This window comes from Bombus affinis, chromosome 7 (genome assembly GCF_024516045.1).
Source record: "Bombus affinis isolate iyBomAffi1 chromosome 7, iyBomAffi1.2, whole genome shotgun sequence".
NCBI classification, from domain to species: domain Eukaryota; kingdom Metazoa; phylum Arthropoda; class Insecta; order Hymenoptera; family Apidae; genus Bombus; species Bombus affinis.
The window spans coordinates 14,246,970-14,391,148 of record NC_066350.1 but is presented as its reverse complement, the minus strand read 5'-3'; the positions used below and the strand labels follow the sequence as shown (position 1 = coordinate 14,391,148).

Sequence of the window (144,179 nt, the reverse complement as noted above, 5' to 3'; positions counted from 1 at the left end):
TGCAACTCCTTGTGTAAATATGCTACGATCCCCTTATGCCTTTCAAAATCATAACGCCAGGAACGTCCACGAAATACCGATCAGCTCGTAAAGAAATCCCCGATAAGCAGGAGCAGATGTTCGGACAAGAACGTACGGAGAATCGGCGAACGAAATTCCGCGTCAGCTCGATCAAATTGAAATCGCATCGGCCGTGCTCTTCGTGCAATTTCGTTGGGGCGAACGAGTCTGGCAGTCGTCCTATCTCTTTCTCTCTCGTGCCCCCTCTTTCGTTCTCTGTTATCGCGATAACTCGTCCGCGATCCTAATTGAAACCGCGAAACCTAATTCCCGAGAGTGTCCAATATAGGTCCCCTCCGCAACGTAACCGTTCAACGGGTCAATATATACATCAACGTTTCACCAGCCTCGCTCTTCTTTCTCCATCTTTCTCTCGTACGCTATTCTCGTTCTCTCTGTTTCCCGTGGACCCTCCCGAATTTATTCCCGAGCTACTTTATTTGCTTTCATTAAGCGGCGTGCGCTGGCTGACGCGCGCGATTAACCGAACCCTTTCGCGCAATTAAAAATGGATAACGCGACCCGCGTAAAAATAGAACGACTCGAAGCGAGAAACGCTGGAAACGAGAAACACGCTTTCACGCGAGTGAATTGCACACTGTGGATAGATGTTTCGCCGATTTTAACGTTCGTCGTTGGTTCATCGTCGACTTTCAACGATATAGTTGATGTGACTTGAACGATAGATAGTTGAGAATGTATTACATTCCTGTGCGTAAGTCATCGAACGCTTGCAAAAATGGCTATTAAAATGTATATACCTTTGATATTACGTAATTTCAACATTTAACGTAAATGTTAACTGTGTTTCATAATGTAGGTTATTTCGTGGGATAAAATCGTGCATATTTTAATAAAAATCATATACTTGTAAAACTTATATGAATTCCTTGGGCGACAAATTAATAGTTTGTATAAGAAATTATATAACAAATGTATATTTGATAGAATTCAAATGATAGGAATCACACTGTGATGCAATTTTTCGATCATACAGTAGGAGCTCGCGTTTAAATAAACGAATTTAACAAACAAGAGTTCGTTTAATCGTGTACTGACTAAAATTTGATTCAATCGAATGAAGTTTGTATAAATGGAGTTTTATCATAACATGTGGATTAACAAAGTCAATCTAGGGAGTCGTATTTACATCTTAACAATTACTTTACCCGAAATAAATAAAGCGTCCGGTGATTTATGGACACGAACGTATATATAATACATAGTCTTCTTGCATGTGGGTTGATAAATGTTTTAGTTTTGTTGTTTGATCGAATAAATACCGTATATGGATTGAATAAATACCGCGGTTACTTTGCGTTAGAATTGCTAAATAACGTGATATTATTGTACGAAAATACGCTTTCAGAGATATCGTAGTATCCAGTTTTAAACATTTACGTTTCCACGTCGAATTTCTGGGCTAGATATTTTATTATATTTTATTACATTTTTCAATTTCAGAATATGAAACGTATCCTTCGTCCGTGCTATAAATTAACTCGAACATATAAACGTTAAATGGATACGTTGTTTATTATAAAAGTATGACAATATCTCAAAATTGTAAATAAATTTTGAAATGATCTTTATTCGTTTGTATAAAAAAAGAGAAGACAAATATTCGTAACGTATACTTTGTTTTTAATCATTAGATTTCATCTGAAATTAATTTCATTCGATTTTTTGCCAATGTTTCGCGAACACACGCAAAAATGCACGAAATATTTTCCATTATTCGTTAATACTTTTCCTTTCGGTGTTTGCCCAGAACTATCGAGTATGTAGATTGCAATCTTCCTTATCGAATAACAACTAGTAAAGTTACTGCCCTCGAAATACGCGCCAATTAAGCGTATTTTACATAGAGCTTCGTCGTGTCCAGGTATTATCCTGTGTACTTATGCATCCTAGGCGTGTACGACGAACTACCGCCTGGATAACGGAATGATCCATTAACTGTAGAAGAAGGTAATATGGTATTAACACGCGTGAAAGGGCGTGCTGACCTATCCCACTATCGGACAGCGTACGCTTACAAAGGGGAGAAGGTAATGGGGAGGAGGCGGCCATCCTTTCTGACACGCTTAATTACCTCGAGATATCATTCCTTTAAAAAACATTCAAGGGGACTGTTCCTTCATGATCGATACAGAAATTTGTACTTCCTTACGAGAATGACGGAATGAGAATGAGAATGAGTTGGAGGAATAGTGAAATAAATTTGAGAATTCAAGGTTTCACAATTCTGTCGCTTGAGAATCAAAAAATTTGAACGCTGGAAAATTGGTAAATTTGCAAATTTGAAAGCTTAGCAGGTTGAATATTCTTTAATTTAATTTAACAATTAGAGAATTCGAAAGTTTGGGAATTTTTGATTATTTGAAAGATCGATAGTTTAAAGAGCTAAATATTAGAAAATTTGAAATTTTCCAAGTTGGAATATTTAAACCTTTGAAAGCTCGGAGAGTTGAATATTTGAAAATTTGAAAGTGTATGCTGTTGAATATTTAAACGTTTGAAAGCTTAGTGAGCTGAATATTGGAAAATTTGGAATTTTTTAAATTTTCGTATCCGAGAATGTGGGAATTTCGAAATTTTAATATTAAATAATTGGAATATTCGAAAATTTGAAGAAATCGTTTTACGACTCGATACAGTTTCTAAACATTTCAATGAAATCTCCGTCTACAGAGAACCGTATTAATCGAACTCGCGCGAGAGCAAAATCCGCGTGCGATCTCTGTTTTATTGTAACGGCGATGATCGCATCGGCGATGCGATATTTTTGAAGCGGGTTTCCAGCGGGGCGAATCTCATCTAGAAACGCCTACATAAGAGCCCGGAAAAATGCAGACGGTCTGGCTGGCACCGTGAATGCAGTTTCGGTGCAGCAACCGCGAGAAATATAAAATCCTTACCCGCGACGACTTTGAATCGCGAAATTATTCAAAGTGTTTCACGCGGTTTCGGGCACTCGGGCTATTCCTTTCCTTTTCTGTTCCTTTAGCAACCTCTTCTCTTTCTTATTCCGCCGTCACGACGGGGCAGTTTCTGTTTCAAGCCATTTGCAAATGAACTTTCCATAAAATTTTATCACGCGACCGATATAAAGGAGAAACGTCGCGTTTCCTTAATTTATACGGTCACTGTTCGTTCACGATTTTTCCTCTAACAACGTACCAAAGGTCTACGAACTCCGTGTATACTGATAATTTTACAATTAGAAATAGCATCGAAGTTAAGTGGCACGCATTCGATTTGCATTTGAAGATTATAGGGAAATAACACGATAAATCGAGTTCTCTACTTTTTTTTTACAGGGAAATAGTTTTAAAATACCAAAATCGTTCTCTTATTTGATTTTCTACACGCTTGAAAATTATCAAAAATTTGCTCGTCGTAATATCAAAATACGACCTGTCTTCATAACTATGCAACTTTAAACTAATTTATTTTTAAAAGACACATCTTTGTATCTAACAGATTATTTTCCTTTTCAATTAGTAGATTATGGATGTTTATGTATTTATGGAAGATTTAAATATACAAAAATATGCAAATTAGAAAACATAAAGAAAATACGTAATATCAAGAATCAAATATTCATTGTAATATTTGATGGGTGAAATAAATTTCTTTCTTCGTACGTTCTTTTATAAGAATATAAATTACCACGGGCATCTGCAGTCTATCAATTACGTTATATTAAAGTCGTCTTGTCTAATCGTCAAGTAACATTAAAGTCAGAAAATCAACAGAAACGTACGTATCACGTTTTTCTCATCTGATCTCCATTTATAAGGGAGAGCGTTTAACTCACGACTCTATTCGACTCAACGAAGATAAACTTTCCTTCGTGTTTCTTTTTATTACGTCCTGTTAGTATCTCCTCTAACGTTGGATTTTTATAGCCATCGGTGATAATGATAAAGCCTGATCCACGGCTGAAAGGTGTTGCGCAAGAGCAGGGCGAAGCTTGACGAATAAGGTCACGAGAATTTATGACACTCGTTCTCTCGAGTTTGCGCCAGTTAAACCACGAACCATTGGAGCAGAGATTTTACTAGACGGAAAGTAATTTTACAATTTACCAGTAGAGCTATCGCAATAAAATCCATAACTAAATCGATATTCGCATCTGTACCTCGATATCAAAATTTATCGTCTATTGTTTCTAATTTCGCGGGCTTCCAATTGAGGATTTAACGGGAACAATTATATTTCCTGCAGCAACTAGACACGCGCATCAAACGATGCATAATTTTTTTGACTTATTTCGATTTCTTCGTGATTTTCCTTAACTTTCATAAATACATATAGTAACCTATTCCTTGATATTTAAAGATAAGTATGCAAATTTCTCTATCAGACTGTAGCTTTACTTATATTTTTTTCCAAGTTAGAAATGTTCTCCATAAATTTGTAAAATGTATTTGCAAGAAGTAACGTGTGCAGGATACGATGCATAATATTTGCATTTATTCCGGTTTTTCTATGAATTTCTCGACTCTTACGAGTAACGTGTTCTTTAACGTATAGAAAAATACACAGTTTTCTACCTATAATTTTCCCAAGGCAAAGACTCTCCTCGCGGATTCATGAAATGTATTTCGAAGGAATAATATCTATTCGATGGACATTCATGGAAGCTTCAAGGCAGAACCGCTAACTCCACAAAACGAAACGATCTAATCAGAATGCAGAATCGAATTCACCGGTCGTGAATCGAATACAAACGACCTGAAGTGTGAAACGTGCAACATTGTCAAGCAAGAGGATATTCTAAAGCAGAAACCTGTTCAGCTATCTTTCAGAGAAGCTTGTCTCCCTCCCATGGAAGCCACTCGATCTCCAGATGTATATCAATTTAATTTCCCAGAGGAAGAAAAAGGAAAGGAGTAATACGCTTGAACGATACGTCAGACGATCGTTGGTTGTATGGTGACCATGTACGCTGTACATACACACGCGGGAAAAGCTGGAGGAGTGAACGTTCGGGCCAAAAAGTTTTATGAGTTTTAATCAGACGAACGAGCGACCGAGTGCCGTGACGCGAGTTCATTTGCGCTAATGAAATCACTGTTATCTCCTCGACTTCGTGTCTCATATTGCGCCAACTGCTGTTCCGCGTTGGCTCCGTATTGTAAAGCGTGATGGCCGGACGCTGGCGCTGGCTAGTCATAAGTTGGCGAAAGGAACGGAAAATATTGGTCTGCTACGTGTTGTTCTCCCTCTTTTCCTACTGTTGTATTATACTTTCTTCTCGTTTTGTGGATAGATGAAGAATTTTTGGTCACCAGAGTCCTCTTGCACGATAATTTATTAACTCTAAAACTACCGAGCAAGTGAAAATGACTCATATCAGATTCTTTGTTCTCGCAGTTGGTAAAAACGTGCAAGTGTTTTTGGCGATGTTAATGTTTACTTTTAGACAGACCAGTACAAATACACATCAATAATTCAAATTTCTGTCATATGTTTCTAATTCTAGTCAAGTATACTCCATTTAGGTGCATATACCAAGAAGTCGTTCGTAGCTGGTGTGTGTTCTAATATTAACCCTCATTCGTATTCAATTTGGCAGATTTTTGACGTAGAAGATAATGCTATTATGCCATTTGTAGACAAAATTAATCTGACATTCTGTGACTTGTATTTTTTAGTATCGTTAATGGTAAAACATGCGAACAAAAGGTGAGACATTTGCTGCAAAAAGGGCCCTGTGCCAATTTGACACACATAATTCTCACTTCTATCAAGTCCTTCGACAGCTAGTTCATTGCTTTGCGATTGTTGCACGACAACTATGTATTCGTCGCACTATCCCTTCAGAATGCAGCTAGACAGATACCTCTGAATATCATTTGGCGTGAACATGAGGAGTAGTAAAAGACGCGTTATGTATTCCCTTCGTTCTTCTCTTCGTTGCGAGACAAAGCTAAGAACAGCGAGATCGAAGCATTGCGAAGTTGGACACGTGCGAATGAAATTCGATACTTTCGAAGAAGAACTAACGTGCATGCACGTGAACGACAAGGAACAAAATTAATTATTTATATTTTCGCTTCATTGATGCTTTACCATTATGCCAGTCTGACGTATGAGGAACGCATTAAATTGGGAAAATGCGCCAAATAAGTCAATTGAATGAATCGACAACTTACATATTGCTTCTTGACATCGGACACGCTGAATTAGAAATTAAACCTACCGAGCTCTCCGAATAGGAAATTAGTAATGCTGGGGCTACCGAATCGGAAATCACTAACTCTAAGCCTAGTGAATCGAAAAATGGTAATATTGGGCCTACCAAATCGAAAATTAGCTTTACTGGACTCAGGATTAGAAATCACCGGTATTAGGTTCGCCAAATTACAGACCGTCAAAAATAAGTCCATCGATTTAAGGATCGTCGATCTGGAATCGCCCGAGTTGAAAATTAACCGTATCAGACCTCCCAAATCGTAGCTATCGAAATCCCAATATCCATCGGTGAAATCTTGAAAAGTTAACTCTCGAATCGAACGTGAGCATTCAATGTCGTCGACGTGAAGTCTACTTGCTCTACCATTCCACGAATGTCCTCTTCTCGTAATTCACACTTTACGCGAGTACACGAATTAGCATAGACCGTTCGATTTGAACGCCGCTCTACTCCATAACGATCGTCCGTAGAACCGTTTCCAAGTATTTGCGATTGCCATCACATTGCAAAGTACCTGCGATCCCGATTATCTAAATGCCGAACGACCACTCCAAGTGGCTCGTCTTACAGAGCAATAATATTGTTGTTGGTCCCAGGCTGCTTTTCACACCCTATAGAGTTGTACTTTACGATATCGGCAATGTAGAAATATATACCTGCCTGTACTTTGTGTATAAGTACAGTACCAGGCAAAAATCTTGGGCTATCTATAATCGTGATAATCATAAGGCTAACTGATTAATATTCTTTGGAAATATCTTTATCGTATTTCTAAATCAATTTTACGTTGTTTCGTTTTGCATTGGATTCCTGGATTTTCAGAATTTTATATCTTTGGAATTTGTGGATTTCTGTGTTGCTTATACGTATACTGAATGTCCTGTAACTGATATACAATTGAATAAGGAGCGAGATACACACGAGGAAAATTTGTCAAATATAACGCTTTCCTTGGCACAGAGATTGAGTATAAACACTTGTTAAATATACCTATGTGAAATTGGCTAATTCTCGAACAAAAGGTGGACTATTAATATGAAATTTTTGTAGGCATTAAAATAAAACTAAAAATGTGAAATAACACCTCTTTACGTCCGTTATCCATTTTATGTCCATTGTAGAATTAGCCTGTACTTAATTGCGCCATTTAGTAATATCGTATCTTTTTTTTATTACCTAAATGTTATTAAAACTGTTCTTACATGTAACATGCATTACACAATTGTCAGTCTAACAGTACCAACAGGTGACTTGAAACTTTTGCACAGTATTGTACTCCCTCTAACAGGTCACAATGTTGCGTTTATATCAAACTAACGACTGGTTTCCACAATTTGCATAAGATAAACTCATCTTGCAGATACTAACACGCAACAGCAGAGTCGAGTCTATAAAGTCGAAATAGACATAGATAGTCGAAAGATCATTATTGCGAATCGTTATCATTACTGCAAAGACATGTTCGTTTTTACAAATATAATATAGTTGGACTATCTAGAAAGCTTGTTCGTGTATTTTCTGTGTAAATATCGCGTGCAAATAGTCTAGCGGGCCAAATAGTTGGCCGGAAATATCTTTCGTGGTCGGTAAAAAGAAATTGGACAAACCCGCGGCTCAATGGAGAGCCAGCGGATATTATTGCTCGTCGTACGAGGCTTCCTGGTTGCGAGCGTAGTTCAGATAAATCTTGGACGTCTCGCGAAGGCGTTTAGTCCGCTTGGCTCGAAGAAAAGAATTTCTGTTTCGGGGGAGACAGAAGAATGGTCGTAAAAGTGATTGCAGGAAGGAGAATTATGGTTGCGTCTCGCTGGCTGCGCGGCTGGTCGATAATTAATTAGAGGAGAGCAATAAGTGAATCTTGCGAAAGTATCTACAGTGACTCACGGTAGCTTTTGAACGCGCTTGTTATAAAAATATTTTATTAGCATTGTTATGTGTGTTATACGAAATAACCTGAAGTTTCATTCGTCTCGTAACGAAACGCAATTGTCGCAGTTATGTTGGTAGAGTTTGAAACAAGTTGGAAGATAGAAGTTACAAGATACTTGCTGCTATATCACAATGATATTTGAACGGTCAATTATTCGTTATATTACAATAATAAGTTTCAATTTTAGTACCAATTACATTTACGCATTGTAATAAGTTCATAAATAATAATCATTGTTTGCACCATGCACGCAAACATCAGAAATTTTCCCCTCAATTTCGAAGAATCTTCTTAATCTAAATTATAACTCAGAAATTAAAGAATCGAGACGAAACATCTCTACAAAATTCGATAATTACAAATATCTCGACAAAAGCAGTTTGTTCGTAATTTTATAATTAGTATATATACCTCATCAAAAATAAGCAAAAATGTCCGAATTACTTTTATACATACATGTATAGGCACATATATCATAAAAGATATATATATATACATATACAATATATACATACGCATGACACAACACACATAATCTATTCGTAAAAGTTTTACATAGCAAATATTCGAATACTTCCACGAGCCACTGTACATTATATTGTATATCGTTACTTCATTTCTTTCTTTTCTTCAGATTTTTCCCGGTAACAACAGATTCTATCGACTGGTAGTGGGAAATGAAAGGGAAACGGAGAATTTGTTTGAAGTTTATAGTTGAAAACGAGCGAACGAAAAGCGAAGTATTTAGATGCAAAGTAAAAGCTAGATGTAAATCATCGGTACTGTCTAGTCGCAGAATCATCTGTTCAGAACGGGGAGGTTAATGATCAGTTTTCAGCCACCCATCGATTAGTCACCATCATAGCTGTAATCGCTTTTAATCCTGAGTTATTACTCATGCTAGATATATCGCTATTATCGCACCGAGTAATGTCGTACTATGTACGAAATGAACGCGAAATTATACATTCGGACCAAGCGTAGCTAAAATTTACGTAAAGTATTTGTAGCGCGACGATGTCACTCAGAAGCAAAACACGCTGTAACTCGGAAGTCATGTTCTTCGCGTATGTCTGAGATTTTCTCTGTAGAAAGAAATTTCTGTTTGTATTTTCTACGCGCGCACGTTAACAAACAATTCAGAGGGCCAACGTCAATGATATACGACATTTTGGACGTCAAAATTACCGATATTCTTTGAGAAAATATTCTTCTAACCAGTTTACATACCAGTTTACATACTTCATACCAGTTTAACAGTAACATATCAGGTATTTAACAACTTGAAGGATAATTATTCACAAAACATTTTTTCCTCGAGAGATATGAATAACCTAGAGGTGAGTAAAAAGTACTTGAATGATCGTAACGCTAAAACCGATTGAAAATTATTCGGACAAGCGTTCACGAAGCTATTCGATAGATAGCAGAAGAGTCAGACAAAAACACTGTGCACATTATGCAATAAAAATTACTTTTACAAAGCTACATTATCCTCAGAGCTTTTTCTACTTATAAGAGAAAAAAATAGAAAAATCAATTACAATATTCTACTTAAATTTGACAGGGCTAATAATTATTCGAAATAGATAGTCTTCGTGGCAATAAAATACAATGATACAACGAAGTAGATGAAAGAAAATTGAAAAGATTCAAATACGAACGAATGCGTAATGTTCTAATGAAACAGCGTTGTACAGAGTAGAATTTCATTACGAACTTTCCAAATAATTCATCGTAACAGTTGAAACTACAAACTATTATTGCAAACTTCCTTGAAAAATATGGATGAACGTGTAGGTTGTTGATGACCAGTGCCGAAAATCACGAAACGCGTTATCAGGATGTTTAATCAAAGGTCGTATACCAAGCCGGCAGCGTTTGCAGCGTGAAATGGAAGAGAACAATTTTGAACCGGTGGGGTAACCTGGTGGATATCGCGTCGACGTGGTACATAAGCAACGTATTATCGTGATGGCGGACAGTGAATTAACGACGAGGCGATTTCCAGGCATTATATTGCGTCTGGCTGACAAATAGAGACGCTGTTATATCTCGTGGCACGTGTTGTTGGGTAATCAAGCGAAGTACCTGCCGGTACACGGAATATTTTAAGGTCAGATTTTACTATTTTCCCGTGCAGCCTACGTACGCTGGCAACGGTATAGTGCCCCGTTGAAGCGGATGGCGTGCGACCAGGTATTATCGTATCCGTTTTCGTCGTCGCTTACCTTCGTGCACGCAGCACCAGACGATTCGGCCTTCCGCACGGCGGAATTTCCTTTCGTCGAATCGGTTGAGTTACTCGGAACCTGCTATCGCGACAGAACGCTTTATTACCGCCGCGTGATTATTGTTGTTGCGAGCAGCAACTTCATTTGCTCGTCGAGCGTCGTGCTCCGTTCCTTTTTTGCTCGATGATTCGAATCTTTACCGAATATTTGTTAGCGGAGACTTAGAAAGTTTAGGAATCAACGGTTGTTATCGTTTCTCATTCTCGTGTTCTTCTTTCGTATTACATCGCCGTGATATTTGCGAAGCAGTAACGATTTATAAAATACAGGAAATAGGTGTTGAAATTCGGGCTAGATGTCCAGCAACGAATAAACTAGATAATTTAAGGGATATCTGTATAAAACAAGATAGAACAAAGATGAAGATTATAAAACGTGTTCGAGGTTCTGTTTATTAGTTATTTATATTTTAAAATTGATAAGAATGAAATTCTGAAATTCTGTGCGTCTATTATGCATGTGTTCCAATAGGCTGTTTCATTAAGAATGACAGATGTGGGGTAGGTAAATATTTATTTCAATTTAAAGTACATTGAATGTTACTAATCGTAAGTCCTGCGGCTTGTTCCAAGTTCAATGTATCATACGTGAAAGTTGTGGTACAGGAAGATGATATAAGCGATTAGTTGATGATATAAGATTTAAGCTTGGAGAGAACAGTTGGCAAAATGATGAGTGACGTGTTCTAATACGAGGCTTATCGTCAATACAACTTATAACAGTAAAAGAGAGATGATTATTTATTTGAACACCAAGAAAAAACTTGGACAAACGTTTTCTACTCGAAGATTGTGCAATACGATTTATTTTCGTTTACTTTCCTCGCATGGTAATATTCTTCGAGTCATCTATTAAGGATTCTACGGTATTTAATCTTCAGCAGTCAGTAGAATGGTTTATCAGTGCAGAATCACCGTGTAATTAGCTGCGTTAATAAACGGTACAAAGGATTTTCCCGACTGACGTTCGGACTTTTAGTCGGTGATTAGCGTCGAATTTCGCCGGGAAAACGTTTCAAATTAAGCGTCGCCGCACCTGAGCTTTCTCTTGTGTATTTCGAGAGCACTGTCGTGTGTGAGCACGTAGAAAGAGGCGTGCTCATATTTCACTGTCGCTTGGGGGTGCGATGTTACCGCTCAGTGGAACATTAGAGGATATTATGTATCGCATGCATCAGAAGTATTCCAGCTAAACGTCGCGGTAATTTATACCGAAAGTCGATGATCTTGCGTAAACCTCCGCATTGTCTACGAGTCTGTGTTACTTAATGTCGCGATAAATATGCCATAATAATCAGTCCATGAACATATATAAAATACGTTTAGTAATTTTACTATGGTGTTCAGGACCTCGAATTTTTACATTCTAAAATCTTGTTCTTGCTTTGACAAATAAAAAGGTTTTTAACCAATTATGCAACTAGGCAAAACGAATAACATTTAACAATTAATATACCGAAATCTATCTTAGCAGATATCGGCTCTCAGATCCTATGATATTGCATCGATTTCGAGTCGACTTCACATCTGTGATTCTCGATAGTTCGAATAAATAGAATGATTCTCGCGTTAATAATCCTTCACCAAGTAATATTCTTAATAACTCGATTCCCTACAATCGTAACCTGCATTATAAAACGTAGCGCTCAATGCACCTCGTAACATACGAGTACAAATTTCGCTATCTATAAAACGCGTTATACCAGAGAAGAATTTAGAAAGGAAAGAAAAGAGCAACTGAAAAGAACGCGGGGCGGCTATAAGAGACTAAATGAAGGAATTTACAAACGTTTATGTCGAACAAAACGGTCGAGTTTTCCGCGTGGTTGTACGCTTTGTGCGATCACGGTAATTTCATTTCCCTCGAAACAGGTTGAATAACCATCGAACACTCGAGTTCTCCGCCTACGAGCGTTCAGGGAAATTTTCTATGTAGGCGAATAGAGATATTGCACGTAGTTCGTCTTCCGATTTCTCCTTTTTCTCTTCTTCTTTTCTTCTCCTATTTTATTTTCTTCCGACGAATTAAAGAACTCACCCCTCGCCGTTTTCCCACACAACCGACAGAATAAAGGAGAAAAAGATGCCGGTAATAATAGTGCTCGCGGCGAGGCACGTTGCTCTAGCCGAGTCTATTCAACCTGTCATTCGCGTTTTGCGGTCACCATTGTGATTTGCAATGGTAACCCTTCGCACATCCTGTCTATTGTCGCGAAAACGTTCGTTCCTCTCTCTTGCTCTCACCCCATATAGTTCTATTCCACTCTAGACCGTTTCATTTCCTCGTCTCCTTTGTGCTCTTCCTGCTTGGCTTCTCTTCGCTCGCGTGTGTCACCTACTCTATCACGTTGCTACTTTTTCTTTAATTTCATTCACTTCGTATAATTTCCATTCCCTCGTTATACACTTTTATCAATTTTTTATTTATCCCTGGTGTCTTTCGAATCGTTTTTCACATGTGATTAGATATTTAGATTTCCTCCTCGATCGCTGCTTCTCTAAATAATACATAAACGTCATCTTCGTACATTTATCCTCACTATCTCTTTGACATAAGTCTTCATTGTTATTCCTCACGCGATTCTAATTATTTAGTTTGGTACGAGTGTTCAATCCCATCATTCCTTTTGCTCTAATTGCTTCAATTGCTTTAATTCAATATTCTTATCCTTAAAATTGTTACCTTTACAATTACTTCAAATCACATCGTTGACTGCAAGAAAATTCCAGTTTAACATTAAATAATTAGAAATTTTGTGCATGTCAGTGTACGTCAAGTAACAGTTTTTCAACTCCAATTATATTTTAAGTAGCTTTAAACATTTATGACACTATTAGCCAATTTTTATTGTATTCCCTTCTATTTTCCTCTCTTTCTTCTCTATTTTTCCAGTTTGCGTTTCTTTCGTTTCTCCTATGTCATTTTACCTCCTCGGCTCCCATTTTTCATAATTCTCGGTTCTACCGTTCGCCTCTACCCCGAGTACTAACTTCACACCCCTTTCCGTCTATTTCTAGCTTCGCTCCTCGCCCTCGAACTCCATACGACGTTCAATTCGAACCGGAAGCGTGTAAGCGCATAATTTTAACGGGGAACGCGTTTCAAAGCGGGTAAACGATCAGGCGTACGCGTGTACGCGCATACAACGCGGTTTGTAGATCGTGTGAAAATTGTTGTAGCGGCGCACCGGTTAGACGCTAGTTCGAGCCTCCTCCAGTGAATTGACACGCTCGATTCTTCGTCCTACTTTCGAATTGATATAATTATCGAATCGAATTATACGGTTCGGATCCATACGCTGTTATTCGTGTCTCGTTCGAGCTCGTACAATCGTGTCCAGCGTTTCCTCTTCCTCGTTTTCCTGACAGGGTATCACGGCTGCTGGAATTGTGGTCTGTCTTCGCGGAGGGTACGGTCACTGGCTATGCTTGGGACTTCACGCCACGTTAAAACGGTTATTATCGACTCGACAACGGTGACTGATTGGTTAAAATTGGTTTTCGTGATGTACAGGAATTATTTATATATTTGTAACGGCACATAAGCTAGAGGACAATTCGAATCGTGTTATTGTCTTGCCTCGGAGTACCGATATCGTTAGGATACACATAATGTGATAATAAATAAACTCCGGACAAAACAATGTCGCCGCTACGCGCACCATCAAACAAATTCGAATTTAAATTTTCCGGCCCTCCCCCGACCAGTATAAATAAACAAACACGATCGTAAGGTGACCCGTTTTTATCAGTCAGTTTCGAGCGATCTTATTAGCTTTTTAACACTGTTTTTAGCGAGTCCGTTAGTACCGAGCGTCTTAGCGAACATTCTCTGTATTTATTTATTTATTATTTAAAAATATACTTGACGGTTTTCAACTTCGAATTATCTGGTTATTTAAACCGCATGACTAATCATCCTCCACATATTATTATAATAAGAAGAATTATTGCGACCCTTTCGCGGTTGGAAGAATATTTCAGCCCTTGTTTCTTCTTTATATCGCAACATTTTCACTATAAATATTCTAATCTTGTTGCAAAGAAATCATAAAATCAATTTGTTACTTCGACTGTAAAACCTTCGCACGCTTCATAATCTTCATTTACACAGTTTGCATTTTAGTCTTAGGAGCAAGCATTTAATTTTTACTTGTAAAAAGATCATGGATATTAAAAAAATGATTTTCAGCAAGTCGATAGAAATACTGTTAATGCATCGATAAAATATACATAATCTATAGCAATGAAACATTGTAAGGAATATTCCGGATTGAAAGCGCCAGAGTTTAAAGAAATACTTGCTCGATCGATTTCCTTCTTTGACGAAGGATGAAGGGTTTGTGGAAGACGGTAGAAAAGGGAAGCAAGCAGCGGTTAGGCTAGGTCAGTTACCCAGACGGAACGAATTGGGTCAAGACGGAGTACCAGCTCTCCGGGGACGGTTTTGTATTATGCGTGAGACGACATATGGTTGCCGTTCGGACCTGCTACATTGTTATTCACGAGTGTTTGCACGTTCTTGGAAGGAACGTTTACGTTTTAGAATGTACATATCTTTAGCTTCAGTTTTGTTGGTACTTCTTACATTCAAATATGTTCGTAATCCAAACATACGTTCTAATTTTTCGTTTCACGAGTTAATCTCCATTTAATTGATCTGTGATAAAAATGTTGGAAATTTCCCTGCGACTCTCGACGATCAAATCCTTCGCGATGATCGCTCTGGATACAACGAGATGGTTAATATGCGATATCATTAAATCGCAGTTTAAATAATTAAGCTGCAACAGATAAATCAAATCGTTCATATGCAAGTCTAATTTCTTTGTCGTTCTAAACTTCCAAGAAGTCTAAAATAATTTTGAGATACTTAGGCAAACGATTGAAATTTTTTTCGATAGAAATAAAATTTCTGTTGAAAAATTTCGAAGATGAATATTCGCTTGAACCGTCAACGATATCGGCGGTTAACGTATGAAGATGTCACTTTTAACATTACAAAAGAATTGCCAACATAAGGAAAGGATAGAATACAGTTGTAAAACATATAAATTATAGAGAATGAAAAATTGGAAACACGAATAATAGGGGCTAACGTTCGCTTTGCCCTGGTCTCCTCCCGCTTCCTCTTCTCCTATTAATTTCTGATTACAGGTTTTGAACGGGAAATTATCCTGTTTCGTGTTCCCGTGGTAAACAAATTCCGGTTTCCGCTCTCGAGAGTCAACCGATAAAACGTTGCAATGCTGCACTTCCGTCTAATTACCATATTTCACGTTTCGTATTCGAACTTTCAATTTGCCCAATAAAATTTTCATCGACGCCGCTATATGCATCGGCGTCTATCCTCTGGCTAAATATTTCTCCACGAAATAATTTTGACCGAACGATGTATCGTTCGGGACTAACGGTGGTTAGTGTATCTAATTTTAACGAAGCGTAGTCGTTAAACAGAACGGGTTAAATTAAGCGGTGATGCATTACGCTGCCAGTGCATTTCGATTAGATTAAGCCGCGTCTCTATGACGTTCCGCAGAACGCGGTTTGTGTTACAAACAATGCATCGGGGAGCAGTAGAGTGCTAATGTTTCCCCATGTTACGTGACACCGTGTCCACTCACGAGTTCTAGCAAACATTTAAATATTATGCTACGAGTTATACCATAGTTTTTGACAATTAAAAGATACGATGCGGTAGTGTCGCGTTAACCGACCAGAATTTTCGTTAACTAACTGTTGCTATACTCATTGTACTTAGTTAAGATACTCCATCTTCCTTTTTCTAATATTCCAACATATCTTGAAAAACGAGAAAATGTTAGGATACGTGTGTTAACTAAGACAATTAGCAGTTACTAATTTTTCCAGCGAGTCTCAGAGCAATCTGACACAATAATTTACTAATTGCTAATATCAGTCCAATAAATTATGTGTCATAGATCGTGAAAAAAACTAGGATAATCGGATAGTTCGTAACTTGTAAAATTTCATTGGCCCATACATTTTCCAGACATCTAACTAATAAGTTTGAAATTCTTATAGTATCGAAGTATAGAACTTAGAAGTTCCTCGATTCTTACTTTTCGTATTCTTCGTAATAGAATCTACGCGAAATCATACTTTAAAGATATATAACGCGAGAAATGTATCAAAAACATTCACCAAACATTCGAAGGTTTTTCGACGTCAGGATGTCGGTTTGTGCGACTGGGGGATCGGTTCGTATAGGGCACGTACATAATGTTGGATTTAGTGTCCGCGTTAAGGCTGTCCGAGTTCGAGGCTCGAGCTCGGAGCCGGCGAGATACCAACCGTGTATCGTGATTTGTGGACGTCAATACGGGGGTTACGCGTGACGTATCTCACCGATCATAATTACATCCTGTTACTGGAGATTCTGGCTCCTTGCTCGTCTACCTCCACGCACACTGTCTCCTCCATCGCCATAGACGTCCTTCGAGGGCCTCCTGATTTACCGACTTCCTCTCGACTATCGCCTAATGACTCAATCGCTGGTTCCGCTCTGTTGAATCGTTATATGGACACTCATAAAAAAAGATCATCGACCAACAACCGCAAGAATAATTATTTTTCAAGTAGTTTAACTTCCTCTATTTCTTTCTCTTCCAAGGGTTAAGAAAAGATCACAAGCCGATCACTGGAAGAACACTTGCCAGAAAGAAGACATTTCCAGCTAAGTAGCATAACTACTTTTACCCTTCCATAAGCAAAAACTACGAAAATACCACAAACTAATACCCGCAACAGTATCCTACAGCTATCCAACTACCTTCAGCTACACCAGCGATCACTTCCTTCCTAAAAGTTGCAATTTAGTATCACAAACTGATACCTGTAAGATCTATTGCCTGGAAACTTGCAAACGGAAGCTTTTAACAATCTCTATTCTATGCTTCCCAGAAATTACAGTTTCGTGTCACAAACTGATGCTGCCAAAAGCACTTCGATCTCCGATTACCCTTCTCTTTGTCCAAGTATTGAAAGCAACCAGTAACCATTGACCTCAAACACGTTGCACTACCAATATCCCTAACATTCTTCAGTCTAGAATTCCGTCGGAAAAAAGACACATAAAAATATTGAAACGTCGAAAGCGGGTATCGGCAGTAATCTGGAATGGCAGTCGGTCGTCACGGGTGGCCAGTAATTCGAGTCCGTCCAATTCACCACGATAATTGCATTTCGCGATATGCCGAATCAGTGGATACGTGTCCGGCTAGCCGTAAGGCATCCACGGAGCATCCGAATCCTGTCGATCCTCTCTCCGTTAACCCGGTGCCAGTCGAAGCTACCTCCTGGCGGTCAGCCTTCGATTCGCGCTTCCATCCGGCTTCGACTCTCCCTTCCCGATAATGCTGCGCCATCCCTTCGTGCATAACCTTGCGTGTACATGTGCGAGTACATGCAGGGACGTTTCACCTATTAGTCGCTGTGGAACGGCAGCTCGCCATCACGCGACTCCACCGGCGGGCTAACATCAAAGCCAAAGGCATAGTTGCACTCTGGGGACGGCCTATAACGTGGCGAAGCTGGTTTACCCGGTTGCAGTTCTCTCCCTGAACTCTGTGCTGCCTGCAGGCGGACGACGATACCAACGAGAGGAAGCTGCCTCCTCTGCACCGTTGTAATTTCACCCTGAATCTCCTGCCACGAATTTCCCAATCGGAATTTACCAGAATTTCCACCCTTAATGACGCCACCTGCTCCATAGCGCACGTCTTACGTCACGTGAGGATCTCGAGGATCGTTCGTGACGGCCGAGTCTCGGGGATGGTTCGAGCTATGAACAAGGATTAACGTTTCGGTGGTTTCACGTGTCTTGGTGTTCGTATTATGGGAGTACACGTTTCCATGAGTTTTCTTCAATCGTTCATAGATAGGATATTCATGAAATGTCGATATTTCTATGAATGGAATTAGAAGAGTAGAACTTTGTGGCAGAAACCTGTTTCGCCTATCGAATACTGTAGCGAATAGTTTGGATATTTTATATATTTGTATCCGAATATTTTTGCAATACTTATCATCCATGCAACTATACATCTTTCAATTTGTCTATGTAACTGCTGTACATGAAGTTTAAAGTTTAATTGCACGAAGACTCACAATTTATTTATAAGTTATAGCATCGCAATGCGTAATGTTAGATAAATTGGGATTGCGATGCTTCGTGTTAGATTTAATTTACAAAGCGATTTTACTAAATAACTTTATCTTCAATGTGAATAAATCTATGTCTTCTACGATTGTTTCTCGGTAACTGAATTGTTCATTCTGCGCATCATCGCCATTAGACTCGTAGAGACCAGACAGGACGCTCATGTTTTTAATGGGTCGTTCTCGAACCCCGACGATATATCGATGTATTTAAACACGTTTTATTTTTTTCATGCGGACTTGCAAACGATATTACCAGGTATATAATTTGTGTCTCTGCGTTCACGCAATCACCGTCATATTTATATTTCATGTTTCACGATTTTACGTTGCAAACGCGTAATTGTCGCTGTGTCACGTCAAAGCACAGGAAGTTACAGGGGGTAAACCGAAAGAGGGTAACAGATCGGGTTTGCTTTTCGAGAGGCGGGATTTTGTTCAGCGTCACTGGAGTCGAAATTTTACGATCGACATTTTACACTGTAACCTTCTTACCCCACTTTTTTTGTTACGTCAAACGGAGATATTAAATGACGGTCGGGCCAGTAAACGTTGGTAAAGGCAGCGCTATTAGTATAAATACGGTTATAATGCAGAAGTTAGGGTTGCAAAGGGTATAAACAGCCAGTAAATCAACAACTTTAACCTTTGTGCTGAAGGGACTCGAATAGAACTCGAAACCAGAACGAAAGTTTAGTACCTGATCCATCTACCGACACAAAACACCAAACTTTCCCTAGTCAATTCCAACGCGACTCCTACTCGAAATCTAAGTGGATAAAACCAAAAAACTAAAAGAATCGTGAAAAATGCAAACTTTGTTTTTCTATTTTAATACACGTGTATCAGCGATTCCGCTACTATAACGTCCATTCGCATAACTTTTATTCGCTCGAATACTCTTTAAACGAATTCTCAGTTAGCAATCGTCTGGCAGTATACGTTTATACCTGTCCCTGTATTCTCTCCAATAAATCACGAAATTAACTTGCAAGGAAATATATTCATCCCCGGAGAATGAGAAACCAGAAACGAAACAGTCCATCCGCGAAAGAATCATCTTTGCCCCTCGACCTCGTGACCTCAAACCGAACAACAAGAAAAAAGGGAAAGAAAGAGAAGAATGAAAGACGAAGGCAGTGCAGGTTCGAAAAGGCGGGCAAAAGCCGATCGTCTTCGCCGGTGCGAGTCTTTCACAAGGATCGCCGAATTAATCTGCCATTAATATCCGCTCAGGCACGAAAGAGCAAGCCGGTCGAGTGTGTAAAGCTTCTCTAAACAAGCGGTCGCGTAACAAATGGCAGTCGGTTCTCATTCACGTCCAGCTCGGCCGCTTTAATGCCGCGGCCATGTATGCATACGGCCGGAAGGTGATTAATGCCGAACAGGAGGGTCAAGATCCTTCACGATTAATCAAATTAAGGGGTGGAAGCGCGAGATAAAACTCGCGCCCGTGGAAAAGTCCAGTTAGACGCGTTAACCATCACCGTCTCTGTCTGTCGGCGAGGTCTCGTCCCGGTTGCTCGACCGTTGAAAGCGGACAATGAAAAATGACGAGCATGACTTATCTGTATCGAGGACTCGCGAGACGAACCACCGGCCTTGAAGGGAGGCGTGACCGACGACGGGGGGTTCGTTTCGTCGTCGGGAAGCTGACCGGCCCGAAATATACAGGGTTCGTGTTGAGTAATGACTGCTCGAATTTCGCGACGTTTAAACGGTGCTTGAGAGTTTCGTCAGGGGCATTGGGCAGGAAGAGAGGCTAGCTGATGTCTGGAGGATTAATGTGCCTTCGGGCTCAATTGTTTCGTGATGAATGTTAAACAGATAGGCATTAGCCGTTATTGGAAATAGGGCGTAGTTGGTTTTTAATCAAACGAATTTATTAGGCGACTTGAGGAGGAAGATTTTTAGTTTGACTTCTTGTATTTTTCGTTTGATTCCGACGTAAAAGTATTTCGAACGAAAAACATATTTATTACGGAAGATTTAGAATTTATGCGATTGTAAGTGTTTATCATGAAACGATTGGTCGCTTCATCGTTTGATATTCTATTTTTACATTAAGTTACTAGCGTCATAAAGGTTAAAGGAATCAGTTCTCGTCTCGCGAACTCGTTTGTAATCACCGATCACACACGGCACAAGAATCTTCTAGACGTTATCTCGACGAAATCTTTCGCACGTCAGGACAGAAACAGTAATCTAATTGACCGAGCCATAGTTTGAACGTGTACGTGCTTATGGTGTGTAATACGTACCATGAATATAACTCGTGTTTCTCACATTTTGATCTTCAAATTCGTCTGGCGAATCTTACGAGGTATTAGGAAGCAAGGGGTGTCCGGTGACTGATTGTATTCCGAATGTAGACGACAGCCATGGGAACGATTTACAATAAGAACAAGAAGAGCATTTTTCTGAAGGAGTAACGAGAATCGAACAATTCCAACGTCAGAAATCAGTACGTGCCGAAGCTCGAAAGACCGATCTCGTTATACACGAATCTTGCAGTTCCATCAACTCGGATGACATTCCAGACAAGTCGTTGAATCGTTTCAGCAGGCAGAAATGTCGGAAGAAGTCCAGCACAGCGAGGACAGCATGTAAATGAGTAATTGTCCCGCGAGATTAGCGACGCTGATGTCCGTTGAGAGGGTCTCGTCATCTCGTTCTAAAAGAATGAAATAAAAGGAGAAAAACGGCCAGCCATGACTTATCTGTAACGAGGACTGTGCAGCACGTTCTCTCGAGCGACGAGAGGCGTGACAATCGTAATCCCGATTCGTTCGAGGTACTTGAATGGGAAACGAAACTGGACACTGGTCAGCGAAAGGTTGCAGGGTGCGCGAATGAAGATCCTTCGTGCAACGTGGCCACCATTGAAGGTCTAGCCAACGGTGATCGAAGATTAATGGCGGCTCCCGACCGTCCCACGACGATTTGTTATGTCCAATATCTCGCTATTAAGGACGGCTTCGCTGCTGAATATCCTGTTTCTTCGGCGAGATTCGCCACGATTTATTATTAAATGCACGCGTGTTTTAAAAGATTAGTTTCGTGCAGAAATATCTTGTTCGATGATAATACTACTGATCTTTAATTGGCACTTGAATTTATATTGTGTTGTATATCGTGCGTTATAGGTATTAGGATATTTACTAATTATGTTTACTGGGAAAACGTCAAATTTTACTTTATTTAGCTTTTTAGATTACAGCGTTACGATAGACGCGTGTTCTGGTAAATGAAACATCTGAAATGCATACACTTGCAAAGGATCACGCAACCACTGTAATTATATAGTGCGATAATATGTTTATAATAAGATGTCTAGGAAATAAAAATAATGAGAGGTATTCAATCGGTACTTAAATACTTATAGCCGATAATGTACATTACTATATGTAAATGATAATAATTACAGTAATAGGATGAGGTACGCGTTAATCATATTTCCATCTCAATAAAAGTTGAAATTAATTTGATCAAAATTACCTGGATATTAGAAAATTGTAAAAGCAAAGAACCTGAAATTTGTCATTTTTATGGGTCTGATGGTTTCTCCTGTTTACTATATAATTTAAAGCAATTACATCTCAACCGCCTTTCAACTCGGAAAGCATTACACGCAACATTACACGGCAATAACCATCGTGAGCGAAAGATCTAATCTCCTCGAATTTACGTTGCTTTTAATTCAATATCCTTTCTTATAAACACACGCTAGAAATACATCAACCCTGAACAGTGGAACGTATCATCCTGCGCAGATTCACGGACCACCCTTTTCGTTCTGACGCGAAGCTCACGCGGTTTACGAGAGTGAAAAGACTGGCCAGCCACGATGATCCCTCGTCGCTCTGCGAGATCAGGTTCCTCGGCTACGATCGGTTCTCGTAACGAGTTCATATCTTGCGCATCGTTTGCCTCGAACAGAGGCAAAGCCCGTTCCCAAAACAGGGAACGAACCACGATGTTTCGCGATTCTTTCGAAACTGCACACCTGACGATCCACAAGGGGAAGAAGGGTCTTTGAAGATTCAAATACGCGATGATCGAGCCTAGATATATCGCAGAATGTTCTGACCAACGAAACGGGTCACAGCACAGTTTGAGCGTAATAGAGATGTTGAGTGTAAAGAGCGAAAACGATCATTGACCGATGAAAAAAGGATCGGAGCGCGCTGTGATTTTAGGGGAATTTTTAAGCTGTTTCTAAGTGGTCATAGCAAATTCTATTATGCTATACGAGAATACCATAAAGCTTTGCGATCGTTGGACTGTGTATTCTTATGCGTTTATGGAAAAATCGAAGATGCAAAAATGCTCGGAATACACGTGATACGCAAAGATATATAAAGCTATGGTTAGTTCAAAGTACAGTACCGTTCATAATATTTAACACGTACAACAATTTTCCATCTGGATTGCATTTTCAAAATTATTTCCATCGGAGTATGAATTTACATAAATTTAATATTCTTTCTCATAAATGGCCAATCAGCGGTTTTTCACCCGTGGCCTTCGCATGTAAGATAGCGGATTCGATGTAACGTACGCGTATCAGTTAAAAACGTATTAGCTGAGATAAGGGAAAGGAAATTAAGTAGAACGATAGAAAATTCGTAATACGTTCGATGGAGAGGACGTTTTTCGCAACGAAGAGGGTGACGGTGGTGACATAGAGGGAGAACGCGGAAGCGTAGTGAAATAAAGAGATGCGGAGATACAGAGGGGTAAAGAGGAGGGAAGCGGGGAGAAGTATTCGCAAACACGCGAATTTCAAAAGGCACTCGACTACGCGATGTCCCCGGCATAAGCGACGGGGACCTTTGACGACGTATGCAAATACAGATCGAGCATGATAAATTGCTCTTGTCAAGACACCCGGTATTTCGCACGAGCCCATAGAAACCCGTTTCCATAGGGAACGGATTCCGCATATAATTTCGTCGGCGACGGTTGAGGCTCGCAGCAACGATTCTCTTCTCTTTCCCCGTGTTCTTGTTCCGGCCGCGCTGTCTCTCGGTTTCCGGTGGAAACTTTCGCGAGATCCGTCTCGTCCGATCGAAACGCCCTTCCTTCCTCTTCGTCCCTTTACGACGCTCCCCTTTCCTAGGCCGGCGTTATCGTCGACGCCGAATTTTGATGGAAATGTCGCGACACGTGCACCTAAATGTAGTTTCATGGCAATACCATGGTAGCTGATCGAATATTGCTGTAAACGAAAAAAACACTTGCGTTTGGAAGTTTATTAAATTTTTATTAAATTTATTAAATTCGTCAATTTAATTCTTCTTGGTTAAGATAGACACGACATTTATTAGACACGTGGTTATTTTTACTACGACGCTACGAAGGAACTTAATCCTAGAAGATCTGAAATTTAGATTGTAATATAAATATGCAGGATGTTATCATTATGAAGAAATATGCCGAATATTATACCTTTTTCTGCGTGAATTGTTCCTTTTAAACGAAAGAAAGAATCTTTGCTATATATCTGTTTCGTGTATAGCTTTAGTTTCGAAAGACACAAGAATTAAAAAATTATCGAAAGAACATAATCTCGAGATAAGGAACTATAAACGAACCCTATCGCGATCCGCATGAAATCATCAAACTCATAATACCACTTGTAGATGTCAACTATATAAATTGATCATTCCCACCGTTGAAGAGAACGAATTGTAATTAGATTAATTTAAATTAGAGAATTAGAAAATATACTGAAAATATCTGTTGTGTGTACGTTGAGGAATCAACCGAAACATATTTCCAGGATAACGTCAGAAATAATATCAGATCAACATAATGCTTATCGAACGATTCAAGTTTCTCTTCATCCCCTTTCCACGTGTTCCTTTTTCTTTCCGTATAACACAAAGCTTCTACAGTCCCAACGTCCCTTCAGAGTCGTTAGAATCGCGCAAGACTTATCTCAGAGACTTGTATATATACCTACTGGGAAACTAGTTCGACTCTCGTCAGAGAAACGAGAGACCATTGGACGGAAGATTTATGTCGCGTTTAACACGGCTGCGCCTTTTGTCGAGGCAGTGGCAACATCACGCCTTCACGACTCCGACAGGGGTTACATCTATCTCGCTGTCATATCGCGTTAATGCAGCATCTCCACCGGTCGCGAGGTTGCTCCACGATTTCGTGGCTAAATCGTCTCATTAACGGGTTTCGTGGGGGGTCTCAGCTCATTTGCATCACACTCGCCCTTTGGAACCGGTCCAGCGACACCGTATTAACCCACTGAGACTGTTTTTACGACTGACTATTTGTTTGTCGTCTGGTGAAAGATGCTGCCTGTCAGCCTGGGAATGATCTTTGTTCTTTGTTACCTGGCCCAATACATTTCTCGTAACGATTTAACAAACCTTTCAGACGTTTTGCAATCTTAATGTTTGTAGGAATTGTCGTCCACTTGATATTTCCTTAACGATCTTGTTGAGAATCAAAGATTTTAAGTTTTAGAAAACTTGGACTTTTATATTATATTAGGTTGTCCGGAAAGTTTCTTTCGTTTTATGAGGAAATAATAGACGCATAACGTTTTCTTGTTTTATATTATTTCGGCGAATTACGTACGATCCATTTTATTTTGTTGAGATAAACACCATGACATATCACGTTTCTTGGTTTCACGTTTGTATGGAGGTGCACTGTTGTAAAAAACACGTTTGCGAAAGAAAGACACTTTCCGGACAACCTAATATTACGAGTTTCGTTATTGCTCCGGTTTCAGTTACTGTGAGATATCGTGTAAGAAATTTACTACAAAGCGTTTAGAATATAAATTTATTCTTAGAATAACAAGCGTTGGAGGAGTTTCTAAAGAAATTTATTTATTTCCAATATTTATCCTAACAGAATATTTTTCCCTTTTGCAATGAGATATCTGTTTGTACTTTCCTTGGAACATTTCTTTGCGTTTCTTTTAAAATATTTTTTTCCATAAAAGTGTCTGCAAAATTTAAAAGAAAGTTACGCGATAAAAATATTCTGAACTTTTATTCATACTCGAAAATATTCGTTTGATATAAATTTGTTTGAATACATATACCCGATCCACGTGATTATTTCTAACATTTAATATATGCATTTATTCATTTGGTATATCTTGTGTTCCTCTCTACCATACGATTCAATTATCATTTTCCACGAGCTTCTTCCTCCATTTGGAGACCTACGTGCACTTAATCGCGGCGAAACGCGTTTCCGATACGGCCAGCGCTCAGTTCCCCTTAATTTCGACGAAGGCAGACGTGATGCACTGATTTTCCCGACTCTCCAATTTAATCAGTGACCGTCGACAGTCCGTGAGGGCCGATGCAACGAAACCGGATCTCGAACTTCTGATGGAAATGCAAATGTCATCCGTCCGTCTGTCCAATCTGAAATTAGGCTTTCGTGGTCGGGAAATTTTCGTTTCTGGGAATTCACGTTGTCTCTTCGTTCAACACGACAACGAAGATTAAACTCGAATGAATTTTCAGTTTCGTAGACTCTTTAAAAATTCCAATTCTTCAACCGCAATTTATAGAACATTTCATACTTTTTATTTATCCCTCGCTGAATGACGAACCGTGCTTCCTGACAACATCAGATCTTTATTTATTATAATCATTCAGAATTTACAATTGGAAGAGAGAAATATTGCGGAAACCGAACGTAGGAATTTTCCAAAATAATATCGTGCAATAAAATATTTCATTTCAATTCGTACAAACGTGAAACCAAGTCTGTGAAATGTCACGATGTTTATCTCAACAAAGCGAAATGGATCGTACGTAATTCGACAAAATAATGTAAAACAAAATAAAAAAAGAATAATCTTAAATGTCATAAAATATCTTAAAATATCCAAGAATTACTTCGCAATTATCTTTCTAAAAGGAATGCTATCTATTAGGTTTATGTCGAACCTGAACTTTCCAATCGCGCGCTCTAATTGCCCATCGGTTCCTGTTTATCCGGAGATACGCAGAATACTTCGACATATTTCTCAATCGCTAGCTAGGGCATTAACATTAATCAGTCTGATCGTTAACATTAATCGGTTGATATTACCGGCCAGCTAATCGAGACAGTTCGATCGCTGGTCTCGGGTCACCGACGTGATCCACGTCGCCAGAAACGCGTTCATCCATCCGGCAAAGGCGAGACGATCGCTTGGAAATTGAAGCCGCAGAGGCGGAGTCCTCGGTTGACTCACTGGAAACCATGCACCCGAGATTGGCTTCGCGGAAACGCGATCTCTGCTCGAGAGACGACCCCTCTGCCTGTTAACAGTCTAATTAAGATGATAACCTGTTACTAGTGATAACGAGGCTCGCGAACCTGCATCGTACGCGTAAACGGTGGAAACAATTTCGACGGATGAAATAGAACACCGGCGCGCGATGGCTTAAAACTGTAGAAACCCGTGGGTGGTAGACCGTTTCCTTTTGGAAAAGGATCGTCTCGTTGTTTGTATGAGAGTTTCATTAGGAGCCTGAGAACGCTTCGTCCGCGATCGTTTCTCTAACGATTCGCGTAATTAAGTCGGCTGCGAGTATTCGTGCTTTGGAAATTAAGCTGCAGCTTTGCGATCTTTCGAAAAATATTCCAACGAATCCAACTAAAAATCTTCACATAAATTCATTTAGCTTCGTTCAAACGTTTCTTCGATCTAATTTTGGATTTCTTAAAAGACATTTAACTAATAAGGTGGAATGAATCGGATAGAAAGTTTCTTCCTTTTTCTCAGCTGACATCATTCGAATGCTTCTCGAGCCTGGCTTTGTCCAAATATTTTTCAGAAAATATTCCATTAAAATTTGATCAACAATGAAATGAACTAGATGTAAAGACATACTTTCTCAAGTAAATTCACTCCGTTGAAAATGTTCTCCATCCTCTAACCTTTCGCCATTCGGTGTATCCTTTTAAAATTCCTGTCACCGCGAGTCATCGCGAGTCTGAATCCTTGTCATACTTCATCGTCTTATACAATCATGCTTTGAGTTCTCGGCTTCCTGCTCTTCTCGTAACTTTTACGCGGTCAGAGACAAAATCGTCGAAAGAGACGAGCTATCAGCGAAGCATGAAATCATTAAACGTCGCCAAAGACCGAACTTGCGGGGAATCTTACTTGGCGCCATGATTCTCCGCGGCGCTCATTTTAAATGAATTTCCCAGAACGCAGTTTCCATTCAGCGCGATAAAGACGCGTCGACGTTAGTTTCCCCATGGAAGATCGAGTTATTCGCGCGACGAAAGACCATGCAACGTCATTATCGGCTGTTCGAAACGAACAACCTACTCGTCGTCCCTTTTCACCTGACAGGTCGGTAGAACCGGAACGACGAGACTCTCGAACGCGAAACTTATCGCGTATAACGACGTTTTCCAAGTTGAAAAGCGCGGATATAAAAAGGAGACCGTGCGAAGGGTGGAAACGAATCCCCATTCACAGAGTCGAGATGGGTTCTTTGGGATCTTTTCTAATCGCGTGTGGCGTTGGTCAGATTTCTAGCCGTTTGCACGAGATTTTCAGAATGTCCTGGGGTATCACGAGAGGGAGTTTTATACCGTTGATAAACGCGGTTGGGTAGGTGTCGTCGGAGAAAATAGGGTTTGAAAAGTGGAAGTTAATTGGGTCTGCGTGGAGAAACCGGAGATATATGTCGTTCCAAGGGTGTGGGAAACCGTGTTCGCTAGTGATGGAGCTTCAAGTGTACTTATGGTGAGGATGAGAGATTGAAATATAGAAAATCGAAAGGTAGAAGCCTTTCCTGTTTTGTTCCACACTGTGGTGTTTGTTAACTAACTGATTATCAACCAACGTCGAATATTTTTCATACAATGTGCGAGAAAAAACGAGATCGTGCCTGTACCTTCTTTTATTAAACAAATTCAGAAAAATTCAACTAAGATCGCCTCGATGTAGTTCCCTTTCGACTCGACACACAGCCGTATGCGCCATCGTATGTCGGCGTCCAAAACGATTTCGGTAAATTATTTTCTGCGACGCAGATCGAGAAACGTCGTTTTCTCTTTTACACTTCTTGTCGACGAAAAGTAGACTCCTTTGATTCAGAAATACGCGCACGAGACATGCGATCTCCGTCGTATGTTTGTCCGGTTTAACAAGAAACTTGATGTTTATTCGTTGTTCAGTTTTCTTGTCCGACTTTTTTCAACCGAACGCGCCTATAAATCGAAGATGCGTCCACTTGTACCGAGTGCAGCGATCGAGCTGATTTTTGCAACATTGTCGCTTGACAAGAGATCTTTGATAGTAGCCTTCTTCGTTTCCCCTTCTAACTCCTGCTTCCAGAGCTATAAGTTCAGTCTCGCCCTTTTTTTAGCGTCGCGCATCGTAATACCGATTTCATCGTAAGAATCGCAAAGAAAAAGGCTCTCGAAATCAGTTATGATCCTCAATGAAATTTCATTTGCGTTTCTCGAAACATTCTCTGCCTTCCTTCGATCAAATATCAAATTTGTTAATATTCTCATATATTCAATTTCATATCCAATTACGATGGAACCTGGATAACTCGAACCTCTATAAGACTACAGTTTTGCGAGAACCTACAGAAGTCGAAATAAAACTTACATCGACTCGAATTATCTGCCACGTGTCCAGATGCATTACTTTACTTCTGTAACTCGAGTTTAGAGCAGTCAAACTTCTATAGGTCCTCTGTAAATTTACCCCTGTAAGTCGAACTTTTATCGCTGCAGCCTCTGCAGCTCGTAGTGTACCTATGGCTATGCTTCCAGCTGTTAGGATTGTCTCGAATAACATAAAACGAAAAACATAAGACGACGCAAGCCGTATCAGAACTTCTTTGTTCTTTGACCACGTGCATTCCATAGGATGCTAATCGTTTTTCGTCAGTCGAACGCACAATTGCTATCACCTCCCGCGTCTTTAACTTTTGGAGTTATGTTGAATATAATGGGTTCTAAGAGGAAGCTCAAAATACCGAGATTTTCCGACAAAGTGAATGTAATTGTGCTTTCGTACAAAGCCTCTGCATGTCGGATTTTCTTTCGTCTTTTACTTGCCAATTTCGATAAGTCGAAACCGTTACAAAATCGGTGATTTTAGTTCTTGCATTGAGGTCCGAGTTATCAAGGTTCGGTTTTAACGAGACGAATCGCGGAAATCTAACTTTTCTCAAATCCTTATAATCCTTCATCAATTCACCGAGTAATATTTTCTAATCATAAAATTTGTTTGCTTTCAGGAACGAAACGAATCATCGACGCGATGATTTCTCATCGGCTAAATTCAAACAACATCGGATCCAGCGCGTCTTTAAAGCGCTCAGTCGATCCATCGGCAATTTTTCACGCGATTCCAATCCACGAGGGAAGCGCGTCTGGCTGACGACGCGGAGGCGGCCCATGCGAGCCGGCCCGCACAAAGGCGCATCCTCGCGAGGAAATTTATCGCGACGGGACGACGTTTCCCGTGAAAAGCGTCGAAGAAAGAAGATAGAAAGGAGGCGAGGAGCGCGGAGAACGCAGCAATCTGGTGAATAGGCGCGCCTTCCAGAAGCGTCGCGAATCAATTCCCGGATTGACTCTGCACCAGGTTGCCGCGCCGATTTTTCAGCTTTCTCCAGGCGGAAAACTCGCACGTCTCGTATCCATGGCATATTTGCCTGGTTACTGAATGGAAAATGGATCGACAAGAATGCAATATCGGAACTCGCGAACAATCGTTCGATGTCAGGTAATAGAGACGATATCGATATGCCAAGAATTTTTGTTACCTTTGATCGTTGAACGAAGCCCTTCGTGTTTAAGGTATTTATTTATTTAACGATTATTTAACGTGCTTTACTATCATTATGGTTACTATAGTGATCGATACTGGACTTGTCATTGGCGATGTGCAAGTTAATTAAAGCATTCGATTTAAAGAAACATTGATGGAAATTCTTTGATACTTTTGATATCACTTTGATCAATCATTTTGATTTAAAGTGTCAGTTGCATATAAGTTGTTATAAAATACTTGGCAAAAGTGTTCGTGTACCCTATCTCAATCAACATAGATCATATATTATTCTACAAAAATACTCGAACAACTAAGGAGACAAAGTTTTGCCAAGTCTTATTATTTCAAAGTATATCTAGATTACGTTAATACTTTGACTGCCACGTTGGTCATATATAACCGGCCACAGTTTCTCCTATGACGCCACGGTGGTCATTGGTGACCAAAGCTCTTGAACTTCTCACAATTGTAAAAATTGTATGAAAACTGACAATTAGGGCGTTTTGAATATAACCGATAAATAAAAGATACTTTGAAATAAAAAGTGCCCCTTTGAATGATTAAACATCTTTATTAGAACATCAATAAAAAAAAGTGAGAGCAAATCTTACAGCTAATGGCGCACTGCGTTTGCATCCATATCTTTGAGGGGTAATCTACGAATATTATTATAAACACACCTTAGGAAATAATCCTAGATGCTTAGAAGTGTGCACATACCTTACTATTATATATAAAATGAGCGAATACTGTTCACTAACATCTTCCACACGTTTCAACAATATATTCTGCACGTTTTGCTTACGACGAAATGTCAAACGCGAATGGTTTGTTGAAATAAACGAAGCCTTGTTATAATATGTCGCTATTAACATTGGGGAAGAATGTTGCCTTACATCATCAATTTATTATTATTTTGCCATTATATACTTTGAATAATAAAAATACTCCCGAGACGTCCTGAGCGAAACATGCGATTTCGGCGTGGCAGTCAAAGTGTTAATATTTTGTGTGCACCTCGTTTTGCCTTTGAAACGAATATCGAAATAAGCGACTCTACCGTTTCGCTATGAGTAAGATAAATCAAAGATTAAATAACGCCCAGTCAACGTGTTAGGATTTTGTTTCGTGAGTCGGTTAGGATAATCGAAGATTTAGCGATCGTACGGGAGCTCGTTTATCGATGGACGAATGTTCGCTGGTTGTATTAACGTGGAGGCGAAAGCTCGTACACGATTGGGTGCAACAAATGAACGCGACAAAGGGAATCGAACGGCAGAACGATCGCGGCAAATTGGTTTGACAACAATGGGATTTATTGCTGCGATCGGCCGCTACGAAAGATGATTGATATTGTATCCGCTTTTTGAGCGTGGATCGCCGATTGGAGTACGTGCAATGATTAAAGCGATTGATGGGTGTACGGTGCGCGAATGAGGAAGAGAAACGGGGTGTCGTTGCTGAACATTCCGGACGTAGAAGGTGAATTCATACGTAGTACGCGTTAGATTCGAACAAACGTCAATCGAATAGAAAATATTTTTTAGACAATACGCATAACTTATTTGAGAATTAAAATGGATTTGTCTTCGTAACTAACTGGTTGTGAATCTCTGTGCAAGTTTGTATTTTATATGAATTCTATATATTTCCTACTTTTTTTTATTTCCTTTCTACTTTTATATTTCCTTTTATATTTCCTATTAATCATGAACATCCACGGTCTACTAATTAATACTGTGATTCAATAAAAAATAAGTTGCTCAAAGTTGTGTTATATATTATAGAAGTGTAATATATTTCAATACCCGTTAATTACACTAGGGATAAGACGAATTCTACTTATAAACACGAAAAGACAATAGGTTGATCCAACTATCGTGAATAATTTTACCACCCCATCAGAATCAGCAATCAGCTAATAACCCATTACTTTGGTAAATTATTCCATTCATTCCCCTTTTATTCGTCGAGCAGAAAAGTTGAGAGATCGGATAGCAACGTCGATGACACGAAACGTAGCGAGCAAACTTTCCACCCCTTTAGTCGAGGGACGTGATTTAATATTCCTTGCTTATAAAACGTTCCCCTCTCCGGCCTTCAGCCAATGATCTAATAGGAAGAGCATGTCCATTAGCGGTGGCTTCGTTAAGCAACAAAAGAAAAAGAAAAGGGAAAAAGAAAAGAGGAACGACGTGTTTTGTACGGGACAAATGGACGGACACGCGCGAACGTGGAAACTTAACGCGTCTCGCGCAAATACAGAAGTGAAAATTCCCGCGTATGGTTCTTTGATGACGTCGTGAACCGAACAGAGCAAAAGGGAGATCTCTGGTGGAATCAATTCGCAGATCGGCGCTCGCTTTCATTCCCATCGTCCGCTTCTCTCTACACGAACGATCGCTGCCAGGATCGTATTCGGCGCTCTCTTGCCTCCTTTGAGCAATGCCGAACGCTCGATCAAGCTGGCAAATCGTTTTCATAAGCAGAATCGATTAAGCTACTTAGCGTGTCGCTTCGATTGGCGAAGCTTTAAGTCCACGAACACGGACATTTATCTCGAGGATTTGACTAATTGAATATTAGGTAACGTAAATTGATTCCAAGACTTAGGTTTGGTTTCTAAGTGATATCTTGTTACCGTTGGTAGATTGTTAATGATTCTTCTTCCCACATGTATCCCGAAGGATTCGAGGCATATGCTATTTTATGGAACAACCAGAAGTATCGCAAAAATAATATATTTCGGAAATGAGGGACTGAACTTCGAACTGAGACTTTTCCGAAATTAATCGGCACATATTTCTATAGCAGGGAATTTTATTCTCAGCCTATTTCTGTTGGCTGGGAGAACAAATTCCGCGATGATATTTATAAATTATAATAGAACCCTAGCGTAAAGTATGCAAAATCTAAAGTGTAAATCTACTTAAATTTAATCTACTCGACTTATCTGTTCAAATGTAAATTTCGCTAAATCAACCCATTTAATTAAGAACGATAAATGTCAAAACTCATTTCATTTATCGAAGAACTAAATAGATAGTGTTTGAACTCGATCTGCTATTACCCACGTGTCATAGAAACATTTTTGAAATTTCTAAACTTTCTACGAATTACATCAATTTCAACCGTCCCTTTTCCAAACATCCTCTCATTAACTCACCGCCTCAAAACCCATAATCCACCCTCTTGGATACCCATAACATTTTCCAAACAAAACAGCCGCCTGACATTCACGCTCGCCTAAACACGGCCCTGGGAACGCGTCTTCTAGCTCGGTACAACAGCGGCTTCGCACGTGGACTCGCAAAATGCGATCACACCCTCGTGAAACGCGCGATGTGGTGCACAGGCCTTCAGAGTTCAGGAGTGCACCCTTTGGCAGGGCATCGCGTCGCCGAGGAAGAACCGCATTCATGCAAAGGATGGGGGAGAGAGGGTGGAAGAAGGGGAGGAGGGTAATGGTGGCGGGTATCACAAGGATCGTGCCTCCTTCCTCTTCCAGTTCTCTCCCTTTCGAAGGCCTGTTTCAACGTCAGTCTCTCCCTCCTCCCACCATCCCTTCCATTTTTTCACTTCCCTTTCTCTCCCTTCGTCTTTCCCTCCTTTTCGTTCTCTCGTTCCCTTTTTGCTGTCAGGGACAGGACGTTGACCTGACCTGGTGAAACACATACGGAGGTCCTTACACGGACTCTGAACCGCGTGGAACGCGGTGCACGCTCGAGAGAATGCACGATGCAATCTCGAGGAGAGGGATTTTTACATCAAGTTCTGGTGAAGAGAGAGAGAGAGAGAGAGAAACGGAGTGAAGCACGGTGGTAATGGTTGGTTGGTAATGGTGGTGGTGGTGGTGTCGCGTTACGACGATGCTCCGGTGTCGTCGGAGCTGCTGAAACGTCACGCCGCTGGAAAACCAGCCAGCGAGAGAGGAGAGGATCAGCGAACGGGGAGTCGTCGAGATTCCCGTTGTGGGAGCCTCTCTCGTTTCCTCTCCCTTCTGCCCTTTTCTCCCGCTTCGTCTCCCCGTAATCTCGTGGCCTCTCGGTCGCGCGATCGTGGCTTTTACGCCTTTCAAACAGCCGGTTTATTTGCAGCGTACCGTGTACAGGACGAGGCTATGCAAATTGTACGAGAGCAGGTCGCTCGTGCCCGCGGCCTCGTCACTCGGCGTCCTTTGAACCTTATCGAAGCGACTGGACCGAGCCGAGAGTCTGAATTATTCAGAGGTCGCTCGATGCAACGATTCGTCTTCGGGGGTTGGAGATCTGCGTGGACGCTCCTAGCGAAGACGCTTGAGAACGTTTCCCTTTTCAATTCTTTGATCCTGCGGTGTGTGTTTTATGCTCCGGGTTCCAGATCTCCAGCCTGAATTGTGGATTTCGCAATCTTAAGATTTTAGACTTTGCGATTCAGAGCTTTGAACTTTGAATTCTGCGTTTTAGATTCGGTGTTCCGTGTTCTGAATTCTAAATCCAACATTCTGATTTCCAGATTCTACACCTTTCATTATAGGCTTTCGCTTTCCGACTCTCGGCCAGTGAACTGTGAATTGTGAATTACCTTCGTGACAACATATGCTGTAATTTTCATCGTCGAGTATTTACACGCAATCCACGTTCCCCCATTTACCGCGTTCCAAATTTACACCGAGCCGTCCACGTGTTTTCGTTCTCGCCAATCTCGATACCGCCGATATCAATTATCCTCCGTCAGCGGGCGGTTCGCGTTTTTGATCGCCGACTCACCCTGCGCGCGGATCAGTCGCGACCGATCGACTCGGATGAAAGGGATGGAGTCACAAGGGGCTAGAATTCCGCGTCGCTACGCGTTATCGGTTGAAATCGTATCGGGCGGAATCGAGATTTCGCAACGCGTCAACGATACTGCGTGCCGCGCGCATTCGAGTGCATTGATCCGGTCAATGCAGGGCGGCTCGGTGAATGCGTTAAGTGCAGTCTTATATGGGAAAAGTGGGGAAGGGTGCACCGTGTGCACGGAATGGTGTGTAGCTCGCCTAGGGAAAGGGGTTGCATAGAACCTCGGTGAATCGAAGGGAGACAGAAAGAAGCTCTTCGTAAGAGCGAGACGAAGGAAGAGGGAGAAAGTGAGGGAGAAAAATATACCGAGTGCAAGGAGAAAAAAGATCAGAGAGAGAGAGAGAGAGAGAGAGGCAGAGTAGGCAGGAGAACGCCATACTTTATGAATACACCACCATTCACCCCAGTTATTACTTCCTATACAGGCTGATCCTTGTCACCGGTGCGCAATACAGCTGTTGTTGATATGACAGAGAAATTAGCGATGGAAGTGTTAGATGATTGAATTATCATGGCTATAAGCTTGCTTTTATTTGTTGAAAAAATATTGAGAGCAAATTTCACATATCTTTTCGTGCGTTTCTATAGTCCAGCTAAGAGGAGACGAAGAATTTATTTCGTTTCTATTTTTCAAATTTGTCATTCCTATTAGTTTAAACAAATGTAGATCGGTGGATCTTGTCGAGACCAGACAAACAAAGTACGTAACAGAATGTCTTTCGATTTCATTTCCCAAGTTCTTGGTTTCTGTCAATTGAAACAAACGATTTTACCTTTTCAATCCTAAATTTCTATTAGTTGAAGAGTACTGGAACAAAGTAACTGAAGTATACACGGTATAGTTCACTTCTCAAATTCTTGGGAACACGAAGAAGCTACTTCGCTTCGCTAACGAGGAGCGCCCAGTATTAAAAAGTTCTTGGCTCTTAAAACTTCTGACTTAAAGGAGAACACCGTAATCTCCAGCCTTTCGTTCGTCATCTTTCTCCAAACATCTGAAATCTGTCCTCGTCGCAGGAATCACCCTGTACACTGTACACCAACTTCTCTCTTTGGATTCGCACGTACGCAAGAGCGCACGGCCACAAGCTCACGAGCGCGCGCGTCGTAAAAAAAGATGCAAATACATCGTCACCACGCGTGCATTGATAAACATTCTATGTATGGAAATAACACACGTGCGACCCCTTTGATGCGTTGCGGTCGCGAGCCCGTAAACATGTTCTTACTTCCTGATCCCGGTGCGTTCGCCTTGCGGCTCCAAGTCCGTGCGCCGTTTCTCTCTTGATCAATGACTCCCTTCTCGAGTGTTTTCGTTATTCGAAATCGTTGGCTGGAAGACGCAGAGTTTGTTAGCTTGTTGAGTAGCCGACCACTTTACCTGTCCTTCGTTTCGTTATTGTACACCTCTGCTTGTGCTTCGTTTCGACGTTACCGTTGTTTAGTACCGGGCACCAGGTGTTTAATGGAAGCGGAGCTTGAGATTTTAGACATTTGGGAATTTCCACATACTCTGCTTAAATTAAGCTGGAGTGCGTTCTCGATTGTCGAGTAAATTGAGCACAGCTTGATTCATTTTTGTCGTTGATTTTATCGCTTTTGATTTGTTGCTTCTTTTACAGCTACCGAACTGTCTGAGTCATTTTTTATATAATCGTGTTTAGTTATTCTTAACTATACTCGATGGGGAGACTTTTGTAATTATGGAATTCAAAATTAATGAAAACTAATCAATTTCGATTTTACTTCCTGCAAATAGAAGTACACTTAGAATATAGATTATTCTTGATGGAATTATTAGATACGTTCAAGAGATTGACGATCTGAGTGACAGATTAATTTACTTCCGTTGATTAGTAAATTGAAACGTCTCTTTAAATTTCAGGAAAACACGAAAGCATCGTTGTTCGTAATTTCTCTAGTTTCCATTGTATGATAAAAATTTCCTCGAAACATCGAACGTTCTTTTTGTTAATATAAGAATCAGATTCGGATATAGAAATTCAACGATTGCATCAGAGTTAATATCGATACTTGCAACCCTTCAAGAAGATAAAAATCTCAGACGTCTTCGACGTAGAAGTCAAAGAATATCGGGTAAAAGGATTGAAACGTATGAAATATTCGGGGCATCATCCATGGTTGGAATTTCGCATTCCAACCAAGGTTTGCGTGCAAAATCGTTGCTGCCGGTATTTCTTCGCTCGTCTAATCGTCTGACAGAACGATGAATATTTCAAGAAACTCCCGTCGACGAGACGTTGATCGCAGTCAATAAATAACGAAACGCTTTCGTCCCGGGTCAACCAACTCTACCCACAACCCTTAAAGCGATCCCCTTTGTTCACTCTAAAAAAACGCGCCCTTTCCATTTATGTCGCGCATCGCTCTCCCTTAAAATCAGCTAACCACTGTCCAACGCAAGAGCTAAAGCGAATAAAATGAAGAAAAAATTACTTTAACCCCGAACACACGCTTACAAGCTTGCGTGGAGCGTTCGCGCGAATTCAATCATCGCAACTTGGTGGCTGTAAATCCGCGACAGGGCGTGCAATTCCATTCTGTTATTCAACTTTGTGCTCGAATCCCGATGATCCCATCGATCCGTCGATCCGGGTCCACGCGAACCCGCGAAATTCGAGGCTGGATTTTATCGGCGGCTCGCGGGGACGTGGAGCGGGATCGCCCATGGCGTAGGATTAACAACCGGATAATGAAGTCAGTGTTTCATGCCCTGTGAAATTGCGCTCGGTCCGCTCGCCATTCGATTCTCGCTTTGATTGCGCTATGGGCGAAAGCGCAATGCCCATAAACCGGTCCAGCGTTTAGCACCATCGCGAGAGTGGCCTTCCCTGTGGAAACTGCCACCGTTAGAGCGCACAGCGCCCCTACCACCGTACCGTTGGATTTTCCGCGGCCGAATTTCCCCGGCTTTTCCAGGCCAGTCGCACGCGGATGTATTTCGAAACGATGCGAACCATCGTTTCGCTTTTACTGGCCTTTCACGTTGTATCGCGCTCGGCTACCCAATGTGTTTTTCAAAAATTCCCGCTAAAACCAGCACCACTAACGGACGACCGCTGCAGAAATGCAGACCTGCTTTTCCAGGTTGCTATTCACCAGGGATTGTCTCTTGTTCCGTGTATTTTGGCAGCTTCCTTTCTTTCATTTTGCATGTTTGATTTGACGTGATTAATTTCGGCTTATTTTGGCTCATATCTAGGAAGCTAAGTCTCGCGGCTGTTTATAATTTGATTGTAGTTATATATTTTCGTTTATATGGAATTAAAGTTTGGCACACGATAATCAATTTCATGTAAGTGTTAAAAATGAAAGGCATGAAATGAAATATAATACTCTTCGGTATAGAAGATGTTTATCATTGTTTATAGCAACGTGTTAATTTTATCCTATCGTGTTCGTTATAAAATTATGGATAAAGTCTTGTATGGGAATCCACTGTACATTGCAATTTTTAAAGGTCTCCTAATTTTTATCCCCACTTGTACAATGTTTTATTAATTAATAGTATTAGTAAATTGAAGGGTTTGCACATTGCAAGTTACAAACTTCTCATTGATTTTAGAACATGTCAAATAATCAGATAACCAGCAGACATTACAAAATTTACGTGCAAAGTTTCATTTGTTCTATCAGCAATTTTGCTAGTATCGTTCATGTTTATTAATGTTGACAACTTATAACTTGAGACTTGTAAAATTTCACTAACGACATTGGTTCGATTGTACAAGGTAACCCTAGTGGTTATATATACCATGTACAGAAAAGTTTTGTATCATCTATATATTTTCTATCATATATGTATCTATTAGGTTGTCCAAAAAGTTTCTTTCGTTTTATTAGGAAATAATAGACGCATAATGTTTTTTGTTTTATATTAGTTTATTGAATTATGTACGAACATAATAATAGAAATAGAACGAAATCATATCTAATTCAATAAAAAAATATAAAACAGAAATTGCTGTTCATCTATTATCACTCTATGAAACGAAAGAAACTTTTTGGACAACCTAATAATTCCTTTCGTTACTCAAATTCGCTAAATTTTCCACTTGTCGTGCTCAATATAAACGACCATCTACCACCAACGATGTAAAATTCCGGACAATGTAAGTTCAAAGCCGATACACGTTCGTTAATTCAATATGCCGTTGACCATCGATCAACGCGTCCCGTTTCCCAATTAAAATAAGACCGGGTTGATTTTCATGTAAATTCGAGAAATCCATAATGCGGGGGCGGTTTTACCCGGGCCGTTCAATAAATCGAGGAATCGCAATCACCGTGGCTTTCAGACCGGCCCCTCGTCAAGGGGTGCTCGTTGTCCATGGAGATGACGATGATGACGACGACGATGATTATCATCATTGTGGCCCCGAGCTTGATATCTCGCTGCAACCACGATGATATACCTCAATTTTCGTGACTACGGGCGGACACACCCCATCTCTCTATATCTATATATTTTCGGTCTTTTCATTATGGCATAATGAAGCGACAGGGTAAAAGTAATTACCTGTATAAACCGACGTTTTCATTACGCGTTATTTGTCAGCCGTTGGCGCAATCGTTACAGAATTCATCGGCATTAGTCGAGCAACGATTTCGATACGCTTAATGGCGAACCAGAATGGGATTCGTTGTGAAACTAACGAGAGGAGAGGTACGAGCTTGGTCAGCTGTGCTCTGAAACAAACCCTTTTCGATAGGATGAATCATCGTAGATTCGATGATCTGTCCAGGGGAGGCTGTTTTATTCAAATGATAGTCTGTCTTTCGCGGCGTCGCCATATACGATTGCTCGGATGTTTCAATTTGGATGACGAGAGGGTCTTTCGCGTTTGCTGAAAATACCGTAGAAATTTTAAGAAAGAATATATCTTTATATTTAACAAAGAATATGTCTTTCTTACGGATTAACGTTTTAATTATTCGGACAATATTATGTTGCAATCCATGCGCATTAAATTAACGCGAAAAAGACAAAAGATCCTCGTGCAATCTGTTTGTAAAAAAAAAAAAAACAAAAAAATATACACGCCATACGATAAAAAAGAGCATTTACAAGCATTTTCCAATGGCGAGTTCCAAATTGATCATTGGAAACGTCGAAACGATCGAGAGGGATTACTCGGCCGGAATCCGACAAAATATAACCATCACCCGGCCCATCGAAATTAAAGCGTCCGCGTGAAAATCCCAGATTTATGCCCATCTGGGCCTACGAAATACCGCACGATGATCTCGACCAGCATGAGCGATGATTCCCGTTTCGGAATATACATTTCCTCTCTTGCTTTCTCTCTTCGGCTTTCGAACGTGTACCAGCCAATATGCGATGATGAACTGCGTGGATTGAAAGCGATCACGGGTGTTAACAGCGTTATAACATGCACGCTGATATTGCAGCGGCCACGGTTACGGTGGCCATGGTGTTTTGCGTGGCAGGAGGTCGCGTTACGAAACCCCATGTAACATAGTCACTCGGAAATCGAACCATCAGAGAGATACTAGTCGAAGGTCGTTGTCGAAATTCACTTATACACGTTTCGCATGAGAGTGGTTCCACTTTGGCGAATGGACTCGTTTCTTCTTCATTACGTTTTTCCACCCCCCCCCCCTTCTCTTTTCATCTATCCACCAGCAGGATCGTGTTCCTTTCGACTTTGATCGCGTAGGTCGTCGTTTCATCCCCCTACGGGGCGCATACGGCCCACTTGATCTACGGGTTTGTTTACTGAGGCGTCGCACAGTTTGGCATGCAATAGACAAAAATCGAAATAATCATTGTGTGAAGATATAGGAGGGATTCGGAAAATACAAAAACTTTCCTTTATTTAGCACACAACAGTTATATTTACATATATCTTATACTCTAAAAACCTTGATATCCTACTCGCACGTTTGTTTGTTGTCAACCGACTCTTCTAGATACTTCTAACGACTGACTATTGTCTTTTGTCCCAACTAAGGCCTGGACGTCCTCTGACGCTTACACACACATTCACATGTGCAGTGTAAATGTATCATGTTCCCAACACATTGGTCGATTTTCGTCTTATTATTCAATGATATCATCAGTCTATAAGTAATACAAACGTAAACAATAATTCCTTAAAAATTGATGGAGGGTTAGTAAAAATCGTTTGTTCGTCAAACTCTAGTCGCTTAGAAATTGGCTCACTCATTTATTATATTCTCGTTTGTTCGTTCTTATTATATTAAGTTGTCCGAAAAATTCCTTTCGTTTCATAAGGTGCTAATGGATGAACAACAATTTCTATTTTATATTATTTTATTGAATTCGGTATGATCCATTTCGTTCTATTTCTATTATTATATTCGTGCATAATTCAATAAACTAATATAAAACAAAAAACACTGTGCGTTTATTATTTCCTTATGAAACGAAAGAAACTTCTCGGACGAGCTAATATAATGCTTGGAATAAGGAGATTTTGACCAGAGTTATGTATAATTTTTATTTCCAATTAAACAATTTTTCTCTTTTTTGGAGAAAGTAATTTTAAAGGGCCAGTTCAAACCATCCTGTAATTCTGATTGTTTCGTGTCAAGAAGGTATTGAATTATTGTACATTGCAATGTTTGTTCTGTTATAAAACGCTACGCTGGATGTTTGTAACTTTTTTATCGTTAATTCATTCGTAATTCCACGGATTCTCGACTTAGTTAGAATGGGTTTCTGAACACACTTGTTGCAAGGAAATGTTAAAAGTTGCACGAAAACTCTGTTCTTTACTAAATTATTTCCTATCTGACGAAATGGAAGGGAAGATAAGTGATTTCTCCACGATATTTACGAAAAAATGGAAAGATTGTTCTCGGATCGGTACTAGTTACTTAAACGTCACCGTTTATGGTCAAATAAAGCAATAAGATCTGACGATAATAATCAGAGCTTAACTACCTGCATCTGAAGAAATTTGTTAACGTTTGTAACGGAATATCGCATTATTTTCCTATAATTTTTTCAAATAACTTCCAGAAATTGTTCCCAGGAAATTTGCAATCGTTTTCTCGTATTAACATATCATTTGATCGATTAATCGGTTCGTTGATAATCTGACACGTTTTGTATGAAATCACTAAGTGACCTAATACTTCTGATCAAGGTATACGTACTTGTAGACAGGCGATGAGTATCCATGAGTGGGAAAATCGTGTAATTCGTAGTCCGAGCGCTAGGAGGAGCAGCTAAGAACGAGCGATTCACGCGGCTTTATTACGAATTAAGCGCAATTCCGACCTGGCCCGGGGAAAACCGCGTGCTCGTAAACCGCAAATAATTTATGGTCACGGGTTAACCGTGCTGGCGTGTGCGGACGTAATTTTTCCACGATGTCTGATGGCTGTCCAGGGTGGTTTAAAGTCGAAAGATTCCGGAGGATGAGCAGATTCCTTGTGATGATATCGGAAGAAGCATATAATATGAATGGCCAGGTTTGTAGAGCTAAACGATTTCCAAGTGGCTTCAGAGAGTAGTTCTGTTTTATGGGAGCTTTGGCTTCTAGAGATTTCCGTCTGAGGCACTTCTGAATACCATTTTCGTTCGATGTGAATATAGAGGAGTGTTCGAATTCTCTTGCTCTGCTTTCGTATGATACGATACGTGTAGAAAATTATAGAGCAAAAGATAATTTCATTTCTTTCTACTAAACTCTTTAAGGTAATACCGATATCTATTATTTACTACATAATTTAAATCTATAATTCGTAGCTGACATCGGAAGTAACAAGTATCGCTTTCAATTAATATACACATAATCCGACAATAATTTGTATATTTCAGTAGCATTGTGCATTGTTACCACGAATCAAATTAAAATAACTAAATACTCATGTATATTGATTTGCTGTTTCTATGATAAATTCAAGATTGTTACTTCAAAAAGTGCTTTGACGTAGAAACAAGTCGACGATAGCAAGTCGTCAAACTAAACGTCGATTATATCAGATACTTCTTCTACTTTCCTCAAATATTTCTTTAACCATTCATTAACATTTGTCACCATATCATTTGTCATTCTCTCATTTACCAGAGACCATTAATTTATCATGTATTATCTTCCAACATCATTTCAAATTGGACGATCGCTCCTCCGCGTTTCTTCGCCAAACAAAGTCAATGTACAGGGAATGCGTTTCACCCCTTTTGATCGCTTCTCCGCGTTGACGCGCTGACGCTCGTGTGCACGCGTGTACGTACGAGCAATAATGCAGCGATACAGCCGATGTTTAGTAGTCGTATTATCGTGATCCGTGTTTGACCACGGTTCGCAGCCGCGGCTGTTTGCGCGATACACAACCGCGTAGATTGCTACCAGTCGGATCACGGTATCGGGCCAGATGTATCGTTAAGATATCGAACGTGATATCAAGCGTCGAATATGTCTGCCGCACGTGTACGTACCTGGTAACGATCCTGACCGAAACATTTCGCAGAGGGAACGCAGACATCGATTCCCGCGCGTTTAGAACCACACTCTTAGTCGAACAGTCGATTTCCACGTGGCTAACTGCGAGACACTTTTCGATGCAGGTGACCGACGATTTTAACGTTTTACACCTTTTTCGCATGTCCTCGTTGCGATCTCTGTGTTTCCTCTCATTGTTAGCGGCTGATCATCTTATTATACGAGATTTATATTTTTTATTATTACAGTACATTTTATTGTATAATTGTGTTCTCAGCAATTCTATAAAATCTTCTTTTACAAACGTTTTATTCAAATGTACTTTCTAGACGAAAGGATTTTTCATTCTCTTCTTTGATCTCCGAGAGGAATTTATTACGTAAATGTAGTGACAGTGCTTGCAACAGGGTCCGTACAAAGAGCTTCCATCTCTTTCTGAAATGCAGCATCTACGTGGTTGAACAATACAGTTTTATTTGAAAGAGAGCCTCCACCTCTTGTAAATAACTAAAAGAAACCAAACACGAGATGCAATAATCTATTGTGCTATTTCAGAATTAAAAAGCCCTTAACGCTCTCGAGCGCATAATCAAGGGACAAAAATCCTAAAACATTCGTGCGGAAAGAATCGATGGTCCCGCGATTGCTTCGATACTCCGATGGGAGAATCACCGAGGAGCATCGAGACGCGGCGAAAAGAGAAAGAGAATATTATTTCGCGTCGAATGGCGCAACGTTCGTAGAAGCGGCCACGTATAAATTGTCCGGCCAGTCGTCGAGAATGGGAAAATTTTTACGTAGCTCGATCGTTGGCTCGCGGACGCGAAAAGGGGTGTGAGAGGGTGGCGGCGTACGAAAGTGGCCTCTCTCTCGAAAAAAAAGAATCGTTCACGCCTCTGGCCCGTGTGTACACGCGTGTGCATGCACGGCCGAGATACGAGGCCTCTTTACGACCAATATCTAATGGATTGCATCGGCCGAGCGCAAACGTTAAATTTGACGTTCACGATTATTGCGGCCCTCCGGGGAGGCCAGTACGAATACACGGCCAGGACAGTGGCCAGGGAGGGGTTGGGACGATGCTCGACGTTAATTTTATAATCCTGGCGAAAAAGTTACGACCCTCGGAGTCGACCGAGTCCGGATCTCTTCTCCTCGTCATCCACCCCGCGCTTTTATACTCTTCCCGCTTCACCACCCCCGCGTTCCCCGGCTTTTCCACCATTCCACTAGACGGTTCCCGCTTTGTCACGTTCTATCGCTGAATCTCGTGCCACCGCGAATACTCTTTTATATGGCGAATACTTCTTGATAGGATTTCCCGATCTTTTGTCCCCTTTTTCTTGTCGATGAATATTCGCCCGTGATTGAGTTTTGTGAAAAACGATTTTGAAGCTATGCAGTTTCAAATAGCTTTTTAGTCATTTTGTTAGCTGGGTGATTTATGATTTCGTCGATGCATTTGTTTCTTTCTTTCTTTTTTTTTTTTTTTTTTTTTTTTTAGTAAATTGATAATACATCTTGTAATACCAAATCATAACCTTGCTGATCGAGTAATTTTTGATACAACCGTATCCTTCTATTGTCGAAAGAATTCTTTAGTCTATGGAAAACATTAAAGAATCAGTTCGATTTGATATTAAAGTATTTTTGATAACATTAAGGCTCTCCTGTTCTCTGAAACAAGTACAAGATCGAACGTCAAGTTTTGTGCACTATATTAAAGTTAATAGCGAAGAAGCTTATCCTACGGTGAAAAAGAAATGCAAACTCAATCTTCCACGGATTCAAAGGATGATGGTGAAGAAGCTGCAAGTCAAAGACTGCCAACAGTGAAAACGCTCTCTTCTTAAATATTCTATCCTTTGCCAGAGCCGAGCTTTCTCTAAGGACATTTCATCCAGTAAATACGAATTACCGCATCTCAACAACCGCTCTATTTAGTCGATTCTCGTGTTCTTTGCGCATCAGAGAGTCGGCCACGGTTGCAACCCTTCCGCGAGGTTTCGGTAACTGTGGCGTAAGTCGGAAGGGTTTGTCTCGGTTGCAATATTCATAAGTAAGCTGCTTGCTTCTCGCGCTCGCCGTCGAGTTTAACGGAATTACGCGTTAACGGTCGATGCTTAAGAAAGTTGGCTTTGATGGAAACCAGGGATGCTTTCAAACCAGGGTTGACGCGTCTCGTCGAGCCACGGCTCTTTAGCCCACCGGTTTATTCGGCGACGACGAGACTGAAGAGGAAATTCTCTCGCGAGCTATTCTTTCGTTTTATTGTTTATTCAGAAACTCGTTAGAATTTCATGGGGCCGACCGTTTACGGCATGCAACGCGCACGCGAAACGATCCCCCATTTACAAGAGGGGGTGTAAGCGGCTTTTTTTCTGCTTCAGGGGCACAAAGAGCCTTGTTGCCGATGTTGCTCGCTTTTTGACCGCCCTCGTCGCACGCTTAGCCTTCACGGCGAATAATTAACGCGGTATCAAAAGGGATTATGAAAATATCGTGGACGGTGCTCTGGAACGTTCAACGAGAGTTTAAGTCCCGCGTCGGATGAAAGGAGAAAATCTTCTTGAACGCTCTACTCCGACGGGGATATCTTTGTGCGTCACGATGGAACGCGTTGTTTGACTTTTGCAATATACTTTGTATCGCCGATACTGTAGCGGTATTTTTCGAAATTTTCATATGTAGTTTCATATTTATGGATTACTGGAAAACAGTTTCAGTTTATTTTAACACGTGCGTTGTAAGCGTCCGTTCATTGGAATATACCGTTCGTGTTCGACATTTGCTGTTTCGATCTAATTCTTGAACAAAAACCAGTCAACTTCTTAATTTGTTCTCTGCTTTTTTTCAACTTTCTTCTATTTGTACATAATATGTGCATTGCAAATATTAATTTTTAATATTAATTCGAAATGTTTATCCCACTTTGTATAATTTTCTGTCACCTTTCTCTCAAGTCCCGAATCTCGTCGCAAGAATGAGGAATGAAAGAGTGCGGCATCCGTCTGAATAAATAATAATTTCTCGGCGATAAATCTGGACCCTGTACGCAGAAGAAATTCCCAGGCCAAGTTAAGGGTAGCGGTTCGAGCCACATGCGTGCTAGCGTTGCCGTCGCTCATAGTGTTCACTGTCGTTTCGCGAGATTATTGTCACCAATGATTCTGGCGTTTCAAATAAATCAATACCGATGAAACAATATCACAGAAACGCGGAAGATTGTATCGAAGTTTAGAGATCTATTATATAAATTGTAGATTTATGTAAAATTAACTACACATGATCGCTTGGAAAAAATTCGAAAGCTTTTGCATGCACCTAATATATTCGATATCCATTTCGCCAATTCTGCAGTGTATTTGAGAAACCCTGTCTATTTAAAAATTACACACGAAGAATCTACAATAGGTGGCGTAAGAGAACAGTCGAAAGAATAGAAGATCTTCGCGTCAATTCATCAGTCACTCGTATATCCTACAGAAGAGACAATGTTTCAATTAGTTTCTCCATACTTCGCTCGATCTCCATTTTACACACTTCCCTCTCCTTAAAGGGAATAGCGTAACCGCCTAGCAACGACTAAGAATCCACCTTCCCTTCGATATCCCTCCAAAAAAAAAAAAAAGAAGAATAAATCTGAAACATATCCCACGTGTGATTTACTACGAGATATCGGATCTGTCAAAGAGGCGTAAATTATTGTCAGGCAAAATTTCAGAGTCTCCCCTATCGGGATGTTTCCTCCCGCGCGATGCCGCAGCACGAAACGCTTCGAAAGCAGATCCTTGCCTCGACGTCGCAGTAATGAGTGCATCATACCCATTATGCAACCGAGGACGGGAGGAAGGATGCTCCTTCCACGAACCGATGCGAGTTCATAATCACGGGGACAAAGCGAATGCTCCGCAGCCGCGCTCCGGAAATGACGATCCTCGAGGAGCTTCCTTCCATCGTCCTTCTGGCTTCGGGAGCACCGGTGTCCTCGGGAGGATGCACAATGGCGGCCGTAATACGAATCGGCAGGAAACCGATGACGGCGTTGTTGCGTCCTCCGCGAGCACTGCCACAAAAGCACAGCATCTAGGTAATAACTTGGGGTAATCATCGAACGAGACGCCCGACCGTCTGGAAGGATGCGTGCCTGTTGTTCCTGCCACGAGAATATGTGGCCTGGTAATCACTCCTGTTCGTCTGAAATAATTCGTTTCCTTCTAGCGAGGGGGAAACCGAGCGGATGAATGCAGGAATCGCCGCTTCTGGGGGAGACGCTTTCTGATTTTCGTGTTTGCTTGATACTCTTGCACCGTATTTGTGAATTTTGGTAGCTGATCAGCTGGCTGATTAATTATTTTTGATAGGGTTGCTTGCTTCGTTTGAAAGACCTGGTTCGATTTTTCAGTATATAATTGGAAACTTTTAGAGAAGGATTAGAGAATTTTAGTTGGTTACACTGAGAGAGAAAGTGACGGTTATATCAATCATATTATTATAGATGTTAGTTACTCGGATATAGTTTATCTCGCAGAGATCTTAGTGATATCTCGAATACGATGGAAAAATATTTCCTATATTCTCAAAGTTGAGATTCAATTACTAATAATTCCTATCGTGATTTATTTTTACATCGGATCACAAGTATGAATTCGTGTACACAATACATCGCAGTCTGACGTGATAAAATTCAAGAGTTACTCTTCTGTTTTAGCTATACAAATGAAAAGTCCTTCTTCCCTTACAACTTGTCACCCTCGCTTCTCGATCATCTTGAACCTCTGCTTCGGAATAAATTCATTCTCACGTATCTTTGTTTCTGCACCATATCCACTTACAATAAACGATTAACTCCATCAAAAACATTCAGTTATTATATTATAAGAACCAGCCTGCGTGTCCACTTAAAGCTTAACTTCCCTTGTGCTCTCGGCGTGTCTTGCGAACGAACCAAAGGAATAAGAGGACGAGAAGGGTTGAAGATGAAGGTAGGGTGTCACTTTGCAAGAATTATTACTTTCTGCTGTAACGAATGCTCAGAATATACTTGTAAAGGCGGCAGAACGCGGCTCGTGGATGGTGAAGCGTCGGGACGCCGATTCCACGACGACGAACGCATCGAGTCGCACACTCGAACGAGCATTAACGCGAGCACGAATAGAGGAAGCGCGAGCGCGAGTGGAGAATCCTCTCCTGTCTTAGTGACGTCGTGGCGTCATTACGACTCGTTCTCTCCCTCTCCCTCTCTCTCTCTCTCTTTCTTTCTCTCATGCCGCTCGAAGGACGATGCCGTGGTTTTAATTACGCGGATGAAAGTGCACAAGCTGACGCGCGTCCTTCCTCTGCTTCGCTCGTTCGACTCGCCTTTTAAATGGAGCAACGTGTGACACACGTGTGCTGGAGATGTTTCTTCTTGGCGTGAAAAAAACAGGTTGGAAATACGTTTATCGAAGCCTGTCTTTCAGTGGAATTAAATGAGACTTTTTACGGAATTTGCGTATTACCGTGCTATGAATGTTCAGGCACTTATTCTAAGTGGAAATGTGTAAAAATGGATGAACTATGAGGTTTTACCTTTTTATCAGCAGAGATATAACGCGATTAACAGTACGATAATTAAGTCGGTGGAAAGCCATACTAATCAACTTCATAAATTGAAAAAGAGGGAAGAGCGATGATGTTGCAAAAAATATTATTTTGAAAAATGTATCGTGTACTTTACGTCTTGCACTAAAAAATGATCTTATCTGTAAGAAAAGAAATCTTCATAAATATCCAGTAGTGATTATTCTTGTAAATTAAGTTACTATAATTCAGTTAAAATTTTCATTTTTATGATATTGAATCAAGCAAAATCAATGAACGTATTTACTCAGCCGACAGGCTCCATTTTTCGAATAATCGAATTCAGCTCGTAATAAATTCATTGCCGGTAAATAAAATCCATTGCTATTACGTTTAATTCGACGATGAATAAAACGTGGCTCCATAATTCAAGATTGTTTAATTCGAGATGGGATGCAATGGAATATTAATCCCATCAAATGGAATACTAATGGAATATTAATTAACCGAATTGACTATTCAACCGATTCTCTCGCTTCACGTTCCTCCCCCACAGCAAGGAGGAACACAGTCATATACATATATCATACAAGAAACGTGACTTTTCCCAACAATACTTATTCCAGCCGAGCACGCCATTATCACAAGTTAGATTGTAAAATCGAAGAACGTTGTTCCAAACTGCACCATTCGCTCGCAAAAACCAGACTGTTCGCTATTAACCTATTAACCCTGTGCACGCTTCTTGCGCAACTCAACATTCTTCCAACTACGTTTCTTTCCTTCGTAACACCATTTCCCTATTACCTCGATAACAATCGTTAAGACCAAACATGCACTTCGACTAGCCAAGCAACTTCCCATTCCACCCTTCTTTCAACCCTTAAGAACAAGAAAGAACCACGGAATTTCTTTCGACCCAGTTCGATCTAGTCTTCGTCAACAGTCAGCCTTTCGCTCCCTCTCACGAACCACCCTTCTAACCACCCTTCTAACCACCCTTGTGTAAAAGCATCCCAACAAACAGATCCTCCGCTATTTACCGAAGAAGCTTGGAGGCCGAGACTTGGCGCGAAAGTTTCGCGAAACTTTCCGATCCCTCGTCTTTAAAGATAGGACGTTGCCCTGGGTGCTCGCGAAGGGGGGTTTGGTACCACTGGCATAGATGCATAAACGAGCAGCAGGCACGCACACAGGCTCGTACGACGGGCCGCGGGACACACGCGTGCTGTGCGTGTCGACGAACGAGACGTGCGTACCTACATTACATGCAAATAAATATGCCATGCGAGGTGGCGAGGGGTGTATGGCCGCGCGGGATCCGACAGGGTGCAACAATAGGCCCTCACCGGTTGCCATAGTAACACCATCAATCCCTTAGCAACAGCTTGAGATCTTAAAGCCGAGGATTCGCTGCGACTCGCGTGGATCATTTAATGACACGGAGCTCGCTGATGGGATAGGGTTATCGCGGCTGATAGGTTTAGGGCTCGGGTCGTTCGGATGATGGAGGTTTCGGGGATTTTGAGATGAAGATGCTTGGATGAGGTTTGAGAAAGTTTAATGGAGGGACTAGGGAACTTGCGCAGGTCATCCGTTTTAGATTCCGTGTTTTTGTAATTGGTGAAAGTATGTAGGTGATTTTGGGAAGCTTAATTCAGCCGGAAGTATAATTATGTATATTTATTACGTTAATTCGAACCACTTATGTATGGCATATTATACAATTGTAAGATCTTAGGAATTGGTAGCCTACAAAAATTGCAAAATCAGAAATGAACTTCTCGTCCTGTCTTATCTCTTTGTCATTTGATCGTACGCGATTAATTTTCCAGCGAATTCTTTATTGATTTTCTAGTGACAAAATTTTCAGAAACTCTTTCCCTTCATTCCCTTTATTGTCTCCTTTTTTTAGTTATACATGCCAGGTAATTAATTTTCTAGTGAATTTTTTGTTAATCTTTTAGCAATCGGATTTTCAGATACTCTTTCCCTTTGTCAGATATTCTCAGTCGAAATTGATCGATGTCAACCGTGGAAATTCGATAGAGTGCCTCTGTCGAGTCTCCGAACTTTCAGAGTCCATCAGAGAACTGCAGACGAATCTTTATCCGTTGAAATCTAGGAGTGTGATTCGAGTGTTCTGTATAAACCGAGACGCAGAATTAAATCACGTTGGGTCGCGTTATCAAATTTCCATGCTTCCGTTCCCGCCCTCTACGATTCACCGTTTGTTCTTTTTCCGCGGTTATCGCGTCGAGACGTGACGAAATACGTTTCCCACTGCTTTTCAGCTTGCTCGTACGTGACGAAGATAACGATTTATTCCAATCGTCAAAAGAGGAAAAAATATAAAAAATTGCAAAAGCTACCATCTCCCGACCAAGTAACCGCGATACAATTATCATTCAACGATCTTATAGAGTTTCACTCTTCGTATTTCCATACAAAGAAAAATCTGTTTCCTTCATGCACATTCGATATTTTTGTTTGAGAATTAACATTTAACAAAATCTGATCTTTTATTTTCTGTGATTTTAATTGACAGAAACAGTAACTCTACGACTCATTAAAGAATTAACACGATATTGTTGTACTTTTAACAACTTCGTCTCTGCCTTTTCCACATGTACGTCCAATTTCACTTCCTCCATCAACCAAACAATAAAATCACCACGATTAGAGTTGAACCTCTCGACCCGTACTTCTTTCTTCAAGAAAAAGAAGGAAGTCTCCGTTCTTCTGACTGCTCCACTTCGTTCTTCTCTCGATCCAAAGCATGCAGGTAGTTCTCTTAAAACAACGTGACTCATTTGTCGGGGTAATTACGTATTTATCGCGCGAAATTTCGGACAACTTCCTCTCGCGACGGATCTGGCGCGCGAAAAGGAGCGAGAGCCTCGTTGCCGACGGCCGACAGCCGGATGCGTTGCTTTTATCAGATTTCAGGTTGGCGGCAACTCGCCTTCTTCGAGGCCACGAAACCCTCCGGTTAATTAACCGTGTCCGAGGAGAAAGGGAAACGGAACTGGGTTCGCGAACCTGTCCGTCAAACCTCTAACTTTTTTCCTTCTTTTTTTTCCTCCTGGCTTTATGTTAATTTAATTAACGTAGCTCCTTAAGTTTCGCGGGTAAAACAGAGGCGCAAGTCGCTTCTATCGTGATTAATTGCAAGCAGAAAGCGCGGATTGTGGGTGAATATTTTGAATAACTGGCACGGAAGATTCGTCCTGGAAAATCTTTCGGTTATTCCGTGTTTGCTGCATGGTTTTAGTAGTTCATTCGATAAAATCAGTATACCGGTTATTAGAGTATTCCCGTGTCAGAGCTTGCTGTTAGACAGCCGTGACGGGCAGATAGGGAGCCGTAACCAGAAACCCGTAGCCTCTTAGTCAATGGGTCGATACCCTGAATACGACGGTGCATTCGGCGCCTGGCTATGCAACGACGATAGTTGGGAATTCAATTCAGCTAATACCGTCTTACGGTCCTCTACAAATCGACAGACCACCGATGCATTCAATGAATTCGGATCAACGTCACCCTACCTTTACTCGCCAGTCACGGAGAGCAGTCACGCTTTTGTTTCTGCTCAGCGTTTTCCAACATTCATCGCGAAACTCGGTTATAATCGTCATTCCAGTTTGTAGTTTTGAATAGTTCTGTGATCTTTGTCAATGACGCGTTAAGCAACATTTGTGTTATAGTGGAAATTATTAAAGTATATTTGTTATTTCAAGAGGATCTACCTATGTGTACAATCTAATTATTTATTTATGCGCACAAAGAATATAATTGAATGTAATAACATAGTTTAATACAAGATATATAATTTGTTAGAAAGTTTGACTGAAATTGTTATTTTATTTTAGAAGCTTATATCGCTTCATTTTTACCACGAAGTTCGTACCACGAAAAACGGCGATAGAAATGAGTCACAAAGCCTCGCAAGGTCTCTACCTGTTCATAAATAATAAATACGAATCCTCGAACATTTCCATACGCTATTCTACTAAATATCACAGCGAGAATAAAACCTAACGTTTAGAATTTTTCATATAGATTAACGTAGATAACGAAATACAACAGGAACTGATGAAAAGACCTTTGCTTCGTAAACTGATATCGCTCGACTTTCGCCACCAAGTGCGCTTCCAACAGTGTGAAAACTACCCTGCCAAAACCATCCTAACGATTGCCAAACACCTATGCCTCTCTCTTTCCACTCGCTTCATCCGCACAAAAAGCTCGTCAGAGTTAAACTTAACCCATCCTCGTGCTGTGGCGTGTCTCCTGGACGTACGGTTTTGTCTCGCGGCGGGTCTACTTGGAAATTGGCAGAACGTTTCGCGGCCCCGTGGATCGGGCATTGATTAATGGCGCGCCTGTTGCAGCCCCGGTTACAATGCAATTTGCTTTGCATCGGGACGCGTACGTGTATATACCGCCGGTATATCCCGCGAGCGTGTGTTTGCATTCTGAGGGAGGCGAGAGGCAGGGACAGAGGATGGCGAAACGCGTGGGTCAAACGGGCGCGGTGTAGCATTGGGGCCGTTGGTACAGGAGACGATGAAAACGGGAGGGTGCATCGGCGGTCTGGCGGTATTTGCAGCGAAGTGACAAAGCCGTGACAAGAGTGACACGGTGGCATGGAACGGACGACAACTAATTAATCATCCTGCGGAACTGGCATCGCGTTCGGCGCACGTAGGAGCTGGTGCAATGAATGCACCGGCATGCACCTCGCGTCCTTTCCATTCGGACATGTGTCTAACCGACGCACACGAGCGCGTACCGCCCGCAATTGTGTAGATCGCCGGTGTTCTCCGTCTTCCTTTCACCCATCGCTTCTCCCTCGTGTCTCTGTCTTTTCCTCTGTCCATCTTTCTCTTTCCATCCAATTGTTTCTGCCTGCGATTCTCGTCTTTCGCCGATCGACCGGCGAGTCTGTCTTTGTTTACCGGACACCCTCCGGTACAGATCCTCGCCATTGGATTTGCCTATCGGCACTGTTGCAGCTACATTCCCGCCCTTCGCTCCCCTCGGCTACACCCTGGCTGGCTGATTGTGAGTCGCCGTCACGCTTACTGTCGGTCTACGAACGCGGTTCTATCGGCGAGCGAGCCGATTGTTTCGACAGAAGTCGGCCTCGCACATCCACGCATTAATTACTATGCATAAGCGATGGGAATTAGTGGGTTGGAATGTAATTCCTCTGCGTGGGCTTAGAATTCTGAGCGGACGGTGGAGATTTTGCCATTTGGAAAGTATTTTCTTATATTAAGTTCTTGATGGTGTCTTTAGGATCGAAGATGTTCTTGGTGCAACGGTCGAGACTGTTTTAATAAAATAATAAGAGAGACACGCGCATGTCTGCAATTAATGGTAGAACAAATACAAATTTCCATCGAATAATCGTTTAAAGTAAACATAGCGCAGAAAAATGTTATCACCGTGAGAATACAAAGAACAGTTTCTTCACCTCGCATTTTCTTCTGAAAGAAATCGCATCTTCCATCAAATTTCACCGTTTATGGTCCCTCTGCTCAACTCGTAACTCACGTATCATTTTTTCTTAATGATCCTTACTTCCACTGTCTGGTAAATCAGTTTACTCACAGCCAGTTTCCTTGAATCAACCTAAGAAACACTAAGAAACACGGTGAGAAGATGCCAGCTTGAAATAGAGAATCCAATTTCTTTTGGAAGAAGAGGCTCCGGTGTTCGATCGACGAGACGGTCCAGGTCGAATAAATATCGTAGCAGTCCCGGGAATCAGATCGACTCGGGAGAAAGAGAGGCATCCATGTGTCTTCGGCAATTTCGTTAAACTATTGAAGTCAAGTGCCCCCCGGAGTGCAAGCCCTCGGTTACGGTTTTCCCCGGGACGTTCCATCGTTTCTGCTTGCTTCGTGTTCCTCCACGAATGTTTCAACGAGACGATAAGCTTTCCTAGCCAGCGTACGCAATACACAACCTTTGTCAATTTTAGTCCTACTTGCGTTATACTCTTCCTTTAGGGTAGACAAGCTCGTTCGTTGCTTTCTTTCTTTCTTTCTCTCTCGTTCCTCTCTCGTTCTCCTTTCTCGTTCATTTTCCTGGGCCATTAGCGACGAAGGAAGACATCAGCTTCCACTCAGTGATTACCGGAGAAGAATTTGCATAACACACGAGTCGCGCTCGTACGACGGCATTTACATTTTATTCGAATCGCGGTAATCGATCGGATCGAGTCTCCCCGGCGCGTTCTGGAATGAAATGAACGCGACGATGGAGGGATCCAGTGAGCCAGAGCATCGCCGCAGCAGAGGGTTTGGCTGCTTTAAATAAAAATAAAGTGGCCATGGATGCGGCCCGGATGGACGCATTAGCGATTGGGGAAAAGCTACGAGTTAGTTTTAACGAGCTCGCTTCGAAACTTCTCTATTATGGACTTTCCTCTTCCGTCCGTCGTCGTTTCCTCCCTTACTTCATTCTGTTTTTCTACCTGCACCGCGAGTGTGTCTTTTCCTTTGCTTGTACGGTAGCTTTGAAGCGGTAGACGGCTAATTAGGAACTGAGAAATGTTTCCTGGTTTACACTTCCTAACATATTTCAAGTAGTTGGTTCGACTAGTGTAGTTTTGGTGAAAGTTTCTGTAACTCTGTCACTAATAACGTATGCATTATAACATATCCAATACAATTTAAACAAAACCATGCAGTAAGTAAATAAAAAAAAAAAAAAAGAAAAAGGCGATCAATCGAAGTTTCGTCATAAGAAAATCTTCTTCGTCATCTTCCATAGAATCATCGGATATATATTATATATCTGTCCCAAATACTATACATACATACGTAAATTCTTTCATTTTATTGACAACTTTGTATCCTTATTATCTGCAAAATATTTAATCATCTGTTCTATTTTGGAAAGTGCAAAGAGAAAGAACGCGTCGAAACGACTAGCAATTTCGAAACGATGTTCCGAGCGGAGCTCATGTATTTTCTGGATAATAATTTCGTCCGGAGTTTCTCTCCCCCTTCTATTACCAACCACAAATTACCGCGCCGCGGCGGCAGTAGTTTTGATATACGACCCGTACTCCTCCGCGATCAAGCGCGATTTATACGGTGCAACAATAACGTTTACCCTCGATACCGGTCCCCCGTGTATTTTACCCGGGGACAGTTTTACCGTCGCGCGAGGCGCAACCAGTGCGAATCCATAACCGGGTTTTATACACTTTATCTGCATTAGCAGTCGTGCCACCGTGCTCCGATATATTTATTACGCGATACAATTTTTATTTTATTCTGTTTGCGTGACGATTCTTTACGACCGACTAGATTCGAACTTTATATTGACAGTACACGGCCGTTTAAAGGGTCATTTAATGATAATAAGAAACGAAGAGGCGTACGGGTTTTTGAAAAATTGTTATTTCAAACGTTTCTTCTGTTTATGTTCTATAAAAGAGAGAATAAGAAGGAAACGTGGAGAGTACGCCTTATCACGGTGGCTGCAGTTGAAGGCATCTTTGCTACAATTTTAATGGGCAAGATTTGCCGTGAAGCAGATACGAATGTAATTTCAATGAAACTTTTAGCGCTTTAGGATATCTAAAAGGCTTACGTATTCTTAATGTCTCTATTAAAATTTTTCCTTTCAGTTAATGCTTTTTAGTTAATGCCTTTTAGTTATACATCCTTCGCACGTATCTTCTTGAACATCTATCAGTAACAGTACGTTTAGCTTAAACTCGATATTAGACTAAATAAATTCCAATAACTTAAGGTACTATACTATTAGCACTGAAACTATCAAACCGAACAAAATGACCGGTATCGAACTTTTTGTTTTTAAAATTATCCTGCTTGCGAGTGTTTGCTAAAAATGAATATCTGTCAATAATATTTTTCAAGAAATAAATGTATGCTACGACTACATAAATGTACTTATTTCTTTTTACTTTATTTTACATATTAAACGTCAGTAGGTGCACATAGCGTTAAACCAACGAAACAAAAATATCTCCTCTTCACGGTACTCGAAACAAGGTGGCCTGAAACCAAAATCCAATGTCGATTATTTCACAAAGATTATTTCGCTATACCTTAAACCCGGTGCGTGAGGGAGCTGCAAGTTGTCCTGCTGCTCTCAAGTATCGCGGTGCGCACGGTCGCGCATAATTCTGCCGCATTTCGATAATAATCGTAATTGAAGCATTTAATGCCCGGTGGCGTCGATATTCCAATAATTCACCGGCTCCCTGTCACGATGCGCAATGGTGTGAGGTGTAAGGATCCCCCCCGGTTCGATTCCCGTGGGATCCGGTCCTTCTCGGTTCCACGGCAATGCATCACTCTGTCCGCAGTCCCGTAACTCACCGCGCCGCTCGCACACGCGTGCCCGCGCGGACAGCACGCACGTAACCCACACGTAAACACATCGTTGGACACGCATGGTCAATAAACGCTCACATACAACCGATCGAGGATAGGTGTGCGCGCATACGATGCGACATAGCGATGGAAAGACGGGGTCGAACAGATATATGGCCCGAAGTGAACGACGTATCTAATCTAACCCTTCTGGACAAGATACTCCGTGATGCTCGACGGGGGTTACCTCGACCATGCGTTAACCGTGCTACCCCCGGCCAGGCCAAGTGTAATCTAAAATTACAAGAATCCACTGGCCGGACCTGTGCTGACCGGGGCCATTTGTCAATCTGCTTGGACGATTGCTATCGACACTTTTCCAAAGGATCGGACATGTAACTTTCGTGAAGTTGAACGATGTTTTCGACGACGCGGTTAACCCTCCGTTCTTTGCATCGTTTCACGCAACGATATTCTTCATAGAACGGAATCAGGCGTTTATAAGGGGAGGAAATGTGCAACGGATAATTAGATCAATTTAATATGGAACGTGGAGGAAGCTTTTGATAATTAAAACGATCTCCTGGCTGCATTTTCGGGTATTACATAATGCGATACGTGTCTAATAAAATACATATGCATGTTAATTATTAAGTGTATATTTTTAGGATTTTTGAAAATATTAAGAATTTTTGTGTTCGTTAAAAGGAGAGTAAAATCGAGAGGAACGTATTTTAGCGTTGGCGATTAAAAATATGATATACGTAATTCTTTATATTATACGAAATATAAATGTTGTAGAATGAATATCAACGATACTGAAACAATAATAAGAAGTCCATTCGTGTGATTATCGGAATTCGATATTTTCCCATTTCAAGCGATTATCTCTGTAACCAATTTCAACTATCCTTTCCCAATTCATCGATTAACGTTATACGCGTTACTTGCGAACCAAAAACTTCATTCTCTAAAAACTCTCAACAAACGAACAAACAAACTCGCAATAAATCCAATCGTCGATCAGGATTACCATCTACAATAACTCAGCGCCCGTAGACCTTGCTAAAACTTCAAAACGCGCAACAAAACCCTTTCCACCGAAACGTCACGAGCCACTCCATCGCTTCCATTCATCACGCGGCGCAAACTTCGAGCGTCGAAGAAGCTTATCGCAAAAAGCATGAACGCGTTCGCAGTTGCAGAGCTTCGCAGTGACTCATTGCGTCGCGCGATGTTACAAAGTTGCGATCCTCTCGCGGCTCCCGAGATATTCATCTCCATCAAGGCTCGGCTAATAACTCGGGCGCTCGGTTCACCGAACAGAAAGAAGCAAAACAGAGAGCCCTTTCGACTCCTGCCCTTTGAACTTACTTTCTCGCCATCCTTCCCCTCTGTCTCCGCATTTTCTGCAACACCGTGTACTCGCAGATCCAGACCATTAAGGTCGTCTCAATCGCGCCACGGGTGGTCAACTCGAAGAACACCGAAGAAAGAGGCGGAGGGCCGCGCTTGCAAAAGTAGGGACAGACTATTTCGCATCCGTCATCGTTTAGAGCTCGTAAAAGTGAAACGATCACCGGCAACTAAAGTAACGAGGCCTGAACACAGGCGTGACGATCAGATGCCATCGAGCGATAATGCCCGCATCGTGGCATCTGCTAGTCGCGTTCTCGTCACGCTGCGATGCTGATTTCGACCTTGATAAAATTGTGTTACGGCCACCAGGGAACGCGTTCACGCGCGGATAACGCGTGAAAACACGACACAGAATACCGATCCTACACCGTCGGTAGCTACTTTTCTCCATAGGCTCCCCGTTGACTTGACCTATTTTCCAGGGTTGAGTGATTCTGAACGAGAATTGAGAATGTGTGTAGATTTGGAGGAGGGGTGTCGAAGAAAGTCAATTTATCATCGTCATTATTATCCTCTTTTATTCTTATCTCTGAAGTACCTGTGAGGATTCATAATCGACCTTGCGACGCGTTGTATTACACGTGTGAACTACCGGGGGAAAAGATGACATCTGTCTTTTATAGAGGGCCGTTTCAAAATTCAGAACGTCGATTAACTTACGTTAGATCTGTCAAAGCTGTTACTTTGAATATCTCGTAGTTCTTAATATTCTATAGTTTCTAGCGAGTCCTTCTAATTGGTATAATTACACGAACTCATTGCGAATCGTTTCTACCCACAAATCATATTTAACGAAGAAAAATCCTCACGCTAACCGCTCACAACGAACGACGCGTTTCGCATTCTCGGTTTAATCCATCATCATCGGTGGAAATCGAAGGGATGGCCAGGCCGCTCCGGGCGATAACGGGGCCGGCAACGAGGAGAGCATCACACCGCCGCGAATAGTTCATTAAAATATCCATGAATACGTAATTGTGAATGCGGTCAGAGGCAACGAAATCAGATAAATGAGCGCGTACCAATCGCGCGAAATGGAACAGTAATTCGTACAGGTTTGCACAATTAAGCCAGCCATCGAACAAAAATATTCTATTTCGCTTCCGGTGACCGCGCCATTAAAATCCTCTGTGATTACTTATCCATTTATTTACGGGAAAGCTGGAGTGACTCCCCCGGGCTCTGAATCGTTTCAATTTTCACCGTTACGGGCTGACCTGGCTGCAAATTGTCTTAATATCCTGCCGTTAATAACGTCGACCACGCATGACACATGAAACGATCGAGCAATATGGTGGACAATTTTCCATGGCGTCGAGTTCGAAACGAAATCGAGTGAAAGAATAGAAGGTGCGTTAGTCACGGGCCATTTTGCCACCAGCCGTGACCTGTACGCGCGTTGCCTTTATTTTCCAAGCGTTAATTCACTCGAACAGTGTTCGTCCTCTCGTGCAGGAGGAAGTCGAACCCCTCGAACGAACCTTTCTTTTCTCTTTTTGTCTCTCTCTCTCTCTCTCTTTCTCTCTCTCTCTTTCTCTATGTCTCTATCTATCTATCTATCTTTCAGTTGTGAGCGTTTTAAAATCCGGCCCGGTTCGCGGCGGTTCGGTCACGTGCCGTCACAGGGGGTGCATCATAATGCGCTCGTCACCGTGCTGTTTCGCCTCCGCTGCTCGGTTCTTCGTGTATCGAGATGCATACGTAATTAACGGGAAGCATTAACGGGAATTAACAGGCGGCTTAACGGCGCGGAAAAGTAACGTGGGAGCTGCGAGCCCGGAACATCCGCGAGCCAACCTTTTTGTTGTTTGTCTCGCTTTATTCGGAATTCTCTTTGGTAGTTATTTTTTATCGAGTGATCGACGTTTCTAAGATTAACAGCCTGTCTTGTCTAATCGCGCATAAATTTTTTGATTTTGTTAACAGCTACTCAGAATGCTATTTGTTCATTGCATGTAATATAACGTAAGATGAAATGGTATTTCCTGCGATAAGAAAAGATATTGAAGAATATTCGAGTACTGGCATGTACGTACTTTGTATTACCAAACCTCTAATTAAACAATTGACGTCAGAAGTTGTAATTTATACCACGTGTATGGCTCGATATTACGAAACAAGGAATTAATTGACGTGTGAATATTTTGACGAGTCTGTGCATTTAATGATTGAATTATTAACGTCTAACTGGGAAACGAAGTAAATTATAGATAGAATTATTAATTCTGGCATCCTTTCCTTTCTGATATTTATTCCAGTTAGAATCGATATAGTATATTCATAAATTTAAAATGCATGATTACAAATCGATCCCCTTTTGTTAATCGTACTCCTATTAATTATCAAAAATGTGTAAATCGATTTGTAGGAGTATTAAAGTCGACTTGATTTCCAAACGCGTCAGAAAAAGTATATCGATGATGATGATGATGATGCATGTGTACCAGTCACGGGATGGTCAATATGCACACAGATCGCTAATGCAAGCTGCCGTCAGGCTGAAATTACCTAGGTAGAAATGATCGATCCAATTAAGCACACGATGTAACGGAAACGTATAATCGTGTCTAGAGACGGTTAAAGACGGTCGTGCGTATAATTGGTAACATATAGTTTCGTTCCTTGCTTCTGTTAATATCATACAATGATAAAATCTTTAATAAAGTGCCTGTTACACGGCGATGAATCCTCAGGTAAGTGGCATTCAATTTAAGAACGTAATAACGTCTCGTAATATATCGACGATAAATTTCCGTTGCTTGATCTTCGAATAAATCTGCTTCGAATAGTATCGAGACGAAAAACATTGTATCGTATTAAAAGTTGATTTAAAAGTTATCGAGCTACGGTTACGTGGCACACAAAGACCCTACGATCGCTCAGAGATCTCAATTAGACGAAATAGTCGTATGACGAAGGCGTTAATTACACATTTCAAACTTTTTCTATGTGTGTACTGGATCTATGTGTTTTGGAAGAAATAAACCTCGCTATACTTATTGCTATATTTTACTATACTAATTGCTATATATGTATTATACTATGTATATACATTATAAAATACTCACGTAACTCTGGAAGAGAACGGTGGTATAATTTTTGTATCGTGTCTATTTCATTTGTATGAAATCCGTATCGTTGATAAAAAAATAAAATACAAAAAGAAAATCCAAGTTCGATTATTTTTTTGTGGAATATAATAGTTTTAAAACGATCATTGTTTTCTTTACCTAAAGTAGTTAAATAAAAAGTATATAAAAATGCATTTTTTATAAACAAAATATTCTAATATCACTTTATTAATTTATTTAGTTATTACTATATTAACCACGCTATAAACATAGTCATACAATTAATTGTAAATAAACAAAATGAATAAGGTACAACCATTCTCAGCTATTCTTTTCTTCGCCTCTCACGGACCTTCCCTCTTTATCAACCTGTCCGTAGTGCGTTCCATGCTACTTCAAACATTCTCACTACTCCATTCTTCAGCAACAATAACATCCTCTAAAAAACCCTCTTTGAAAAAAATCCTTGCAATTGCAGACGATCGTCAGAGCGTAAAAAAGGCGTGGAACAACGGGTCGTCGGTTCGATTCAAAGGCGTGAACTATCGGTGAAATGATCAAAATAATCGAACGTAGACGAAGGAAGCGAATGGTGGAGACGAGCACATCGTAAAGTGAATCTCATTAGCGATACCCTGATGCATAGCACGGCTACGGGGGGCATCGCTTTGATGTCGAATGAACTGCCGCCCCCTGAGGGTCATAGCACGCGGCATTATTGTTATCACGAGACGAGGCTGTTTCTAATTATCGGAAAGGAACCGGAAGTCGCAGCCTGCGACGCCGTCCTCCACTCACAGAAGAACGTTATTTGTCCTACGTTAAAGGCACGTACTCACTGGCAACCAGTTCACGACTAACGTTAGCGAACGATACTCGATAAGATGATCATGTAGAGGATTGGTCGAGGAAAGATATCGTGAAATAACGGCAGCGAATTATTGCTGTCGCTGTCCGTCAAATATATTTGAAATAAACAAATAAATGATGTACAGCCGTATACGTGAGTCGTTGATACAAAATATAAAACGCCGAATAAATACTCGTTATTGTTCGTCGCGTAACTCGGAGATACTCTGTAGATACTCGTTAATATTCGTTGATACTGTTCGATACATTTATTTGTACTAGTCGGGGGAGAACCGGAAAATTCGAATTCGTCAACGTTTGACGAATTTGCACGTAGCGACGACATTGTTTTGCCCGGAGTTTAGTTGTTCTTACATTACTTGTAACCTAACGATCTTGATACTTCGAGGCAAAACAACATGATGTGAATTGTCCTGACTCTTGTGCCGCTACAATCACAAGCATTATACAGTCTACCAACAAACAGTCTGTCAATGTCACAAAAATATTCGGATCCTATGATATTCTTAACCACCTTGCTCTACGCTTCAAGTATATAAATAATTAAAAAAAATATTTTAGGTTATGATAGGCTGTAATCTCCTGTTAATATAAATACTTTATTCGTTTGTTTATCCTAGATAATTCTTTATATTTAAGTACAAATGGAAGATATTTATTTTTCGCGTTACAAAAATATTGAAATAAATCGTGTTTTAATAAATGCCAACAGTACGCAAACAAATTACGGATTACGTTGTTCGTGAACTGTTTGCGAACATCAGTGAGAACGCACCTTAAAGGAAACAAAGGGAAAAAGCAAGGCAAAGGGATCGAGGTCCGCTTTTGGTCGAGCCGTGAGGAAAGACAAAGCAAGGGGTCGATGGCCCACCTGTTCTTTCGGAACCCTTTGACGAATGACCCCTGTAGACGAGTTACACGTATTCCTCGGTCCCCTGTCATTAATCATATCGATGCCGTTGGATGATCGGTGTTAAGTGCGTTGCGTGCCACCAGGTCTCCTCGATCGCGGTTTGTTTGCCTTTCATTAATATTCGATTTTGATGCGACGATGGAGAATGAATTTCTCCCATGGGTTAATTCGAGAAAGTGGAGTCTAAGTCGTTGATGTAGTTTTATGTTAATTTTAAAGTTAGGATTCACGGGGTGCGGGGAAAGATTGACATTTTCTCTTTATTTTGCGATGGCTTTTTCAGGATAGAATGTAGAAGATTAATATAGAGGATTAGTGAGATTTTGATGTTTTTATAGCAAAAAAAAAAAAAGATGCGACATCAGTCCGTAACAAAGTACAGCATCAGGTTTAAGGATTAAATAACTATTCTCAATCTTTCACAGTAACAGGTTATCCTTTTATTTAATCACGTCAAAGAAAAATACTTCTACATAGTCAGCAAATAACATCAAACAGAAACAATCTCTTCTAAACTCGTCAACTCATCTAACGACAACATGAAAAATTATATTGTATATACGTTTTTTAAAAGTACCTTATTGGATACTAAAAAAGAAGAAATACTAAAAGACCATAAATCTAAGCTCTCGAAGCAACTAGTGGAACGAAGGTCTTTCACCTGTGTCCAAATGACATCACCTAATTTCCTTCAGAAAGTAATCAAATAATAGTACCGTCCGACATCGTCAGCGTAACAGCAATTTCGGTTTAATCGCTCGTTCCGGAATCACCCCCGGTGACGCTTCGGAAAATAAATTTGTGAAAGTCCGCCACGAGCACATGTCACACTGATTGCACATCCGCTTCCGCCGCCGCTAGGTACGAAGACAGCGCGCCATTATAAAACCGGCCCCACGAAAGAAACATAATATTTATTGCCAGCTTCCGTTCAATTAGGGGTTGACACGGCATCGCGACGAAGGGAGAGGGTTTGCTACATCGAACCCGCTTTCATCCCCCCAAAAATTCTGTGTACCCTGTCCGACCCGCCTTTCTCTGTCGCTTGTCGATGCTTTCGAAATCTATGTTCGCTTTCACCCCCCGCTCGATGGGGTGTTCTGAATTTATATATTGTTCACCCTCTTCCGATTCGGGACGACACTCGCGAAATGGCTCAAGAGGCTTTTTTTCCTTTTCGCCCCGCGTTGAAACGGGGTTGGAACCTCGAGTGTCGAGAATGTGGGAAGGGGTTTGTAAATTACCAGTATCTTCTCTCCTCTTCTTTTTTTTTTTTGTCAGTGTCCCTTGCCTTATGTTGGATAAATTGAATGAGATGATCGGAGATTTGTTTGGAGATCGCGGTGGAAGAGGTGTGTTATTTTTAATTAATTCGACTATTACGAAGTAAAAATATCTATTACCGTAATAATGACGTTTCTCGATTTAATTATATTTTTAGCTGAATCAAGTAATTTTCTCTTGCTCTGTACAGATAAAAAAAACACCTGTTATTACGGTACAAAGTTAAGTGTCTATTTCCGATAAAGCTACCACTGCCACTGTGCTTCAGACTAATTCTATTTATAATATCGGTTGTGTAACATTTTCAGCACACTGAGTGTACATACTCTGCTGTCCTCGTCTGTTCTACGACTATATAGTATACACGTACATACAATACAGTTTATTGCTATTTTTCATCAAACGCTATACAAACAACGTGGAACAAAGAGGCGTATTTATTTTTAAACTTATAAGAGCACCTCTATTACATAAGCTATATTTATATTGACATTAACTTCATATACTACGCACGTTATTTAATATTTAATAATAACAATCCACAATGTGTATATATATATCAACAAACAATAAACAATTTCATTATCGATTTATTTTTATTGATCCCCGAATAAGATGTAGTGAAGCATACTCTTTCACAGCGGTCCCATGGTGTAATGGTTAGCACTCTGGACTTTGAATCCAGCGATCCGAGTTCAAATCTCGGTGGGACCTGAAATTCATTTTTTTTCTTTTTTCAACTCGCATTACTTACTCTTCGCACGCCTACACTTTATATCATTTAACAACATCAACCCATTTTCTTGTTATTTTATATTTCCTATTTTAAAAAATCCCGCTTACGATCTACAATCACACCAACGCGCACAATCTACGCTCGCCACTTATCTTGCTACTCCATCGTAACAACGCGAAGCGACAGAGAGATACGTATCTGCATGGTGCGCAATATTGTAATGCGTTTTCGCTGTTCGATCATTTTTAATGAAACGCCAGAATGCATCTTACGTGTCGACGTGAACGTCGATCGACATATGACGCGTCTCTATATCCGCGAAATCCCCGTGCCTGACGCTTAATCCGTAATTATATAACGCGTAGCCGGCGATAATTCATTTATTATACATGTAATTCGATAATCGGATAGAGGCGTAGACCGCGTGTTATCGTACGTTTCCACGAAGGTAGCGGTGCTTTTTCGCCTCGCGATGTCGGGCTTATCTGGAATCACCGCGTCCCGGCTACCTGGCGTGTAACTCACGGATCAAAAATGTATCCGGCCGCTAATTATCGGCTAAATTAAGCCCTACTCCGGACGTACGAAACGTTGTAAGTAATTCGCTACCGATGACAGATTACGCGTTCACAACGACGCGCCATTAAAGATTGATTAAAATTGTAGAAATTATAGGCACGCGGTCCCTTCGATGATGTTACCCGCAACGATGTACGTGGCACGATTATTTTCAGTTCTTGTTGTTCTATCTTTCAGGCTACAACGAAGTGAAAATGTAGCGGTAAATTGCCGTAGAAAATGACACGTGTTTATATGTTCGTTTTTATTGCCGTAGTTAGAGATAAGTGCGTGGTTGGAAGTGGTGAATGGCTTAGCGAATGATTATTAGATCCAGTTGATACGGATAAGGTAAGGGACAAGGCAAAGAAGACGTTCGATGCATTATATAGATTTTTAAACAGCAACTCGATCTTTGATACCGAAATACGGAATATTTAATCAGCGTCATTTTTCGCAGTCTTGATATCCATCGCGTTTATCTTTCGTTAAGAAGATTTTTAATTCGAAAAGAATACAAAGTTGCTTCTAACATATTTTCTGGTTTTCATTTTATGTTAAAAATTCTCTACTTCTCAAAACTTGGGATTTCTTTTTCCAATGAAACGGGAATATGACGAAACGACAAAAAGAAGGCAAATATTCTCTGTATCGAGTTTACATATCACTAAAGCGATCTATAACAAAAATAAAATACAAAATAAAAATCCGCGTTCCTAATATAATTGAAGCTAGATATTAGATTGTCCCAAAAGTTTCTTTCCTTTCATAAATGAAATGATAGATGCACGATATTTTTTATTTTATATTAATTTATGGATTTATGTATGATCCATTCTGTAGTAATAGAATAAAATGGATCAAACATAATTCGATAAAATAATATAAAACAAAAGGCATTGTGCATCTACTACTTCCTGATAAAACGAAAGGAACTTTTGCAACAACCAAATATAAAAGCATCAGAGCTTAAAATGCAATTTAATAAGTAGAAACTGTAGCATATTCAAGTAGAACTGAAACTATCCGTAACCGAAGCCAAAGCAAAAGATGAATATTTTCCACCATTATAAACATCAACTACGCCAAAATTCAATGATGAAAGGTGCGAACGATTCGCGCGCAATTATGTTTGCTATCCACGCAGCACACGTGACCAATAATCCGACCATTCGTACGACAAACATATGTATAGCCATAACATATTCGCGTCTAACGTGGCCGGTGCTCATCAATCACAATTACAAAATGCCAACGCGAATAGTAAAATCACACAAATTACACGTTCGCCGCTCTCATCGGCCGCTCTGTTGCACGCGAGCGCATTATTACCGAGCGTTTCCCGGTATCAACATTAATCAACCAGCTGTCTATTCTATATTTCCGTCGAGGTTGTCGCATTGATTTCGATCCCCTTAAATCAGTCGTGGAAAAACGAATTTCCCGGCGCGACACGGTGTTTCGCGATTCGAACGACGCGTGAAACATTGGATTGCGAGTTCATCGTAATTTATCGACAGCACGTGTTTTATGGGTTTTCGTTCACGCGGCGTTTGCGCAGTGCGTAAACAGCGGTTTCAAGTTTCTACAGAGGCAGCTTCTTGCTGGGAAAGCAGATTTTTTCATTGCTATTCATACGCCTCTGTAAGTAGCTGTTTTTGTGGCTTGCGATTCAATTTCATCTTTTCGTTTCTCGAAATACTTTACTCTACTTTGTTATAATCTCTGAATTTTTATATACAAATTTCGGTGTACACTACACTCGTTTCGATGTATACAAATGTGTAGAAAGATCGTCGAATAAAATTAGGAAACGAAAAATTACATGTGTCAAGGGAGATGATCAAAGAACGTATCAGGGTTGATGTAATTTTGGATAGAACTTTGCGCGAAGAATTTTTGAAAAGGAGTATATTATGAAATAAAAGTTGTTTCCATCTCTACATGCTAACAACATGTTCGAGGATAAATATCAAATGGGGTTAATAATCCATGAAAAGCATTTATTCGTTAAATCTAAATAAACATACATCATTTTCTATGTATATCGTTGATTCTGGAGCTTTCTTCGCTCCTTGATACTTGCTCCAAATTACTTTTTCGTTATTTTTTGAAAACTTTCAAGCTGCCCTCGATACAAGAACAAATAGTTCGTCGTCTTGTCCTAATTGCACCGATCCAAATCCACAGGTGTCGAACAAATTTTAGATTCCAGTACAAACAGCGAACGACGATCCGTTATGATAATTACAGTCTGTGACGAGCAATCGAGGATAAATGGTCCGAATAAGCGATCACCGTTCGTTAATCCCTGGAAAATGGCCGATTTCGCGAATCAGATTTCCCGGGACGACGAAGGATAACGAAAACCAAGGGCCCAGACTACGACGTTCCCGTACGATCGTTACAGCAAGTTCATCAAGATGTGACAACGCCACCGTGAAACTGTCGCACGCTCGTAAAATACTTTCTCAATTTAAATTTCACCGAGACGATCCCTTGGAAGTTTCCGGTTAACGAGCGGAACCGCCCTAACTCAGTTGGACGATAAAATACCGGCCTCGTAATGACGGAACGTGTAATCGAGAATCACACGAGCCATCGTCCGTAACACTTCGCCCGCGGAATTGCACCTCGTCCGCGGATAGACTATCCAGACAGGGCAGACGGTATCAAGAATCTTGCCACACCGTCGTCAACCGATCCTAGAGATCGTTTTGTACCAAGATCTTTCGAATCTTATAGTGTAATTTTATTTCTGAACCTGCTGATAGTGATTTCTTGATGGTGATGGTTTGATCGTATCTAAATTTATGAGAATCAACTACTTCTCTGTATTAATATAATCGTACTTTATTTTCATTGTATTTTGGTTCCATCGAATGCAGATTTGTTTAGGTTTTAATATATTTTTGTACGTGTTTCTGAATATATGGGTGAATTTTTCATACGAGATTTGTTAGGAAAATATATAACCCAATGTAAGCCTGCAGTTATAAAATTGTTGATTTATTGTTAGTTAGATTTTGAACAAAATCGTGAAAGATGTTTCGTTTTTATTATATTCCACTGCCATTGAATCACTACATCGAGCTTTAAAATTCTAATAGAATATGGAAAGAATTTGGAACAGGAATTCGTGAAGCTTTCACCAGATTAAAACACCGGCGGACTACTTCTATCGTTGTCTTTGAAATAAACTGTTCTCGTACTGTTATAGAAAATAGAACAGATTCCACCAACTATTCGAGAAACCACGTTGATCGATGCGAGCGTAGAAGATTAAATAAAACACTTATTAATTGCACGCTAGTATTGCTATCGTATTTAGTTACACATTCTGATACATTATCGTTTATTGCGTGTAAAATTTCGACGTACCAATCACGTTAAAAAAATAAGCAAAACTTATCAATACATCCATCCATTATGAAACAAATTAAACGATTCCTGTCGCCATACCATTTTCTAATTGAATGTCCAACGCGCCTGTGTCGCTTTTATTCCAAAAGTAAGTAAGTACTCGATAAATCCCTCGCATTCAAAATGTTTTCCAGCCAACTGAAAAAGCCCTGCTACGCGTCGTATATAAGCCACGGCGAAGTTACTTTATGCTCCGATTTAAGGAATACGCGGCGTGCTCATAAACCATAAAAGATTCCAGTCATAACTCGAACGGTATCGCATTTTATTTAATTGCCCCGCGGCTCTTACACGGCCCTAAAGGAAAACAGGCAGCGGAGAACTTGCGTGCATAATATTATTTATTACCAAAGAAGCTGTTAAAGTTTAACGCCTGCCGCGCGAAATTAAACGCGATAAAATGTTTGTTATCCAATCGTATCGCGCCTCTAACGTCTCCTCAATGTCACGCTTGTTCCGCCTCGCTATCTCTCGCGGATAAGACGCGACTTTACAACCGCGAAGACGCTTTCGGCGTTCGCCCTACCGAGCGCACGACGATCAGTCGAAGACGCTTCGATCAGTTAACGCGACTGCTCGTGACTGATAAAGCAGACACGTCGAGAGTAAAGCCTTCTCAATGCACGTTCGATTTAGTTTTATTCGTTAAATATACCGTATTTTAATATAGATATCACTGGTACAGTCTACGAGCGTTTACAATTGAAGACCATAAGAGACAAACATGATATATACTAAGTTTCTATGCATTCATGGGATATTTAAAAATGCAAGAATGTACGTAACATGCACAAGTGTAAAGAATATTTAAAGCGAGGTAGTTGTTGGAATGTTCAATGGATGGGATAAGTTTGTATTTAAAGAATGAAAGAGAAGATGTGATTTATCGCATTCTTTGTCTGTAATCTTCGGTTACGACCCATTAGCCACTTCAACAGCAAAAAATTGATACGAAGTGAGAAAAATTGAAACATATTTTGGTTCCCAATTTTCGTGATCTTCGTTCGCGTTTCTTATTTAATCAGGAATATACCAAGATACATATACATACGTTTTAACGCCTTTTTAAATTCTTTCGATACATATCGGAAGTGAAATTTTGAAAAAATGACGGCCAAAACGTTGATTAAATTAACAGACCAATACAACGCATTAAGCGATTCAACAAGATTTATAACTCCAGCTCAACCCTCGAATAAAACCCCTGTCACCGAAAAAAACGCAAGAAGACATCGACGTCTTGGGTTAAGAAAATTTTGCATATTTTTAATAGTCGCAGGCATCTCGAGCCAATTTCCCGTTTCACCATAAAACCCCAAACGCTCGAGATTTATGGCCACCGCGTCAATTATAATCCGTTTCATTCGGAAACCTTCTTCCTTTCGACAAACCTAACCCTTCGCGACTCTGCTGCACACCCTCGAACTTATATCGTAAAAAAAGAACGATATTAGACGTTCTCCCTCGTCTTCCCTCTCTCGAACCTACCCGCTTGGCAAGCTGAGGTGGAGCCTGGCTTTGGGGAACGTTTAAATAAGACGCGAAATTTTTTATACGGGTAAAAAGCGCGTGGCACGACGAGGAAGGCACAGCGAGCTCGTTCGTAAAACGTATCCCGCCGGATGGGCCAGAAATGGCCCCTCCACCGTATCGAATGATTACCACCGAGGAACGTACAACGTCGCGATTTAACTGCCCCTTAAAAATTGTTTGTCTACGCTGCGTTTTAACAACGCGATCCCCGTATACGATCTCTCGTTTCGTTCGTCCCTCGTCGATGTTCTCCGTTTCGCGACGTTTAAGGTAGATTTTAATGTATGCGCGGAAAACGACGCCGGTGGATGCCTTTGATGAGCGAGCGCTTAAAACGCGAATATTTGGAAGTAGGGTAAAAAGGGAGAAGATATAGTGTTAGGAAATTGAGTCGTAAATGGTACGGTTTTGCAAATGGTTGCTTGGAAGTGAGAGGGTTCGATGAATGGACAGGTTTGTTGGTAGTAATTGTTAATGGTTTTGGAAAGAGTGGAGAATTCTTTTAGAAGAAATTGGATCTAGGGAATGGTGATGTTTTAATTAATATCGGTAAGTAAAGATCATTGTTGGGGATGAAGCGTGATAATCATATTGCGGGTATTTATACAATTTTCTATTTTTATGAATATAATCGAGGGAGCGTAGTTTAAATAACGATTTGTTTTGCTTATTTGGCTCAATCACTAAAAATATTATAACGAGTAGTTTATTCTGGATAATTTACAGATTTATCACTATCGCGTGCATTCTTTGCATTACATCTTCTCTGTACACCTTTAACTTTCCCAAAGGTGTTTAAAAATTAGCGGTCTAACGGTGATTTTCAAAGACACGGATTATTTATTTAAAAAATTGAGATGAAATACAACAGTAGTTTCGTTGTTTCGTCTTTGAAAATAATCGCTAGAAAATTTAATCGTATGGCGTCATTTAATAATAATTGATTTACCTTTTTCTATAAGAAATAGCATTTTCCAAGCAGTCCCATCGATGATATTAGTTTAGGACTTAAAGTGTATGTCAACGAGTTACATTTCATCGTGGGATTAAAATAAAACAAGATTGGTAAAGTTTCAGTAATTGGTTTTGGAGTGATAGAAAGTCTCCTAATCTGCTTATAACAATATTCGTTATAAAACAAGGCATCTGGAACATATTATTTCCAAAAAAAATCCAATAAGTATTTAATACATTATATCATACATTTTAAATCTAATACAAATATTTTATCTACAAAATAGTTTCTCTAACATCTTTCGTTCTATTTCTCAGAGCATATTATTCCTTATTTCCATGCTTCTGTATTCTCGTATGTACTTCTTTCTATTTATTTAACGAAAGTCTCGGACTTTTCACAAATCCCATCTCAAAACTGGGTTAAGAATCTCTCTCCTTAGTAACAGAGGAGAATACGAAAATAGAGCACGAAATATATGGAAATGCTATCAGTTAGATAAGCGATTTTATTTAAAAAAAAAAGGAAGCATCGCTTACGTTCGTTTCTCGATTGCGTATCGTAAATTCGATAAGCTCGGTCCCAATCTCCTTGGTTTTCGTCACTGCGCATAAAAATTCGCTACGTCAGCAGTACTATCGTCTAAATAGCCGAATTCGTTGCATCTAGGTCAATGTGGACATTCCTGACCGAAATACAGAAACAAAAAATCAACGAATCGAATGAAGCGTCGTAGGAGAAGCGTGCGATTCTTCGTGTCTGACCATGACCTGGAAAAATCTACTTGCTTCAGTTCCGCAAGGAAATGGGATTGCGACGGAATTGGAAGTTTTAGGGGAAATGGGACCTAGATTTTTGATACGTCGGAAAAATTGTGCTGGTTCATTTTCTTTCAAATGTTAACCTTAATTCAGAAGCTATCGCTGTTTCTCAAATTACTTTTTGTATTTTTCCTTTTCGCTCTTCTTCGATATCAAGTGACCTAAAAGTTGGATACCTAAGTATGAGGTTGTAGATTTTAGATTTCATTTTATTTGTACATTATATTATTTTCCTTTATTGTCATTTCATTGTACTATATGCAAATCATTTCTTTATAACCGCATTTTACCTTAATTAAATATTTTCAGAGTAGGTTGCGCTCTATCTAAACATCTAATTTTTAAATTACTCTGAGTGCATCTAAGTAATTAAATAACTAAGGTTATTACTTGACTCATTTTAGATTAGTTTCTAACTAGCAGATAAGTATTCAATTAATTTATATAGTATATATAAGGCTAGTTTTCCAATTTTCTATCCAAAGTCAAAAATTGTAAATTGTTTCACCGCCAAACAATCAAAACTCCGCCGGTAGATTCCGCAATTTATTAAAATATACCTAGAAATAAAAAAAAGAGGAAGAACGAGCCTGGAATTTTTCATATCCAAAAGCCTTCGTTTTCTCTCTAAATTCCCAGCTAATTCAATAATTTATCGCGAAAAAAGAAGGGGGAAATACGTTCGCAACGTACAACAAGCTTCTTTACACCGTGAAAACTGTCTCTGCAAATACGTGGCCCACGGGAGGTCCCTCATTAAACATTCGTCTCTCGTTAAAGCAGAACGCGATCTAGCTCCTTAATTCGGCGATGAGGAGTAATTAAGCGACGCGACGAACAGCGCAGCTGTGAACACGAGATGGAGAACACAGAGAGACGTCGAGGTACTTTGTTTCGCAGTAAACCGGGTTTAATGACTTCATGTAAAAATACCCCATCGACTTTACGATATAGCTTCTCCTCCGCGTCTCTTCCCTACCTTTCTATCGTGTTCCTCTTTCGATGCTTTCGTTCCATGTTCCTCGTGATCTTCTATACTTCTCCTCGCAGGGTGAGTTTTCGGCTACGACCATAATTTTATAGTTTTATGTAAACTGTATCGAGCCATGAAACACGCGGCGTTCTACGATGGCTTGATGGTGATTGGCGTGCAGCACGAGATAGAGAGAGGATTTCTACGGGGTATAAAATTTTCACGACGTTCAGTCTCGGCCGCCTTTGACACGCAATTCTTTTTCGTCCGCTGCCTCGAGACGTCGTAAATAAGTGATAACTGGATCGCGGCACGGCGGAACGCGTCGTCAGCGATCATCGGCCTCAGTTTCGACGTTGTCCTGCTTTGGATATGGGAATTTCGGCGGTGGCTTTTTGACGATGTTGTTGGTAGGCGAAGTTAATAGTCTATGTTGGCGAAGAGAGGCTCGAAGACGAAACATTCTGCGAGGAATATCAGTAAAATCGTATCTGTCTTGGCCGAATGATCTTACTAGAAGGCAATTGAATAGACTCATTTAGAAAAAGTATAGGGTAATATCGATTTATATTGGAAGAAAAGGACACAAGAATTAAATTCCTTACGCCCAGAACAGATGAAATTACGTCTATTTCAATTGAATAAAGTTATTGGGAGATGACCGAGCAATTTATTCAGTTGATAATTAACAGTTTGAGGGCGGAGCAGGAAAGTGGAAATATAAAGTAACATTGGTTCATATTGGAAAAGAAAGGGTACAAAATGAAGCTCTTTCTTGGTTGAATAAAGTTATTGGAAGGCAATGGAGCGATTTATGTAGTTTTACACCCCGTAATAGTTAAGAATTTGAGAGTGGAATGCGAAAGTTGATGTATAGAGTAATATTAATTTCTTCTGGCAAAAAGAAAATCCAAGAAAAAGATTTCTGATAGCCAGAATAGTTCGAGCGGTGTATTTCATAATCTACGGATATTTAGTCGAATAAAGTTATTATGGAGTAACTGAACGGTCTATCTAATTCCACGTCCCTTAGTAATTGCTAATTAGGAACAGAATATAAGGGTGAAGTACGCTCTGATGTTCAAATTACGCACGAAGGCTTGGCATGACGCAACACTCCTCGTTCGTGACGTAGGTCAGGTAGTTCTACATATAGATCTTCCTTTGACCTAATTCTACTTTCGCTTTACGCGATGGATAAAATGTCAGAATTTATGGAAATTATTGGTTTCCTATAACTGAAAATTTATAACTAGGTAAATATTATTGTTATTGTCTAATAAATAATTAATTTATTGAAGACTAATAATTCCAAGATAATATCTTACGTTATATGTAAAAAATTAGAATTGGACCTCAAGCCTTCGATAGCTCAGTTGGTAGAGCGGTGGACTGTAGTTGGAAAATAGAAAGTGTGATGGACATCCATAGGTCGCTGGTTCGAATCCGGCTCGAAGGAATTTTTTTTATTTCGTGAATTATAATTTTGCATTAAACATTTGCATACAGATATCCACCTGTAATCTTTTATATATATTTGTCAATATTATTAATAAACTATTAAAGGTATTGTACAATTTTGGGCAAAAACTTATCTGGTCATAAATACAGTTATGAAATAAAATATCAATAAGAAGAAAGATTCACTGTGGAAATTTAATTGAATAAAATATATAGATTATATTATAAGTTAATTCAAAATGATTCGCTATATAAACAGAATTGAATCAGATCTAAAGAAATTTGATTTCAGTAAAGCTTCCTATTTTCAACTAGATTATTTTTAGTAATATGTGTTTATACATATAATATGTGTTCCTCTTGCTGAATATCACGTCGATAAATATTTGAATGAAAGGAAACGTTAGTTTGTCACATCACACATGTTTTGTTGTTAGAATCATTGAAAAAATTATGAGAAATATTTGTGGAACATTGATCAATTAATTAATTATGATTTTTCTATTAATACCAAAAGAAAAGCGATTGCAAAAAAAGCAGGTCCCACCGAGATTTGAACTCGGATCGCTGGATTCAGAGTCCAGAGTGATAACCATTACACCATGAGACCGCCTGAAAGGGGTGGTTTTTCTCACCCCTATCGAGGTTTTGAAAAATATTTCGCTATTATAGTAAAAATGATTTAGAAAAAAGATTTTTCTCAGGTTCCACCGAGATTTGAACTCGGATCGCTGGATTCAAAGTCCAGAGTGCTAACCATTACACCATGGAACCGGTTGGTTAACGATTTATATATATATATATTCTTTCTGCAGAAACATATCCTATATAAATATATTGGCACAATCAAAAGAAAACTACTTAGGTTCCACCGAGATTTGAACTCGGATCGCTGGATTCAAAGTCCAGAGTGCTAACCATTACACCATGGAACCTCACATACGATCGATTTTTTAATATTACATCGTATGGAACTTCTTTTTATTTCAAATGTTTATATTTTTATAAAACTTAAGATTATATATATCGTACTAAAATTTGAAATAATAATTTAGATGTTGTTTCTATCTCAATATTGTATTAGTTACTTATTTTATAAAGATTTTCTCACCCTAATGTAGTTTGTTAGGAAGATTTAATAATTTATATAAAACTTCATTTTATACGTGCATAGTCTATCAATGGGAGCTTCAAAAACTATAACTTTTCTGTGAAACCTGTTGCACGAGCAAAATATAAAAATTCTTAGAATTAAAAATTATTAACTTATTGTTTAAAATTTTCAAGATGTAAAAAATATTGAAGGTCCCACCGAGATTTGAACTCGGATCGCTGGATTCAGAGTCCAGAGTGCTGACCATTACACCATGGAACCCTCTGTTTAAACAATTTTCAATCTACTTACTTATTGTACTAACATTTTTCCAAAATTGCAATAAATTATGCAAAAATGTAGGTTCCACCGAGACTTGAACTCGGATCGCTGGATTCAAAGTCCAGAGTGCTTACCATTACACCATGGAACCAGTTGTTGAATTAGTATGTATTGAAATTTTTTAATGGATAAATTATTTACCAATATTTAAATGATTTTTGGAACCAAAAACAAAGGTTCCACCGAGACTTGAACTCGGATCGCTGGATTCAAAGTCCAGAGTGCTTACCATTACACCATGGAACCAGTTGTTGAATTAGTATGTATTGAAATTTTTTAATTGATAAATTATTTATTAATATTTAAATGATTTTTTGAACCAAAAATGAAGGTTCCACCGAGACTTGAACTCGGATCGCTGGATTCAAAGTCCAGAGTGCTTACCATTACACCATGGAACCTCTTGTTTAATTAACTTTTTACGCCTCTTATTGTTGTTGAAACATTTGTTCAACTTTATAATAAATTATTGCAACGGTAAATGCAAAAGTATAGGTTCCACCGAGACTTGAACTCGGATCGCTGGATTCAAAGTCCAGAGTGCTCACCATTACACCATGGAACCTCTTGTTAGTAATATTCTTGCCAATAAATGACAATTATCAAAATCGCATTCGATATTGCCAGCTATTACGTAGGTCACGATTACCAAGAAATCCGCCTGTCTTATCGGGGCTTTAACTCTTCTGCAATGCGCATTTTACTTATCTACCATAATCCTCCACTTCCTTTTTCAGTTATTATCAGCATTTTTTTCCCAACAAACCAAACTTCACTTCAATCAGAGAAATAAAACATAACCTACCTAAAACATAAAAATCATCAAATTGCCAGCCTTTAAATCGTTCTTCAACTTGCTCCAATCCTCCACCCTCACCAATGTACCAATCAATTCCACAATGACATTCGACAATCTCGATCGACGAACAAACCAGCAATCCTCCCTACTTTCCGAGTCATTCGTCTCAGCCCGGAAACCACTTGAATTAATTTCCAGTCAAAGCATATTCTCTGTTCGGACGGCGCGACGCGTTCTCCTGCTTGACGTCCAATCAGGTCGAGCAACCCCATAGTCGCGGATACCCAGGCTCTGTTTGACCCTCGATCGGCCCGCGACAGCTCCGATTCCATTTCTCTGTTATACTTTCGTTCACAATGGCTCTTCTTACGGTTCGCTGATCCTTGACTGACAGCATCCCAGGCAGGCGGCACGTTCGTTCTAGGTGCGGTCCTGTCAACCTCGGATGACAGCCGACAGAGCAAGTGTTATTGTTCAGTCGGATTTTCGGGCCACGGGGATGATTCAGCCACCGTTCACGCGGACACGCTCGATGCATTTAATTAATTTGATAATTGGGCGCCACGCTTTAAGCACGGGGCGCCTGGAACAGAGAGGAATGTAAATCTATTGGGTGATTTATGACGCTGCGCTTGCAAGAGATTTTTGTTACTTCATTGCGATGGTTAGACTGCGAATGTTTATGCATTTTGATACTTTTTGGGGTGCAGCTCGAGAGACGTAGCGTTAAGAGAGATTTGTTCCATCAACTAAATATCGTAGTAAACGCTTTATCTTGAGTGCTTCGTATACTTTTGCGTGGTAAGATGTATTTTATACTTTACGTTTTTGAAATAATAAGCGGATAAACATTCGCAGTCTAGCGGTGGTATTAGCGGAGAAAGAAAGGAAAGAGAGTTTCGTTTAAACACGAGGCGCTTGGAACGGGGACGTCTAGCTTATGGGACAATTTATAAGAGAAAAATTGTGCCAGATTTTCGTTACTTCTTCGTGATGGTATTTTTGAAAACAAAGACAAAAGGGAATTTTAAACGTACATTATTATACTATAACTAGTAGTCAGGAGCAAAGCTCACAACATGTTAAAATTGTATTATGAAAAACGATCTATATTCTGATTTATCCTCGAATGGAAATTAAGCAGTTTTGCAAAGATAACTCCTGTTGTAATCCCGCAATTCCATGATCCAATTAAAAATGCACTTGCAGAATTCTATAACAAATACTCTGTTAAAAAAGTATTCTATTGAACAGTAATTAGATTTCGTTAGAGTATTCTCTGGGTTTTCTGAACAGAAGCAAACATAGTGAAAAGTCTCTTTTGCTATGAACCATTCGATAATAAAATAGAACTGCTAGGAAAATTACAAAAAAGGGAAACTGCGAACCTCATTTTTCTGTCGAAAACGTGGATCTAGAATATCGAAATTTTAGGATGATAATCAAAAGTTGAAAGGATTCGTAGAATTCTCATATTTGCAGCGTAACGCGAGTTCTAAATTACGCATCGCGGAGGGCCCTTTTGCTAGAGGGAATTTCGCAAGAATTTCTTTGCCTCTTATCGAGTAAGCAAGCTGCTTTCCTTCGGAGACCCGATGTTCCACCGAGCATGAAATAAGTGTACACACGCGGAGGAAAGGAACGATAAAGCGAATTTCGAAGGGAACAAGACACGAAGGAAGCGGTCGTTCTCGAAAACGCGGATCCTCCCCGTCCAATCGAATCCGCAGATAAAAAGAATCTGTCCCCGTTGTAAAACCATAAAGGTGTAATCGTGATCGTACAAGGGAAAGGAAGTAAAGAAAACAGCGCGATATATGTTCGCCATTTGTGCAGACAGGATTTACAACTTTGCGCAACAGTGCAAACAGAATGACGTTTAACGCTCGTTATTTAAACAGGATGGATATCTTTGATGTTCGTCGCAGGAAATTGACACGAAAATTTACCGAGAAATTACGCTTCGATATCGATTACGAGATTAAGTATCGACTTGTTTTTTGGTTATTACATTACCAGTATGATATATTGCCAAGAAAACGTTTTAAAGTTATTACTTATTACTGAAGACTACACGGGGAAAATATGAGCCATCTTTGATTCTATGACTTTTTATCGGCTGTTGGGAAAAGAAGCATTTCAATATGAAATAATTGAGAAGACCTATAACTTGATAAATTAGGGGATATAAAGCTTGTAAAAGTAGATGACATATCTATGTGTACTGTTTTCTAACAAACGAATAATATTTGTTTAGTTGCTATGTTAGTGTAATTTAATTAACAATAGTCTATATTAATATTACTAATGTGTCTTTTAAGTGTACCGAAAGACAAATATCTACATTTATACAAACACATATTTAATTCCACAACGAAGTGCAAAGATAGTTTTGTTATGAAAGTGGTTAACAATAAATCGGATTTTAAAATTATTCTATAGAAGATGAGAAATGTGATTTATCATATTTTTCATCCTTGCGTTCTTCGTTTATTTTGTAAGAGTCTAAGTTCCATTTCTCTAATCGTATTCATAAAAATCTGAATTCCTAGCAATATCAATAAGTACCAATACATCCCTCGTCCTATTTCTCTAAATTTAAAAACCTGAAGTCGTAGTTTTCCTAAACTTCAACGAAATTCACTCGCTTTTCCAATTTCACCACGAAATATGTCGCTTCTCTTGACTTTCCCAATTTCACGAAAAAGCGGAATTTCTAACCACTTTCCACCGTTTCATCAAAAAAATGGCATTTCTGCCCGCCTTTCCCAATTTCATTACGAGACGTGCATCACTGGGTCATCAGTTTCCGCGGAACCATTCACCAAAAATGTGGCGACGAACGTGCACCAAAGTACACTCGCCTTGCGGCTTCTTTTCTAATTAATGCGCGACTAGCGTCAATCATTGACCTCTGTGCCTCGCACGGAATAAAATATTCGACCACGCGTCGTCCCGAGGCACAATGCAGGAAGTGCTCGGTAGCGTGGCGTATCCCGTTGCACAAAAGCCGCGTGCAACCGGTGCAGTTGCTCTCCCTTTTACCCTCTTCTTGCCATATCCTTGTCCCTCTTCGAAAGCTAAACAGAGAGATGCCCCGGCGGCGCGTTTCTCCCGCTAATGAATTCCTCTTTATGCCAGCGAGTAATTGGTACCTCGCATTATTCTCAATCAGCGAGGCTGTCCTCGCGACGTAGTAAGGATCGCGAGCTAGGGAGCGACTGGATCGAAAGAATCACCGTTTCGTGGCAGAGAATGAGAGAGTCGAAGAGGAGACACCGCGAATGATAGGGACAAAGGAAAGCAGAAATGCAGTGAAAAAAAAGGGAAACGTGGAAAGACGCTGTGAAAGTTAAGGAAAGAGGGAGGAAAGGAGATAACTCTGCACGGGAGTTAAGGGAAGAAGGAGGAGAGGAAACGATGCGAAGGGGTCGAGAGTGAAAAAGGAAGAGAAAAAATATACGGGGTGATCCGTGTAACTGTTTCAAAGCGTAACTTTATTCTTAATGTGGTTTGAGACGTAATACGCTACTCTTGTGCTTGTGCTGGTTAACGAAAGTATTCAGAATACTTACAGTGCATGAAAAAGTTTAAAACCGATACTTGCGTGGAATTGTACAAGTGGAATTTGTGTTAGACATTGTTTTCTGTACCAAACCCATACGTCTATTATAGGACATACATAATTATATTATACATTCATTTCTCTCGTCAATTATAATCCAAGTTTTTTAAAATTTCTTTTTCCGTTTTATTCTTTAAATTTTCTTCTGGTTATCATTATACCGTAGAAAGATTTTACGAAGACATTACGTAAGTTATACGAAACTTTTTGAAATTTTATAATCGTTGTAATAAGCTAAACATATCATCATTGTGTTAGTAAAATTTGAAATCAATCCGTAAATATATATATAAAATAGTATTATTTATTGAATGGCGAGAGGGTTCGATCTACATAAAAAGATATTCATTTTAGCATTTAAGATGTAATACGATTATTGTTGTAAAGAATCTATAATCCTACAAACGATGCAGTCTTTCAAACGTTCGTCTTCTTCCTTTGAAATTTTTCTTTAAGTGCGTTAATAACGGAGTTACGACTGAAACAATTCTGTAGACCACCCTGTAGAGAGGAGCGAAAGAGGGAGAGCGAATGAAGGAGAAGGAACGCGGGAAAACCACACAGAAAAGTGCATCAGCGGAGGAAGAGATTCGCTGATTTACGAGCGGCAGTTGCTGGGAGGGCATTAATATTCGTGACGGAATATTAAACCGCGAGCGTCAATGGGCAGAGCTTCAAAGAGATTTTCCGGCCGCACAGGGAAAAGTCGAGAGATAGAAGGCGGGTGGCAGATCAACGTTCCTGCAAGATTATGAGATTCTCGTTAAGTGCCACGTGTAAAGAGTTCTTTCATACGCAGCCTCGACCCTGCCTGCATCGTCGTTCTCTCCTCGTCGTTATCCACGATAACGTTCGAGTTCGTAAAAAATAAATCGTCGCATAAAACGACACAGAGAGATATATCGATTTATCGTTGGTTTTATTTTTCACGTCGGAATTTTTTGGACGGTCAGAGACATGCGAAGGTATGGGTTTTTCACGCGATGGATTTTATATCTTGCCGAAGATATCGCGGATATTTATTCCATAATTCGGTTGGTTCAACATTTCCCTGGGAATTCGGTTGGATCGGGGGGTCGAAATTAATTCGAGCATTTTTCGACGCTGTCCCTCTTGATAACGTTTTATTACGTGTCACGCGATATTGCGCTTTTTATTATTGTTTCCTTTCCGCGGGCTGATGAATAGAAGGCATGACGGAAAATAATTTTGCTTGCTGAGTGGAAAATTCGATTCGATGACGAGACTAATTGCACGTGAAATGGAAAATGAATGCATTACGATCCATTCGATTCGCAAAATATATTATGAGCCGATATCGAACTATAACATCCAAATCGATTCTCTTTTATCAAATATACTTAATTATAGGCAAATGGCCATAGAAAAAAAAACTCGACCATCTACAATCTACAGAGAAATTCTGTAACATATTGATTATACAGCAATAAACTAGTTGCTATTTATACAAAATCTTATAGCGTACTGTCTACACTCATTGTCATAATTTTTCTGTCTGATCCTAATTCGGTAACCGGTACCTGTATTCGTTAATTAACTAGCATTGTTAAATCGTGGGGCGATTTCAACAGGAGAAAAACTCTTCGCTAAACATCAATTACTTATCGCAGAAGCAAGAATTCCATCGTGAAACGTCGAAATCTCGCCTGGAGCGTTGCAACGTCCCGGATTCGAACAAGGACATTAATGAGATAAAGCCGTCAGAGAGGGTAGTCCTGGTAATAATGAGGAACATTTTTATAACGAGGATCACCATCGCGAAATCATCTCCTGGGAAAAAAGGGAGAAAACGGAAGAAGGCTGCAGCACGACATTTCTCTATCCAACATCATCCTCCATTCTCCGTCGTCGTCGTCGTCGTCGACGTCGTCGTCGTTGTCGCGGGGAGACTTAATTATCTAATTAATTAACCTCAATCAGAACGATGAGTAATTTCTCGGTTCGCTGGCGCCTTTGCCAACGTCGAGACTTTCTTGTCACGCCGACTGTGGCCCCGAATTACGGATGAGTTCACGGCAAATCGATTATGTCCCGATGCTATTGCCCGCCTCTATTTAGGCGCAGCATCCACAGGATCCACAATCCTCCGGCGTTATCCTGTTTTCCCTGGCCGACCAATTTGCTCCTGCCAAGCCAGCCCTCATCCCACCGTTCCGTTCTCTATATCTGTTCGCCTTTATCTTCGCCTCTTACACGCCGATCGCGCGATAACTCGCTCGTGAAACGACCAGACGACGCGAGTTTGTTTTACCGGGGGTTCTCTCGCCTGAAAATTGCGTTTGCACCCCGTGCAACGTTCTCGACATGCTCTGTTCCAAAGGAAGGCAACCCGCTGGAACGAATCTTTGCCAGAGTTTAGCAAAATTAAGGTATTATGAATTTTGGGGGGATTTTTATTCGAAGAAATAATGGATTGTAGTTTGGGTGCAAAATTAATATCTACGAATAGAGTCGGGGGAGGAAATTAAAAATTGCGAAATAGGAAAAGGGAATTTTATAACAGTTCGTAAATAAAACTTTATAAATTGGAAAGAAGAGAAAAGTGATTACATTACCAATATTATATTTCTGAATGTATTTTAGAATAAAGCGTAAGTCGTATGATATATCGTGAGCAATAAGTAAGAAGGAGGTCATTTATTTTTTAAGAAATTCAACACTGACTTAGGAGAAAGGAGAAGGATATGATAAATCACTTCAACTTCAAAGATCGAAACAGACAAGTGTTATACGAAAATTGTTTGTTAATATATAGCCTTGTGAACAATAAAAATCCGATCTATAGTTTAAAGAATCAACTTCCAGTGTGTAGAAAGGCATCATAAAGATCTCTGAAAATTTTTCCCACAAATATTAATTTCATCAACTGGCTACTATTTTCATAATCGAAAAGCACAGTCGCTAATAAGAGCAGCTAGATGCAATCCCCAATTCCAAATCGTTCAACCCAATCAGCCACCCTCTTGGAAATAACAACAGCGCCCCGAAGATGCTCGAATTCCTAGTGGCAACCATAGTCCAGGATCCGGTGCCGACAAAAGCGATCCACCCCCTTGGTATCAGTGTAACTGACGTTTTTGACGCGTCAAGTGGATCCAGCCACGGCTAGAGTTTCGTTTAACACACACAGGCACACCAAACTGAGATACTCGTCGATCCATATCGGCTACTGTTTTACATAAACATCGACTCGTCAGCGACAGGGGCGGAAATCGCAAGCGGAAGGGTGGCAAAAGGGGAACGGTGATTCGTCTAAGTGATCTCAAGTGTTTTCGCAGTTGACTCGCGGCGTGTTTGCACGGCGAACGAAGCTTTTTAAGGTTGGTTTAACCCTGGCCCCGGGCCCCATTTTCGGAGCTAACTTCGTATTTAGTTAGTCAACCCCGAGGCCGCGAGGCGCGATGGGAAACGACAAGTGGTGTCTTCCCTCTTCGAACGGTGGACGATTGTCGTGCCATCGCCACCGTCTTTCATGTGCTAATTCCTGTTTATTTAATCGAATGCTGACGTCGATCGCCCCGGGATTAATTTCTAATATGCTTTAACGTGACCCGACTAGATTGTTTGGACAAACGCGTTTGTCTAGCGTTTAGGTGGACGAGAGATTTGTTGGCGTTGTGGATGATCTCTTTCCAAGGATGGAGAAGCGTGGAGATCGTACAAAAGTGGGTAATAGGGGAAAAAGGATAAAACCATTTTTGTCAATTCACTGACTTTTATGTCACTCGATGACTAATTTAAATATTACGGTTGAAGAAGCAAATAATATGACAGATTCGAAGATATATGTAAGCCTCGTAGGGAGAGATGATAAACCCACGATGTTTTTATTAGGTATTAATTCTTATGTTAACTAGATTGATATGAGACTGCATAATTAACGTTATTACTCATAATTTCTTTTATTCTATATTTTTCCTTCGTTTTTTTTAGTACCAGTCTAGCGTCTTTTTTCTTTTTTCTTTTTTTTCGAACACGGATACTGGTGGATTGGTCGACGAAGAATCGATATCGTAGCGACGCTTCTTGTTTGCGAAACGATGCGAGACAGATCGCGCGAGCGAACTGTCGCGGCGTACTGAATTTTTTACCGCGCTTTGTTCGATGTCGCGTTCCCTGCTAAATTATAGTTTTGTTTGGGCTGTTTCGTTCACGCGAAACGGTGATTCTTGACCGAGACGATTCACAGTGCGACATTTGAATGAGGATTCGCGACACAAATCGAAATTCGTTAGCCACGTTCGCACAACAGGTTCACACGTCCGTACGCCATGTTCGCACGTTCGCAGGCAACGTTCTCGTGTTCCACAGTGTGTTATCTGAATGAGAATTCAGGACAAAGGTAAAAAAATTCATACAATGTGGAATTTTCCTGAAACTTGATACCTTCTCGATATTATCTTTGTATGACGTATAATGAACAAGTGAGCTAATCTTCAAGTGATTCGATCGTCATGGAGAAACGATTTTTACTAATCTTCCATCGATTTTTGGGATTAGGTTATTTAAATTATTATAATTACGTATATGAAATTATAATTGACATTTATATTATTTACAGACTGACGATATCATCGAATAATAAGATCAAAATCGAACAATGATTATTCCGATTTTTGTTCACTTCATGTCACGCTGTGCGATTGTGAGATTTAATTGCGCGCGTTAATTCCGTGCACGCGGTCCTTTTAATCCGATTAATGGACCTCGTTTAAATATCAGTATTTGATTAAAGTTATTCGAAAACATTAAATAACAAATAAGATTATTTGAAATATTTCGATACATTCGATTAGCTCGATTCTTATGATTTCTTTGGAAGAATTTTATGTAAATGTTACTTTGATGATACTGTTACTTTGCAATGTCATATCATATAATATTGAAATATTATACATAATATTTATTTAAGAGTCCTCTACAAGTCTACGAAACTGAAACTTAAATTTCACACAACCATTGTTGGTTTAAATATCGAATCTATGATCGATACCGCGAATATAACTTCTTCGTTGAAAGTGAAGGGGTTAAAATGAAATTTCTGCCATATAGCAACGTAGATAATTACTCTTCTTCCATTCTTCGCTTTGTATCGTTATAATATTAATTAGCTTCGAAGCAGGCATTTTAATTGTTTCCGTTTAAACATCTCCATCATAGTGCTTTACGTTACAAGCAGATATCGTGTTCTACATTAAACAAACATTAAACCAATTAAAACGCAAGCCCACACATTATAAATCAATAAACGTGTTCATAATTTTCATTCACCGTGCTTGCGCTCTTCATTATCGATATTACACTCACACGTCCTTCCAAAACGCGTTTCGATTCTTCTTTCACCCCTCAACCACCCCGTATCACGATACAGACGTTGTAAAATTAGTGATATTAAGCGGATCTCGTTCGAATAAATTCTCGTTGCTGACGCATTAAAATTATCGTATTTCGGCGATTCTTTCATCAGACGATGGAAAATTACACGCAAACACGGGAAAAGCATTTGTATTATTAATGCAGAATTCGACGATAATTTCGAGGCCGCGGTTTCGAGATCGAACCTCGTGAAATTGCGAAGGCTGACTCGCTAAAAGCGCTTGGACGCCACGGACCAATTAGCATCTTCATAAATTACTGGCGAATTACTTTACGAGCTGATTGTGATAAAATCGCTGGAATACGTCTCATTTCGAGTCGACTCGCTTAACGAATGATAACAAGGAATTACGCGACCAAGCTTAACCATCTCTATTAAACACGTACATATACGTTCTCAAATCGAATATCTAATTATTTACTAATTAGAAAATAAGATCGTGTACACGCGAAAGTCTTGCCCTTCCTTTCCTCTTTCTAATTTTTTCTATTTCTTTCTATTTCTCCCTGTTCTCTGTTTTCACCTCATTAATTTCCTTCGACAGCTGCCGCTGTCGCAGCTTATTATCGGCGGCATTGTCAACATGGCTGGTGCATCATTATATCACGAATCGACCAAGCGATAACGCGACGATTGCGAAATTAAGTCAGCCATTGAAGCTGCCGTGAACAGGGTTTAATAATACGCGATTATCGGTGGATCACTCCTTTGGCCAACGGGTACAAGTAAATTATGTCCCCTGTTAATTAATGACACCCCCAATAATGTGTTATTAGTTTCTTTATGGAATCTGGTTTAATCGATACCTTAATTGAAATTTAGTCCATTATGGCGTTCGTTGGGTGTAAAATTTCACTTTAATTATACGCTTAATGCCTTTGCTCGAGCGTATGTTTGTTGAGATTTTCTTTTAGAATTTAATATTACGTTGTTGTTCGGACAATGGTAATTATCGTAAACGATCGATGCCGTTCTTTGTGGTTAGATCTAATTGAATTCGAATCTTGATAGCGATATAAAAATTATAAAAAAATAGCGTGACTCACCGGTGGTTCACGTTATCGCATAAAATGAAGCTGTTGCGAACCACCAGTGAGTCACGCCACACGTTGATCGCGCTGGTTTATGCTGTGAAATGAGCGTTAAGACAGGATAACTCGTTTTGAAATAACATACGTCGCACGCGCGAATTAATTAACATTATTATTCTAATGCTTCGTTCTTGAATTAATAGGTAAGCTGGTAATCACGAGATTTAGACAGAGCGTAATTTCGTTCCTTTAATAACAGCAATGCCAGGTGAATGCCTTTTCGATTTCGAGCAATCTATCAAATGTTATTTTCCAATCTTAATAAGGAGAATGTAATTCTTTGAAAAAGAATAAGAATATAAAATACCATGCAATATCTTCTCATTCTTTGAACGTTTGCTTTCGAAACTATATCAGAATTTATTTTTAGATACAATAAATCAAACACTCAAAAGATATAAAGCAACAGGAGAAGATAGAGGAAGATAGAACACTTACGAATATAAAATACTTTCTTTGCTTCTTAAACTTTGCTTTATCATTTTCAAATGTCATAAATATTCGATTACTCGATAGTCGATTATTCAATCGTTACTCGATTCAGAACGTCGGTGATGTAACATCTGGCAGATTTTCGTCTCGAAGAGACGTGTCTCGTGTCGAGTATTTCTCTATCGACGATATTTTTCATCCTTCGTGAGGAATTTTCGAAATCCTTGGCAATCCCGTCTAATGGATTACATTCGCGGGGATGTTCTTACAGAAGCAGAGCTACTTCTCCCGGCTGGCAAAGTCCTACCCGATTCTAAAGCTCGTTGATGTATACGATCGTCAAGTAAAGACCGTGAAAATCACGAGACATCGCGTGATTTCTACTGACTTCCGTTTCTTATTGCGCCACAGTCGTTCATACGGGTGTACGTGTTGGACAACGTCTACGTTTGCATTCTGGTGCACATACTTTTTTACGTTGCTCTGTGGTACGCCACTACGGTAAGTGCAACTGTAAATTTTGCTCGGAAAATTTAAGATAAATTTTTTCAACATTTGCAGGTAATCCAAAATTACCATACAATACATTTTCCGCTGTCGTATTATACTTTGATATTTCTCTTATAATTTCTTTTCCATGAAGCTCGAAGAATTCAAATCAAACATTATAATTGTTAAAATTTACTAATCGAAACCAATCTTTTTCGAGAACTATAATAATCTATCGATAATTTAAAACAATTAATTACAGTGATTGGTGCGACTGCGATGATTTTTTTTAACGCTTTTATTACCTTCGAAATGATTTGTGTCAACATTCTTAGACTTCTTATTTAGTAATTTAGTACCATGCTAATTATAGACATCTAAAATTTCAATTACATTATTAATTAATTAATTAATTATTGTTTAGGAGGCTTAATTTGTTTCTTAATTGTAGGTGATAAGAAAAATGGAGAAGGCGAATAAGGAGATGCTAAAAATCATGGAGGAGAACAGAACGGTGCGTCGACTGACTGATAATAATAGAAATTCAATCGTATCGATTTCTCGTTTAAACGATTGTTGCAGAGACTGGAAGACGTAGTGGCGTTGAAAGATAAGAAAACGGAATACGACGAGGCGGTGGTTAAAGTGGTTGGTGTCTAGAAGAAACTTTCAGTTCTTTCAAAAATCACAATAAACAATGAATAAGTGAATTTCATTAAAAATTTTCAGAAAGAAACGCAGAGATTAACATCGCAGGAACTGGAAGACGAGGTAACTGAAAGTTCAATCGTCTCGTTAATGTTATAAATATGTCTAAAGATTTTCATCTTTTTATTCTACTTTATTTATAATTCTACCTATAACAACTTAATTCTATAATTAGCAAAAACATAGGTGCACGTGAACGAAATATTTTCAATTACAAAAAAGGGGTAGTTTCCATTGCGATTTCCAGAAAGTAGCTTACAACCTTCGAATTTTTATCCTTCGATTTCGTTCTCGTTTCGATACACGAAAATCTGACGATTTTAAAAAGAATTACGACGTAACATGATCTTCCATACTATCTTAAAGCTTACGAAACTTTTTAACTACAAAAAAAAAAAAAAAACGAAATTAGTTGCAAAATAATCTCAAAGACGAAGCAACCATGGAATTAAGTTTCCAAAACTCCTAGCCCCACAAGATTCGTTTGCTTTATCGAGTCTCAACAAGATTATTATAATTCAGATGCAACGTCTAAGCGCGGAACTGATCAACGCGGAGGGCAAGCTACTGGAACTGGAGAAAGTGGTGAAGAAAGTATCGAAAAAGCATTTCTTCTATATGAAACATAACACGGAATTCCTTCTATAGAGAAATTCCTCGATTGTCATTAACTCGTAGTTGATTTCCAGTACATATCCGGCGGAGAATCGTGCAAGAGTTCTGCGGGCGACGTCGCTGACCGAGAAAACGAACGCGCGGGACCGTGTTTTGGCGAAGGACGAACGGTCTCGCTCGAGAATCTCAAGGTACGTTTCAATTAAACTGTGTGCACCGATTTTCCCTACGTGACGGTGTTCTGTAATTGTCAAGAAAATGAAGACGGGGAGGGCGGTTTACCTCTTACTACCGGTTGCGCCAGTCGTTGTAACAGCTTGGGCCAGCGTTCCCAAACCGCCAGCAAAACGGAGACGAACAGATTGTTCAGGAATTCTGTTAGGGAACTCGCGACCACCGGGACGCGACGTGTAAAGTTATTTCGGTGTCTGGCGAACGAAATTGGGGAAAACCATAGGACTCTCGGTTAGTTAAGACGCATTCAACGGAATAGTCGAGGCTTTCGAACCCCGTGGAAGAGTTAATGCTGACGTCGATAGGATCGTCGTCGTATTATTGTTAGGATTATTGTGTGTCTTGATTACGTAATGTATCGATAGCTCGCTTGGATAATGGACCACGGTAATCCCTTATTGATAATAATTAGTCTGTGGATGTTTATACAAATTTGCGGTACTAGGAATACAATCGAAGAAATTGAATGTAAATGGAGGTTTGCTTCATCCCTTAAATGTTATGAGTATTCTGCTTTGTACGTTTTGCATAAGTTTGCTAATTTTCATAGTGAAAGCATAGTGATTACTCTGACATTATCTTGTTAGAAAAAATACTTTTCGTTCCTCTTCGAACACTATTATTATTATTATTATTATTATTATTATTATTATTATTATTCTACTTATATTACTTCGATAGGTTAGATTAGATATAATAAGAACTAGAGAAATTAGATCAATGATCGAAGAAAAGTATTATTGTTGTATTGGATATAGATATTCTACAGTTGTAAATAGTCGAAGGCCATTCGAAACTGACAAGAAAGAATTAAATAAATATACACAAAAATGCTAATCAGAAATAGTATTTATTTGAATTTTGAGCAACTTAGTAAAATTATTTGCATGTCTTTTACTTTAAAGAAATTTAAAAAAAGGATTTCGTTGTATTGTATCTTTTTCTTAATTTTCTTTCTAATTTCTAAATTAATTTTCTTCTTTAATAATCGTCTCTGTGTTCTATAAAAAGAGTATGCTCTCCAGAGAGAATATCAGAAAAGAAATCTCTATTTTTACATTTCTCGTAAATGGATGAGCACCTGCAATCTATTTAGTAATAAATTATATCATATAAGAGGTTCGTTATTGATCGAATATCGAATTGACATTAATGAGAATTAATAGAAATATGTTTCACATTGTGTTGAAGATACTCGAACCGTCGTTTCCACCGCCGCAACCACCGGAACCTCCACCTAGGAAGTATGGGATCTTTGTCTCTCGACCTCCTGGCCAACGTCGTCCACCTCCCGCGGCTTCAGCTGCGACCGCACCCCCAAAAATCGGACACAAGTAACTACGCATCCGTGGAAGCTTCCGAGGAATCCACGATTTATCACCGTAAGCGCTATTTTACCCATTTTTTTTGAATTTATATTTCTCGTTAAATAAAAGCGTTTCTAAATATTGCAATTAACGTTACAAAGAGAACTTAAGAGAACTTAGTCTTAAGTTATGTCCGTGGTAATATTTGATTCTTATATTACGTCCGCGAAATATTAGATTGTTCCAAAAGTTTCTTTCGTTTCATAAGTGGAATAATAGATGCACAAAATTTTTTATTTTATATTATTTTATGGATTTACGTATGATTCATTTTGTAGTAGTAGAATAAAATGGATCAAACGTAATTCGATAAAATAATATAAAACAAAAAATGTTGTGCATCTACTATTTCCTTATAAAACGAAAGGAACTTTTGGGACAACCTAATATTTCGTAATTTGTCGTCAAATTAGATAATTATCGTCTTAAACGATAGCTAGTTTACCCGAGTTTAATTAATTAATCTCTATAAAAAGGAGAGAATAAAATATCGCCGATTTACTTTCTCTTTTCCCTACTAGCAAAAGGAATAGACGAAGCATCGGCTGGCAACATAATCGAGATTACCATAACTTTTTCAAATATTTTATAAATTACTGACAGAAATTATGAGTTTGTGTGAATTTGCATACATTTGCACACAGGAATTTGCATATATTCTTAGCAAGTTACAGACGTTAGTTTAGACACGATTTTTCGAATACCTTTTCATGTCGAAAGTGACTTTTATGATTCTCGATGATTTCAGAGCCTGATAAATTCATGTGGAGTGCTGGAGATCGTCGACGAGACGATAGACGAAGAAAGCGACCAGGAAAATTCTCTAGTAGTGGCATTTCGACGCGTTTTAGTATGAAAAAATTGCACGACGAGTCTCTGAAGAATGTGACACCTTTTACCAGATCGTTGTTGGGTCTCGTCACAGTTTTCACGCAGCAAAAATATTAAATATACTGCTTGAAAATAGGCTATATAATATATTTCTTAAATATATCAGTCACAAGTACTTGCAATAAATTGAATAATATATAGGAAATATTACGCACTTCCTACTTTATATTTATCTTCTTTATACATAATTATAATCACGTATATAAAATATTGCTTGTCCTTTTCTAGCGAAATTGACTTGTTGGGATTAAGTATCTCTAATGTCATCTAATTGTCATTTCTGCCAAGTAATTCAACTATTCATCAGCATGCATTGGATATTTACTTCGTGCATATCGTTAATCGTAATTTGCAAAATTAATTACCACGTTTACGTCGAATACTAGTGCCGAGGAAAAACGTTATTCGGATTACACGATCATACATTGTAGATTATCAAACTTTTTCTCACGCGACTATAGCAATTACGAAATACGTTGACGTCTTTACAGACGTGTGTCAGAGTGCAACGCGTATACGATGACTCTGTGGGAAAGTGAAATTAAAAATAGAATCAAGTTTCAATGCACATTGGGTAGAAAAGTGGCAATTAAAGCAAAATCAATTAACCGAGCTTAAACGAATTTATGAAAATTTATTATTATGGAAATTTATGAAGTAAAGCGAACGTATCTATATGGACTTTGAAGATAGTACGTGACTGATCTTTTGTCTGATCTGGACGCGCACGTATCATTGCCCTTGGACAAACTGGTTTACTCGAAGAAAAATTCTTTTTGTTCTACGTACGCAGGATATATCGTGGAACTGGAAAATACATTTATTCAGGATTGCGAGAGCAAGCATCGTATTACATGTGTAGAAGTGTTGTTGAAAAATAATTTCTCCATATAAATGTTTATTCCGTTGTGTGTCGAGATATCGAAGAATGAGAAGAACATTTTGATGTTGTATTTGACAAAATATTATTTGTACTAACGAAGAAAACTGAAATTATTAAATGACACAAATAAAACTTCAAAGAAAATTTCATGTTCTACTTTTCCAGTATCTTATATCGTAGAAAGAAATTAGAGTGAATAGTTTTTGATTTAAGAAGAATACTGTTTCTAACAATTTCCATACTTAGTATTTCCATTAAAAATTTAATATTCTATTAACAATTAAAACTGGAGATTACTAGAAATACCGCATGTAGAGGAAAAGAAACAATACGGAATTAATAAATTAATTAATAAATTCATACTAAGTGGAAAGTCGATTAAATACGAATCTGTATTTGTTTTATCCGATAAGATATAGAACTCGTGCGCTATCAGAACAAAGTGAAAAATGCTTGTTAGGTGTTCGCACCGGTTCTCGCCAGACAAACTGGCGAATAAACGAACCACGGCACGAGATCGGCCGATCCGATCGCTGCGAGTTGCGGCCGAGTGTCCAACTTTCACTGACAACTCGTTAGGTCCGTAGGCCGTGGTTTCGAATCATTCACAGTCATTCCGCGACGTCGGTAGACCGCGGCAGCGTCGCTGAATTCCTCCAATCGGAACGCATTCGTCATCGAATACACACATAAGTTTTTGTACTTGACCTGACAAATTCAATTATTTAATCAAAACGCTATAATTTCCCGTAACTTTGTGCCCGTGTCGAGTACAGCATTAATTAGAGTTTAGAAAGCTTTGTTACCGCTCGTGTTCGTGTCAGTGATTTCACTTTTAACGGAGCAGTGTTTCAGTGCATTCCGCGGGCTACAAACCAGTTTTGCACCGATTCAATTTTAAACAAAGAAAGGACAGAATCCGATTCGGAGGAGTATTGGAAAAATTTGACTTGTGTGGCTCAGTTTTAAGTATAGTGTTCCATCGTTCGGGATTGCGTTGGCATTGCGACACACGGGATCGAAGAAAGTGGAAGTGAACAGAAAGCGAAAGTTCTGCTATAACATCCTCCACGTTGAAAGTTGACGATCCGTGACCACAGGCTTAGCACATCGTCTATGCTTCTCACGAGTACGTATTGTTTCGCTATGTGTATTTACATGCTCTCAAAAATCAGGTTAAGGCGTTGTAACATGGCTATTGCATAACTTGAACGCTCTCCTTTCAAATTCTTACGAAGACCTTAATAATTCTAAGGTCCAATTTTGTCGGCAAGTAATTATTAAATATTAATCAACATTGTTTAACAGTTTTCTGTTTAATTATTACTAAACATACAAATTATTTCAGGCAATAATTGTATAAGAATTTCTTTCACCTGCTGGAACAACCTTATGTCCATAAGAAAAACGCTAAAACTAACCGGGCTATACTAACTGACTAATACTAATATTTTCTAACAATGCTGATACTATCCTATTCAATTACTATTAAAGAGAATATAAAAATATCCAAAGTAACAACTGTACAAAAATTCCTATTTTCAACTCAGAATTCTAACCGATTATAGTATTTAATTGAACCCGTATGTTCTAACAATTATCGATTAATGATCGCCAGAAATAAATTCTTAACTACCATTGCATTACTACATTACAGCGCGATAAACACGTTCATAAAGAAGCAAAGCAAAAATTGAAAGCTGCAGATATACGAATACTATGTAACTTGCACATCAGGCGGCATTACGAAAGATTACGGTAGCTACAAAAAGTATTTGCACATACCCTTCTTTCCCAATAAAACGTTTTCCTATAAAGACCCCTAGCCCCTATACATGTTGAAACATGTTGCGATGCATGATACACGTTACAATATATGCGTATCAGAAGCAACTTGTATCGATGTAGGAATCAGAATCACGTTTTAACTGAACCGATCGGGACGCAGGTTTTTTCCACGTGTAACGCGAATCATCAATTAGTTTACAGTAGGCTCTCATCATTGTATTTTGTTTTCTAATCCTTGAGAGACCTGTTTCCATCTGGTATCGAAAAACAGAGTTATCCATAGGCAAATAATTTCTATAATCGCTCGGTTTGTTCGTGTTTACTTCTCTTAATAACGTGAAATTAGAAAACCTGTTTCTCTTAATTAACCATCACTTTGTTCGTTTCTTTTTCATCTTTAATTCTTTATTTTTTGCAGTTAATGTCGCCCTCTGTTATTGACGATTAATATTTGGAGAATAATCAGACATTGTAGCACGCATATTTCGACATTGGTATCGCATCACGAACTAAGGAGAATCGGTAATCCGGTAGACTGGAACTGGTGCAGATTTCATGAAACGCAGGTGTCGACGCATGCATAGCAACGTGCTTCAACGTGTACAAGAGCCTGAAGGTTTTACATTTCATTCTCAAGGTATCAAATGTTTATCGTGATATGAAAGTATCACTAAACCATGCGAAACTTAATATACTTGGACCTAATTGAGTAATTGTTACGATAAATAACAATCGTTTCCAACGATACCAACGATAAATTCGAGACAATAATTGTTGCTGCTTTAGCAACCGGAGTGCCTCTGTCTAGCGCCGAGTGTTTGCATCGCAACATTCGAAGCCATTGCGTCTGTTTTTATATTATCCTCGAGCAGTCGACTATTGTTCTTCGAATTTCAAAGATTCTACAATAGCAGCGCTATCTTCGGCAACGTTCGGCGACTCGACGGCTTAGCAACAGCTCACCGAACTGTCAAGGCTGTCAACGACGGCCGATAACTGTTTTCCGTTTCATCGTCTTCGTTGACATCTCACGTTTCATTGTCGAAAATGCTGTTTGATCGCGGTTTCGATCGCTGTTTGCACAAAAATCTAAAATTCTCCAATGAGACGAACAGCACGTATACGGCATAAATCGGCGAGTTGCGCTCGGCCTACGCACTTACGCGATCTCGCTTTGTAATTTACAAATCTACCATCACGTGTGATATTCACCGTGCTCGACGTTAATCCGTTCTAATTTCTCTCTAATTGTTCGCGCCCGTACAAAGTTTAGAAGTGCAATTTCGATTTATTTACTCCGTTACCTACCTTAAATATTATGATCGTTTCGTTAATCTAATTTTGAGTTATAGTAAACTCTTATAACTTGGTATAATTTCCCTAGTCATACGAGAATATTATTAAATCATAGTATATTTAGACTCGATTAATTAGTACGTAAATGTTACGATAAATACGCCTGTTTCCAACGGCTCCAACGTGAAGTTCGAAGCAATAATTGTTTTTGCCCTAATAATCCCCTGATAGTTGTAATGAACTCTTGTTTTGATAATCTCCTCGTCTCGCGTCCGTGATTATTTATTATCGGCTTGATCTTTCGTTCTAATTTATTCCGACGCAGCGTGGTCGCCTCCGACGTTACGTTCTAAACAACGATGATACGCAATAATATTTTTTGTAGCCACTGTAATTCCAAGACGATGTCAATTTATTGAACTCTTGTCCTCGCCGTAATTCTAATACGAAGATTAATATCGGTAATATAACCCTCTTTGTCTGCTAATCCTTCTAAGACCTTGCGTCTTAATCGACGGCTATATTAGGTGTAGCAGAGCGAGGATTAAAGTTCAAACAGCAAATCCAGCCGCGCGGCGTGCTCTTCCGATCCGGTCCTTGAATCGGTAGAGGCCGCAGTGAATCGAGGATCGTCGATCGGTACGGACGTGACGTTACAAGGACGCCAGTCGGCATGGCTATGGACACCAGCACTGTGCGTCTCGTGATATTCCTCGGGATGTTCCTCATGTTCGCCGGTGACTACAGCTACGTGATCTTCACGATTTTCGGTCGATCGTCTCGGCAAAATATCACTGAACCGGTTAAAAGTCTGGAGGATCCTGCAAGCAAGATTCCTGGAGATAGGGTAGCCTTGACGACGGTGAAGAAGGATAACGAGAAAGAAAACGGTAAGGAATAATTTACAAGCGCATGAAATCTCGACTATCGACGCGCTAAAGAATGTTCGTAATGTAATTGTAATTTCCGGAAATGTTATGCTAATGTACTTGTGCATTCTAACGAGTCATCAGATTTTTTATCGTGGTTTCGTGTACGGTTTCGTCCCGGCGTGTTAAAGGAAGTGTTAATTTCGTTATTCGTTGAGTTTGATCTCATTGATCGATCTATTGATTGAGTTTGAGTTCGATTGAATCCCATGTGGATGAAGAGCTTCGATCGGCTACTGATTTGTAATGCGTTGAGCTGTAGATAATTAAAAGTAGAGTATTATTCTCCTTACTCAATGAAAGTTAATATTCGTTTTGTTAAAAGTATTTGCATAGTCTTAGTAATTACAGAAACAACAAATTTGATACAAATTTTATATGATTCGTTATTCAAGGTGGGGACAACAATGACTCGCGTTGTATATTCATTAAATTCGTTGAATAAATTGTGTTCCATAATAGTCATCAAATTGGAGAAATTCTTACTGCGAGCGAGAGAGCATAATGTACAAAATATTGGACTCTTTTATCCATCAAATTGGATTTCAAACAATTTGAGAGAAAAATTCATCGTATTAATGTAACAGAAATTCCTTAATCCTCGTTCCAGAAATTTACTACATTTTTTACCTGCAGTTTTACCTGAAGCGATTATCTTTTTATGTTCTGAACGTTGATTGTTTGGCGCTATTTGTGTACATTTAATCGATAGTGTGCAGCATGTAGAGTGTATTATATTTTTCGTTAGTCGTGTACGAGTCAACTATCCGAATTAATAGAATTTCTTAAAAATTTTTATTATTCGCTACACATTTACAAAATACGATTTGCAGGCTTTTACGATATTGTTGTCAAGTATTATCCACTTAGTATAATTTCACCAGGTTCCTTACGCAATCTTGGAATAAAATAGAATCAATTGTCGCAACCGTGACAATAGATCATCGAAACATTCCACGGCCCAGCTGTCCGATTTAATTAATATTTCTCGCTTTAACGACCCGATAGTTCGTATTAATCACAAGACTATATAACTCGAAGCAAGAAAACAATAAACAGATCGAAATAAACGTTGAAGATAAACAAGTTGGAGAGCAAAAGAGTGAGAATTGTTTACTTAAATTATCTACCTAAAAGGTAAAAACATTCGTAGCTTGATTTCCAAGGCGAGATACATTAAAGATGCTATTCTACAATTAAAGATGCTATTCTAAACTAATTTACATAAACATTAAATATTCATTAGTTCGTTAATGGTGGGATATTTAGAAAAGTTTATGTAACTTATATATAAATTACTTTACAGCGATCTCGCGACGCGCGAAGATGATGACGACGATCAAGACGGCTTGCTTGCCCAAGCTTATATGCGAACTGACCTCGTCCGTCCATCAGGATCAGCTGAGTGAGATGGAACGGTCACTGTTAAACTTAATCAGGTAAACGAGGAGTTGTTTGTTTCTCCTAAGTAGATAAGTCCAAGGACAGAAAAGAAATTAATGCATAGCTCGATTTAAATTTCCTTATAAATTAACGATCGAATTATTTAACAATTTTGGTCATTGATTTTGCCCAAATGTGTTCAGTGTTAAAAATTCTTTCGTCGAATGTTTAGCACTAAAACTAGCGATGATTAAAATATAAAATTGGACTAACAGTCCATATAAATTTCTCTATAAATTTCCTTATAAATTAACGATCGAATTATTTAACAATTTTGGTCATTGATTTTGCCCAAATGTGTGTTCAGTGTTAAAAATTCTTTCGTCGAATGTTTAGCACTAGAGCTAGCGATGATTAAAATATAAAATTGGGCTAACAGTCCATATAAATTTCTCTATAAATTTCCTTATAAATTAATGATCGAATTATTTAACAATTTTGGTCATTGATTTTGCCCAAATGTGTGTTCAGTGTTAAAAATTCTTTCGTCGAATGTTTAGCACTAAAACTAGCGATGATTAAAATATAAAATTGGACTAACAGTCCATATAAATTTCTCTATAAATTTCCTTATAAATTAATGATCGAATTATTTAACAATTTTGGTCATTGATTTTGCCCAAATGTGTGTTCAGTGTTAAAAATTCTTTCGTCGAATGTTTAGCACTAGAGCTAGCGATGATTAAAATATAAAATTGGGCTAACAGTCCATATAAATTTCTCTATAAATTTTCTGTCTAAATTTCTCTATAGATTTCTATACGACGCTATCAATCTGTCATTTTTACTATTTTCATAGTCCTGCTGTCTAAGCACCCATATAAAGCTATCTACAAATTAGTATTCCATAAAAATTCCATCGCCTACTACACTGAACCGTCTAGAAACATTAAGAAACCGAGCAGTAACTTTTCTTTTCAATTAGAAAATCATCCGCGTAGTGGTTCATCAATATTCCAAGTCCTCCGTGGAAATACATTTTCGATTGCCGCTATGTACCAAGTAGTCCGAAACGTTCCGCTTTTAACCGGGTGAAAGAAACGAAATAGATCATGACGAAGAAACAGCAATTACGCACTAAGAACGTTTACGAACCGTTCGACAGAGTTGATTGACGTTCGAAACCTCCGGGATGATGGAGCAGTTTCGCGCTGGAACTTTTACGACACCTCACAGGGCGCTCGTAGCTCGTCCACTTTCATCATCGACTCGTTCCAGTTTACCACTTTCACTTTCCACTTTCGATCACCATCGACGGTAATGCGAATTCGCTGGATCATGAGATTCTCGATAGGTCAGCAACCATAATAAGAGACACCAATGTCACGTTGTGAAATTTATATTACATCCTGGACTGAGTTGGACTGTTGTCCTCGTTCTGTTTACGAGCTATCAATGTCTCGATATTATTCAATGGTATCTCGTAGCTCAAGTTAATTGCTTCCTAATTTCGTATAGATAAATCGTATTCTATCGTGGATTGCGTGTCGAAACGTTGGTCTTGTTCTTTTTACTAGCTGCCAATGTCTCTCGATATTTGTTTTATGATATGTTCAATATGAAGCTGAGATATTGGATGATGGAGTTTCTCAATTTTTATAGAAAGATTGTATTCTATCGTAGCTTGTGCCGAAACATTGTTCCTACGAGTTATCGATATCTCGATAGTATCTTCTAAATCAAGCCACGTATTCGATAAGGTCAATTTTTATACAAAAATTGGTAAAACGCTCGATCAAGGAAGACGATCGCTTCGTTACAAAATCGTTAAAACAATTTACGCGCGTTACGAATCATTGATTCACAACCTGACTACGCAATAGCGAACTGTTAATTGAACAATAAACATAGCCACACGCACTCACACAACGTTACAATCTCGCGCCACCTAGAAACCTTATTAAATCAGCCATACTTTATACGTAAATCGAGCCCAGCGTTCATAAACAACAATATGCAGCCTCTGGACACCACTCCCTCCTGTCGGAGAATTAAACGTCAGCTCGTCGGATTACCTTCCAATCTGCAGATTACACCGATGGAGCAGTGTACGCGCCGAATGCTCTCTTCGATCGTCGGAATATCGATCAGCGCGGTCGAAGCTTGATCCTGGTGCACGAAACAACAAGCCGAGCGCACAGGCCAAACAAACGTCAGTTCGATATCTCGCTAAACAGATGCAGTCGAACAGTCAGGCTCGATATCGTTGCTCGCGAGGATGCAGCGTGTCATCGAAAATTGGATGGCGAGCTGAGCGGGCCCCGCGTTGCGCAATTTTCAATGAACGAGCGTTCGACGTTGAACGATCGCGCACGGAGGTTACGAAGCACGTCGCGACGCTGGTTCGCCGCGTTGAAATTGGATGACGCCCGCAGTATCTCGCGATATTCGTTTACGATCGAGAGGCGAAACGCAGCCACGCGCCGCCACCATCGGGGGTCATTTTGCTCGCTGATTAAAAGCAAAGTTATGTTAAACCGGCCAAATATTGACCGCGACGATGCGCGGTCGGCTCGCGCTGTTTCGATCCCGCTCCAAATCTCCGCGTTTCAACGCGATTTGGGGCGGATTTCACGTTGTTGTTTTCTCCTCTTCTCTTCTTTTGCGCGTGTATGTGTTTTTGCGAGATGTAGGTATTGATTGAAAGAGAAATTGTCATGCGGGATTTTTCGCACTGGAAACTGCGAATGAGCAGGAATTTTTTGTTCCACTGCGGGACACGTGGAATTTGAAATCAAGAGGGAAATATCTAGTTTTCTCTTCCATAGATTCCTGCCATGTAGACACGTGTTTTAAACTCGAGTAATTTGTAGCTTTAATTGAATTTTATGAGCCGGGAATCCGAACTGACAGAGTAGAAATTTTATTTCGTAATACGATGTGACGGTGTAATTTCCAATCATGCGAACAATTTCTATACTCCTTGTCGCCACCTCTCAACTAGGTGGAGATCAGTTAAATCGAAAACTCGGTTCGGTTGGGGTCGCGAACCTTCAACGACATGAACCCTCGAGGTGGTAGTAGATTAAGAAGTTCTAATTCGTTTGTGATTTTTGTATGTTTATTTGAAGAGATTTGTAGCGTGCGTGAAGTGTGTTGTATGAACGTAAGAGCCCACTTTCCTCTAAGTATGAAATCCGTGTCGTGAGGCACGTAACTGTTCACGTAAGTGATGAACGAATGAGTGATGAACGTAAGTGACGAGTGATGAAATAGTTATGAACGTAAGAGAGTATGAAACGTAAGTATGTATGAGACTTGTCTTATTCTCCACGCACGTGTTACTTACACTCTAAGTGTCTGTCTAGGGGCTATGTTTTCGTCAACGTTTTCTACGACGTAGAAATCTATATCTTTGCGATCATGCGACTGTCAAACTGTCGTGGTCGCCTTACAAGTGGTGCGTCTACCGCGTACCAGGTGGAGAGTGCGTAGCACAACGTCCCGTTAGCGACATCATCCGGTGACCTATTGTCGAGTTCTAATCCGGGATCGAAGTTCGTCACATGTCATCTGCGTGGACCTGACAGGCGCTTAAAAATGCTAACCGTGTCGTGGACGTGATTCGAATTGTCAACTTTATAATCTGCAATGTAGGAAATTCCAACTTCTCAGAAATATCAGATCTACTGTCCGTATCTTAAAGTTGGGATAATCTCATATCCTCGATATTCCTCTTCCAAATTTCATACCAAATTTATAGTTTGTAAATGGAAGTTGGCGAATGATAAATGTAAAAAATAAAATTGCGGTCAAATATTTACACGAGATAGAATGGAGTTGCAGTGAAAGAGAACAGGGAAGAATGTACGGAGATCTGGTATTTAGCTGCAAGACGTTACTATTTCCGGTCATTAAAGAGCCAGCGGTTTTCCTGCGAGCAAGAGGTCGAAGTACAACGTGAAAGTTCCTCTGCTCTTATGTAAGCCGTCTCGAAAAGAGAACGACCATGTGCTTCTACGTTGACGGAGGCTATAACGATCCGTCACTTTCCTTTTCACGGGTTATTCAATCTTTCGACTTTCTACGACGCCCGAAGCGTGTTCCATTCGAACGTCACTTGTCCCTGAATCCTATTTTACATCATTTAGTCCCTACGAGCGAGGGTAATCGGTGGAATCGACGATATCATTTCGTAATTGGTTACAGAAACATCTCTGTTTTTCGTTTTCTTCTTCTTGTTTTCCGGAGATTGAAAACAGAGGAAGAGAATGGTAGCTCAGCTTTAAAGGTTAATTCGCGGTCGTTGCTCGGCTACGATGCTTCCGTTCATCTCGCGAAATTACATACAGCTCTTTACTTCTCCACGCGGAAATTAAATTTCGTTTCGACCGTGTCGAGCTTAATTGACAGAAATTAAGCTCCGAACCTTTCGTGCTGTTTCTTCCGTTAGAGTAATTAATTAAATAATTAAATAATTGATATCTAGTAAGAATAGCTTTTGGCAATGAATCGATAAAATTCTGTCAGATTTACGTGACAGATATTATTGAAACATCGACGTACAAATTTCTCGTAATTCATATATTTTTTAATACTCTAATTTAATCATGAAAATCCGTGTAAATAAAATTGAAATAATTGAGAAACATAACTTTGTATAATTTAATATTCGTTTCAAACTGATTCATAGTTGCCGTTAAGTAGTTTTTGTCTCTAAAACAACGTCAGGAAATCGCCAAAGAATATACAAAATGTGTGAAGAATACAATGCTTAATCCGATATCCCAGCTTTGATACGGTCGAAAAGAGATTTGTGCACTAAAATCGGCAATCTACAACATCCAATTTATGGTCGCGTTTATCAATACACGTGATAAATCAAAACACTCATAGTAAATCCAAAGGCCGATCTTCGATCATTGCCCCCGAATTTTCCACTCGTTCCCCAACGAAGCATCAAATTAAAATACACGCAAACGAACAGGAAAAGGAAATAAAAAGGACGCGGAAAAAGTCGAAAGTTAAACAGACAACAAGGAACGATGTCACGGTGGATCGTGATGGTTAACGTCCCGGAAGGATTCGTGCTTTATATTTACTTTTATGCGTACGTAAACGCCGTTCCCATAGCGAGGCCGATTTTTATGGAACCGCTCCGGGTTAAACCGATCAAGATGGAAAAGCTAAGAAGCCGTTTTGCGTTTGCTCGTTATGCTCGCCTCGAGGCTGCGATCGTAAACGGGCAAACAGGGAGATTTCCCTTTTGCGGCCGCGAGACGTCTTCCTCAGGAGCCATGCGTGACGAAACTGTTTCTTACGACGATCAACCCCCTTCTTCCGACTTCCCGAAGGATCGAACGTGAGTTTCCATATTTTCGTTTACAAGATAAGGCGGACGCCTTTCTTCATCGGCAGTTGCCGTCGCGGATATTATGGATCGTTGTGTCTTCTTTGGGTTTCATATATTTGATATGAAATTGGGTTAACGTAAAAAGAGATTAACGTGCAAAAATGATTCCTCGTGATAAACGCGTTTAAAGTTGTACAAATTGTCTATTTTCATTGTTAATACAGTGGCCATAGGTGGTATTTGCGCACTATTGTATTTATTATAACGTTTATGTATTGGTTGATCAAATCCGAGTATATTGAGATTTTCATATCATTTGATAGTACTTTCGTATGATTACGAGATTTGACTAGGAAAATGAAACTTAATACAAAAAATACTTCGTTGAAAAATAAGAATATGTACTTGTAAAGACTTGGTAGTTATTGTGCGTGATTCTAATTGCGAGTTGTGAAGCGAATAATTATTCTACGAGATTGGGGTTGCTTTCATTGCAAAGAAACTTTTGTCTGTAAAAATCACGAAGAAGTCAAAATCGACTTTTTTGCATCTGAACTTCTTTTTACCAAAACATGTCGCGTATCAACGAATGAGTATTATATTTGTGAGCTATATAGCGATCGTTAAAATCGAGAGTGATTGGAAGATGTTGGAATCATCTAATAAATTTTCTCACGTGTTTCGATTTAATTTGTTGGTTAGAGATCCATTTGTGAGCTATGTTGTAATTTTCAAAACCTAGCAATGATTGGATAATGCATTAATCATGTAATGATTCTACGCGTTTCTCTATTTAATAGAAATTCCTTCGCATGTGCTCTTTATTTAAATTTCTTTCCGATACACATTTTAATTGTTTCATAATTACTAAAATTATCGCGATAATTCATTTTGTAAATTTATTTATTTTTACGAATTAATTTATTTTATGAAGCGCGATGCGTTTCAGCGAGAGTTTTAGGCAAAATGAGAGATAAAGAGAGATGTTTCTGTTTTTACAAATAAGATACCAAAGAGGATTAGAAATCATGGAAACGTTTCCTTCGCAACCTTTATTTACAGATTCTATGCTGATATGCGCGTTAATCATAATTCTCTTCGATCACGCAACCAGATAGTAAAAGTTTCAAAAAAGATACACGAATAAAATACGTTTTTATAAAGAATCAGGAATGTCTGCGTTGAAACTCTTGAATATTAAAAAAGATTCATCAAAATTCTAATAATAACAGTGGAATTAATTAATATTACATGAGATTATATTATTGATTTTTTATATTGATTATATTATATAAGAAAAGAATCTGAATGAAACATTCTTATACAGAAACGAGGAGAAAAGTATCGAATTTTTAGAACAATAAAGCAGAATTACCACCAAAATTCCAATAATAACGGCGCAATTAAATAATATTACATGAGATTATATTATTAATTTTTTATATTGATCATACTATATGAGAAAAGAATCTGAGTGAAACATTCATATACAGAAACGAGGAGGAAAGTATCGAATTTTTAGAACACTAAAGCAGAATTACCACCAAAATTCCAATAATGACGACACAGTTAACGTCAAAAGATATGAGAAAATAATCCGAATAAATGATATACGGACAGAAAATTTTATTAAGCAGTAAAATCTACTGGAATCGAAAGTTGGAAACGGAAGTAGCTCGCGTGGCGAGCGTCGACCGGAGGTTCCCAATTTTCCCACATTTCTTCTGAGTTGGTGAACAGGACGGAACCAGAGAAAGGCTGGTTCGTGCAATTCGCAGTCTGTTTCATCGAGCGTAACGATTCTGGTGCACGTATTTACAGACAGCAGTCGATATCGAAAGTAAAAGGCAACTCGCCTTGTGCCTGTTCTTATGCGGCTTGTTCTCAACCAGTTTATCATGGTCAAACGTTGCGAAAGTGGAGTCGATTTCGTGCGTGCCAGTGCCGTCGACGCCCGTCGATTATTCTTTCGATCGTTTCGAAACGAGTTTCCGCGACATAATCCTTGCGAAACGTGTTCGTAAATATGACACCTGCTTCGTCTTATTCGCGTGAATCTATTCGCTTTCACAAGAAGGAAAAGCAAGAGATTTTTACCAACCGTCGAATATTGCTAAATTAATTTTTTGTAACGACGTTACATATTTCATATTTGCAGAGATGAAATTTCACGATAGCTTGGCATAAATATCTATAAAAATAATGTTGGCACTTGTTATAAAAAATAAATGTAGCACAGAGCTATTAGCTTTTAAATAACAGTTGAGTTGTCAAACTTATCTAAATAACAAGTGTCAGTTTGCTTTATTCTGTAACTATTATGAATAGCTGGTAATTCTTGGCAAAATTGATGTTTACTTTTATTGAGATCAGAATACGTTTAAGTATGCTTTATTTTATTTGCACCATATCATCTTAATTGTAATTATTTGCAATCGAGTTAAGGCAGCTATATTTGCTTAGAAACTGGAAAATGTTGAATAATCGTCGAATGGTGTTCTATATGATAAAGAAACCAGGTAGCGCATAAATTAATGTTTGGTATTAGCAAGTTCATTGAAGTTATTATATTATCATATTAGACTCATATTAAACTGCTACAAACTCTCAATCTATCGACAAATAGTATCCAACGATTTAATAAAACTATAAACTGTTCTGGGACTTTGAGTAAAAATATATGTATAGTACATTTATCATACTATTTAAAAAATTTGTAATTCTACAGCTAGGATCATTTTAATAAAATACGTTTGGAAACCACGCGTTTACATAGGAACAGCTACTGCAAGTTATTAAAGTTTCAACGTTACCGCAGTTTTCCGGAACTCATTGAGCAGCGGACGCTTTGCTAAGGGACTTTAATTTGCAAGAATTAAAGTTCACTTTTCAACTATGGAACAGTGATAAATATTTAGCTAAATATTTACATTAATTAACGTTACGTTAGCGGGGCAACATTTTGATACTTGCGCCGCCCTGGCGAAAGAGGAAGTACAAACGATGAATATTTCATGGAAACTTTTCAGGGACACGAGCTTGAACACGATGGCGGAAGTGCCCTCGAGGTACCACTTCGCGGCGCATATGGGTCAACTGATATCCGGCATGGAAGGTCAAGGATGTCATAATTTCTACCCTACCTGCCCTCTGCCTGGCTCCAGCGTTCTCAACATGATGAAGAAGATTCGACTGCGTTGACACTACGAAATTATGTGGACAAGCAATGAAAAAATTACGACAACACGATCTGTGATATCGCAGATGATTTTTCTCGTACCGTCGTTACGGAGAGAATTTCGACTTTTTAAAAATTGTGGATAATTTCTGTTTCACTTCGAATGATGTTTCTTACGAGTAAGATATTATCGTAAAAAAGACAAAAAGAAGAAAAACCTTTTTGGTGTACTTCTTAATACAAGTTGAAATTAGATAGTAACTTCGAAGATAGTTAAGAAACTTATGTCTAGATTAAGTGTACTTAAGGAATAATTTCTATTATCATCATACTCGACTCTAATGAGTACTCATTAGATTAGAAAAATAGAGTTTAATCGATGTAAGATTATTATGAACTACGTTTAAGTGTATCGAATAGTATTTCGTCCCAGAAATCTCGTATATGTACGCGATAAAAATACGCGATAAGTATTTATTTTTCGTCGTCGAGCGATCTTTGATTGCACATCCCTACGTAAAATGTATTACGAAACCACTTGTTTTATAGTATCGCAAATAAAACTTTTTTCAACGTACTAAAATCATTCGCAAACCCCTTACGCTTCTTGAAAACTCTACGTCGTCAAACATTTCTATCTTTCTATTTATTTCTCTGTATTCTAATCAAAGTACCAAACTTCTGAAGTTGAAAAATTCCAAAAAACGAGATACATAAGATCACAGAATGTCCATATGCAAAAACGTACGAAATATCAAAAAGTAAAACATTCACTATAGCATTTGTGAGTGAAATATTGGAAGATGAAGCAAACCTGGATTTAGATTTTATTTCTTCATTCTCTTCGTAAAGATATTTTCCACGAACGTCTTATAAATTATCCAAAATTTGCTCTATTTTCCTATCCTTCGACTTAAACGTTTCATTCCTTCGCATGATTCTTCTTCCCAGTCGCGTTGCATAATATTTCGAGCGCGCCTTTGTCAAGTTGCCGGCAATTACGGGACATTTTCGGTGTTTTCGACCGTAATAGCAGTTTCCACGGCGAATCATCGTCGCTCGAACTGATTTGAACGAGCGCCTGGTCCTTATTTTACCATCGGTGTACGTATAATATTCAGTGAGCGTATAAAACGTTCACAAAGACGTTCAGGCCAGGTAATGTCTCTTTCACTGGAACTCGCTCCTTGTAATTATTTCTCGTGCGCACCACTATGACAGAAAAGCTGGCTCTAATTTGTGGTATAGCAATTTATCTTTCCCGTTGCTCGTTATCGTTTCGCGTTTAACCCGCCTGCGATGCTTTCCCACGAAATTAAATGAAATCGACACCTAAGCATTCGATTGTCACGGCATGTGATGCTCTTTTATACATTTTTTCTTTTTCTGTAGTAATTAACAGTTGTTCTTTTTATTACCGTGTGATTGGTTTCAGTTTGTGTTTAATATATTTATATATTTTTACATTTTGTGTCTTATAGACGCCAAAGACGATATTTTATTGGTAAAACTTTTGAATTTCGTGGATTTTACCGAAAAATTTTATATATTTACATACGTAATTCGGAAACTTCTTTGATCTCGTCGAATACATCGAGCGAGAGTTGTAGTGTACCACATAATTCGACGTTTGAGCAAAATTCGTTAAAATTGGTGAAATGTGGTCCGAGAGTTTGATTTTTTTTTTGTTTGATAAACGAAATATAAATTTGACGCGTGATGGGTGTGTCTCCGTTTGGGGAATTTCATTGCCAAGATGAATAAAAAATTTTTTATCGAAAAAGTGATCCAGCTTTATCATACAATAGTGGATTTAAACGTGATATCGTTTTTATTATCGGCAGTGACGAGGTGCCTATTCCCAACAGCACCGTTAATCCGCCGAAATGAAATTTATATCCAATTACTGCCTATATTAATCGCGACCAATTTAAATTGAACGTGATTAGTCTTTAATTATTTATCCCTATTAATCGTCATTTAAACGCAAAATGCATTCACTTTTGCAAACAATATGTTAATAAATCGACAACTAAAAGATACAAAAATAATCTGAATTTTTAATTATAAATATTTTATACTATATTTTCTATTATTTTGATATTCCGTGCTACATTTTCCCAAAAGACTCAACATTCTTCCATCGCGAAATTATTTCTTCTTATACTTGCCACCATTCCCTTAAGGGCGTCTTCCGCTTCCTTTAAAAAAGGGAAAGCAAATCTTACGGCGGTGATCTCGCGTGAAAACAATCCGTACAATTTACAGCGGCGTCTGTAGCGGCGAAAAGTTATTGTAATAATCTCCGGCGCCTTTATCGGCTTAAGCACTATGCCAAGCGTGCTTTCTCCGCAACGATAGCGAAGAGGATCGTGCCAAAAACGATGTCGTGCAGTTACGATCCGCGGTATTCTCGCAAAAATGATCGCAGGCGTTTCGTTTATCGCGCCAACTTGCAAGAAAACAGGAGGAATATCTCGAAAAAGAAGGACCCCCCATTGTTTCGTTCGAAACAGCGTCGCCACGTTACCAGACGTCTCGTCACGTTCGGATGAAAATGAGATTGAAAGTCGTCGTTGATATCACGAAGTTTTACCGAATAATCGAAAGAATTTTCAAGTGTAGAATAAAATTTGTTTGACAGAAAAATCGATACAAACGACGTTATTAGTAATTGCCACTGTTTAAGGTAAATTTCACGTTCGTAATAAATGAAATGTATACGACAATGAGTTAGGATTTTGAAGGCATTCGACGACGGCGAATATGAACTGGCACATTTATGACACGGCTGTTTGCTAATGTTTCCAAGCTGGGACAATGAGAGTCCTGCTGGTCTGTAGAATTGCAAGCTTAAGGTAGTTTCGGATTCTGGGTCTTGTGACCTTGCGAGCTCGGGTCTGTTAAAACACGTGGCTGCCAAATGTAGGAAAAAATCGGTAGATGTCCAACTGCGCGGGAAGACATTTCGCGTTAAGAAATTTGGAAGCTTCTTAAATAAATGGAATTACTATCTTTCTTTCTCCGTACATTGCATCGAATTAATATATACGTGCAAATTTTCGAATTATTCTGAACTGAAATAAAAATGAAATAAATAATAAAGTTAATGGCTAGAACTAGAATTCATATTTAAAAATGAATAACCTTAATTGTCATCTTCTATCGTTCATTTGAAAATGCAGATACCACAGATATTACAAAGAAGAAAATTAATTTGCAGGTAGGAAATCGATCGTAAGAGATCGCTGGTTTCTATGTAGCAAGGTAAAAGCGCATCACACACATTCGGATCGACGTGAACGGGAATACGTAAGAAAACCTCGTTCATTGAGCAACGATTCGAGTAGATTCGCGCGTAATCGTTCTCCGTGCTACGCAAGAAATCGATTATATTCTTACGGAGTAGTTGCCGCGTGATCGCACTTAAGTAGTTGCTGACACCATTTCTATGTACTATTACGAGATATCACTAAAAAACACCACCATCTAGTAAACACTTTCTCAATCGCTAAATTTATTCTATCTAGAACGTTCAACCTCTCGAAAATGTCCAATAGAAGTTCCACATTAACACTTTACAGGAAACTTCTCTTTTTTTCCATATCCAGAAAACATTGTTCATGTCATGTAACTTCCAACCATTTTATATCATTCGATAAAACTTCAAATGCCTCGAATATAAAGAAACTTTACTCACAGAACCTCCCTCGAATCCGGAGAACATTTTCTATCTACATTTCACAAGTCATGCAATTTCCACGAGCAACTTCAATTTTCACGCTTCCATCCTTTTTCAATTCGAAGAAACTCTACAGATCTTTGGGAAGTCTGCCTCAAAATTTAAAGACCGGCCTTCACCCACGTGTCACATCTTACGTAAGTTGCACAATTAATAAAACTTCGACGTTTACACTTCAAAAAATCCTTCCGCGTTTTACAAATCCGACTAAACTCCGCGAAGACATTTCACAAACTGTTGGTTCGTTCAAAAGTCAGTGCTCGAGTTGTACGTTTTCTGCTCGGTCCATTGACCACCCCCGGAACTGGATGTCCGCCGCAAGCGTTAACCCCATCGCGACCGGACTTTCGATTTACTTGGACGTTCGACATTCGAAAGGAACTTTCTACGCGGAAAGCACTACCAATCGTTGGTGCTGAAGCATACAGGGCTACGAAACCGTGACGATGACCTTGCGGAGGACGCGACTCGACACGGAAGAAAATTAGGACGACGCCACGCACCGGTCTTGGTGGCGCACTAAATGTCGCAATCGGTCGGACGCCGTTCGTTTGAACGCGACGACGAGGAAGGGGCCGAACACTTTCTCTCGACGATCGACTCGAACCAGCGGCAGCAGGCCTACGGTCGCCCGGAGGAACACTCGACCACGAGTTTTTACCAAAGGAACAGCTAGCCTAACGTCACGTTTTCTACCGGCGATCCTCTACATCACAACTGTCACGTAGAACAGGTCGGCGGAATCAATCGATATCGGTTCGGCGTTATCTTCCAACGAAACACGTGAATAATCGTACAAGGAATAAGGACTAAGTGGATGCGATGGAATGCAATGGATTTGTGAATGAAGTTTGAGACCGTTGGTGGAATGTGTTGCGATTGATAGAGGTTTTGGGTGTTTCTGAAGTTTTGGCTTTCCAAGTGGAATGTATTCAGATTGATTGAGATTTCGAACGTTTTCTCTGGTGGTTGGAGAGTGAATAATCGTAGGAAGAATAAGTTCGACTAGAATGGATTTGTAAATAGAGAGTATTGGTAAAGCTGCAGTTGATCGTGGTTTTGAATGGTTTCGCATGTTTTATGTAATTGTTAAAAAGCGTTGACTTGCGTGAAAGTTGCTCGAACGGGGAATTGGTTGAAGAATTCGTGAACTTTGCAGTTGAGATGCATGAAACTGTTTGAATGAAATGGACTTGTAAATGATAATTATATATAATTATAAGTAGAGTTGGGCTTGACCGAGTTTTGGTCGAATTCCCTATGGTCGTTGAAAAACGTTGAATAATTTAGGATTTGTTTGAATGGGCAATTTATAAAATTTACGACTTGTGATAGATTCGGGTGGAATGGAGTTGTGAATGGAAATTATTAATGAAGTATATCGAGGTTTGAAGTTTTTAATGTTCTCCGCGATCTATGAAGACCACTGAACCGTTTGGAAATCAATTGAATGGAGAATTGTTTGGAGAATTTCAGAAATTTGAAATTAGAACGTGGTCGAAGTTGCGTATGGTGGTGGGATTAATACATTAGCTTCCCGCGAGAGATTAAATTTAATTTAAAGTTAATACAATGTACAAACGTTCATGTGGAAACAATAACGATAACAGAAATGATATATGGAACAACAATACATATGAAAACAATGCGATTCATTTGTTAGATAGCGTTCTAAGATGCAAATGACAAATGCGTGTTTGATCCTGGGATGTTGCTTCCTTGCGGTGACGTTGGTGAACGCGGCACCGGGTCCAGAGGAACCTGCCTTCCACCTTCCGGTGCAGTTGATCGGCTTCCCCGTGATTACAGCCGCTGTGAGGATCACTAATTTCGTGAAGAAACTTGCGTACTCGTTGAACCCAGGTGATTTTCATTTAAAATTCATTTAATAAGAAGGAACTACTTATGTAGAATTATAAAAACAATTAAAAAATACTTCGACTCGGTGACTTAGAATTTTGCAGATATTTTTTATCTACGAAATAGATAAGAAAATGCGCCGAGATTCATTCAAGCGAATGGCGGGATATCATCACGTTTTTAAATGAATCATACGAACAGAAATCTGTCGCACGAGCAAGTTCAATGTTCTTCCACTTCGATCGCCGGTCAGTTAAGTACATTCAACGCAAAAAGAGGTTGAACTTCGGTGTATAGGTGATTCGTCTAGCCTGTAGTTTCGGGCGTGAATCGAATGGACGAGCAGCGAAAGCGAAAGTGTTCCACTTGTTGCAACTTCTCTCTCGGAATACCATGTAACGTCCGCGTAACTCTCCGTTGTTTCCTGGACAAACAAGTCGTCGTTAATCACTGTTTGTTCTTGGTAATTAGCACGGATTCTTGGTAATTAATGGTTATTATTAAATTGAAGGATTTATTTTGGAAGATTTGGTGGAATATAATGTGAGAGATTTTTAGTAGATTTAATATTAATAATTTTCAATTGGACCAATATTATAAATTTCTAATTTAATAAACCTAACGTTATTAGTATTGTTAATATTAGACGTAGGTGCGGTATTACAAATGTTCGATTCAGTATACGCATAATATTATGGAAGGTCAACTAACTTGTGGGTAATTTCTAGTTTACTCTAAATGATGTTTCCTACGAGTAAAATATTATTATCGTAAAAGGGGAAAAAGAAGGGGAAGCTTCTTGATGTATTTTTTTAATACAAATTAAAACTAGACAGTAACATTTTAAAGATTGTTAGGAGACCCATGTCTAGATTAAGTGTACTTAAGGGATGATTTCTATTATGATTATACTCGACTCAAATGAGTAGTGATTTAATTGCACATCTCTACGTGAAATACAGGTTTACAAATTCTGTATTACAACGTAAGTCATTTTGTTTTACAGTATGGAAAATAAAACTCTTCTGAACGTATTAAAATCGTTCGCGAACCGCTTACGCTTCTTAGAAACTCTACGTCTCAAACATTTCTATCTTTCTATTTATTTCCTATTTCTGTATTCTCGTCAAAGTTCCAAATTTCCGAAATTGAAAAATTCCAAATACGAGATACATAAGATCACAGAGTGTCCATATGCAAAAACATACAAAATATCAAAAAGTAAAACATTCATTATAGCATTTGTGAGTGAAGTATTGGAAGATGAAGCAAACCTGGATTTAGATTTTATTTCTTCATTCTCTTCGTAAAGATATTTTCCACGAACGTCTTATAAATTATCCAAAATTTGCTCTATTTTCCTATCCTTCGACTTAAACGTTTCATTCCTTCGCATGAGATTTCTTCCCAGTCACGTTACATAGTATTTCAAGCGCGCCTTTGTCAAGTTGCCGGCAATTACGGGACATTTTCGGCGTTTTCGACCGGAATAGCAGTTTCCACGGCGAATCATCGTCGCTCGAACTGATTTGAACGAGCGCCTGGTCCTTATTTACCATCGGTGTACGTATAATATTCAGTGAGCGTATAAAACGTTCACAAAGACGGTCAGGCCAGGTTCTTTCGCCGGAACCCGCTCTTGCTAATTATTTGTCGCGCGCACCGCTATGACAGAAAAGCTGGCTCTAATTTGTGGTATAGCAATTTATCTTTCCCGTTGCTCGTTATCGTCTCGCGTTTAACACACCTGTGATGCTTTTCCACGAAATTAAATGAAATCGCCACCTAAGCATTCGATTGTCACTGCTTGCAACGATAATTTATGTAATGCTTTTTCTTAATATTTTTATTTCTATGGTATTATTGACATCCAATATAATATATCCTGTACTAGTAATTTCTACTTAAAGAGGATTTGATGATAGTAATCTATAATTCTATACGCGTAATGAATTGAGAATCCATTGGTTTCCGAGTTTAGTAATATACCAATTTATTTTCACAAGTTTGCTAATTATCCATAATAATAAAAAGTTCCATAAATTATAATCAATAGCCACCAATTCCAATATTTGTCAAAACTTTCTCTTCCATGTTCCGATTTATTTGTTATAGATATTAATAAATCTAAAAAATAATCCAATTTACGCTTCTCTTATATACCACTGCGCGTTTCATACGTATTATGAAATGTCTGAGAGAGGAATTTTTAGAACCAAGGATTGATTAATAAATCGGTCTCAATATCGATAATTCGATAGAGTGTGAAATTTAGATGCGTGAAATTTGACGAGCAGTCAGCAATGACAGGCGAACACGCGACCGCGGATGGAATGCTATCGAGATATGTCAATTTTCGTTAAAGTGAACGTTGAAGGAGGCACGTCGTTAATTGGTCATTAGCTAGGGATAGTTATTTGACGGTTCTGAATGATGGAAACGTGGATTGTCACTTGGATTGATGACAGTAACCTGTCTAGGTATATAACAGCCTGTATTGGTATTCGTATAGTGCATTAACTCGTCTGACAACGATGGTTCATTGAATGTTAAGAATTAAATTTATCGATTTGGAAATTGTTCAATTGAATTGGAGATCTCGACGAAACTACCGGGAATGTTAAAGATATCGTTCGAGAATAGTGCGAGAATTTTCGACAGCCATTCCATGCAGTCGTTTCACTAATTGCGAAACAATTTTGACATTTAGCACAGTTTTACCTCTCGTTTTTAGAGACTTACGTCAACCGAGTAAGACGAGATCTGCCTCTGGTACACGACGAAGAAATTCTAGATGTTAGCCAAGTGGAGAAGAAGTTGATATCGGAGTTGGGCAGTAACGTTTGCGTTTACGAGAGAATCTGCGCCAAGTACGCGGCCGAAACTCTGCAGAAACGAAGTCGGCAACGAGCTTTGGACTGGGATGTCGTTTTCAGGTACGTTTTATTGATATTTCGATATTCACTTGAAGTTTCAAGAACTACGTAGTACTGAATTCCATCTAATCGTTATATAAAAATTAAGTAACAGATTTTTAATAAATTATTAACTTGAAAATATGTACAGATCTAAATATCAGATTTAATTTCATTTTTATCTCAATCTTCCACTTTAACTCTGTTATCTTAATTTCTTGATTCAATCTTCTCGTTACAACTTATTTTCACAACTCGTTTCACTGTAATTTCTTATTTTGGATAATGTTCTTTTCGAAAGAAATCACATTCAAGAATTTAGATCTATCGAATAATATTCAAAGATAGTAAAAAGCAACATTTCGTGTTCTATGCAATAATATAGATAAGCCGAATACGTGTACATTAGGATAGTCATTAAATGTTGATTATCAACAGATCTATCGATAGGCATTACAACACACTATTACTATTATTATCACGCTATATAATTTTCCTAGCACATAGCACTTTTCCTAACACTCTATTTCTCAAACCTGTCTTCGAGATATGCAACTATTTCTCATATCTTGTCGTACGAGTATTTTTTCCTTCTTATTAATTCTCGTCTTATTTCAATTTTTCTTCTTACTCTTCAAGAACTCACGATACAATTTGACCTACTTTCCTAGAAGAAACCATACAACTTGATACTGTACGGTTTTTTCGTTCACTCCAACTTCTATTATAATTAACCTGCTTCTCCATAAAATATCCAAGGAAAGAAAATAATTTAATCTGAATACGTTGCCATTCTGCTAAACAACTGGTTTCTTTTTTTTTCTTTTTCTTTTTTTTTTTTCTTGCCTATTTTAATTGCTCGCTTCTAATTCATCTCTAACCTTCGTTATACAATTTCAGAGATAAATACAATTCGCTAATTTACCGTTTCATTATAGCAACATTACGTACGTTTGTTTTTCTCGCAATCCTATTTTTTCTTCTCATTTATTTTAATTTCCACTCATCCTCATCTCAATTGCTATCTTAACTTATGCAAATTTAATATCACACTAGCCTTCCCCCATTTTTTCCTCATTTATTTCAATTTCCACTCGTCTTCGCTTCAACTTATACTTTAACCTATGCAAATTTAACTTGCGCATTCGTTCTACAATCTAAAAGAAAGATAAAAATACTTCAACGTTAACACGTTGCCATGTCCAACTTCCCAATAACACCGTATCATATTTACATAAACTTGTCATGTTCCTGGACGAGCTCATACACTTTGCATTAATGCGTCATCACCCTCTATTACCAATCCTAATCTCGTTCATTTACATCATATTTGTTACTCAAAGCGTTATATGTATACGTTTACCTTAATCGTCACATTTTCACCTTTCATCGTCTGATGCGACGAAGTTCGAGTTTCTCTCTTCTCCTCACGGAGGTCCTCGAGAGCGATCGACTGTTGCGACTGTTGTATAATTAGTCTTGGTGGATCGATTGCGAGGCAGCATCAGTAAAACAAAAGCGGTCGCGATCGATAACGCGGTTTTGCAAGTGCATCTCGATTCCACGTAGTCACTTAAGTAACCACGTCCCTGAAGTTCACGACTCAGGGTATTGACGACTGGCAAAGATTAGTTTTGAACGTTCGTTGCGCTCGATGGCCTTGCGAAACTTGGCGAATACGAAGTTTAATAACGAGCTCGTTAGTGCATCGTAGGAAAATTACCGATCCATTTGGCCGGCCAGCCGTGAAACGGCTCTTCTGTCGCCCGATCGTCTTCTTCTTGTTTTCTTTTTTCTACCTTGCGCCGTGCCGATGATGTCAATCCCGACACGGCGTACGACTTTTTCCTCTGACACCGAGGAAACGATTTCTCTGAATCAGAGATACAACTCGGACGGTTCTTGACACAGAAATTCCTAGAATCGCGTGAAATTATGAGAATTTGTTGACATTCCGAGAAAGAACGAGACGACGAAAGGTATTTGGGTGTTTTAGTGCTGGTCACGTAGTTAAGTTCGATTGAAAATTGAATCACGAATTTTACTGTTGCTCTTTTACGCGTTCTTCGCGTCTATCGTATGTTACGAAGGTTTGTCGTTTGTAGAAATTCAAGTGAAAGCGAGTTACGATGTTTGTGACATTTTCCAAAGATTTCGCGGAAGTTTAGTAGAATATTTGATAGATATGTCTGTTTCTAGGTTTCAATTATTCTTCACTGAACTCCTCTCGCCACTTATAGAAATACTTAAATTCTGATGTCGATTTCGACGAAGTCTACAAGAAGTTTCGATAATTCAGTGAAATATTAACGAAACTGTATGAATCCTTGGGCTCTTAAACCGTCGAACTTATCCTACCTATCAAAATATCAGAATGCGAACAATGTCTAAAACAGCAATTCCAATTCAGCATCTCGTCACATGCTCGTTCAAAATTCATGCGTAACGATCCTTCGCGATCTCCGATGCATTGATTCCTCGAGTCATAACTTCCGCGTAGAGAAACCTCCACCTGCTCGTAAAAGTCGAAATGTGAAACGAAGGAGATGCAACCGAAGAGATTGCTTCTCTCTTCAACGGCCTTTTCTGCATAAATTCCAGGCATTCTTCGATAATTCGTCGAGAATGATCGGTCAAATAGATCATGCGGAGATGCAACGAATGTGATCTGGTCAGAAGTGAAGACAGTCGAACAGTTTAGATGGATTTAGGAATTTTTTACGATGAAGTTCTATCGTAACTTGATTGTTAATGTTCATATTTTATCATTATTCAAACTTTCCACCACGATGGACTTTTTATCAATTTATAAAGATGCAAAGAAAAAATTCCAGAGATCGACCAGAGGCACTTAAGAAGATCTGCACCATACAATAAATACAACACTCATGAACGAATTATAAATTGAAAAAGCTTGTAAATGAAGCTTCAGTGTCATTTATGTTATGTCTTCTATCGCCATAGAACCTTCGTCGATTTATCAAACATTAAAGGTCGCTTCTCTTTCCACTTCTCTCCTCTTGCTGCATAAATTCCAGGGATTTTCAGGTAATTCGTGGAGAACGATTGGTCAGATAAGTCCCCTGAAGATGCAACGAAGGTGGCCTGGCTTCTAAATGACCCGACGCTTCTATCCAACTAGTAGAAGTGGAAGCTAATAGAAATCCGTGCTACCGGTTGTTCGTAGCTAGCCGGCCACGAGCTCGCACTAAATTCAGTTGTAAGTAACGCCAGCGGCAGATAGCCCTTAATGGCGGTCTCCACGAGCGACCTAATGCATCCTGATAACTCTCTTCGTTCCACCCTCCACCCGTTCCTTCGTTCTCCGCCGTTTTACGAGCGTCTCGAGCTACCAGCCTTCGAATTCGAACGGCTTATCTGCGATTTCACGGTGCCGAGATGGCCAGCGCGTGTCCTCGAAGACGAAACGCGTCGGTTAATCGCTTCTGTCACCTGTAGGGGCAAGATGGAGGTAAAGCAGAGAAGATTCAAGGGAAATGAGAGGATGTATCGAAGGTTGGAGCTGGCAGAGACACTTTTGGAGAGGTTTAACGGAGCATGCATGAGAGACTGGCATCCTCGAGTCCCTCGCAGAAGCTATTCAAGTCGAAGGATGGAAGGTTAGGAGGTTTTAGGATGGTCAGCGTGAGCCGAGGTCTTTTCAAATTCCTTTTATTTTAGAGGTAGTTGGATCTTAGTTACGAAGAGGCGAATTAGGTTTGTTGGTCGTATTTATGTACATTTTTAGGCCATATCTGTTGATTATGTACGTGTAATACTTAGGAGCAGCAAGTTTCTAGCTTTCGCAGATGATTGAAAAATCTTTGAAGCAATAAATACGATTTTCGTAGCCGTTGATCTTCGAGGAAACATCGTCAGACTCGATCCGGTGAAAATCTGATGGATCTCAACTCAGCAAAGTACTCGATAAAATTCGCTCGTAGTAGGAACTCTATGTACTTCCAACACAAACTCTTCGATTTTAATATTTCCGTGGTTACTAGAGTGAAAGACCTTCGTACAATTATCGACTCCAACCTCACGTTTATAGGCCACTCAGCACACGTCACCGCTACTTCTTCTAGAATGTTGGGTTTCATTAAGCGTAGCCGTGGTCATTTCAACAGCCCTTGTACCTTAATTAGACTTTACTCTTCCCTTGTACTCCCTCACCTTGACTATACCTCGGTCATCTGGCAATTCCGTATAGCCAGACAAAGTGACCAGCTTGAGAGGATCCGGAACTTCTTTCTCGGGTTCCTTGCTTGTAAATCCGCCTGTCCATTGAACGTTCGCGATCGTGACTCCTACCACGGAGAAATAGAAATTCTTTCCACTTGCAACTAGGCGATCGTCCGCCGAGGCTATTTTCCTATTTAAAATCTTAAATGGATTTATCGAACTGTTCACAGCTCTTAGCCTTATCAGCTTCCACATATCTTCCTACTTCTCCGGGTCTCCCTGCTTATTCTATCGACCATCCTTTTCCTCCAGATTTGCTCACACAAACACTATTGTCCGTGTACGCGAGTTAGGAAATTCAATACTTTTATGCAATAAGATCAACTTGTTTTTTATCTGAACCGGCAATCTCGTGAAAAAGGTCCACGAAGACTTAGCTAACCCGTGCGATCTGATTATCTCACAGCGACTGTATCGCGCTGACACTTATCTTCCTCTTACTGTGTGGCATCTATTTGCAAAATGAATCTTTCTTCGTTTAATAAATGAAAATTAAAATTAAAATTACGTAAAAATCTTTTCATATTGTTTCGAGCACGTATGAGACTAGTTCGCGTAGAAGGGATTATTTGCAAGGGTGGAAGATCAAATTATTAGGTTAGGGATTTTTTAACTGAAAAGTTATCGTTAAAGTTCGAGTATTACTCATTTTAAATCTTCCAGTATCATGATAAATTTATTTACCAATCTATAAAAGAACGAACATAGAATTTAAGCGCGGAAAGAATTCTAAATTGGTTTATTTCATATCTTCCACCGCCATGGAACCATCATCGATTTACGAACAAAAAGCTCGCGAATTTGAATGGTATAAACAAAGATACTTTCAAAAGATTGCAATGTTAAACGCGTAGAAAATTCTCATGAAACAATTCCACGTAAATCACGAACACTTAACACGAAATAAAGAAGAGATACTCGACGTAGTTAAGAAAAATCAGATTCAAACGTTCTCGTACCGCCTATAACTTCCTCTCTAATCTCTCCATAAGCACCGTGCAATGATCCACGTTATTCTTCTTACCATACCAGAAAAAAAGACACGATCCAGTTACTTTACAACGTACACGCACCACGCATAGCGATTTATGTTTCTCGACTATCGCACGAACGCTCGTAACGCTTTCACGATCAAGTTCATTAGATGGTAACGTATGGGAATGATGGTTTTACAGCGAGTACAAATCATCGCCGAACCCGATGAAGGAGAATTATTTATTGAGCGTGTTCCTGGGCGACATCATAGGAAGCCCGCGACTCTGTCATCAGCTGGCGAAACGAGGGAGAGGCTGCGACGAGGCCACGCTCTCGGATTAACTGTAAACCGTACCATTTACGGAGCCGCGTACAGATTGTAAATATCGCGAAGAGTGTTCCCGGTTTGCATCGTGCAAAGGATCGTCTATCCTTGCTACATAATAATCGTAGTTGCGTAAAACGCGACGAGGATAAAATTGTATAGGGGAACTAATGACTTTAGGACCCGTAATTAATTGTTATCGCTTTGTTACCTGAAGTTCGTTGCTTATAGGATTTACCAATTAATTGTACTTTATCGTCGGTTAGAATGAAAAGATCCGACGAAGGGAGGGCGTATTAGTTTCCCTTCTCAAAACTAACGTTCCTTGCTGTTTTCGTTCGGAGAGTCTTTTAACGAAGAAATGATCTGTTGCTAATCGTGGAAAACGAATACCGTTGCTTGCAAATGTACGATAATTTTCATATTTATAGCTATATCGAGTGTTTTGTTAACTCTCTTGTTAATTTCAAATCTATGCTATAGATACGCATCGATAGTGGTTTCCTTTATTTCGATAGATTTTTGATGAAAAATTTGTCTGAAGTAACGCAATTGTTAAACTGATACTTTTTTAAATCCTTGAATTCTGCGAAACGAATAGCGACTCTCAAGTTTCGATCGATATGTATATCGCAAACAATGTACACGATGTTATACGAATTAATTGCACGAGAAGTTTAACGCTGGCTCTATTTTAATTCGTGATTTTTTTTACGGTATAAAACTGGTACAAGTGTTTGACAGTTTTTGGTAATCGATAACTGTAGTGTTAAATATTCGTACGCATAATTATGAATTACATAGGAAGAGAATTTCGAACGTTTCAATTTTAAGAGCGTCAAAAAGATCGGAAATGTCCTTCGAATTCTTGCCAGAACAACAAAGTATCATTGATTAATTTTCTGTTGATTAATGAATAAAATCATTAAAAGAAAAACAAAAACAAGCGTACTTTGTCCTCTTTAATTCCGGTGACGCATAGAATACGAGTATGTTCGAACGTGTACGCGGTACACGCGCGAAAAACGGTCACACGAAGTGAGAGTAGACCACGATGACGTTTCTTCCTACCTACGCTTCTTCGGCCGAGCTTGTGTACGAAGAACGCTTTCGAAGAAAGTTCCAGTTGCCGTGGAACTGTGACACGATCATCCGCGAAGCGAAACACTCGCCGTATTCCAGCAGCGATCGCAACAAACTGCTACTACGAAAGGAATTACTGTCATCGACCGTTTTATTCTTTCGTCAGTAAAATTCATAACCCGGTCGACGTGAAACTTTAAAATATAAACGAAATATCTTTCGACAAATGTTTCCCGTGATGGGAAATTCCAAAAAGAGTTGACAGAGAGATATTTTTCAAAAATTTGATAAACGCTGGATGTTCAACAAGGAAATAAAGAAAAAATGAAGAATCATAGTACGACGTTTAGGTTGATGCTCGTTTGCCTTTTTCTTTGCTCTGAAATTCACGCAGAGGATCGATTTCGAAGGATTCGTCGTAAAATCGACGAGGATCGTTATTGTAATTTCGACGAAGCTCGACGCAATTATAATGCCACGGATTTATTAAGGTAAGCAGCTATTACATTGCAAATTTATCGCTGACGTTATTTTTCAATAAAAGTTTGAGATATTCAAGTGGGAAACATGGTTCGTCGCGTAGGTGTTTCGATGAATTGGCTGTCGATCTCATCGATCGAGAAAGTGGCGTGCTAAAAGTATCCAATGGAAAAGGTCAATTGAATGGATTCACGGGCAGGCAGATCTCCTTTATGGATGTTTTCTCGAGTGTTTTCAATAACGCTGCGACGGTACGTTGGAAATTGAATTTGTCCATTCATTATGCGAATTTTATTCAGATTCGACTGGTATTTTTGTAGTTTTTGAAACATTGAAAAGAAAAGAGTTAAAATTATAGGAATAATAAGATTGTCATTATCGAGTTCTTTATTATCCACGAATTATTTCATTACGAGGTTGGAAGATACGTAATGAACTATCGAGCGAGAACATCGTAAATAGCATTATACGAGTTTATTAGTTGGAACGTCCTTAAGTTAATAATAAATTACATCGTGAAATTTAATACCAAGCGTATGTTGCCGCATTAAAAACTCCAGCAATCGCTCGTCGTAAAGAATTTAATGTATTGCCGATTATCGGTTATTACGAAAGCACATGAAATACTATTAAATACCGTAGGTTAATTTTCTTTAAAGTCGCTAATAAACATTCCCTTGTGTACAACATCGAAAGAAGACAAAAGAGACCAGACGAAACAAATGAAGTTCGACTTTCTAACTGTAATTTCTAGTTAAGTTTTACTACCCCTAAAAAAACAATGTTCACTCGTGAAAGTAACAGCCTTTCATTATAAGTACTTCTCACGGTAGGTGAACTGTTCTGGATATATAATTAGCATTAAATTCCTTGAAAAGTAAATGACGCAAGATTTTTTTATCGCGAGAGGTGGGAATAAAAACTGAAAAACAAATGTATGGTTTCATTAAAAAGTCTCATAAAATCATAATCATGGAAATGAAAATTATGCTAGTGTTGTTTGTGCTATTTCAAATAGTGTAAGCTTGTACTGAATAATATTTTTATAAGAACAAAAATAACAGAAATATTTAGATATTTTTATATAAATGTCTGCATAAAGTTCCATTCTTTTCGACATACTTGACACGCAAAAGAAGCAAGTAACCAATGGTCTCCATGTTCCTGCATCTACGCAGAAAATTCCACAGCTTTTCTACTTACAGTCGCATCAGAGCAGCTCCCTTCCGGTGTACCCGATTTCCGACTATCAGCAATCGAATTATCCGAGTGAAACGGTCGGTCTTTCTCCTGGATTTCAACTGAATCTGCTAGATACGCTGTCCACGATATCCAGCCACGATGACTACAAGTGTGTGCCCAGGATACTCTGCGAGATGGCCAGCGGAAAACTTCCTGGAAGATCGTTAGGCAAACAGGGCTCCAGCTTCCTCGAGTTGATCGGTCGAAATGTTTTCACGGAGTAGGTTTCGTGCCACGAAAATCAATACAGCGATAGTTGCCGAAGTAGATGTTTCTTCTTCGACGAACATCGAGAGCCTCTCGATCGATTTCTTTTTGTGTTTTCAGCTGGCTAACGAAAATCGATGTCGCTGGAATGTCTCCATTGCTGAACTTTGGCAGAGCGATGATTCTTGGGTATAGCAATCGAGGAAATTCCGTGGCCTGCTACGAAGCGTTTCCAAAATGTCCAAGAGACGCGAATGGACTGATTTACTATCTGAATAACTATAATGGAGGATTTTTCAATCTTTTCAACAGGATTCGGGGTGGAAAATATAGGACGTCTAACGGAGGTCCTGGTCAGCCAGGTAAGAAAATTATAGATTCGAAGGTAGGGAATCTTTTGTCGATAATTGGATGATCGGATAAATTGTCTAATTTCTTGTTTCGTTTAGTTAATGATTATTCGAAGATTGAAGTGAGGGAAAGAATAGTCGCTGGAAGCTCGACGAAACAGATTCGGAACGAACCAGTGCGAAATACGGTTCAATTCCCATCTATAAAATACCAAGAATATTACGCAAACAGAGAGTATCCAAGATTTGATACGATAAGAAATTACAATGCGATTACTTTTCCTGATCAAAGGGAATTAAGCATCGAACAAACGAATAGTTTACAGGATGACGTTCCAAAATCGGAACCGTACGTTTGGCAAAGAGACAACGTTGCATTTTTTCCCAAAGTAAATTGCATAAAGTACACCAAATACAAATTGAAATTGCCTCTGTATTAATTACATGTACATTATTTCAGGGAAACGAAGACAGAAGAATCTCTCAATTTCGATTCCCCTCGAGTTTTACAATCGCAACGTCGTAATCCCAAATCGTAACATCGAAATACGTAACTAAATACCTCGGTGAATCCAATGCATATAATTAAAGGTTTCCATAAAACGCATAAAACCATAGAATATTCTAAACTCCTTAACTCATCTTCGGGGGATTACGACCGCGATAAAATATCGAAATTCAATTTTGCATCGCATAAACCAGGCGCCTTCCGTCGTGCGTCGCGAATTTGCGGATTATCAGCGGCGAGAGAACCGCTGCAAAGACGCGATACAGGTTTCCGCGAGGCAACGTCGTTTATTTCGTCAGCGTTGCTCCCATCGGCAATTTTCTATCCACCTGTACGCGATGCGCTCATAACAGGAAGTCCCGAGTCGCCGGTGAACGCGATGTTACTGGCGCGGACGCCATTTGTGGAAACAGCATGGGGCGCCGTTAGAGTACCGACAACTTGTCCAATGAATCTGCGTCCGAGTATGAGCCGCTTTATGTCTCAGTTACGCGGCACGATAAATTGTATTTTATCTCGATTCGATTTCCTGCTTGCTACCGGTGCATTTGTATGCGTGCTCGCAGGTGTGAGACTTTTTCAGGGGCAGCGAAGGACGATGAAAGAAATCACGCTGAATCTAGAGTAACATATAAGTAATATAAACGGAAGATGAGTTAATAGAATTATATATATATATAGGTAGAAGGAAGATGCTATAGCAATATTTAATTACTTGTGGGGTAAATTATTAATTGGACGTGACGTTGGAATTTATTAAACTCGTCTGTTTAAGATAGTATTACGAAGAAGTTAATTACGAATGAATGGAATTTGAAGAAAAGCGAATGCATGAGAATTTGACCATAGTAATATTGACAATAGTAATTAATTGTAGCAAATTGAGTTAGAATAATTTGACGCGGCTATGGAATCAGAATATCGAGTAATAAATGAATTACCATTAATTGATAATGGTGGTAAATGATATTATATCATCGATAACTGCTACAGGCACTGCTGTTTCTAAAAACATGTCTTTAAAGTAATTAATTATTACTCTTACCTAAAATAAAAAAAAAAAATTAAATATTCACTTCGAGTTAAGTATATTTCACCTGAAATATTTTTAAGTGGATTCGTTTTTGCTATTTTCGTTTTATATGAGAAATGTCAACTTTCTAAGTAATAATAAACACGAACGAGCCTATTATCGTGATGTTTCGAGGGAGGAGCTGCGAACGATGGCGAATATGTTCACAGACACGCGAATGGTCCCGCTATAGTCTACTTCCACGTTAAATCCATGTTTTCGAGAAGTCATACTTTCACGCGTATCTTTCATTGCGATTATTTCGCGAGAGAAGCGATAATTTTCACGGTGCAGATAGGAGACAGGTAACAATCAATAACGACGGTACGTATTTATCGTAGCTTACGCGCGAGTAAGAATTAAATTATGCAAAACCTCGTAATAATGCGTTATAGTCAACCCTTTGCTTCGCTAACCAACATAAGGGGTTACTAGCGTTATCGTACGCTCGTTAAAATCGCACATCTCTCGCTGAAAACTATCCTTCATCCATCTAAATGGCACTTTCGCGTTTACCGTAATTATATCTCTCTGTTCCCTTACTTATGTCCACCATCGTTTCTATCGTACATTATATGTAGAAGTTCTGATAAATTGTACAACGAAACCACTCTCTCTCTCTGTATGGCTTCAAATAAATTCTAGTAATTTATGACTTTCGAATTTTTACATCTCAATACATTCCTTTCGTTTCAACGCGCAAAAAGACTTTCGGTAATATGTATAAATCCGAGTAATGATATATATTAACAGAGTCATTCTTTTAGGTTTCTCTCAAGCTCAAGAAACTTTCTCAACTAATATCAATAATATTATCAACAAAAATTTCCAAATCATAAATTACATCTTACTTTCGCGTAATATTGCCAAGTTTAGTAATAACATTTTGCAAGTAATTCTGCACATCGCAATTATTAATTATCTCACTCGAGGAAAAATTATAAAATCGTAAAAAATAGATCTATAACGTACACCTTGTAATTTATCAATTGGCTGATAATTATTGGTTGGTGAATTGCTGTGCACGAGAGCTTACGACTAGAAACCAACTATACGTCGACCTGTTAGACTTAATCTGAACCTGGCTGCATCTGACAATTCTACGAACCGATCTGAAACTTTCAAATCCCGAGTCTTGTACAAACCACGATCAATCCTAAAACCGACCACACAAACGAATGTATAAAGGAAATTCCTTTTTCCGTATAGTACCCATTTCTCTCGCGAAATTCGGTACGTCCCCGGCACGTGTTCCCCCAAACTTTTTTTCACCAGATTCACGCGTATAGCTTGGCCTGTCTCGTTCGGGAAAGAAAGAAACGAAAGGTACGGTGGTGGAAAAAAAAAGTAGAAGAAAAGGGGGACGACGTGTAATTATTTTATCCTTTCCAGCGTGTAATTCGAGGCGTGCTCGCGCCCAAATGTCGACCAATGATCGTCGTAGCCCGAAGGGCCGTGTGCTTCGGACAAGGCCAAATAGGGTGCAACTGACAGCGAAAAACAATTAGCCTTCTGATACATCCGATGTCGCCTGGTTCGAAACGCGGAGGCGCGTTGCGGGCGTACGCAACACTTTAGGGTGTGCTTGATTGTTCCTGGCAACCGAGCGAGTCCTTCGACACGGTTTCTCAGCCGTCTGGTAATTGAAACGGTGATTTTTGTATCGCCGGTTCGATGGGGGGTAATTTTCGGCCCGCTTTGTGGCCGACGTTGGCATTTAATTTGAGAAATTGGGGATGAGAGATGGGTTGTTCCCGCGGTGGTTTGCTTAAGATGTTATAGAATTAAAGGATGTTTGATGAAATTATGGTTGAAACATAGACGTATATGAGAATATGCAGAATATGTATGATATGCAAAATTATACACGATATCTGAACTAAAGTATTTGTTATAATATTTAAGAGAAAATCGAAAATAAAGAATGAGTTCTTGTAGTGGCTTACTTAGTACACGTAACAGAATTAGCAAAGGAAGTTCAGTACAGTTGTATTTAGAATATTTGTGCATTTGTACGCATTTATTGTAAAATTTGTTCGTAATAATATCAATTTATACAAATATTCGTAGTTTAGTTATACTTTTGAAGGTCTAGAGGATTTTGGATTTATTAACAACAATCAAGAAATTCGATGGATCGAAATAGTCCTACATTTTGTGCATCTGGTATACAGAGACTATATACAGGGCAAGACTAACTAAATATTTATTCTGTTTCTACTAATGTTGAAATGTTTGAATCACGACTCGAACGATTTCAAAGGGGAAATAGGGGGAATATTTCCCTTCAATCTTATTTCGTATTATTCCAAAAAGTCACTGATATATTTATTCCATTTCCTACATTATGGACATCTATATCTTCTGATTGTCCCGTACTCTTAAAACTCCCGCCCCACGGCAAAAGTTTCGTCACTTCGCGAAACTTGCAACCCCTAAAACCTAATCGTATCCCTCTTATTGGTCGAAATTGAACACACAAATCAGGGGTAAACGGTTACCATTCCGTGGCGGTGGTCGTTGCGGAGGAGCGTCGCGACGCGCATGACTCCCTTCGTCGTCGTCGTCGTCGTTGTCGTCGTCGTCGTTGACGTCGTTGCCCATAATCTCACTCTATTAGGGCGGTATTATTTTCCGTGGTAGACATCAAAGAGGATTTCCCGCGGGCTCATTGTATCGCAGCGATAATTCCTCGTTATTAGGAGCGGCGCCGGCAGCGTTGGTCTCATGTCGGCTTACCACACCCCAAGTGCCGAAACAAATCCTCGCCAAATTGGAGCCGATGCAAAGGAGCAAAGACGCCACCCGGCGATGACAAAAGGGGGACGCGGATCGTCGCGACTAATCCCCGTGAAAAATGCGACTCAGGTGAACCAGGTGAGAAGCTGGCGAGAGAGGGAAAATCGAATTTTCAGCGAGCGGATCCGATCAAGTGTTCCTGATCGGATAGAAATAATTAGATACGTTTAAGGGTGGATACATGTGGGGATCTGGCGGTAATTCGGTGTTCGGGCTGTGAAGAGCATTTTCGTTCCTGATGGATGAAGAGTTTTGGGTCGGTGGCTTGGAAAAATTGGCGTGAAAATGATCGTAGGTTGTTCGTGGGGATTTGATGTTTGCGACGAGATATGATTTTTCTTTAGAGAGGGAACATGATTTGGGATTGATTTTCTATTTATTGTGAAAGACGATAAGGAACAAGGAGTGATATAAAATATGTCTTGTTTGATGTTTGAAAGAATTAATAATTTCTTGGAAAGTATAGCTTGAGATTAGTTTCGTATTTATTGTGAAACATTCAAATTGTTTATTCGAAGTTGAAAGAATGTTTTTTCTTTACAAAAGAATTATGACTGGTTCCTTCTTGTGAATTTTTAGTATTCTTATAATTTTTGTGGTTACCTGAGTGAGAATCAGTCAGAGAATTTTTGTATAAGAACTTATATTCAGTTTCTCGAGCTTTTTAAATAAATCAATAGTATTTAGAGTACTTCGTACTTAAAAATGTCTTAACATCGAGAACAATCGCATATAACTACGGTTTATTAATCGAGAAATTAAATTATCCCCGTACGTTGGAAGTTGGAGCAAATTAAAAAGATTCCGGAGTCCGAGTTAATCAAGGATCAATAACACGGTAGACCGAGTTCGGTCCACGGAATAAGACATAAATTTCCTCACATTCCTTCTCTCCGTTTAACCATAAAACACCGCGTCCACTGTTCTATTTAGCCATATATTTTTCTCCACGAGCGTTCCACAATGGTCCAATATCGTCCTTCCGTAATACTCTCTACGGCTCTGTAATGAAGCGAACAAAAAAAAAAAAAGAGAAAGATCGAAGAGCGAGGAAGAAGAATCGGAGTCGAATCCTGTGCAGAGTCTCTCACATTCTTAACATGAAACCGCTTCGTTCGTTGCTTTGCTCGATTCTGAAAAATCTAATCAAGCTCCAAGCGAAGTTGAGCTTCTTTCAACTGTTCGTTGAATTTGAAGTAAACGGCATTTATATTATTATTTCAAGTTTAACAGTTCAAGTAATATTATTTCAAGTTTTCCACTTTCGATTGCCAATTATACGTTGTATTATATGCAACTGTGTTTACATCTATGTACAAAGTATGACAATGAACACATATGCAATTATAATAATAATTATAGTTACAATCGCATTATTCTCTAACATTTTCCATTACTATATTTCGTCACAGCATTTCTCACAACGTTATATAATTTCCTTTAACGTTTTTTATACGCGCTTGAAGTAAAATGCAAAACGCTTGAGTTCAAGCAACTTAGCTAATCCGAACGAGGCTTTAGACGCGAGGACAGCGAAGGTCGGGTCAAGAGGATACATTTGTACAGACAGGCCGGTTGGACGAGAACTTTTGAGAATACTGTGTCTGTGGTGGATCTCTTTCTGGTGGCGACTGCACGAGGGCGGTCACAACCCAACCAGAACTGTCCTCCCGTTTCACGGATGGATTTTTCAATTTAGAGGCATCTTTGTCACGGGAGGATGGCAATTCGAGCGGACAAAAGAAGCCGGACGGCCGTAGATCTCGCTGAAAACTGGCCCTCTCTCTATCGGTTCCCCTCGATGGACGGAATAATTCGAAGCGAGGATGAGAATTTCGCGACCCACTCGCTCCTTAGGATCGCGCCACGGGATCTCGTGGCCGCTACGGATAAGTGGATATCACGGGGATGGAAAATATCCCTGTCCCGACCTTTCATTGTCGTGGCCACCGAGATTTCTCCTCCCTTTTAAAGCGTTCAATCGAGACAGGCCCTTTGTGGACCGAGCGTCGAACCGTGAATGTGATCGATTGTCCCTTTATTCGCTGCTCTAAACGCTGTTTTAAATGCTCTTAATTCTTCTGTTCCGCCTTTATGATTTATGACTTTGCGGAATATTGTAAAAGCTTTCCTCGTGTTTGTCGAACGATGTCCTATAGTTGAGAGTGTTTGAGGGTATATAGAATCGCGTATCGAATTTCTGAAACTCAGGGGCACAGGTAGCAGGAGAATTAATAATTCTGACACTAATAGACTCTACATAATACTTGTGAAGATTGAAAAATTCATTCGATAGTAATAACAAGGAAATTAATAACTTTGACACTAATAAACCGTGTATAATACTTTACGAAAGTTGAAAAATTCCAGGAAATTAATGATTCTGACACGAATGAACTCGGCATCGATGCTCACGAAGCTTGAAAAATGTATTCAACGGTAAGAAGGAAATTAATAATTCCGACGCTAATAAAACTCTACACCTATATAATATTTAGTCGATTTAATTTTACATCAAAGCAACGGTGTCCCGTTTATAAATTCCCCTGGAAGCGCGGCATTCAGCTCGATTTCCCAATTTCGACGCCGAATAAACACCTCCCTATCTGTTTATCGGCGAGATCGAGGCGACATTGCCGGGTATCCCCGTGCTCATTAAAAAAGGAATCACCGATGCCCTTTATCGGATCGTCAAACAGCGATCCTCCCTTTAAAACGGCCACGGACCATCCAGATCCAGCGGATAGGCTTTCAAATCGTTCATAAATAAAGCATCGAGCTGCGGGTCTCGTCTCGTGCAACGTCAGTCAGCCACGTTGATTGCGGCATTGAGGGCACGTGTCGCGGATCAATCCTCGGCCGCGTGTCAGTATTTTCGTATCATCGCCCAAGGGTGCCACCGACTTGCTCCCCGTTTCTCTTTCTAACTCTCTCGCGCCTCCTAGTCGCATGTTTTGTCCCTCGCAAACCGCACTTTTGTGGCTGCTTTCATTTTCTGGCAGCGTCTTTCTCATTTTCGAAGCTGTAGCCCGCGTCGAAAGAACAGAGAAACGAGAATATAACTTTCTTCCTCTTTCCTTTCTTTCGCCAGTCATATCCGCGTCACTATGTTTATCGTCTTTCTTTCTTTATCTTTTTAATTTTTTTTCTTCCTTTTTTAAGCGACTAGACGACGCTTTAATGCGACAGGATTATGCGGCCGGTCGAAAGCTTCAGATTTTCCTCGAGATTGTCACGGATAAAGAACTCGAGCAAACAGGGGGTAAAGGACACTCGCCGATTATCGACACCTCCTTTGCTCTTCGCTCGGTGGCTGGATTTTTAATTAAAGTATTAACCGAACGGGGCTGTTGGCTTCCTCGCTTGGCTGTTTTCTGTCATTCGATTGGTAAAACGTGAAGAGAAGTCTGAGTGTATTTGTGGGGATTGGAGTGGAAAAGGATTTAGAGATTGGGGATCAAGAATTCATATAAAGGAGTAATCTTGTTGTTTGAGCTGATTAACACGTGTACCAAAATCCTTGTGGAAGATAAGTTATTATTGAAACAAGAAAAATTATCATTTAGAAACGATCACTGGCTTGATTCAATAAAGTGACTGGTACTTTTAGGACTTTTGCTACCTCTACTGGTATTAACTCCCTGAGAGATGCTGACATATAGATACACGTACTTCTTGTTCAATTGAAGCATCATTTTGAAACATGCAAATATAAAATGTAACATATATATGTAATCAGTTTTCTCAAACATTTACTTCAATTTTCTCTTATAACTCTTTTTCTTCGAGTTACCATATAGTATTTAGAAATATTCACGTTTGTATTACTACGATATAAGTAATCGTATCATATAAAGTATTGTTTGAAATATAAGTACATAAATGTAATATAATAAATCATACACATATATTGAATCAATTTGACCAATCACACACAGACAGACACTGCTGAACTGTCCAGTTTTCAAAAGTTGAAATCGTCCCACTCTCAAAAACCTTCTTAAGCGTTAATGTTGCTAATCGTAATCGCTGTAAACAATAATTTTTCTGTCCTAGATCCAATATTGACTTCTTCGTTTAATTGATTCTCGTTTCGTAATAATTGTAATTGTTTAACTTAAAAAATACGAGCTGCAAACTGCAAACTTTCTCCTGTAATAACCTCTAATGGTCCAGACAATAAACTCGATGCAGAATCGGAACATAGAATCCCCAAGTACAGGCGCCATGGTGTTCTTAGAAGAACAGTCTACTCGGAAGCGTTTTATGTCCACAACCAAAGAAAGAAGCGACGCGTTTTACCTAGGCAGCGTCTGTTACTCTGTGGGCTACCCGTTTCAGCCTCTTGGAGGATCAGAAGCGTTCGTTCCGCACCGGCGAGGGCTAATTCGTACTGGAGGACGCGAGTACAGCTACTTTCGTCGCTTTTCTTGCGACGCATCACGCGGTACGAGATGCTCGTTTCTGTTCGCCGCGTTTGCGGTGCTCCGCGAGCAAAAAGCGGAAGCGCGGCGATCGCCGCGCGCGGAAAACTGCTCGTTCCTTGGTTTTGCAGCGACCCGTGAAACGCGCCGTGCCTCTTTGGGAATTACGCAATTATGTAAAGCGGAAGGGGTTAGCAGACGTTTTATACGGACGCTACCATGCCATCTTCTTGCGCGCCATGATCTGCGCGATTGAGTTGTAAAGAGGAGCCGCGTTCTTTTAGATACGATTATTTCATTTAAAGCTGTGTATTTTTTTTTTTTTTTAGTAGGAAAGGCAAGGAGTTGTGTTTCTTTGGTGGTTATAGCGGAGTTTCAAATGTTTTGCGTGTGTGCTTTGGTTGGATATTTTTGGTCCGCAAGTCTTGTGATTATTAAGGAGTTTCTGGAAGTGGAAGATGGCGCGAGATTAAAGAGTGAAGAAAGAGGAACTCTTCTGTCTGTACATTGAATAAAAAAAAAAAAAGAGTAAAACAATTATCCAGAGATAGGTCATAAGTCATGGAGTCGAGAAAACTAATTTTTCTTTTATGTGTTTGTTTGTTTCTCATCGCGTAAAAACTACTCGACATTTTGATGGGATTTTCTCTGTTTCATAACTTAGCTTAATAAAATCTAGGTAGATAAGTTTGAAATACTTACGGTACAAATTTTAAAGTTAGATTGGCACAAAATTGAGATGGAAACCAAATTAACCAACTATGCGAATAAAAAAGCAGAGCTGTTACAAACATAATTTTTACACACAGATCTCACACATCGTAGAATTTCAAGCGTACACGCTCGTCGAAGTCGCGCAACGATTATCCGAAACATTGCCCATGCACTTGAACCAACTCCATCCCTTTGCAAGACGTCAAATTTCCTGTCGACACGAACGTCCATCGCCAATGACATCCTGAAAACCTATAATTAACAAATTTACGGATGCGCTGGTCGATGGAATACCGCGATGTTTGCCCCGGTTTCCCAGTATTTGATATTCGTAACGCGTATGAATCATGGCCAGAAGGTGTGACGGGATGTGATTATACGGTGTCAGTGGCGTGTACGCGCAAGGAGTCCCGCACTTTGCGCGTTTGCCGTATTATTAAGCCGACAATACGACCGGTTGGGGTGGTTCTGCGGCTTTGCCCGTCGGGGGTCGAAATTCAGCTCCCGTGCATCGTAATAAAGAGACGCGCGTGCGGGCCCGGGAGCTTTTAAAAAGTGCCATAATTACACGGTCAGCGCCACCGCTGTCAATGGTCACGACGACGAACATCAGCCTCCTCGTTTGCCTTTCGTGCATCGACCATCGTGTTTTCCTCGTTTATTTTTTCTTTTTCCCTTGCTGTCTCATTCTACCGGTAGATGTAATTGCAACGTTCGAACAGTGACACCTGGGTCTGCGACCAAGCTATTGACTTTACGAGCCAGGACGTTTGAACGCTCGTTTCCGCGGTTCAAAAGGAGGAAGTGGCGTGTCTCTGTGATATTACACCGCTGCTGGTGGTTCCAGGTGAACAAAGTGTGAAGTAGGTTGGAATTGCGGTAGACGAATTGGGAAACTTTGATGGGAATTTCACGGTTTGATTTGTATATAATATTGTTCATATATAATATTTAATTTATATATATAATATGTATAACAATACAAAATAATAATGTGAAAAAAATATGTGTGTACGTACATAGCGAATATTAGGCAATTTAGATAGTTTTATAATCTTCGATTATTGGAATTTATAATTTTTGGAGCTTAGAGCTTTGTTATCTACTATTAATCAGAGCTCGAAGTTCTAACACTATTGTCATAATTTTGCCAATTTTCCGTACTTTCATCAACTGGAATTCACAATTTCTTGGCCTTGGAATTTATAGTAATATTTACTAGCAATAGTCGGTAACTGCAGTTTGTAAAAGTTTCGAACTCTGACCCGTACATTTCCCACTATATTAATAATCTCTAATTTATGAAAATCGTTTCACCATTGATCCGAATGCTTTAATATTTTTAAAACATTTTTAAGTAATTTTTGAAATATTCCAACAGGCGTATTCGCGTTTATATCTTGAACATTATAAAACAAGAAGCAAGAGGAAACGCACCGTTGGTATCCCTCTAAAAATCACAATATTACGATCGCTCATGGAGAAGCACGATTACTCGCGTGTCACTCAGCGGCAGTTCATAGCGGTTACTAATTAAGCGTCTCTATCATCGAATAATGCATATAACGCAAAGTGAAAAGGGGCGAAGAAAGTTGAAAGACGGCTGCAACGAGCGCAACGAGCCACGAAGGATAATCGGCTTATTTGCTCGAGTCGAACGCGACTCGCGCGTTTGTCATTCGTGCCACGTGCTGTCGTGCTTTTAGAATCGTGCTTTTATTTGGCGAGCACGATTAAGCGGTCTGTGCTTGATTCGATCGTGGCCCTTCGTCTCGAGATCATGGCCTCCATCGACGTTCTCGTGATTATCGAATAATGAAAATTATGAAACTATGAATAAACCTATATCAAATCTTCTTTTAAATTTCGATCGCCTCCTATAAGAGCGTTAAAAAAGAAGAAAAGTGTAATTAATAGACTGCCGATCCTGGTGCGAATTTACATTTTTATGAATTTAACTAAAACGAGATCTACACAGCGATCCGTTTCGCCTACCAAATATCACAATGAGTAGCACATTTTCAATGTTTTATACATTTTTGCCTATCACGTGCGTTTAGGAATAAAAAAGTTACTATTCTTAGGTTGATCCATACGAAACGTCCTTTCTCTGGAATTTCAAATTGACAAACTAAACTCGAGAAACGCTTAAAGATGGATAAAGCGTGGTAAAAATTGAGAAAAAAACAAGGTTATATACTAAGTCGCAGCGAAGCGACTTGTCTCGTCGACGTGAGTTATGGCCGAAAGGGTTGAATTATGTACGAAATTATTCGAGCGTCGAATTTATGTGCCGTGGCCGCGACTTGGCCGGGATATCAAGTGATATTAATTGCCGTGATAAAAAGCGAAGCCGGTCGAGGGGCTCGCTAGCTATAGTTGGTCCCGTTGCCTCGAGCAATTATGCGTGACGCTCGTGTGCATTAGACGCTTCACGAATTTTGTTTCGAATGGAATTGTCAGGAGCATAGTCCATTCTTAACGTTAGAGGGTGAATCGAATATCAACCCTTTATGGTTTGATACATCGAGGATTCTGTAACTAAACCAAGCTTTAATCTTAATACTCTGTAACTTCTCTTCCATGCAAGCGAACTAAATATCGAAATAAAAATTCGATTAGCTAAATTATGTTTTCTGTAATTGAAGAGAGCGAAACGTTTAATTCAAAACGAAACACCTTTCTCTGATTTTCTGTGTCTTTGTAACAACTCTGTAAATCTACTATGTAAACCAAGTGGAAATTAAAATACGACTTAAATTACAATCAGACAGCAGTATCATTTATTACGAGACATATTAATTAATTTAATATATTTATACGTTCTCTATATCTAATTTAATACCTCCGATAATTTTAAGTAAACAAGTAAAAGCAATACATGAGACATCCAACTTTCGTAACTTTTATCGTCAGATTTTATCGTCGTTGTTTGATAATGAATATCCCAGATCGGGGGATTCATAAAATTTTCTATGACACATTTCCTTTTAATCTTTGCGAATCTTTATCTTCGCTAACGAACAACCGACATCGGAATATCTATAAAACGGATTGCAAACGATCAACGATTTTTCTACCCACCACGCCGCGCCGGAAGATCGCTCGGCAGCCTTGACCAACGATGAGCAAACAGAGTGCAGCGGGTTATTCATGCCTGCCGGTCTTTCGCAGCTGTGCCAATGTTCGTTGATAGACCGTGAAGAGTTATATTACTGTGTTATGCAACGATCATTGCGTGACACGATTATCATACCTCGTTCCTTTTTCTCCTTTTTTTCTCGTTTCTCGATCGAACGCATCCAACAACAATTTTTTACCTCCAACGTTTCCATTTTCATCTACCAATTGCGTTAGGTCAGAGCTCTTCAGGCGAAATAACAATCGGACGCGTTCACGCGAAAGTATGCTGTCAACGATTTATGGAGTGTTGTGGCAATAATGAAAACAACTGTAAAGCTGTTTTTGCCAAGGAAACACGCTCCAAGCGATCTGATCTTTTATTTATTCGCAAGGTAATGCGTTTGAATGACGCAACGAACGGAGAAAATGCTTTTGTCGCTAATGGCGACACGTACATACTTAAGACGCAACGAAATGCCACTTCTTTGAAATACGTCGAGGTTTAATACGAATGTTAATAATAGTAGTATCCAAGGAATGGCCAAGATTGATGGTAAACGGTGGGTAATGTCTGGCTAGTAGCGAGATAAACCAAGAGCGTGGATGCTCGATATCTCACGTACTTATGGCCATCGTTTCATAACGCTCTATGAATCACTACAGATTGACGGTCGGCTTTTGATAAGAGCGAGCCGTATCGCCACTCTTTATTACACTTTTTCCTTTCTTTCACCTGAAAGAGATACGTTATAAAATCTCATATAAACCATCGAAGCTTTAAAAGCTTTTAACTTCAAAATATAATTTACAATATAGGTATAAAATCTCTCTGCGATATAATCGATCAAACTATGTACCGACTCTGTATACGATTCTTTGAAACAACAATTTTTTCCTACGCTCCTATTACTTCCCTTATTTACACAAAAAGAAACCCTCCGTGCCAACCTTCATTCCACATTACCAATACATCTGGTTGATTGTTTCCAATCGATTGAAATTTCTTTTTCTTCAAAAAGTACACGATCCTTCGCAAGAAAAGTCCTTTATCATCTCCCCTATTTGCACAAAATGAATAGAATCCCCATTAGAACTTTCTTCTTGATAAATCAATATATTAAATCAATTATTCCCAACTGTACATAATTCACAAAAAACAAACATCCTTTACTACCCTCCCGTCATTTCCCTCAAAATAACCAAATACCGTATCGATGTTTCCTTCGAAAATTCAATACATTAAATCGATTAGAACGGTTTTCCCTCTAAAAAGTATACAATTCTGTATACAATTTCTTAATAGAAAAATAACTACCCCTGCATCATCGCCCCTATGTGCCTTCAAAATATTCGATCGTCGATTCAAAGCATCTTTTCAATGACTAATACATTAGATCGATTAGAAACAATCGAAAGCCGAAGAAACAGCACTTTAGAGAAGCAAATTCTACCCCATGAATCAACACCACCCACATGTTTCTCGACAGCCCTCTCGGCTCGCTCCAGGCATTATAAATCATCCCCCGGTGCTGTGGTCGGTCTCGTGACGCGATATTCGGGCCATTTGGTCGTCGATCGACGGGGAAACGGCCTCGAGAGAAGTCGAGACTCCGATACGCGTTTCGAGAGCACCGGCGCGGCGCGGCGCGGTGCACAGGTGTGACTCGCGCTGGCACGCGCGTGTCTCTCTGTTTACGCTCGCTCCGTATCGCGCTAGACTGCCTGTCGCCACGGCTTTATCGCCTTTTTCTCCGGCCCCTGCTGCCTCGCGACGACTATCGTCGCGGCACTCGCCCGATAATGTGATTCATTCCGCTTTGCTCGCTGTAAATCAACTAGTTACGTCGATGCGAAAAAGTTCAGCGACCAGAGTTTCGATGCGGAACCACTTCTTATTTCGTGATGACGATTCGTGAATTTTTTATTAGCGTAGCTGCATTTTCTGCGTTTCTCGAGGGGTTGTTTTCGTAGAAAAACAAGCGCAAAGTTTTCAACAAGTTTTTGGCAATGGCGCGAAGTAGATAGGAAATTGATCGGAGCGATGGATTGGTTTGAAGCAGCGTGGAATACAACGATGATTCGATGGATGGATTGGAAAGGGAAAAATAGTTATTTCTTTAGATTTGTATTCAAAATTATGTGGTTTTCATAGTTTCTGGTTTGGGAAGCATTCTTCGTTTATCGATTGTGAAGACACAATGCACTGAAAGTAGAGAAAACAGTCGTTACAAAGAAGAAATACATTTATCCTTTAATTAATCGTTAACTCGTTAAGAATTGGAAATACGAAAGCGTTAAGAGCAAACTGTAATCTATTCTTATTTTTCGTATTGTAAAATCGACCAAGCGACACATATATTATGACTCCACATAATTTTTCCCTCGAACATAAAAATATCTTATCTGAAGAGATTGAATTACCACGAAAATGTTCAAATCTGGTAATCGATTTCCATCGTTCGACGATTCTCTGAAATTTGTTAACGTGCAAAGTGAATCAGAAATACCCTTCGCGGAAATTTGTCTGAGAACCTGCTGCGACGAGAGAAAATCGATATTTTATCAAAAGCTCGATAACTATTCACCGCGTACATATTTTCTACTCTATTTACCATACTCAAAGACACGTAGATACTTGCGCGCGTCTAAAATTCATATGACTCAGGAAACGATGTTATCTCGTTACGTATTTGATACATTCTTTTCCCATGATTCGATTATTCTTATCGACCCATTTTTAATAAACGTATCTGTACAGAAATTTATTTTTCTAGAATTTATTAAATTTCGTCACCGTACGCGAATGTTTCTGGTAATTGTAGTGGGTTATGAGTAACGAACGCTATAGTGGTAAATAAACGCGCAATTGAGTAAAGATCAAAGTTGATCCCACGATGCCGAGGTGTCTTTATCGACCGACTTACTCACGCCGTTATATTTTAACGTTACGGCACGTTCACCACCTTGAATCACTGCTCGTGCGTGACCGAGTTTTCTGCTTCGTGATTGAAACCGTCTCCACCTGACGTCTGCAGAAACCAGACAATGAGACGCGCTTTATGTAAACAGTTTAGATAAAACGTGGTCTTATTGTTTGCTCGAAGAAGCGTACAACGTTTATCCGGGATAAGAAATGGTAGAAGTGAACAAGACGTCACGTTTATTTACGCGTTTCAGCGTGTATCTTATTTGTTTGAAATAAATATAGAATACGCATAACATTTGAGACGAGGAAGCTACGGATAAATATAAACTCTAATAGAAAAATCTGTTTGCTTGCGAATATTAAAACGCATTATTATACGCCTCTATAAAAGCGTGTAAATTCATATATCAAAATCTTTCACATATTCTACGTAATTGTTCTAATTAATTACTTTTGAACAAAAATCACGAATGTGAAGTATGATATTTTATTTTAAACTTGATCTCTTGTTAACGCAGAAACGTCTGAAACCTGTAATGATTTATACGATAAAATGATAATATTCTCTGACATGATATTCATAATGAATCTTTTATTTTATTTCTCAATTTTATGTCCCAAGTCTATAGCAAAAGAAACTATTGAAATGTTTCCAGAGAACATGCTAGCACTAATTATCTGGAATACGAGAAATCGAGGATGTACACGTTTCTTCGGCTCGTTAGCTCGGAAAACTCTGGTCGCGAGAGAAACAAAACAGAAAAATAATGTTTTAACATAAGCGAACTTCTCTCGCAACTTCGCAAACAGTGTCCTATCACGTCGGAGAAATGGAGCCACGTACGGGAAAGCGCTAAACCTTAATAATTATCGCTCGACTAACTAGTCCTTTAAACAGTACACAACCGAACAGTACGATACCGCACCTTAATTCACGCATAGTTTAAGACCGTTTCAACCCTCCAGTACCAGTCGTGATCCTGTTCGTCGCTTTTTTCAACGTTCCCACGAACAAGGAACAAGAACGAAACAGAACAACGTATTTTTATTTCACAGTTGATAGGTGAATTTACCTTTCACCTGGTCATATTTAGCGGCGGGAATTACTTTACGATTTCGAAACGAAAACTCATCGATCACTCTTCTTACGCATACGATCATAAAAAATAGGGTACGGATTTTAATTAATTTCTGATTATTCAGGGTAGAACATTGAAAAAATCAAATATTGGGTTGGCAATTAAGCGACTGCGGATTTTTTCATCATCACCTAATGACAAAAGTAAGAGGGAGATATTTGAATCAACTAACTGACTGACATCTAAACATTGTTAACCTTGATTCGATGTGATTCAAATAATTTTACCATAGAGGGGAATACCAATGAATATGCAGATCGAATAAGAGTATTGTAGTATCAGGGAAAAACCCTGGAGAAAATCTCGATGTACTATAGGTGAAAAACAACGAAAGTGGTGACAGGCCAGGGAAAGATGGAAAATCCCGATGGACCTATAGCCGTGGCCCTCTACGACACGGGGCAATTAAAAAAGATGTACTCAACCATGTGTCATCCACGACTGTGTGCGTGCTAGGGATATCAATATCGCGGTACAAAAGGTAGCTATAAGTCAGTTGCGAGTAGAGTTGTGAGAGTTGTTAGAGAGTCGCGAGGAAGCAGAAATTTGCGTCACGTTAAATAACCATAGTTTCCTATTTATGTCATTAATAAATAACTCTGTAGAGATCATTAACCAGAGAGTGAAATTTCTACAATATTACCAAGTGATTAAGGCTATATCTATATACCCGACTATATCTCGCGTATGAATTCTGACCACCTGAATTTCCTTCAACATTGTTGAAGTGGGTTTCACTTCAAGGAAAACTCCACATCTTCTGTAATGTTTAGTTTTCTTAGTCCTCGAAGCCACTGAGTATTGTTTAGCACTAAATCAATTTGAAGAGCCTCTCAGCCTCATAGCCTTTTCTAGGAACACGCCTCGCACAGATGGTGCAGCGGGGTACAGACAGGCCAGTTTTTCGTAATTATATAAATACCCATAGGCCCATGGCTTCAGAGCTCTTTCGTAAAGTAACGCTACCAGCGTACGGATCTGGTCTAGCATACACATTGTACTTGTACTTAAACTTACTTAAATATTATATATTTCTATTATACATTCATCCACGCATTTTCTCTCTCTCTCTCTCTATTCCGAGATAAAACCTAAACAAACATTTCCACCAAGGAGAAGAAGATACAAAAAATGAAAGAGAAATAAAAGGAATCTCGACTATATCCATCAATCCCATTCATCGTTCTCCTTGACATTTCCAGAGAAGAGAAAAGATTAAAGAAAAATAAAACATAAAAGAGATAGAGAAAGTTAATGATATCGCAAAGGCAGGCCAATAGAACACAGGTGTAAAAAAGGGAAGATTCTCCCACGCGAGTCAACGAAGCGGGCGACGTTCAGGTTGCGCGAGGAGCGGAACAATTAACGCGACGCGGCTCCCATTCTTAAATTCCAAGCCGTCGAACCGAGCAGGCCTCATTTTCCACTTGGCTCGTCACCGCAATTCGCGACCAGTTCGCTTAATATCCGCGACGCGCTCGTCCACGGACAATACCATGCATGTACCATTGCGCGCGTCCATAATTCACGGGCCAGAGGGTCGCCGATAAAGGGCTAACCGAGGCCGCTAACGCCTGACACGCGTCCCCTTTTGTACGTTGTACGACCATTGTTTCTTCCGTGTGCCCGTGGCGGGCAAAGAAACCGCGAACAGACCGGATCCGCTTCATTTCGCCCGCGAATTTCCGCGACGCGAACGAGGGTTAAAGAGAGGGTGAGAACTTTAGCGATAGACACGGCCGCGTGCGTTCAATGGGCCCTCGATTTAATTTCTGCCCGCCGATGATTATTCTGTGGACGGATTACGCGTTATTGCGTGTTCCATTTACACCGGCTATTATATCGTCGGTTTTAAAATACCGTGGTCCACGTTGTTGTTAATAACGATCATCGGTGATCATCGAGGCACTTGGGGTTGGTTGTTGGGCGATACTAATCTAAGTTGCGCGTGTAATGTCGAGTCTGTGTACCGTGCTTCTTTTTTTGGGTAACTGAAATGTGTAACGGTTTAGATTTTTATTTGTCGTAGTGGAGAAAGGTGCCGATGGATCGGGGAGATTTTTTAGAGGAAATTTAACTCCTTGACCTACGATTTACGTTCGAGAATTTTGGGCCGAAAACGTAAACAAGCTCGCGCAGCCTTGTGTAGCACGATGACCCGTACTATGCCCGTAATATTTACGTTTGACCCGATCATCGTACTACGGGCTATGTCCGTAGTTGTAGGTTAAGAGGTTAACGAGCTTCTTTTATGCGAGTAATATTATAGGAGAGGATAGTCCAAATAATAATAGAAGCAATGAAAAAGATACATGTTTTGGTCTAAAGAGAATTGCGTATATATAGTAATTGTATATGTAAATGAGTTATTATATTTGTAAGAAATATATAACTTTTAAAAGAACATAATCCTCGAAAGATACTCTGTTTCGAGTCCCTTCATCCTGTTCTACAACCATTTTTTAAATTATA

The 144,179-nt window shown here is 39.5% G+C and overlaps 4 protein-coding genes, 3 long non-coding RNA genes and 10 other non-coding genes across 22 annotated transcripts; 8 read left to right on the top strand and 9 right to left on the bottom strand.

Annotated features, from left to right (window-relative positions):
* The first annotated feature begins 45,235 nt into the window (after window positions 1–45,235).
* On the top strand, window positions 45,236–60,850 carry LOC126918715 (uncharacterized). Its single transcript, XR_007711423.1, has 2 exons — window positions 45,236–58,269; window positions 58,339–60,850. It is a non-coding gene; the product is annotated as an uncharacterized LOC126918715 (long non-coding RNA).
* A 4,738-nt stretch (window positions 60,851–65,588) lies between these two features.
* Window positions 65,589–70,084, bottom strand: LOC126918714 (uncharacterized). Its single transcript, XR_007711422.1, has 2 exons — window positions 69,984–70,084; window positions 65,589–65,939 (listed from the first exon to the last, which is right to left on the bottom strand). It is a non-coding gene; the product is annotated as an uncharacterized LOC126918714 (long non-coding RNA).
* Trnaq-uug (transfer RNA glutamine (anticodon UUG)) lies at window positions 65,870–65,941 on the top strand. The gene has a single exon. It is a non-coding gene; the product is annotated as a tRNA-Gln (tRNA).
* On the top strand, window positions 67,507–74,918 carry LOC126918713 (uncharacterized). The gene is made up of 3 exons (XR_007711421.1): window positions 67,507–68,165; window positions 68,712–70,721; window positions 73,102–74,918. It is a non-coding gene; the product is annotated as an uncharacterized LOC126918713 (long non-coding RNA).
* A 669-nt stretch (window positions 74,919–75,587) lies between these two features.
* Window positions 75,588–75,685, top strand: Trnay-gua (transfer RNA tyrosine (anticodon GUA)). The gene is made up of 2 exons: window positions 75,588–75,624; window positions 75,650–75,685. It is a non-coding gene; the product is annotated as a tRNA-Tyr (tRNA).
* A 540-nt stretch (window positions 75,686–76,225) lies between these two features.
* On the bottom strand, window positions 76,226–76,297 carry Trnaq-cug (transfer RNA glutamine (anticodon CUG)). The gene has a single exon. It is a non-coding gene; the product is annotated as a tRNA-Gln (tRNA).
* A 92-nt stretch (window positions 76,298–76,389) lies between these two features.
* On the bottom strand, window positions 76,390–76,461 carry Trnaq-uug (transfer RNA glutamine (anticodon UUG)). The gene has a single exon. It is a non-coding gene; the product is annotated as a tRNA-Gln (tRNA).
* Window positions 76,462–76,550: 89 nt separating this feature from the next.
* Window positions 76,551–76,622, bottom strand: Trnaq-uug (transfer RNA glutamine (anticodon UUG)). Its single transcript has one exon. It is a non-coding gene; the product is annotated as a tRNA-Gln (tRNA).
* A 368-nt stretch (window positions 76,623–76,990) lies between these two features.
* On the bottom strand, window positions 76,991–77,062 carry Trnaq-cug (transfer RNA glutamine (anticodon CUG)). The gene has a single exon. It is a non-coding gene; the product is annotated as a tRNA-Gln (tRNA).
* Window positions 77,063–77,141: 79 nt separating this feature from the next.
* On the bottom strand, window positions 77,142–77,213 carry Trnaq-uug (transfer RNA glutamine (anticodon UUG)). The gene has a single exon. It is a non-coding gene; the product is annotated as a tRNA-Gln (tRNA).
* An 83-nt stretch (window positions 77,214–77,296) lies between these two features.
* Trnaq-uug (transfer RNA glutamine (anticodon UUG)) lies at window positions 77,297–77,368 on the bottom strand. Its single transcript has one exon. It is a non-coding gene; the product is annotated as a tRNA-Gln (tRNA).
* Window positions 77,369–77,451: 83 nt separating this feature from the next.
* On the bottom strand, window positions 77,452–77,523 carry Trnaq-uug (transfer RNA glutamine (anticodon UUG)). Its single transcript has one exon. It is a non-coding gene; the product is annotated as a tRNA-Gln (tRNA).
* Window positions 77,524–77,615: 92 nt separating this feature from the next.
* On the bottom strand, window positions 77,616–77,687 carry Trnaq-uug (transfer RNA glutamine (anticodon UUG)). The gene has a single exon. It is a non-coding gene; the product is annotated as a tRNA-Gln (tRNA).
* A 10,924-nt stretch (window positions 77,688–88,611) lies between these two features.
* On the top strand, window positions 88,612–92,916 carry LOC126918863 (uncharacterized). Its single transcript, XM_050727300.1, has 8 exons — window positions 88,612–88,968; window positions 89,408–89,470; window positions 89,539–89,604; window positions 89,686–89,727; window positions 90,187–90,258; window positions 90,343–90,470; window positions 91,705–91,895; window positions 92,629–92,916. The coding sequence occupies exons 2-8, from the start codon at window positions 89,420–89,422 to the stop codon at window positions 92,826–92,828; spliced, it is 750 nt and encodes a 249-aa protein (XP_050583257.1). The 5' UTR covers window positions 88,612–88,968; window positions 89,408–89,419; the 3' UTR covers window positions 92,829–92,916.
* Window positions 92,917–94,233: 1,317 nt separating this feature from the next.
* On the top strand, window positions 94,234–108,164 carry LOC126918865 (uncharacterized). 5 transcript variants are annotated; one of them, XM_050727306.1, is made up of 5 exons: window positions 94,234–94,783; window positions 95,918–96,079; window positions 97,266–97,628; window positions 98,974–99,106; window positions 107,433–108,164. In XM_050727306.1, exons 3-5 carry the CDS (start codon window positions 97,412–97,414, stop codon window positions 107,602–107,604), a joined length of 522 nt encoding a protein of 173 aa, XP_050583263.1. In that variant the 5' UTR covers window positions 94,234–94,783; window positions 95,918–96,079; window positions 97,266–97,411; the 3' UTR covers window positions 107,605–108,164. The 5 variants fall into 5 exon arrangements, with proteins under 5 accessions (XP_050583263.1, XP_050583262.1, XP_050583261.1 ...); XM_050727305.1 differs by having other exon boundaries at window positions 95,861–96,079; XM_050727304.1 differs by lacking the exon at window positions 95,918–96,079.
* A 2,513-nt stretch (window positions 108,165–110,677) lies between these two features.
* LOC126918864 (uncharacterized) lies at window positions 110,678–121,671 on the top strand. Of its 2 annotated transcripts, none has more exons than XM_050727303.1 (4): window positions 110,678–112,056; window positions 112,991–113,186; window positions 115,918–116,119; window positions 121,516–121,671. In XM_050727303.1, the coding sequence occupies exons 2-4, from the start codon at window positions 113,000–113,002 to the stop codon at window positions 121,655–121,657; spliced, it is 531 nt and encodes a 176-aa protein (XP_050583260.1). In that variant the 5' UTR covers window positions 110,678–112,056; window positions 112,991–112,999; the 3' UTR covers window positions 121,658–121,671. The 2 variants fall into 2 exon arrangements, with proteins under 2 accessions (XP_050583260.1, XP_050583258.1); XM_050727301.1 differs by having other exon boundaries at window positions 110,682–112,056; window positions 112,987–113,186.
* A 1,347-nt stretch (window positions 121,672–123,018) lies between these two features.
* On the top strand, window positions 123,019–126,632 carry LOC126918862 (uncharacterized). Its single transcript, XM_050727299.1, has 6 exons — window positions 123,019–123,214; window positions 123,307–123,454; window positions 124,409–124,665; window positions 124,773–125,014; window positions 125,102–125,391; window positions 125,463–126,632. The coding sequence occupies exons 1-6, from the start codon at window positions 123,048–123,050 to the stop codon at window positions 125,526–125,528; spliced, it is 1,170 nt and encodes a 389-aa protein (XP_050583256.1). The 5' UTR covers window positions 123,019–123,047; the 3' UTR covers window positions 125,529–126,632.
* The last annotated feature ends 17,547 nt before the right edge of the window (window positions 126,633–144,179 follow it).

Coding starts and splice junctions, on each gene's coding strand:
- LOC126918863 (XM_050727300.1), top strand. CDS start 89,420: ATGGAGAAGGCGAATAAGGAGATGCTAAAAATCATGGAGGAGAACAGA. Junction 89,471..89,538: donor TCATGGAGGAGAACAGAACG/GTGCGTCGACTG, acceptor CGATTGTTGCAG/AGACTGGAAGACGTAGTGGC. Junction 90,259..90,342: donor TGGAGAAAGTGGTGAAGAAA/GTATCGAAAAAG, acceptor ATTAACTCGTAG/TTGATTTCCAGTACATATCC.
- LOC126918865 (XM_050727304.1), top strand. CDS start 97,412: ATGGCTATGGACACCAGCACTGTGCGTCTCGTGATATTCCTCGGGATG. Junction 97,629..98,973: donor GGATAACGAGAAAGAAAACG/GTAAGGAATAAT, acceptor ATTACTTTACAG/CGATCTCGCGACGCGCGAAG. Junction 99,107..107,432: donor TCACTGTTAAACTTAATCAG/GTAAACGAGGAG, acceptor GAAACTTTTCAG/GGACACGAGCTTGAACACGA.
- LOC126918864 (XM_050727303.1), top strand. CDS start 113,000: ATGCAAATGACAAATGCGTGTTTGATCCTGGGATGTTGCTTCCTTGCG. Junction 113,187..115,917: donor TGCGTACTCGTTGAACCCAG/GTGATTTTCATT, acceptor TCTCGTTTTTAG/AGACTTACGTCAACCGAGTA. Junction 116,120..121,515: donor GACTGGGATGTCGTTTTCAG/GTACGTTTTATT, acceptor ATGGTTTTACAG/CGAGTACAAATCATCGCCGA.
- LOC126918862 (XM_050727299.1), top strand. CDS start 123,048: ATGAAGAATCATAGTACGACGTTTAGGTTGATGCTCGTTTGCCTTTTT. Junction 123,455..124,408: donor TTTTCAATAACGCTGCGACG/GTACGTTGGAAA, acceptor TTCTACTTACAG/TCGCATCAGAGCAGCTCCCT. Junction 125,392..125,462: donor ACGTTGCATTTTTTCCCAAA/GTAAATTGCATA, acceptor ACATTATTTCAG/GGAAACGAAGACAGAAGAAT.